Source organism: Callithrix jacchus, chromosome 4 (genome assembly GCF_049354715.1).
Source record: "Callithrix jacchus isolate 240 chromosome 4, calJac240_pri, whole genome shotgun sequence".
In the NCBI taxonomy this organism is placed as follows: domain Eukaryota; kingdom Metazoa; phylum Chordata; class Mammalia; order Primates; family Cebidae; genus Callithrix; species Callithrix jacchus.
The window spans coordinates 33,727,575-33,846,067 of record NC_133505.1 but is presented as its reverse complement, the minus strand read 5'-3'; the positions used below and the strand labels follow the sequence as shown (position 1 = coordinate 33,846,067).

The following is a 118,493-nucleotide window of genomic DNA, read 5'->3' as shown; positions in this document are numbered from 1 at the left end:
ACCCTGGCTTTCCCGCTAGTGAGTGGGGGGACAATATCATCCACTTCATCAGGGCTGTCATGAGAATTCCATGAATGAGTCCCTGTGAGCTGTGAATTCTACACAGTAACCCCTCAGTAAGTGCAGTCAATATCTCTTACATGCAGTGATTTTTTTTTTCTGGAACTCCCTCTAGTGGCATAAATATAAAGAGGCGTTTCACATTTTCTTTTCTACTTTTGTGGCACTATTTCTCCTAACATGTGTATTTAAATTGGTCTAGATGCCTGGTGCGGTGGTTCACGCCTGTAATCCCAGCACTTTGGGAGGCCCAGTCTGGTGGATCATTAGGTCAGGATTTCGAGACTAGCCTGACCAACAAGGTGAAACCCTGTCTCTACCAAAAATACAAAAAAATTAGCCGGGTGTCCGGTGGTGGCGTGCGCCTGTAATCCCCAGCTACTTGAGAAGCTGAGGCAGGAGAATTGCTTCAACCCAGGAGGCAGAGGTTGCAGTGAGCTGAGAAAGCACCACTGAAATCCAGCCTGGGCAATGAAGCAAGACTCCGTCTCAAAACAAAACAAAACTTTTTTTTGGTCTAGATATTCCACCGAAGCTCAATTGAGTGACAGACTATAAAATGTCTAATTTATATCCACTTAGCCAGATGCTTCAGTCTGAGAAATGAGAACACAGATCCGAATCAGTATGAGGCAGCTCCCAGCAAATGGGAGCTTGTGGCATGTGTGAGCATGGATGCTATGTTGAAGCCAAAGGCTGCTCTTTCATACTGGTTTATTTCTTTTTCATTTTTTTTTTTTTTTTGAAACGGAATCTCACTCTGTTGCCCAGGCTGGAGTGCAGTGGCACGATCTCGGCTCACTGCAATCTCCACCTCCCCACCTCCCCACCTCCCTGGTTCAAGCAGTTCTCTGCCTCAGCCTCCTGAGTAGCTAGGATTACAGGCATATGCCACCACGTACAGCTAATTTTTGTATTTTTAGTAGAGATGGGGATTCACCATGTTGGTCAGGCTGGTTTTGAACTCCTGACCTTGTCATCCGCCCACCTTGGCCTCCCAAAGTGCTAGGATTACAGGAGTGAGCCATCACACCCAGCCCATACTGTTTTATTTCTATAAGTAACACATACAATGTACAAAATTAGATATGAAAAAAATGTGTAGAACAAAAACCTAATGATGATTTGCCAAAGGTTTAAACTTTATGTCAATATTTTTTTCCATTTTTGAGTATTTCTTATTATTATTCTGAGATTCTCCAATATTTTTTATCTCTCTCTCTCTCTTTTTTTTTTGAAATGGAGTTTTACTTTGTTACCATGCTGAAATGCAGTGGTGTGATCTGGGCTCACTGCAACCTCCACCTCCTGGGTTCAAGCGATGCTCCTGCCTCAGCTTCCTGAATAGCTGGGACTACAGGCACGCACCACGACGCCCAGCTAATTTTTGTATTTTTAGTAGACACAGGGTTTCACCATCTCCGCTAGGATGGTCTCGATCTCTTGACCTTGTGATCCACCCGCCTCAGCCTCCCAAAGTGCTGGGATTATAGGCTGAGCCACTGTGGCCAGACTATTTTTTAATCTCTTAAAAGGAAAAATAGCTGGGTGGGTGGCTCAGGCCTATAATCTGAGCAGTTTGGGAGGCCAATGCAGGTGGATCACCTGAGGTCAGGAATTCAAGACCAGCCTGACCAACATGATGAAACCCCATCTCTACTAAAAATATAAAAATTAGCTGGGTGTGGTGGCATGTGCCTGTAATACCAGCTACTTGGGAGGCTGAGGCAGAATAACTAGAACCCAGGAGGCAGAGGTTGTAGTGAGTGAAGATCGCGCCATTGCACTCCAGCCTGGGTGATGGAACAAGACTGTCTTAAAAAAAAAAAAAAAAGAAGGAAAAACATTCAGCTTCTTATGAGTCAAGTGAGTCAGGCACTGAGGCTTGCTCCTTCCCCTCATCCTCTCACCAAATGGGAATGGGTTTGTGCGATTTTAATCAAAATGCTATGGGTTGTCCTGTGGAAGAGGCTTTGGGCTCTTCTGTAGGTCCCCATGGGGCAGAACAGTTGGGTGCAAGACCCTGAAGGCAGATTTCAGCTCCAAAGAAATACTTTTCCCTCCTCCAGAGCTGTCCAACCGTGGTGGGAATCAGTGGGAACTCCAGGAGTGAGTCTCCCATTCCCGGATGTTCCAGCCAAGGTAGAAATGGAGGTTAAGCCACATTATCTTTCTGTTATTTTTTTTTTCTTTTTGTTTGTTTGTTTTGAGACAGAGACTTGCTCTGTTGCCCAGACTGGAATACAATGGCACAGTCTCGGCTAACTGCAACCTCTGCCTCCGGGGTTCAAGCGAGTCTCCTGCCTCAGCATCCCAAGTTACGGGGATTACAGGTGCACGCCACCACCCCCGGCTTATTTTTGTATTTTTAGTAGATCTGGGGTTTCATCATGTTAGCCAGGCTGGCCTTGAACTCTTGACCTTGTGATCCACCCGCCTCAGCTTCCCAAAGTGCTGGGATTACATGCCTAAGACACCACGCCCGACCGACCGAAAAAAAATATATCGTACGAAAAAAAATATATCGTAACATTTTTGCCTAGCTGTTGGTTAATACAAGAATATAAATTTTCCTTCCCCATCTTCTCCCGCCTTTCCTGGACTCCTTTTCCATTTCTCCGGCGGCTTCACTTTTCGCCACCTAGCTGCAGGATCTTTCCGGGTAAGGACCAGGAAGCTCTCCCAATCTGCCCAGCAACAGATGACGTCACGGCGTCACCACCGAGAATTGGTTGCCAGGAGCCTTTGGGGGCGGAGAATAAGGCGCCGATTACAAATAGGTCAAAGAGCGGTGCTTGCGAGCGGCGCCATGACACCCCGTTCCTACAGGAACAGAGCCTACAGTGCCTTTCTTGCCTTTCGCTTCAGACCCGCTGCTCTTCCTCCGCTGTCCGCTTCGTTTATCTGCTTTAACCCAGCCTCGGCTAGGGAAGCCTGAAGCCTATAATGTTGCTTGGCTGTTGCTCAGGAGAAGAAAGACCCAGGTGGCCAGTTTCGCAACTGGCCCAGTCCCTGTGAACACCCACCTGGTGATGGTCCTTCTGTCATACGTAGTCGCTGCGACGCAAGGAAAGCGCGGTGGTGGCCATTTTGGAATTGGGCAACTTTCACTTCGCCAGTCATCTTGGGGCCTGGCCATCACAGTACTTTTTTTCCTTCTCCTGGCAGAGAACACTATATGTAGGGATAGTTATGTAGCCTAGAATTTCTAGAGCTGTTTCGGGACTCATAATATCCTCATTCCAGAATATGAGGATATAGAAGTTTGGAACACTCAGACGCAAATTCAGTGCCACTCGTTCCTAGCTGATTGAGGAACACGTCTGACTCTAGTCTGTGGTCCTGTGGAAAGACCTCTGACCCTAGGCAGAGAGCTTAAAGAAACCTCAATTTACTTAACTGTAAAGTGGTAATTCTGTCGCTCACCTCCTGGTGCTTATGTGGGGATTAAATGGGACAAGGTACACAAAGTGCTTAGGCCTGTGTCTGGCTCCCCACCCAAAACAAAACACCTCTTGTACAGCACCTGTGCATCGAATGCTACCTAATGAGGGCAGGACCTGGTCTTATTTTCCCTGTACCCTACTGGGCATTGAATAGTGAGGGATACATAATAGAATAAGTTTGCTGAAAGAGTGAATGACAAAGCATTTCTGCCTGTAGGCCTTTGCATTCTATTCTCTTTTAGGCTTTGGGCTTGCCCTCTGTCATCTTCTTGCTATTCTACTCCCTCTAGTCTGATAATTACACTTTTACTTGCTCTAGGTCACAGCAATCTGTTAACTAAGATATTAGTATTTTTTATTAGTACTTTTGACCTCTTTTTTTTTTTGATGCATGGTTTCACTCTTGGAGTGCAGTGGCGTGATTTTGGCTCACTGCAACCTCTGTCTCCCAGGTTCAAGCAATTCTCCTGCTTCAGTCTCCTGAGTAGCTGGGATTACAGATCCCTGCCATCATGCCTGGCTAATTTTTGTATTTTTAGTAGAGACGAGGGTTCATCACGTTGGCTAGGCTGGTCTCGAATTCCTGACCTCAAGTGATCTGCCCACCTTGGCCTCTCCAAGTGCTGGGACTACAGGCATGAGCCACCACGCCTGGGCTGGAAGATTTTTTAATGTGCTTCCTGAAACCGTTGGTTCAGTTATTGACTTACACCACAAAAGCTGAACCAGTTCAGTTAGTCTGTTAATACTATTCCCTCAGATAAGGAGGAGAACTTTATGAGGAGGTAGTAAACCATAAAGAGACTGGGTCCTTAAAAGTGAGAGTGGACTTGAATGTGGATATGTGTGTGTCTAGAGGTGAGGTGGAATAGACGTGGGTGTAGTGGTTTTGAGCTGGTTATGGTTAGCCTTCAGGGGTGGCCTTGAGACATGAAAGGGATTTCAACTAGCCTAGCACAGCTTTCGGCCTAACTGGAGTTAACCAGGACCACACACTATTGCATTCAAATCAGGGCAAAGAAACTGCCCCAAGGTTTACCCAAAATGGAGAAGTTACTTTTTATTTCGTACACCACCTGATGTTTTTCACAGTGAGCATATGGCCTTTATAATAATAATTTTTTTTTTGTTTAAGTTACACACCTGAAAAAACATTTGCTTCTTAGAAATGCTCAAATTCTGAAGGGACCTAAGTTTGCCTTGTAACTAGTACCATCTAATGGTCAAACTGAGCTATTGCGCTAAGGGAAGACAGGCATGTGGGAAATTCAACAGGGGTATGCTGTGGAATAGCGGGAGAGAACTCTGTGGATGACGTACCAACATCACTGGCTGAAGTTGTATAGAGTTTTTTCTTTTTTTCTTTTTTTTAAGACAGCGTCTCACTCTGTTGCCCAGGCTAGAGTGCAGTGGTGTGATCTCAGCTCACTGCAACCTCCACCCCTCACCCCCCAAACCCAGGTTCAAGCAATTCTTCTGCCTTATCCTCCCAAGTAGCTGGGACTACAGGTGCCCGCCACCACGCCTGGCTAATTTTTGTATTTTTCAGTACAGACAGAGTTTCACCAGAGATGGGTTTTCGCTGTGTTGGCCAGGCCAGTCTCCAACTCCTGACCTCGTGATCAGTCTGAGTCTGCCCCTCAAAGTACTGGGATTTCAGGCCTTAGTCACTGCATCAGGGTAGAGTTTATTCTTACTGAAACAATAATCCAGAGATTAACTCACATCTCATGTGGTATAGCATTCCAACACTTTAATGCCAGACACTGGAGAAAAAGTGTGTTTCTATAGCTTTTGCATTCTGAAACCATTTGTCTATGATTGTATGTGTTTCTCACAGTAATATGTGAGATAAGGCGATCAAATAGTTTTATTCCTGTTTTGCAGATGATGAAATTGAGGCCAGATGGGTTGTGACAGGCTCAAGGTCAGTCAGGTGATTGTCAGGGCAAGACCAGACTGGCATTCTTTTTCAGGTGTTTCTGTTGCAGTTGGGGGCAGAGATATGCAAGTGTAACTTTTATTAATATAAAATAGATGCTTTATTGGGAAACATGAAGTAGTGGTTCTCTGAATTCTTTGAACCATTTCTTAGCCTATTTTCGTTTGTTTGTTTTTTGTTTTTTTGAGACAGAGTTTTACTCTTGTCTCCCAGGCTGGAGCCCAGTGGCGCAATCTTGGCTCAGTGCAACCTCCCCCTCCTGGGTTCAAGCGATTCTGCTGCCCAGCCTCCCAAGTAGCGAAATTACAGGCACTTGCCACCACGCCCAGCTAATTTTTGTATATTTAGTAGATATGAGGTTTCACCATGTTGACCAGGCTGGTCTTGAATTCCTGACCTCAGATGATCCGCCTGCTTTGGCCTCCCAAAGTTTTGGGATTACAGGCGTGAGCCACTCACTGCGCCTGGTCCCCAGCCTTTTCGTTTTACACAATTTTTAATTTGCCTCAATCTGAACTGTATGTTTGGAGAGGTGATTTTCAGCACAAAGCTAAATTTATGTATAATTTTTTTTTTTTTTTTTTTTTGAGATGGAGTTTTGCTGTTGTTACCCAGGCTGGAGTGCAATGGCACGATCTCGGCTTACCGAAACCTACGCCTTCTGGATTCAAGCAATTCTCCTCCCTCAGCCTCCCGAGCACCTGGGACTACAGGCGCGCACCACCATGCCCAGCTAATTTTTGTATTTTTAGTAGAGACGGGGTTTCACCTTGTTGACCAGGATGGTCTCGATCTCTTGACCTCGTGAGCCACCCGCCTCAGCCTCCCAAAGTGCTGGGATTATAGGCGTCAGCCATTGCGCCCAGCCTATTTTTTTTTTTAATTAACCAAACATGTTTTAACTTGTAACTTTTCTTCTAAAGTCAGCATCCTGTGTATGTGAATAATTCCACTCCAAAGTAAGGAAACAGAATATTTTAATTATTGCTCACAACAAATAATGTGTATCTGTTCTGATTTTTAAATAATAAAGATGGATCATGACTTTTTTCTTCTCTTTCTGTATTCCAGTTTTTCACTGACTTGGCACAGTGGCTCACGCCTGTAATCCCAGCATTCTGGGAGGTTGAGGCAGGTGCATCACCACATGTAAGCCAGGAGTTTGAGACCAGTCTGGCCAATATGGCAAAACCCTGTTTCTATCAAAAATACACAAAAGTAGCTGAGCATGGTGGCGTGCACCTGTAGTCCCAGCTACTTGGGAGGCTGAGATGGGAGGATTGCTTGAGCAAGAGCCCATCTCAAAAAAAAAAAAAAAGAAAAGATAAAAAAGAAAAAACATCACCATACCACATTGGAGTTATGAAGGCTGACATCACGTTAACTCGTGTGTGATCCCAAAGTGCCCTATTCCACAAATATTTATTGAATAAATAAGAAAAAAACTTACAGCCAGACAAGTTTCTGTTGCACACCTGTAATACTTTTAATGGTAGTTATGGAAGGTGATATTAAATAATAATATTTTTTGGGCCAGGCATGGTGGCTCACACCTGTAATTCCAATACTTCGGAAGGCCGAGGTAGGAGGATCACTTGAGGTTCAGAGTTCAAAACCAGCCTGGCCAACATGGCAAAACCCCATTTCTACTACAGATATAAAAATTAGCCAGGCATCGTGGCACACGCTTGTAATCCTAGCTACTGGGAAGGCTGAGGCACAAGAATCACTTGAATCCAGGAGGCAGATATTGCAGTGAGCTGAGATTGTGCCACTGCACTCCAACCTGGGTGATATCTATACACACATATGTATACACTCACATATACACACATATATATACACACACGTATATATACATATATACATTCGTTTTTCTTATGAGCCCCTTAAGAATAATACCAATACACAGGGAGAAAAAAACATTAAAAGATCTTCGTTTTTCTTTTTTCTTTTTTTTTTTTGCGGGGGAGTGATGGGGTGGGGACAGGGTCTCACTCTTTTCACTCGGATTGGAATGCAGTGGTAAGATCTCGGCTCACTGCAACCTCTGCTTCCCAGGCTCAAGCGTCCTCCCACCTCAACTTCCTGAGTAGCTAGGACTACAGGCATGCATCACTATGCCCAGCTAATTTTTGTATTTTTTGAAGAGACAGGGTTTTGCCATGCTGCTCAGTATTGTTTTTCTCTTTCTGAGCAGACCTCATGTTTTTGTTTCAGTTTTAGAGACAGGATCTCACTGTGTTGCCCAAGCTGGTCTCAAACTCCTGGGATCAATCAGTCCTTCTGCCATGGCCTCCCAAAGTGCTGGGATTACAGGCATAAGCCAGCCCACTGGCCCATGTTTCTGTTTCTAAATCAACCAGAAGCATTCAATGAACATCTCCTACATTTCACACAAACATTGGTTTTCTTGGTCTTCCTGCTTATTTGAGGCCTGGGGTGTCCTCTCTCTTACCTACTTCTCTCTCATAATAAAACTTTAAGTACTAATATTTTGTCAGTGTTTTCAGCTCACACAACACTTTATCTTATTTGAGGCTCATAATGATTTAGTGAAGCCAATGAGCAGGTATTAGATTTTCCTCCTATTTTGTAGCTAAAAAAACTAAGAATCAGAGAAGTTAAGTTGCTCATGCATATGGCTACTTCTTGCTAGGACATTGCAGCAGATTTGATTCTGGGTATTTTTTTTTTTTAAGGCGCGGTTTCACCATGTTGGCCAGGCTGGTGTCAAACTCCTGACCTCAGGTGATCTGCCTGCCTTGGCCTCCCAAAGTGCTGGGATTACAGGGGTGAGCCACCTCGCCTGACCCCTGTGTTTTTTTTTTTTTTGAGATGGAGTTTTGCTGTTGTTACACAGGCTGGAGCACAATGGCATGATCTCAGCTCACCGCAACCTCTGCCTCCTGGGTTTAAGCAATTCTCCTGCCTCAGCCTCCCAAGTAGCTGGGACTACAGGTGCGCACCACCATGCCCAGCTAATTTTTGTATTTTTAGTAGAGACGGTGTTTCACCTTGTTGACCAGGATGGTCTCGATCTCTTGACCTTGTGATCCACCCGCCTTGGCCTCCCAAAGTGCTGGGATTATAGGCGTGAGCCACAGCGCCCGGCCTTTTTTTTTTTTTCTTTTTTTTAAATGTCAAATGCTATCATTGTTTACCTATGTTTTGCTGCTCTGCTTTATCTAAAAGAGTTCTCTAAATTACATTGTGTATGAAGCTGTCTCATAACTGAAAATAGTAGATATAACAGCATCCGATTCTTTCACTCTCTTTCTCTCCTCTTCTTAATCTCCCCTCCAAGCAAGGAAACATACCCTTCAACTCCCTCTTCGCTCTTCTCCACCCAAAATACATGGAAAAAAAGAGTATCAATAAGATACATTATAGATGTATCTCACAATGTGATATAAAATATTCTTGTAAACTATATTTTTAGAAACGGAATAATCTTTACTTCATTAGATAAATCTGAAGTCTAAATTGATTCTATTATAAATCCTTTTGAAATAAAGCAATTCTATCCCTAATTTATATTTATTGACCTCACCTGAAGAAAGATATATTTATTCCTGGCCGGGCGCTGTGGCTCACGCCTATAATCCCAGCACTTTGGGAGGCCAAGGTGAGTGGATCACAAGGTCAAGAGATCGAGACCATCCTGGTCAACAAGGTGAAACCCTGTCTCTACTATAAATACAAAAATTAGCTGGGCATGGTGGTGCGCGCCTGTAGTCCCAGCTACTCGGGAGGCTGAGGCAGGAGACTTGCTTGAACCCAGGAGGTGGAGGTTGCAGTGAGCCGAGATCACGCCATTGCACTCCATCCTGGGTAACAAGAGCAAAACTCCATCTCAAAAAAAAAAAAAAAAAAAAGAAAGAAAGATATATTCATTCCCATCCTCCTATAAATTGAAGCCAACCAATACCCTGAAAAAAAAAAGCCAAACGTTTTCCTTCTTTCCTTCCTTCCTTTTTTCCTTCCTTCTTTCCTTCCTTCCTTCCCTCCTTCCTTCCTCCCTCCCCTTTCTTTCCTTCCTTCCTTTCTTTCTCTCTCTCTTTCTTTCTTTCCTTCTCTCTCTCTCTCTCTTTCTTCACTCTCTCTCTCTCTCTTTCTCTCTTTCTTTTGCTTGCTTGTCTCACTCTGCATCCCAGCTGGAATGCAGTGCTGCGGTCTTGGTTCCTTGCAGCCTTTACCTCCTGGGCACAAGCAATTTTCCCACCTCAGTGGTCTGAGTAGCTGGGACTACAGGTGCTCACCACCACATCCAGTTTTTGTTTTTTTAAAAAATCTGAAGTCTAGACTTCAGACGTCATCTCACTCTGTTGCCCCGGTTGGAGTGCAGTGGTGCAGTCTTGACTCACTGCAACCTCCACCTCCCAGGTTCAAGCTATACTCTTGCCTCAGCTTCCTGACTTGCTGGGATTACAGGCACCTGTCACCATGCCTGGCTTGTTTTTTGTATTTTTAGTAGAGATGGGGGTTTCACCATGTTGACCAGGCTGGTCTCAAATTCCTGACCTCGTGATCTGCCCACTTTGGCCTCCCAAAGTGCTGGGATTACAGGTGTAAGCCACTGAGTCAGGCCTAAAACTTTTTATTTTCTAAAGCTGAAATATCTTCAGGATAGAATTTAGAGATACCATGACCTCTTGGGGTCCAGAGAAGAAAATCACTGAGGAGTTAAAATTAAGAGAAGGATCAGGCACAGTTATGAGTGTTATAGTCCCAACTACTCAGGAGGGAGAATTGGTTGAGGCCAGGAGTTCAAGACCAGCCTGGGCAATAGAGTGAGATCTGTCTCTTAAAAAAGTAAAAATAGGCCAGGTGTGGTGGCTCATGCCTGTAATTCGAACCCTCTGGGAGGCCAAGGCGGGTGGATCACCTAAGATCAGGAGCTTAAGACCAGCCTGGTCAACAGAGCAAAAACCCATCTCTACTAAAAATACAAAAAATTAGCTGTGGTGGCGCAGGCCTGCAGTCTCAGCTACTCAGGAGGCTGAGGCAATTCCGCTTGAACCCAGGAGGTGGAGGTTGCAGTGAGCCAAGTTCGTACCATTGCACTCCAGCCTGAGCAATAAGAGTGAAACTCCGTCAAAAAAAAAAAAAAAACCACGCAAAAATATAATCATGAGGAATGGTTGGAGGAGTGCAACCCATTCTAGCTGTGCCTCTATTTTGAGCCATTTCATCCTCTCCCCCAACCAGCTCATCCATCATTCCTCCTGTCCATTAATCGCCAGCTTACCTTGTACTCTTCAGTCTTAGAACCCACATTACCTTCAATACTCTTTGTAAAATGTGGGTAATAAGTTAACAAATTCACACCAGGGGCGGTGGTTTATGCCTGTAATCCCAGCACTTTGGGAGGCCAAGGTGGGAGGATCACTTGAGGTCAGGAGTTCAAGACCAGCCTGGCCAACATGGTGAAAACTTATCTCTACTAAAAATACAAAAATTAGCTGGACGTGGTGGTGTATGCCTGTAATTCCAACTGCTCAGGTGGCTGAGGCACAAGAATTGTTTGAACCTGGGAGGTGGAGGTTGCAGTGAGCCAAGCTTGTGCCACTGCACTCCAGCTTGGGTGACAGAGCAAGACTCTGTCTAAAAAAAAAATAGTTAACAAATTCAAATTCAGGAATTTTTTTCTTAATACATTTATCCTGCTGTTTTCCATTTTTCTCATGGTGGAAAATAAAAAATAGAATGGCATCACTTGAATTGGGCACAGGGAAATAAATTTCTTTTTTTTTTTTTCTTATTTTTTTATTGCATTTTAGGTTTTGGGGTACATGTGCAGAGCATGCAATACAGTTGCATAGGTACACACATGGCAGTGTGTTCTGTTTGCTTTCACCCCTTCACCCACATTTAGCGTTTCTCCCCAGGCTATCCCTCCCCACCTCCCCCTCCCACTGGCCCTCCCCTTTTCCCCCCTATAGACCCCAGTGTTTAGTACTCCCCTCTCTGTGTCCATGTGTTCTCATTTTTCATCACCCGCCTATGAGTGAGAATATGCGGTGTTTCGTTTTCTGTTCTTGTGTCAGTTTGCTGAGGATGATGTTCTCCAGATTCATCCATGTCCCTACAAATGACACAAACTCATCATTTCTGATTGCTGCATAATATTCCATGGTGTATATGTGCCACATTTTTCCAATCCAGTCTATCATCAATGGGCATTTGGGTTGATTCCAAGTCTTTGCTATTGTAAACAGTGCTGCAATGAACATTCGTGTACATGTGTCCTTATAGTAGAACGACTTATAGTCTTTTGGATATATACCCAGTAATGGGATTGCTGGGTCAAATGGAATTTCTATTTCTAAGGCCTTGAGGAATCGCCACACTGTCTTCCACAGTGGTTGAACTAATTTACACTCCCACCAACAGTGTAGAAGTGTTCCTTTTTCTCCACATCCTCTCCAGCATCTGTTGTCTCCAGATTTTTTAATGATCGCCATTCTAACTGGCGTGAGATGGTATCTCAATGTGGTTTTGATTTGCATCTCTCTGATGACCAGTGACAATGAGCATTTTTTCATATGATTGTTGGCCTCATATATGTCTTCTTTCGTAAAGTGTCTGTTCATATCCTTTGCCCACTTTTGAATGGGCTTGTTTGTTTTTTTCTTGTAAATCTGTTTGAGTTCTTTGTAAATTCTGGATATCAGCCCTTTGTCAGATGGGTAAACTGCAAAAATTTTTTCCCATTCTGTTGGTTGCCGATTCACTCTAGTGACTGTTTCTTTTGCCGTGCAGAAGCTGTGGAGTTTGATTAGGTCCCATTTGTCTATTTTGGCTTTTGTTGCCAATGCTTTCGGTGTTTTGTTCATGAAGTCCTTGCCTACTCCTATGTCCTGGATAGTTTTCTTTTTTTTTTTTTTTTTAAGACAAAGTCTCGCTCTGTTGCCAGGCTGGAGTGCAGTGGCAACTATCTTGGCTCACTGCAACCTTCACCTCCTGGGTTCAAGACATCCTCCTGTCTCAGTGTCCCGAGTAGCTGGGACTAGAGGTGCGCATCACCACGCCTAGTCGATTTTTGTATTTTTAATAGAGACGGGTTTTCACTATGTTCACCTAGCCTGCTAGCTGCTTGATAGCAACCAGAGATAATGGGTACAGTATCTTCAGATCGTGGTCTTCTATTTCTTCTTCCCTCCCCCATCCTACTTAAAATTATTCAGACGGAATGAAAGTTTAATGCAGGCAGGTGAAAATTTTCCACCTGTGTCCCTATTTCATAGCAGGATCTTGAAACATGACCAAGGAGAATGATCCTTGGAAACGTACTTTATTTTATTTATTTATTTTTGCGACAGAGTTTCGCTCTGTCTGGAGTGCAGTGGTGTGATCTCAGCTCACTGCAACCTCCACCTCCTGGGTTCAAGCCATTCGCTTGCCTCAGCCTCCCGAGTAGCTGGGACTACAGGGGTGCACCAATACGCCCAGCTGATTTTTTTTTTTTTTTTTTTTTTTTTTTTTTTTAGTAAAGACAGGATTTCACCATGTTGACCAGGATGGTCTATCTCTTAACCTTGTGATCCGCCCACCTTGGTCTCTCAAAGTGCTGGGATTACAGGTATTTTCTCAAGAGCAGCAAGAAGAACAGTAGTGGCCTCTTCCTGGTAACATCTTGCTCTACTACTATTCCCAACTTGGGCCACCATTAGCTCTGCCATGTGGAGCAGAATTTGTGCACATGCCAGAGATTATACTTGCAATGCTATCAAAATACTCATGAGTGGTGGGGGATGCACAGAGTTCCTGCCAGGTCTAATGCTGGTAAGGAAGCTTTAGTTTGCTAATGGTAAGGGCTACTGGACAGTACAGTAAGGATACCAAGAATCGTAGCATCATGGACAGCGAAATGGCAGCTCCTTAAAAATAAGGCAAGTAAGTAAAGCTATTACCAAAAGGGAATATTCAGATAAACACTGGTAAGTCATTTTGGAGAGGGATTCTGCCTATGGCTCAGTCAAAGCCCCCTGCTCTATGGCAGGATGAATATTCTGAATCTACTACTAACAGAAATCTTACCCACGTAATGATAACCCCAGCGGTTTAATCCACAGCAGCATTGCTGATATGCAGAGGACTCTTAGGGAGAGAGACCGGGGGTGCCTTGAGGATGCTTTCCACATCTTGTGGTTGGTCTGGGCAGGGTCTTTGGATCAGTAATCTCATGTTGGCTTGTTGTATGTGAGACACTGTGCAGATTATTAAACATGTTTGAGTTTCAGTTTTCCCATTTTGTAAATGGGAAGAATAGAATCTATATCAGAGAATGCTGTAAGGAACAAGTGAGGCAATCCAAGTAAAGCACACAGCCCAAAACGGGTTATAGTAAAATTCACGCTATTATTGTCCTGTAATTTACAGGGTGGAATGTCTTAAATGTGTTTAGAATGTATCACTATTATGGCCCATGGAACAAAGCATCCCATTTCACCAATATCTAGTAGGTCTTCAACACACAACAGAGACCGGTAGATTAATAGACTTGGAAACTGGTGTGATAATTCTGTACAACAGAGGGAAACTCATCCCTGAGTCAGAACCTGTGTAGCTCTTTTAGTGGGGACAAAATAAGTCACATACTCAAAATCCCTGCCATCGTGGAGTTTATGGTTTGGTCAGGAAGGCAAATGTAAATACACGATTCCATAGGTAACCTTAATTACCACTGAGATAAGTTTTTTGTTTTTATTTATTTTTTATTTTAATTAATTAATTAATTAGTTTGTTTTGAGATGGAGTTTCGCTGTTGTTACCCAGACTGGAGTGCAATGGCACGATCTCGGCTCACCGAAACCTCCTTCTCTGGGTTCAAGCGATTCTCTTGCCTCAGCCTCCCGAGTAGCTGGGACTACAGGCGCGCACCACCATGCCCAGCTAATTTTTGTATTTTTAGTAGAGACGAGGTTTCACCTTGTTAACCAGGATGGTCTCGATCTCTTGACCTCGTGATCCACACGCCTTGGCCTCCCAGAGTGCTGGGATTATAGGCATGAGCCACCGCGCCTGGCCTATTTTTTATTTTTTAAATATCTATTTATTTTTTTATTTTTGAGATCGAATTTTGCTCTTGTTGCCCAGCCTGGAGTGCAATGGCATGAACTTGGCTCACCACAACCTCTGCCTCCCAGGTTCAAGTGATTCTTCTGCCTTGGTCTCCTGAGTAGTTGGGATTACAGGCATGCACCACCACAACCAGCTAATTTTTGTATTTTTAGTAGAGACAGGGTTTCCCCATGTTGGTTAGGCTGATCTTGAACTCCCAACCTCAGGTGATCTGCCTGCCTCAGCCTCCCAAAGTGCTGGGAATACAGGCATGAGCCACTGCTCTGGCCTTTAAAAAACTTTTTTATTTATTATTATTTTTTTATTTTTTGAGACAAGGTTTCACTCTGTTGCCCAGGCTGGAGTGCCATGGTGCGATCTCGGCTCACAACAACCTCCGCTTCCTGGTTCAGGCGATTCTCCTGCCTCAGCCTCCCTAGTAGCTGGGATTACAGGTGCCCACCATCGTGCCCAGCTAATTGTTTTTGTTTTTATTTTGAGACAGGGTCTCTCTCTGTCACCCAGGCTGGAGTACATTGGCACGATCACAGCTTACTGCAACTTTGACTTCCTAGGCTCAAGCGATCCTCCTGCCTCAGCCTCCCAGGCAACTGGGACTATAGGCTCATGCCAGCACACTGGGCTAAGTCTTTAAATTTTGGTAGAGACAGGGTCTCCCCATGTTACCTAGACTGAGATAAGTTTCTTTCACTCCTTCCTTCCTTCCTTCCTTCCTTCCTTCCTTCCTTCCTTCCTTCCTTCCTTCCTTCCTTCCCTCCCTCTCTCCTTCCTTCCTTCCTTTCTTCCTCTCTCTTTCTCTCTTTTCCTCTTTCTCTCTCTCTCTCTTTCTTTTTCTCAGGGTAGCCCTCTGTTGCCCAGGCTGGAGTACAGTGATGGGATCTTGGCTCACTGCAAACTCCACCTCCAGGGTTCAAGCGATTCTCCCACCTCAGCCTCCTGAGTAGCTGGGATTACAGGCATGCGCTACCACACCCAGCTACATCTTGTAGTTTTAGTAGAGACAGAGTTTCACCATATTGGTCAGGCTAGTCTGGAACTTTCAACCTCAGGTGATCTACCAGCCACAGCCTCCCAAAGTGCTGGGAGTGACTGCACCTGGTCTCTTTCTTGTCTTTTCTTTTTATTTATTTATTTTTTGTTTTGTTTTGAGATGGAGTCTTGCTCTGTAGCCCAGGCTGGAATGCAGTGGTACAATCTCAGCTCACTGCAACTTCTGCCTCCTGGGTCCCAGTTCAAGCAATTCTCCTACCTCATCCTCCCAAGTAGCTGGGATTACAGGCATGAGCCACTATGCCCAGCTAATATTTATTTATCTATTTTTAATTAATTAATTAATTTTTTCTCACTCATCCTCCTTCCTCCTCTTTCTTTTCTTTCCTTCCTTTTCCTTTCTTTTTTCTTTCCTTATTTCCCTTCCCTCCATCCCTCCCTTCCTCCCTCCCTCCCTCCCTTCCTTCCTTCTTTCCTTCCTTCTCTCTCTCTTTCTTCGTAAAAAACAAATCAACAACAACAACAAAAACAATGACTCTGGTACTCCATATATGAGAGTGGATAGTGGGATCAGGGGAACAGGGTTCTAAGTCTGGGGAATTCAGGGGAGGCTTTACTGAGGAGGTACCATTTAAGCTGTTAGTAACGTGAAAATGGTGTGGGGTGAGGAGGCTGAAGAGGGCACATCCAGGCAGAGAGAGCTGGTGTGTTTAGTTTCTGAGTTGAAAGTCAAGGAAGTTTAAAGAACAGCAATCAGACTACCATGGCTGGAGCACCGTGAGTGAGGGGGCGAAGAACCTGAGACTTGACTTTGAGACCAAGCTCTGATATTTATTGGCTGTGTAATCTTATGAAGGTCATTTAGACTTTCCCAGCTTCAGTTTTCTCATCTGACAAATGGAGATATTACCATATGGAAACAACCAAACGAATTAGGAGAGCTAATGTGAGAATTCTTTGGAAATTATGCACCAATAAAATATTCAGTTTCTGTGCAGATCTAGGTGTAACAAATACTGAAAGCATCTGAAGGTGTGATGAGTCATGTCTGCTTTTTAGATCTTTAGAGTGATGGCTTCAAACGACAGGAAAAAAGGAGTAAACTCAGCAGGTGTTTGTTTACTCTCAATTGCTAAAAACCAACATTGCTTCACATCTGTTCCAGGGTTTCCTTCCACCAGCATTCAGTGGTTCCTATGGTTCTCTGGACTAGGGCAAGACTCATCTGACCCGCTGTAATAGGGTCATGATGTGACGTGGTCAGGTTTTCATATATGGGCTTTATGGGGATCCTTACTGGCATTTTAAAATTTATTTCATTTCATTTATTTATTTATTTATTTTGAGATGAAGTCTTGCTCTGTGGCCCATGCTGGAATGCAGTGGTTTGATCTCAACTCACTGCAACCTCCGCCTCCCAGGTTCAAGCAATTTTCCTGTCTCAGCCTCCTCTGTAGCTGGGATTACAGGTGGCTGCCACCAGGCCTGGTTAATTTTTTATATTTTTGGTAGAAACTGGGTTTTGCCATGTTGCCCAGGCTGGTCTCAAACTTCTGAGCTCAAGCAATCCACCCACCTCAACCTCCCAAAGTACTAAGATTATAGGCATGAGCCATTGCGCCCAGCCCTCTTACTGGCCTTTTTACCTTATTTCCGTGAATTGAACTTCTAATCTGTTGCCTCAGATTTGTTCATTTGACTCCTAAAACATATATCTGTAAACATCTCCTCATGTTTATAAACTTAGTTTCACATATCTCTTTCTGCAATTCCAAAGTCCACAATACTCTGAAAACCAAAATTTTGTTTGTAATTCATTTTGTGGGAAAACCTGGCCTGACTTGCATTCATTTTGTGACAAATGAGATATGAAGCTATGTATAGCCTTTCTTTACTTCACCTAGTTTAAATAGCCAGAATTTAATGTGAAAATATGATTGTGCTTATTATGGGCTTTGGTCTTGCATACACACAATAAAGGATAGATTTTCGAGTATTGGGCAGTTTCCAATAGAAAAATCTGGGTGATATGCTTTTACTCTGAGTATTATTTGATTAGTGTACTTTGAATCAGTGAATAATTATTCCAGGTGCTTGAACAGAATATAATGAGAGAGAGAAATCTGTTACAGCAAAATGAACAAACAAAACCCGTATCAACCAATTACATACATACATTATGATGCATAGGTTTTTCATATTAGTATGAATAATTATTTGTAGATATTCATACCAGTATGTACTTAATTATACATGTTTAATTAAATATAATACTTATTTTTAAATCTTCAAAAATCCAACTATGTTATAGTGCCAGGAGTAGAAATGCTCACTAAATTTGTATTTATGAGAACTGAACCTTTTCTGAGTCTGTTAACCTGACCTCATTACCCTGTAGACGAATGGACAAAGAAGCTTTCTATTTTCCATTTTGTTGCTTAGGTTAATCTAGCATTTAATTCCATTGTGTTACTTCACTTATTATATAAAGGTGTTCTTACAGAGAAATTATTTCTAGAGGCAACTTCACAGTGTCAATATTATAATCTGGTTATGGCTCTGAGCACTTCAGAGACGAGGATAGCTCCCCACTACCTCAGGGCTTCTTGTGGGTGAGGGTGGTAAGTGCTAGTGCAGGTATTCATAGTGTGGCTTTTTAATTTCACTGAAGTTTTGTGACTCCCAAACTGGGCTCACCTGTACAGACATGATAGACAGAAGCTTCGTATTTCCTTTTTTTTGAGATGGAGTTTTGCTCTTGTTGCCCAGGCTGGAGTGCAATGGCGCCATCTGGGCTCATTGCAACCTCTGCCTCTGGGGTTCAAGCAATTCTCCTGTCTCAGCCTGCTGAGTAGCTGGGATTACAGGCATGCACCACCACCCCTGGCTAATTTTGTAACTTTAGTAGAGATGAGGTTTCTCTACATTGGTCAGGCTGGTCTTGAACTCCTGACCTCAGATGATCCACCTGCCTTGGTCTCCCAAAATGCTGGGATTACAGGTGTGAGCCACTGTGCCTGGCCCCTATTTCCTTTTACTGGCACAATGAACCAAGACTAGAAATGCCAAGAATGTACAACTGCTATGGTCTGTATTTTTGTGTTCCCCCAAAATTCATGTTCTAAAACCTAATCCCCAGTGCAATGGCATTAAGTGGTGAGGACTTTTGCAAGTGAGATTAGTGCCATTATAAAAGAGGCCCCAGGGAGCTTGTTTGCCCCTTCCACCATGTGAAGACACAGCTAGAAGGCAGTCTATGAGAAAGCCAGCCATCACCAGACACTGAATCTGCCAGTGCTTTAATCTTGGGGTTCCCAGCCTCCAGAACTGTCAGAAATATATTTCTGTTGTTCATAAGTTACCCAGTGTAAGGCATTTTGTTATAGCAGCCCAAACAGATGAAGACAGCAACCAAACTAGAATTGTGTGTGGGGAGCAATAGAGAGGGTTTATTAAAGAAAGAGTTTCCCTTACTCCCTTACTTCTTTCTGGCCCAGTGATTCTGAGTGCCTATGCCTATCAAGATGGGAAGAAAGAAAATACATACATGGAAACTGAGGGGAAGGATCAAACAGTTTCACAAAAATATTCTATTTTAGTGATATTAAATATGACAGAAAGAGTTTAAGCCCTCACTAGAAAACCATAGTGAATCCCAAGTGTAAATAACTTCACGTTTGAATAACAAACCTTTGCCCCATACATTTTTCTAAACAGCAAGAGCTGTCATAGGACAGAACACTCTCTGTGAAGACAGTTTTTTCATCCTAACCCAAGAGGGCATGAACATATTCCATTCATCCAGTGATCACCACCGCTTCAGATGAGAGAATACAACAGCACTTTGACCTTTGATAGAAAATGCCTTAGAGTGGGAGTTGGGTGAGAGAAGAGCTTCAAAACTAAGCCTCTGAATGCAGTAGAAAGAATTTGGAAATAGGGCAGTAAACTTAAGTTTAAATGTTGGCTCTGTCAGCTTTATAGTTGCATGACCTCTGATTTGCTTCTTACTTTCTTTAAATGGTAGTTTACTAGGTTCAGTATAGAACATGAATATCCATTTTAGGTGAGAATTTAATGAGATACCCCCAAAATGCACTTATTAGCTAGGTGATTATCAATATATTGAACTACTTTGGTTAATATGTTTTCAGGGCTCCCAGAGTGTTAAATTCTGGGCTGTATGTCCTCAGGCATGAATGGAAGATGAGGCAGAAGAAAAAAAAAGGAAGTGGAAAGGAAGTATGAAAAACTAAAATGAGTAAGATTTGTCATTCTCCAGTAATCTGAGTAGGAACTCCACTATCTCCATGAAAAACAGTCAAAAACTGCAAAAGGAGATGGCATTGCCAAGGCACAAATTATACAGAAGTGAGAGAAGGATGGGATCAAGCCCAGGCAGCTTTCCAGAGGAAAGAAGTTTTGTGCTTGATGGAAAAGAAGAAAGTAGACTGTGAGGAGGATAGAATTAGGATACTCAAGTAGTGGTTCCGGAAGGACCTTTATAAATACTCTGAAGCCGGGTGTGGTGGCTCACGCCTGTAATCCCAGCACTTTCGGAGGCCGAGGCGGGTGGATCACGAGGTCAAGAGATCGAGACCATCCTGGTCAACATGGTGAAACCCCGTCTCTACTGAAAATACAAAAAAATTAGCTGGGCATGGTGGCGCGTGCCTGTAATCCCAGCTATTCAGGAGGCTGAGGCAGGAGAATCGCCTGAACCCAGGAAGTGGAGGTTGCGGTGAGCCGAGATCGTGCCATTGCACTCTGGCCTGGGTAACAAGAGCGAAACTCCGTCTCAAAAAAAAAAAAAAAAAAAAAAAAAAAAAAAAAAAGAATGATATATAGAGGAGACACTTGTAAAAAATTTGAACAAAAGTTGAACAACGAATATGACAAAAGAAAAGTATGCAGATGGAGCGCATGTAATCTCAGCACTTTGGGAGGGCGAGGCAGGTGGATCACCTGAGGTCAGGAGTTCCAAACCAACCTGGCCCACGTGGTGAAACCACGTTTCTACTAAAAATACAAAAATTAATCGGGCTTGGTGGCAGGCACCTGAAATCCCAGCTACTGGGGAGGCTGAGGCAGGAGACAGGAGATTCCCTTGAACCAATGAGACGGAGGTTGGAGTGAGCCGAGATCCACTCCAACGTGGGCGACAAGAGCAAAACTTTGTCTTAAAAAAAAAAAAAAGCTGGGCGCCATGGCTCATGCCTGCTATCCCAGCACCAGCACTTTGGGAGGCTGAGGCAGGTGGATCACGAGGTCAGGAGTTCGAGACCAGTGTGGCTAACATGGTGAAAACCGGTCTCTACTAAAAATACAAAAATTAGCTGGGCGTGGTGGCTGGCACCTGTAGTACCAGCTACTCAGGTAGCCAAGGAAGGAGAATCACTTGAACTCGGGAGGTGGAGGTTGCAGTGAGCAGAGATCAGGCTACATTGCACTCTAGCCTGGCAACAGAGACTTTGTCTCATAAAAAAAAAAAAGAGACAGAGGTATGCAATAATTAATGGCCCAGAAGCAATCCTTTTTAACATTTTGATGCATCTTGCCCGCCCCCCTTTTTGAGACAGAGTCTTGCTCTGTTGCCCAGGCTGGAGTGCAGTGGCACCATCTTGGCTCACTGCAAACTCCACCTCCCAGGTTCAAGTGATTCTCCTGCCTTAGCCTCCCCAGTAGCTGGGATTACAGGTGCCCACCACCACAGCTAGCTAATTTTTGTATTTTTAGTAGAAACTGGTTTTTGCCATTGTTGTCCAAGTTGGTCTTGAACTCCTGATCTCAAGTAATCCACCTGCCTCAGCCTTCTAAAGTACTGGAATTACAGGTGTGAGCCACCTCGCCCAGCCTTAAGTATGTTTTTATAGTTATTCCTTTAAATGGGTACATTCCACTTTACTAAAGTAATACTTGGTGATTTGGATATTGAAGTTATTTTCTTTTTTAATTTAACCTTAGCAGTGGGGCAATGAATATCACTGAGATAACTTTCAATTTCATAGACTCTTCTTTTCCAGGGGGATTCTTCCTTCCATATCTCTCAGTTTGGGTGAGACTTTCAATAATAAGTTGCCAGATTAAAAGACTAAATAAAGGTAAAGATCAGGCCAGGCACAGTGGCTCACACCTGTAATCTCAGTACTTTGGGAGGCCAAGGCAGGCGGATCACCTGAGGTCAGGAGTTTGAGACCAAATTGGCCCAAGTGATAAAACACTGTCTCTACCAAAATTGTAAAAATTAGCAGGGTGTGATGGCTGGCACCTATAATCCCAGCTACTCGGGAGGCTGAAGCAAGAGAAATGCTTGAACCTGAGAGGTGAGATCATGCCGCTAACACTCCAACCAAATGATGTTTATCTTTTTTTTTGAGATGGAGTTTCACTCTTGTTGCTCAGGCTGGAGTACAATGGCATGATCTTGGCTCACTGCAACCTCCACCTCAGCCTCTGAGTAGCTGGGATTACAAGTGTGCACCACCATGCCCAGCTAATTTTTCTATTTTTAGTAGAGATAAGGTTTCACCATGTTGGCCAGGCTGGTCTCAAACTCCTGACTTCAGGTGATCCACCCACCTTGGCCTCCCAAAGTTCCGGGATTATAGGCACTCGGCCTTTTTCTTTCTATTTAAGAGATAGGGTCTTGCTTTGTTACCCAGGCTGGAGTACAGTGGCAAAATCATAGATCACTACAGTCTCAAACCCCTGGACTCAAATGATCTTCCCTCCCCAGCCTTCTGAGTATCTACGACTTGAGGCATTAACCACTGCACCTAGATAAGGATGCTGAGACCTTGTTTGTATGCTCCCATGAGTGTACCTGCTCAGACACTCCCCTATAGAATGGCCCTTCTGAGACTGCAAAGGATCTAGAAAGGGCAACAATCCTGAGCACAATCCTTGCCAGGACCATACAGGCTACAGAGAGAAGGCGTCCACAAAGACAGACAGCTGAACCAGATTGTAGGCACCGCACAGAGTCAGGAAATTCTTCTTCCCCACCAGTCTGGGAAACTTCTCATCCTCATGATGTTAATAACTTTATTTTAATTGGTACCTTTATTTACTTCTGCCCTAGTGAGTGGACAGACCACTCAGAGGAGAGGTGGCTGTCATTCTGAGTGGTTAGAAATTCAGCCCCACAGTCTTCTCCATTTTTTTCTGCTCATCTTTAGCTCTGGGATTCTCAGCCATTCCCTAGGGAGCATTTTGAAAATACGTGGATTTTATTTTTGTAATTATACTGAGGGAAGGGGCACTATTGGCATTTATTGGTGGGGCAGAGGTGTAAGATATTCTTCAAAGCACTACCTACATGTTGAAGAATTGTTCCTCACCCAGATTCTCGAAAGTCCCCTAGGACATTCATGTAGTGAAAACCTGTGTTTAATTATCTGAGGTTAGAACTTAATGCAGTATAATTTTTTTTTTTAATATACAGTGAACTTTCTAGGAATGCCATTACAGTTCTGTGTAAATTTAGGGAAAATTAACTTTGCTACCAAGAGTTGTTCAACATTTTGTTAAATCACTTCATTGACGACAACATGTTGGAGGTAGTTGAGTCACCAACTCAGCACCTGGATCGGCCTGTGTTGGTAGCAGTTCCAGCCCGTGGTTCTGTGAATAGGTGGAAGCATCTGCCTACTCCATCAAGACTTCTAGGGTAGTCCGGCCTCGGCACTCACACATTAAAATACTGTTTATGCTATTTTATTGCATTTTTCTTTAATTTCCCCTTTACACTACAGAAGGGGAAGCATTTTGCTTTTTTTTTTTTAAGTTGTATATATAGGTAGGTTATATCATCTATGACTTCCTTCCTCCCTCCCTCCCTCTCTCCTCTCTGTCTCTCTGTTTCTCTCTCTTTCTTTCTTTCCTTTTTTTGGGACAGAGTCTCGCTCTGTCACCCAGGCTGGAGTGCAGTGGCCTGATCTTGGTTCACTGCAACCTCTGCCTCCTGGGTTCAAGTGATTCTGGTGTCTCAACTGGGATTACAGGTACACACCACCATACCAAGCTAATTTTTATTTTTAGTAGAGATGGGTTTTGCCATGCTGGCCAGGCCAGGCTGGTCTCTAACCCCTGAGCTCAAGTGATCGGCCTGTCTCCTTCTCCCAAAGTGCTGGGATTATAAGGGTGAGCCCCATCTATGAACTTCAATTTAAGACAGTAAAAGTGTCATTACAACATATTTATAGTAAAAAAGGGTTGAAGGTTGAGGGTCTAAATTCTAGTCAGTCTCTCAGTGTTTGGTTTCTTCCTACCGTTTCTCCCCCCAGGGCCAGCCAGAAAGAAGCTTTTTTTTTTTGTCCTCCCAAGAAGGAGCCCACTGTTTCCTCTCCCAGTCCAAACTCAGGCCCATGAACAACAACACACAGCACACACACAACACCACACACACACACACACACACACACACACTCTCACACAACCTCCTCCACTTCAAGGTATAGCCAAGAGCTTCTGGAGCCCTCAAAAAGGCCGCCTGTACCTGCTGTCTTTAGCGCTTCCAGTTTGCCCTTGGTCAAGAAATACTGTTTGCTAGGCCCTGCTGCAGTACAGAAGGCAGTACTCACTCCTAACTACCTCAAGCTTCTTTTTTCTCCAGTCCTTTTACTCCCTTCGTACTTCAATTTCTCTCCTTGATGTTCCCCTCCCTTTTTTTTTTTTTTTTCTTTCTTTCTTTCTTTGCCTCCAATCCGTTCTGCGCGTTCCCTGCACAGCAGGCGAGCAGCAATGCTGCTGGACCATGGAGCTGCTCTAGTCTTCCAGAAATCTCTTCTACACCCAACCCTTCTCGCGCTTAGGTGGCCCTCAGTACCCGCTTCCCCACCTCGCCCACTCCCCTCCTGACCCAGGCTGCTTCTTTCCAGTCCTCGGGTCTCAGTTCTTTTGGGCCTCTGCCTCTCTCTTCTCACCCGGATCCAGGGCTGCCTTCTCTTTGTGCAGCCGTCCTTCTCCACCTCCATCCCAGACTCCCTGTCTCAGCGCCAGCTCCTCTGCCTTTAGCTCAGGTTCCTTCACCCCCACCCCAGCTTCCAGTTGTCTAGCCCAGAAGTCCCTCGGCGGCGACCGGTGCCCGCCGGTGAGTGCGTGTGTACCGGCGCGCCTCCCTCTCCCCCACCTCTCCGCCCCGCTCCTCTTCGCCGCCCGCCCCACAGCGCTGTGGGCGGTCCAAGGCGGGGCTGGGATCCGGGGCGGCTCCCAGGGCTCGAGTTGTGGGAGGTGCCCTCTCCCCGGTCTTCCCCTCTCTTCCCCCCGCCCTGCCTTCCCCTGCACCCTCCTTCCTCCCTCCGCCCGGGAGCTCTCACCGGTCCCCGGCGCCGCCTCCTTCCCTCCTGGCTCCCCGCTCCCGTGGCTGCCGCCTCCCCGGGGAAGGAGAGACAGGGGTGGGGTTTGGGGGAAGCGAGAGAGGAGGGGAGAGACCCTGGCCGGGCTGGAGCCTGGATTCGAAGGGAGGAGGGACGGGAGGAGGAGGAAGGTGGAGGAGAAAGGAGGGGGGAGCGGGGAGGAGAGGCCGGGCCTGGTGCCTTGAGGCCCGGGGAGAGCTGGGGAGCCGGGCCGGCGCGCCGAGGTAAGAGCCAGGGCCCCGGGTTAGCAGGGCTTGGAGAAGGGGCGCGCGGCGTTGTGGGAGAGGGGGCAGCGGGCCAGGGCCCAGCTGGGGTAAGCGGGGCTGGGGGAGAGGAGGAACCGTGGGAATGGAATCGGGGAGCGCTGAGGCGACCGATCCCGGGAGCGTGGGTAAGCCAGGCTCCTGCGAGCTGCGGGGGCCGGGGGAGAGGAGGTGGTGAGAGGTGGAGTCCCGGGAGGGTTGGGGGCCGAGGGAGGCAGGAGGAGGGTGGGGACAGGCTTTCTCTCCTCCTCTCCCCCCACCCCGCGCGGGGCTCCGCCCCCGCCTCCTCCGCGGGGCGCTCATCTGGTCCCCAGGCTGAGCCCTGTCGGAGTCTGCGAGGCAACGGGCTTGAGGCCGGTTAGCCTCCGGGTACGGGCTGCGCCGGCGGGGCTCTGTCCGGTCCTCATGGCGGCCTCTCACTTAGATGCTGCTGCTGCTGCTGCTGCTACTGGCGCCACTCTTCCTTCGCCCCCCTGGCGCGGGCGGAGCGCAGACCCCCAACGCCACCTCAGAAGGTGCATCCTTCTTTGACGACCTCGGGCCCTCCTTCGCCCCACTTCCCTTTCCCTCCATCTCCTCGTTTCTGCTCCTCATCATGATCCCTTCAGTCCCACATAGCTTCCGGGTCTGGCAACCCCTTCTGCTCGGCCCCACTTTACTACTGCTGACCTCCTTCTGTCACCCCACTTTACTACCCAGCACCCCTTTTCTCTGCCCACATTACTACACTCTACAACCTTTCTGTGTATTATTTTCTCAGCCTCAATCCTCTTTCCCGGCCCCACATTACTACCTCAATTCCTCCCTTTTCTTGGTCTCATTTTATTGTCGAGATGGTCTTGCAAGGCCCCCTTATCTTCTCATCCTAATTCAACTCAAATATCCTCATTTAGCTTTTTTGTTTTTTTAAGAAAGCTCCACCCACATAAATCCTTCATAATTTCTTAATTACTTTTCTTTCTTACCTCCGCCTAGCATCCTTCCCTCCCCACCGTGGGTTCTCTAATCAGCTTTAACCCGGGACCTTTACTCTCTGTCATTTAGCCCCGGGCTCTGTACTTGTCCCACTCCCACCCTCTAGTGCCCCATTCCTCTTCCTCTGTCCCCAGCCTGCCAACAGACCACGCCCTACTCTCCCCTGCCTCCCACTGGGGAGTCTGCCTCTTCTTCTTTCCCACCATTGCTCTCTGTATGCCTCCGCCACTCACCCCTTAGGTTGCCAGATCATACACCCGCCCTGGGAAGGGGGCATCAGGTACCGGGGCCTGACTCGGGACCAGGTGAAGGCTATCAACTTCCTGCCGGTGGACTATGAGATTGAGTATGTGTGCCGGGGGGAGCGCGAGGTGGTGGGGCCCAAGGTCCGCAAGTGCCTGGCCAACGGCTCCTGGACAGATATGGACACACCCAGCCGCTGTGGTGAGTAGCCTCAGAAGCCCCTTCCCTCTTCAAGAGCCTTCCTTTTCCTGCCTCAAAGTTAGCATTACTGTTTGGGAGTCAGCACTTTAAATCCAGTATATCAAAATTCACAAATACATTTATTGAATGACTACTACATCAGAGCAATTTTGCTGTGTGCTGTTGGAGGGAGTATAGCTGGCAGCCTGCACAGTTCATTTCATCCTCCCTTCATTAGGCCACTGATCATTGGCCTATATAACATTGATAATTCATCTTGTGAGTTATTCTCGGTGAGGGTCAATAGTGGCAGATGATGACAAAAATTTCTAAAATGATTTCATCACATTTTTGAATACCTCTGTCACCAACTCAGCGATCATATATGCCCAAGAAACAAAAACCAGTTTAATATTAATAGAAGCCAACTATAATAAGAAAAGCAAATCTGATTGTGCATCCAAAGTTATATACATCTACATATTTCAAAGCCAGAGAACGCCCACTGTAGCTGACTTTGAAGAGATCCCATTTTGTGTGCTTATAGCCCCATCTTGGGTTTCTACAATGGTAATTTTTTTTTTCTTTCGGGAATGTGTGGATGCTTGCAGAGGTAAGGGAGGATTGGAAGGCAGGTAGGCAAATCCTTTCCACGTGTGATTTTCTTTAGCGCAGGATGCTTGTGGACCCAAACCCACACCTCAGTCCCCTGCTCTTTAAAGGGAAAGAGCCTTCTCCAACTTGCCTCTCCTCTTATTTTCCTGTCTCTCCACAGTCCGAATCTGCTCCAAGTCTTATTTGACCCTGGAAAATGGGAAGGTTTTCCTGACGGGTGGGGATCTCCCAGCTCTGGACGGAGCCCGGGTGGATTTCCGGTGTGACCCCGACTTCCATCTGGTGGGCAGCTCCCGGAGCATCTGTAGTCAGGGCCAGTGGAGCACCCCCAAGCCCCACTGCCAGGGTGAGGGGAACGGCTGCCTGCATGCAGCTGATGAGGACGCTTGTGTGAGGATGGGAGTGGGGTGGGAATGGATGATGGGAAAGAATGGGGAGCTATAAAAATATGGGGGAGGGCATTGGAAAGGGGGAGATGAAAGTCCCTTTTTCCTCTGTCACCTGCCTCAAACTTCCTCTTAAAGTCCCTAGTATCCTCTGTATGTTGGGGGCTTCCTTCCTTTACCTTAAAAAAAGTAATCTTCCAGCTCCCAATTCTTAGGCCTCACATTTTCTCTTTCCTTTATGAATCTCACCTCTCTCACCTTCTTAAGGTTTACAATATTCAAAAATTTCCCTTCTCTAAACTTAGAACTTTCCATGCATCACCTTATTCTAGAGGGTGATCTCTCCTTCTAGAATTGATCCCTCACTATTCATTAAATAACTGATTTATTGTAAAGACTCAGAAATAAATCAAACATTGTACTTAGAAAAATTGAGAAGGGGAGCTCTGGGAGTGGAAACATATTAGGGTAAAAGACTTAAAATTGGAGGCAGCATTATCAGAAGATAAAGAACAACTCAGGTATTGGATGGGAAGAAGACAGTCCTTTTCTATACTTCCCAGACAACCTCCATTATTCCCTAAGGGAATCAGTGTTGTTTGTCTACCTCTTTTTTTTTTTTGGCCATATATTTCTACAAACTCTCCCTTTTTTAGGCACCCGAACTCTACTGTCTTCTCTTCTGGGATGCAGTCATCCCATTCCTATGCCTCATACTTCCTCTACCCTGGTAGATTCTTTCAAGATCTTTGGACCTTAGTTTCCTCACATAAGTCAGTGATTCTGCTTCTAGTTTACCATTTCATTCTGGAAATTAAGAGTCCCACCCAGGGGTGGACTTATGACACTACTGAAACTTAGGCTTCAAAGATCCTCACTTATAGGGCCCTCTTCCTGTGCTCTTATAGAGGGCTCGATGGATATGTGTTCATATGGTAATAGGCTTTTGTAAAAATTGCAGAAATAAGACTTTAATAGCAATTGCTTAAAGCCAATTGTATGTGTATTCTTCTCTTAAAGACTCCCAATTTTGTAATATTCAGGCGCCACAGAACCAAGATCTGCCCTAAACTTAGCTGCTGGTATTCCTGTCTCAAATTCTGTTGTCCTATGAAAAATCAAAGAAGAAAATCATTAAGTCCTGACCCCCAGTCCCACCTTGCTCTTATCCCCAGGCACCCTCCCCTCAGAAACGCAGGCTTCTGCTCTCCCGGTCTTCAGCATGGACAGGTGTGGGAGGGGGCTGGGGATCAGGCCAGGGAAGCTGGGCGCCAGTGGTAACTCTTCTCTGATCCCCGTCTTTCCTGCTGCCAGTGAATCGAACGCCACACTCAGGTGAGATGAGAAACCCTTACCCCGTGCACTGCAATGCCCTTCCCTTCACTCTGCACCCTCCACCCCCTGAAATTCTGCCCTTAGGCTACGGGGGGGTCGTCCTTTTCTCACCTTCCCCAACCCACCCCAGTTTGCGGCCACCCCCTTCTCTCCTTACCTGTTTCCTGCCTCCAGTCCCGGTTTTCCGCGGGGCTGCGGTCCCTCCCGTCCCTGCTTGGCTGCACTTCCCTGGGCGCCACCTCTTCCCAGACTCTGCCTCGTCGGTGTCAGGCAGAGCCCAGCAGAGGGCGGCAGGGTGTCGGGAGACCCTGAGCTTCACCGGGTTTTTCCCTGTGGGGTTCCTTGCGACCTTCTCTGGAACCTTTTGCAGCCTGCCGCCTCCTAGAATTTCGCCTAACGGACCTCCTCAGCCCGTCCCACCCATCGCAACCCTCGCCAGACCTCTCGCGCTCTTCCCCACGTCCTCTCCGTCCGTGTACCCCTTCCCTTGTCTTTTCTCAATTCCGTGCCCCGTCTCCCTTTCTCAGGCTTCGGTCTCCCCAGCCCCATGCTCCCTTCCACTACCCCACCGCTCCCTCTACACCAGTCTCCCTTCCATACCCAACTTGTTCCCTCCAAAACCGTTTCCTCAACCCCCACACCCTCAGTGCCTCACGGCATCGACTCCTACCCTCACTTCAGAGCTCAGGCGCCAGCCCGGGTTCTCTCCCGTCCCACTCGCAGCCTTCCCTTCCTACCCCTGGCTCCTCCGGGCTTCAGCCTCCCGCGGCTCCCTCCGCCCACCCCACCCTCCCGGCACGCCCCGTCCCCTTTTCTCCTCCCCTCGGGTCCCCTTAAGTGAGACCCCTCCCTTCCTCGTTCCTTCCTTTCGTCTCGGAGGTTGCCTCCTCTCTCCCCTCCCCGCCCCTCCTTCCGACTGTAGCTCCCACCTCGGCGCTCGCTTCCCTCCCCGCCCCCTTCCTGCCTCCCCAGCTCCAGCCCGTCCCCCCCCCCCCGCTGCCGCGCGCCGCCCGTGACGTCAGAGCCCCCTCCCAGCCCCACATCTCCCTCCTCCTCCTCCTCCCCTCCGTCGGTCAGTCAGTCCGCGAGGAGAGTCCGCGGTGGCGGCGGCGGTGGCGGGAGCGAGAGCCGCGGGGGCCGTAGGAAGCCAACCTTCCCTGCTTCTCCGGGGCCCTCGCCCCCTCCTCCTCACAAAACCAGGGATGGAGGCGCCTCCCCAGCACCCCCTCAGCAGCCCTCCCCTGGAAAAGTGTCCCCCCTGAGCTCCTTCCGCTCTCCAACAGCTACTCCTGCCCCCCACGCCATGGGGCCGGGGGCCCCTTTTGCCCGGGTGGGGTGGCCGCTGCCTCTTCTGGTTGTGATGGCGGCAGGGGTGGCTCCGGTGTGGGCCTCCCATTCCCCCCATCTCCCGCGGCCTCACCCGCGGGTCCCCCCTCACCCCTCCTCAGAACGGCGCGCAGTGTACATCGGGGCGCTGTTTCCAATGAGCGGGGGCTGGCCAGGGGGCCAGGCCTGCCAGCCCGCGGTGGAGATGGCGCTGGAGGACGTGAATAGCCGCAGGGACATCCTGCCGGACTATGAGCTCAAGCTCATCCACCACGACAGCAAGGTAGCCCTGGACATGGGGTGGGTGGGAGGTGGGGGCCTGCGGGGCAGGGGGCCAGCCAGCTGCGCGCGCCTCCATCTGTCTGAGTCGCCTCTGGGATTTCGAGGCAGACCCCTCCCTTGTGTGACTGGCAGGAGATGGGCTGGGAGCGCTGGAGCTTGGGGAGAGTCGCAGGGGCTGGAGGTCCAAGATGAGGGTCTAGGGGTTCAAGATCGTTAAGCATGCTGCAAGCAGACCCTTCCACCCCGCTGCGGGAGTTTCGCAGAAGTGTCGGGGTTTGGGGAAACTGGTGGTGGATTTAAGATATTAGGAGACCCTGATCCTCTGAGGGAGTAAACTAACCCTGGAATGGGTTGGGGGTGGAGGGAATGTCAGAGGTGGAGAGTTGGATTGGGGGTTTACATTTGCCATGGTAACAAGGTAAAATCTTGGCGTAGGTTGGAGCTGGAAGGAATAGGGACAGAATGAGGAAAATTTTGAGAGACTTGAGAGCTCTAGTTTATTTATCATAACAAACAGCAAGGTAGTCATGAGCCCTACCTGACTCCTCATCCCTCTCTTCCCAACCCTGTTGAGCATTCCCAGACTGTGGGATAGATGGCATATGGTGATTGGGGAAGGCTAATGATCAAGAGGTGGGCAGAGGTACTGGGAAAATGAATTGGATTGGGGGTCCACATGGGATCCCCCACAATAGCATGGGGATGGAGAAGAGTCAGGATCAGGCAGAAGAAAGAGAACAGAAGAGAATGGCAGTGGGGGAGAGGGACCAGGAGGAAGAGTTGGGGATACTGGGAGATCCTGGAGCATCCTATGGAACTTTGGTCCTGAACTTATCTTCCCTTATAGCATTGCGGCCTCTAGGATGTGAGAAGGGAAATGGGATGCAGAGATTAGGGAGGTGAGTTGAGGGAGAGAGAGAAGGTAAGAAAATATGGGTCCAGGGGTACTAGGGGATAGCTTATAATGAGGTGCCTTTCCCACCCCTCTCTCCTATGTGAATAATTGGGGTATGGGGAAGGATGTGGTACAGGGAAGGAGATTTAAGACCTCAAATTTATCTTCACTGACATGTGGCCCCAGAGCCTTAAGGAATTGGGTTAGGGTGAAATAAAGTACAGAAGGTGAGAATTTGGTGATCTTACCAAAGATCAACGTTGGGGTGGCCCAAGGATTTATATTCATTCTTTAAAACATCACTATACACCTAGAAATGTGTGTGTGTGTGTGTGTGTGTGTGTGTGTGTGTGTGGGAGAGATAGGTGTGTGAGGGGGTGGAAGCGAGATTGAAGTTAGGGTGCTTGAGGAGAAGAGAGCACAAGGATTGTCAGGAGCTTGGAGGGAGAACTTCATATCTTCTTTGACTGTTACTTTCTCGGTGTTTGTTAAAAATACAGAGTCCTTGGTCAGGGATGAATCCCAAGTATTTATCTGTATTATCAATAGACGTCCTGTCTTGGATGCCTAAGCTGTAAGCTAACCCCAGAATGCCTATGGGAAGAGCAGCAGGGTACAGGAAAATAATCAGGTATTAGGGTACGGGAGGCAGGAAGAGAAATAGAGGATCAGATCTGGTGGAGGGGTTAGACTCAGGCCAGTAAGAGAGATCACTGGCTATGGGGAGTAGAGTTTGAAGAAAATGACAGGGCGAGATGGGTGTAGGCTTTATGATACGGATCACAGGAGATAGGGGAGGCCTGGCTGTGATCTTACAGACTTATCCACCATAATAGGTGATTCCCTGGAGGTGGTGGGGAGCAAACTCGGGACCTGGGAGAAGGGAGCTGGAGGAGAACATAGCCGAGGCTGCAAGCAGGGTGGGATGGGAAGGCAGAGGAACCGGAATGTGTCAACTGGAATGAGTCGGTTTCCTGCCTGCAAGTCCAGATCCTTACAAGAGCAAACAGAGGGAGGAGAACTAAGGAAGTCTACTGGGGAGGGGGAGAGAATCACGTGGTGGAGAGAATCTGCAGTGATGAATAGAGTGTGGAAGAGGGAAAGGGTTGCAAGAAAAGATAGGTAAGAAAGGAGGAAACAAAATGGGGGCATGCATTGCCCTGTTGATATGTATCTTACATGTTCTTGTATGTCTTCATTGTTCCCATTAACCCTGCCTTTAGAGGAGAAGTGGAGGGCCACTGAGGGGCTGTGGGAGAAGCTGGGAGCAGGATCTGGAGTCATAGATGTGGGGAGAGTGCAGGAAGATGGGTCCTGAGAATAGTAAATATTTACAAAGATGCCTTAATGGGAGGCATACAGAGAAAACATTCCAACGTCGTTGAGCACTGCCCTTGGCCAGGCAGAGGGTAGGGCGGGCAGCAGAGAGTTACCAGTGAGTGCGGTTCTTCAGATTCCAACAGCTTCCCCTGGCTCCCCCTTCTCCAACTTCCCACCGTGTCCCAAATGTCAGGCCTCAGTGGGAGGTAAGCAGGCTCCGGAGTGCTTTCTTTTTATTTCCTTTCTACTTGTCCTCCCCTCCCTGCAACATTTCACCCTCCTCAGTCCCCTGAGCCCCCTGTCTGTGTCCCCTCTGCCCTGGCTTCCCACTGACTGCCATTTAGTCTTCATCTGTATTGGGGTTCCAGCAGCTTTTGAAATGTCATTTATCAGTGGGAGGGGAACAGGCCGTGGGAGACCCGAAGCTGGCTCTTCCTCCCCCATTTCCCCCTCCTCCCAGGCTTCCTTTCTTCTCTAGCTTTCTGCTTGTTTACTTTCCCCAGCTCCAAGCCTCTCTTTAAGGCACCTCTCAAATTGTCTGGTTTCTTGAGAGTTCCATTCTATTCGATCTCTCTGTTCTTTCCTCGTCCTACATTCTTTCCCACTTCCAACCCCCACCCCCAGTGTCTTTTTTTCCTAATGGACCTGTCAAATGTCAGCACCCAGCAGGAGGGATGGATCACTGAGCAGGACCCCCTACTGGTCTTGTTCCTGTTCTCTCTTTACTTATCAGTAGCTCTGAAAAGAGAAGAGGGAGGAAACTAATGGAAGGTGGGGAGAAGGGGTTTGCTGAGGTGAGGAAGAAATTTTCATAATAGGGCTTTGAGCAAGTTGTCTGGGGACATGGAGAGAGTTTGCCATATTCCTGCTGACTCTTTTCTACCCACTGATGTTTGGAGCATAGAAACATGGGGTAAAGGGCCTGGTGACAGAGGGAAAGGGGATGTCTGAGGGTGAGCTGAAAGGAGGTATGCTCATTAAGGTGGTATGCTCATTAATACCAAAGGAGGGGGGTGCGGGAGAGGTGATGGATAAGGCTCCAGATGGAAGACAGAGAAGGAAGTTTAATGAAAGAGGAGAAAAAAGCTGGGCGCGGTGGCTCACGCCTGTAATCCTAACACTTTTGGGAGGCCGAGGTGGGTGGATCACCTGAGGTCAGGAGTTCAAGACCAGCCTGGCCATCATGGTGAAACCCCGTCTTTATAAAAAAAAAATAAAAAAGAAGAAGAGGAGAAAAAAGACACTTGGCAGGAAGAGATGACAGGAAGGAGAAGAAATGGTAATTAATGATGAAAGTGAGTAATTGAGAAAGGAACTAATTTGTTCAAGAAAGATAAGAGTGGGAGTTGCAGACAGGGGAGGGGCCCCAGAAGAGCTTGCCCTCACCTCCTCTCTTCTCTTCCAGTGTGATCCAGGCCAAGCCACCAAGTACCTATATGAGCTGCTCTACAACGACCCCATCAAGATCATCCTCATGCCTGGCTGCAGCTCTGTCTCTACGCTGGTGGCTGAGGCTGCTCGGATGTGGAACCTCATTGTGGTAAGCAGGGCTGCGGGGGTCAGAAGATGGGGTCATTCTCTTTTGAGCTCTACTAAAGGGACGGTGGCGATTGCGGGTTTGCATTGAAAAGGATTGTGGAGGACCTGCTTCTAAGATTCAGAGTCCCCTGCAGTCCTGAGCTAGGCAGCCTCCTAGCAACAGTGGCCTGACAGTGCTGCAGCTGACCTCCTTCCTCAGAAAGAATTGAAATTAGATCAGTGAAAGAGCATCCTGATTGTGAGGGGTGCGTGGGCCTTTGAGAATCACTTTTCCTTAGGCAGACCAGAGGTGGGGAGGATTGGAGAGAGTAAGGTAGAGAAACCCAAAGGCAGGAAGAGGGTTAAAGGAATTCTTAGCCAGTCTTGGTGTCCTCAGTGAACAGACCCTGTTGTACTCTCCCTGCCCCACAGCTTTCCTATGGCTCCAGCTCACCAGCCTTGTCAAACCGGCAGCGTTTTCCCACTTTCTTCCGAACGCATCCATCAGCCACACTCCACAACCCCACCCGCGTGAAACTCTTTGAAAAGTGGGGCTGGAAGAAGATTGCTACCATCCAGCAAACTACTGAGGTCTTCACTTCGGTGAGGAGGGGTTGGGCAAGGGGTAAAGGGACATAGGCTCAAATTCCAGCTTAGGGAGATGTGACGAGAGATGCACTTTTAGAGGCAAGAGCTTGATTCTTCATGAAAAGAATGCATTCCACGTGGGTTAAGTACATGTTCTTTGTGTAGCCAGGGGAAGGAATGAGTTGAGTTTTTGGGATCCTCTGTCTTTTCCATTTTATGATATTTTCTCCCCTGTTTGATGCTCTGTTCCCCAGACAGGCAGACCCAGAATGACTCAGTTCTGTTAAAGTAGGTTCAGTCCAAAGTAGAGGCAAGAGAAGGGAGGGAACATGAGATAGGAATCCAGGAAGGCAGCAGATTCCAGAGGCTCTCAAGGGGGGTAGTGGGTGGGTGTGAATGGGAACAGAGGGGATGGAGCCAGGGGATTACAGGGGAGTGAGGGAAAGGAGGGAGAGAAAGAGAAAGAGAGAGGGGAATGGGGGAGAGGAGAGAGAGGGGCAGACAGAAAGCTGCATGGGTTTGGTACTTGGCACTAAGAGAAGCCGACAGACAAGGAGATATTGAGCGGGGAGAGGGAGATTTGGGGAGGTAGAAAGGAAATACAGGCTCTACATCTGAAGAAGGCAGTCTGCTCCCTCCCTTTTATTCTATTCTTTAGGTCCTCTATCCACTGTGTTCAGTGGCCCTTTAATCCTCCCCCACTTTTGCTCTGATTCAGACCATTCTTCTCTGATCCTTTGCCTGTCTGCCCACTTGCCTCTTGAGGTTGACATCATGCTGTCTGTCCCAGTCCTTGCCTTGTCTTTTCCTGGTTCCTCTATGTTTCTTCCTCCTATCTTTGCTGTCAGTGGTAGCAGTGGCTGAATGGTGTGGCTTCCTGGGCACATAGCCTCAGCAGGGGCTTGCCGTGCACCTTTCCACTTGGAAGCCACATCCTAAGACCACACGCCTCCTTCCCCAACTCCTCACCTCAGGGACAGAAGCTGTTGAAGGAAAGTTCAGAATGGCTGCTCCTTTGCTGCGTCTGCTTATGGCTCTGAAATCCCCAGTTAACCTCTCTGGTCTTTATCCCCTCATGTACCCTGTATTTTTCCAACTCGTTTTTCATTCCCGCCCAAGACTCTGGACGACCTGGAGGAACGCGTGAAGGAGGCTGGAATTGAGATTACTTTCCGCCAGAGTTTTTTCTCAGATCCAGCTGTGCCTGTCAAAAACCTGAAGGTCAGATGGCCGGGAGTGATGGGGTCTGTTTGCACACGGACAAGCTGGGGGACAGTGGCTGGTTGGAGAGGAAAGCCAGGCGGGGGCAGGTTTTGATTCCCTGAGGCAATAACATCTCCTGGGGAAGTTTAGTTAGAAACATCCATCTTCCAGTTGATGTTTATCCACTACGTGTTGAGCATTACCCTGCACTGAGCACTTAGGGATGGGAAATCAAAGCTGTGAAGGCGCCTGGCTTAGCCCTTCAGGCATTCCCCGGCATCCCTGAGGAGCTGTTTCTCTCTGTTCTGTAGCGCCAGGATGCCCGAATCATCGTGGGACTCTTCTATGAGACTGAAGCTCGGAAAGTTTTTTGTGAGGTAGAGTTGGATCTGAAGAGGGAGGGGCACTGGGTGGCAGCTCCCCTCGGTTTTCTCCTGGGGCCTCCTCTGGGCATCTGTGCCTGAGTTGATAGCATGTGGTCTGAGGTGACGATTCATAGGATGTCTCTGTCTGTTGGCTCTGACTGCATTCGTTGTCTGCACACACGATAGTTTCTTCAGATCTCATTTTTCTGCTGCTTTGTGTTTCCTGAGAAGCCCATGAATTCCATCTGTCCTGACTGGCTGGAAAAGGCCACTCAAATATACAGGGTCTGGGGAGAAACTTAGAAGGAAGAATTGTCAGCCTTTCCTACCATCCCCCAGAATTACAGATTTCTCTTTTTAGTTGTACTGCTCTTTCCTGATTCCGAAGAGTCTAAATAGTTTCAAGTGAGAAAAGACAAAACAAACAAATGAAAAAACAAAAGCTCAGCCATCCTCCTCTGTATTCAGGTGTACAAGGAGCGTCTCTTTGGGAAGAAGTATGTCTGGTTCCTCATTGGGTGGTATGCTGACAATTGGTTCAAGATCTATGACCCTTCTATCAACTGCACAGTGGATGAGATGACTGAGGCGGTGGAAGGCCATATCACCACTGAGATTGTTATGCTGAATCCTGCCAACACTCGCAGCATTTCTAACATGGTGAGAGTGTGGGGGCTTGCAGGCTGGCACCTGGGAGGGTGGAGGGGACTGAGGGAGCCTTGTAGGAAGAGAGGGGGCCAAGGAGAGATGTGGAATTTGGATATAAAGGGGAAGCGGGGGCTGTGCCCACCCTGAACTTGTCTGCATTATGTTTCCTATGGATCCTACCTTTGCTCTGACTTCCTTGGGCAGGAGAGAGAGAAAAAAAAGATAGAGTTGTATATTCAGTAGGTTCCTGATTAGCAGAAGGGCTGTTACCATGGAGACGAGGAGCAGTTGGTGAGAAGTCAGAGGAGGAACAGGCGTTAATGATAATATGGACGCTTGTATACACAAGCACACCTTTACAGGAGCACTGTGTCTGGGCAGAATTGCATTTTATTTTCTTGGCGACTTACGTTAGTACTTTAGAGTTGCTTAATATTCACTCATGATTGATATGCAATTAGCTTGGATCCTGATGCTTTTTTAAATGATTCTTTTTTTAGAATTTTATGTGGAGAAGGGGCTTTTGAAATCATTTAGCCCCAGACAGCTGGTTAATGACAGACTTGGAGTGAGGAGGCGCATTCTCTGATTTGGGAGGGCTGGGGCAACCCTGCAGCTGAGGGGCACAAGTGAGTGTGGGTGTGGGCGTAGGGGAGGAGGCTTCTTTGTTGCTCAGCATGACATCATAATGAGTAAAGGAATTTGGGGTAAGCTTGATATGGCCACTGATGTGTCTGCTTATAATACTAAATGTGTACCTGCTTTGGAGAGTGTGCTAGGGTTGAGTTAATGGTTGTAAAGCCTTCAAACAGCTTATTTAAATAAGTTTTAGGAACAGTGGCTTTTATGTGGATCTTAGATTCATGATTTCAGGGATCCTAACAGCAATACTCTGATGTGGACTTATCATTTACATTTTGTAGACCAGGAAATTGAGACTCAGAGTGGTTTAATGACTTGTCCCAGGTCACGCAGCTACTCAGCAGTCCAGCTGGAATTGAATCCTAGTTAAATCTGACTCCAAACTGCTCTGCATGGAAAAGCATAAAGCCTGACTCAAAAGTTTGTACTGCTATCCGCTGACACTGTTTAGCCACTGGCAGTGCTGAGCAAAGGAGAAATAAGATTTAGGTAGTTGACTCTGGTGATGTGTTGTGATGAGAGATCCATTGCTGCATGGACTCTGATCATACATATGGCTCTGGGACATTCTAAGCGGACTTTATGTTTAAGGTATGTTTGCTGAGAAATACAATGGAAAAAATTTTGGAAGGTCGCTTCCCTGTAGAGTACCTGAGAGGTGAGTCATCCATAAAACCTGGGAAAGTAGTGGAGCTGGCTACCAAAGCCAGAAAAGAAAGGCTTGTTGGTGCTCTGAGCCCAGGACCTGCCAGTCGTTGCTTCTGTCCTATAGCCGGGAACTAGAGGAGGCTGACAGAAAACAGGGATTTTGCTGGGCCTAGTAAAATCCCTCACACCTGTAATCTCAGCACCTGAGGAGGCCAAAGCAGAAGGATCACTGGAGCTCACGAGTTTAAGACCAGCCTGGGCAATATAGTGAGATCCCTAGCTCTAAATAAAGAGAGAACAGAGTTGGTTAGGGACACAGTGGAACACCTGAGCATTGGGGCAGGAAGACTTGGAAGGTCCTTTTCTGACTCTTAGTCTCTAGAGAAAGATAGTGTCTGCTTTTGAGGCCTTAGGGTTTCTAGTAGCATCAGCCTAAAATGTCGGTGGGGAAGCCAATATTTCCCAAAGAGGATAGAAGCAATCTTAACAACAGAATAGGGGAGGGAGAGATTACAGATGAATCAGCAGCACCAACAGAAGTGGATTAAAGCAAGGCTTGTACCTAGGGGGCCAGAGCCATGGAGACTTAGAAAAGAAGCAGAGTTGCCTTTATTCCCTAAGCATGGCCTTACGTTTAGATCAGTAGTTCTTAAAGATTAATGTCCGTCAGAACCACCTGGAAATTTTGATTCAGTAGATCTGGGCTAGGGCCTGAGAACTGACATTTCTAGCAAGTTCCTGAGGATGTGGATGCTGTTGGTCTGGGGAATCACACCTCGAGGACTGTTAGTTAGGGTAGTGGTTTTTTGAGATGGAGTCTTGCTTTGTCACCAGGCTGGAGTGCAGTGGCATGATCTCTGCTCACTACAAACTCTGCCTCCCAGGTTCAAGTGATTCTCCTGCCTCAGCCTCCTGAGTAGCTGGGACTACAGGCGAGTGCCATCATGCCCAGCTAATTTTTGTATTTTTAGTAGAGATGGGTTTTCACCATGTTGGCCAGGATGCTCTTGATCTCTTGACCTCATGATCCACCGGCCTCGGCCTCCCGAAGTGCTGGGATTACAGGTGTGAGCCATGGCAACTGGCCGGAATAGTGGTTTTCAACCAGAGGCTACATTATCTGGAGGCACTTTTGGTTGTTACAGTTGGGGGTAGGGGATGGGGAGGGATACATGCTCCTGATATCTAATGTGTAGAAGCCAAAGATGATTCTAAATATCCTACAGCCTCTGACAACAAAGAATTATCTTGCTTGAAACATCAATAGTGCAGAGACTGAGAACCCCTGGTTTAGAGAAAACGTCTTTAGGGACCCTATGTAGAAATGGAGAGTGGGCTAGAGTGATTTTAGAGAAATGTAACTGTGGGCTAGAGTGGAATGTGGGAGGTGGCATCCTGGAGATAAGATTGTGAGTAAATCCTGATTGGGGTAGAGATCCCGTCAGATGTAGGACCAATACAAACTAAAAGCTACCTCAGCATATACATTTGAGCTCACTATACAGCATCCACTCTTGAGCCAGATGAGGCTGTTCAAATAATTAGGTTTAAATTGCACTTGGTTGATTAACTAATTGTTATGGGTTGAGGGGTCTTTATTGTTCAGATTTCCTTGAGCTACATAGTAAAGTTTCTCTTTGACAATCTGTAACTGTATCTTTACTGACTCAAGAGGGAAGCATTGTTTTTTCCTAATTCTACTCATGGGGTGGTGGAAGCAGTGGTGCCCCCAGTGGTTAGGTGTGTTAGTGGTAGTGACCTGGCTTGAGCAGAGAGTATGATGATCTGGTCAGGGGACAACATCATGCTGAGCAGATTAATCCCTTTTTATCTGGGTGATTTTTTGATGCCATATTTACCTTGAACTGAAGATTGGATAGACCAATCTTTCAATTTGAAGCCAAAGGACTACTCAGAAAATAGCCTAGTTGCTGTTTGTGCAGGTGCTCTTGGAGAGAGGCAGTTTCATATACAGAGACTGTAGGGTGGCTGGTAAGAGTATGGGTTAGCTTTGCTACTCACTAGCAGTATAACTTTTTTAGGTAAGTTATATAACTTTTCTGTGCCTCAGTTTTCTTATCTCTAAAATGGGGCTAATAGCACCTCATTGGATTGAGGATTAAATAAGGTGATACAAGTTTCTGAGGAAAATGCTTGATACATACTAAGGACTGCATAAATGTTAGCCATCACCATCATCATCACCATCATCATCATCATCATCATCATCATCATTCTGTGTAAGGAAGGATCGATATCAATGAAACGTTTCAACGAAAGAGTTAAGAGGATTCAGTGATTTGAGAGTTCAATGTGATTCCAAGGCCTCAATCTCATTTACTGGGAACTGTTTGGGAGTAAGGAAAAATTGGGCTTCATCTTGGATATTTTGATTTTGAGATTATTCATCATGAATTTATAAATGCCTGAGAGTCAGTTAGAAATATGGACTTGAAATATTGGGCTGAAATTATAGATCTCAGTATCAATAACAAAGATGAGATTGAGAGTCAAGGAAATTCACATAGAGAAAATGTAACTTTATACCCAGCATTTTTATACAGGTTCTTATTTTATTCTTTTTTTTTTTTGAGACAGAGCCTCACTGTGTCGCCAGGCATCAGGCTGGAGTGCAGTGGCACAATCTCGGCTCACTGCAACCTCCGCCTCCCGGGTTCAGGCAATTCTCCTGCCTCAGCCTCCTGAGTAACTAAAACTACAGGCGCACGCCACCACACCCAGCTAATTTTTGTATTGTTAGTAGAGACGGGGTTTCACCGTATTGGCTAGGCTGGTCTCAAACTCCTGACCTCGTGATCTGCCCGCCTTGACCTCCCAAAGTGCTGGGATTATAGGCTTAAGCCACCGTGCCTGGCCCTATTTCATTCTTATGCTAACTCTTTTAGATAGTATTATTCTCATTTTAAAGCTGAATAACCAGCTAGTGAGGTTATTTTTTTTTTTAGTAGAGATGGGGTTTAATAACTTGTTTGAGATTTTATAGCAAGTAGAATAATTAAAATATAAATTCATCCATTTATCTACCCAGTGGACTCCTCGCCCCCCCACCAAAAAACAAAGTATCCCTCTGTTGCCCAGGCAGGAGTGCAGTGATGCAATCACTACAGCCTCGACCTTGGGCCATCCACCCATCTCAGCCACTCCTGAGTAGGCTGGAATCACAGGCATATGCCACCAAGTCTGGCTAATTTTTTTTCTTTCTCTTTAGATGGAGTCTTGCTCTGTTGCCCAGGCTGGAGTGCAATGACACTATCTCCACTCACTGCAACCTCTGCCTCCTGGGTTCAAGTGATTCTCCTGCCTCAGTCTCCCCAGTAGCTGGGATTACAGGTGTGCATCACCACACCTGGCTAATTTTTTGTATTTTTAGTAGAGACAGGGTTTCACTATTTGGCCAGGCTGATCCCGAACTCTTGGCCTTGTGATCTGCACGCCTCAGCTTCCCAAAGTACTGGGATTATAGGCGTGAGCCACCATGCCTGGCCAAGTCTGGCTAATTTTTTAAAAAAGTTTTGTAGAGTTGGGTCTTCTCTGTATTGCCGAGTCTAGTCTCAAACTCCGGGGCTCAAGCAATCCTTCTGCCTTGGCCTCTGAAAGTGTTTGGATTACAGGCATGACCCACCTGCACTTGCTGATTTTTTTTTTTTAATTTGAGAGGGAGCCTTGCTCTTGTTGCCAGGCTATAGTGCAGTGGCATGATCTTGGCTCACTGCAACCTCTGCCTCCCGGGTTCAAATGATTCTCCTGCCTCAACCTCCTGAGTAGCTGGGACTATAGGCAAGTGCCACCACGCCTGGCTAATTTTTATATTTTTAGTAGAGACAGAGTTTCACCATGTTGGCCAGGATGGTCTTGATCTCTTCACCTCGTGATCTGCCTGCCTCAGCCTTCCAAAGTGCTGGGATTACAGGTGTGAGTCACTGCACACAGCCTTTTTTTTTTTTTTTTTTTTTTTTTTAAGACAGAGTCTTACTCTATTGCCCAGGCTGGAGTGCAGTGGTGTGATCTCGGCTCACTGCAACATGCATCTCCTGATTGGATTTTCCTGCCTCAGCTTTCCAAGTAACTGGGATTATGGGAGCCCACCACCACACGCAGCTAATTTTTGTATTTTTAGTAGAGATGGGGTTTTACCAGGTTGGCCAGGCTGGTCTGGAACCCCTGGCCTCAGGTGATTCACCCACTGCTGCCCCCCAAAGTGTTGGGATTACAAACATGAACCACTGTGCCATGTCTGGCCTGACTTGCTTTTTATAAAGCCTTTTTTTTTTTTTTTTAATTTGAGACAGATCTCACTCTGTTGTCCATGCTGGAGTGCAGTGGCACCATCTCAGTTCACTGTAACCTTCGCCTCCTGGGTTGAAGCGATTCTCTTGCCTCAGCCCTCAGCCTCTCGAGTAGTTGGGACTGCAAGCGCGCCCCACTATGCCTGGCTAATATTTTGTATTTTAGAGATGGTGTTTCACCATCTTGCCCAGCTGGTCTCGAACTCCTGAGCTCAGGCAGTCTCCTCACCTCAGCCTCCTAAAGTGCTAGGATTACAGACATGAGTCACTATGCATGGCCTTTTTTTTTTTTTTTTTGAGTAGTTTTAATTTCACAACAGAATTGAGATGAAGGTACAGATACTTCCCATATACTTCCCACATGCATAGCCTTTCACATTATCAACATCCTCCACCAGAGTGGTGCATTTGTTAACTGATGAACTTACATTGACACATCGTAATCACCCAAAGTCCATAGTTTACACTAGAGTTTACCCTTGGTGTTATATAGTCTATGGGTTTGGACAAATGTATAATGACACATATCTATTGTTAAATACAGAGTATTTTCACTGGCCTAATCCAATGGACATTTTATTGTTCCTTCATTATGGTTGGGTACAGTGCTAGATGCTGATGATTAAGAGAGGGCATGGGGTTTGGTCTTGTCCTCAAGGGTAGAGCCCGTGCCCATTGCATCTTCAAAGCCCAGGCTGCTTGAAAGCCCAGCGTAGTAGCCATTGCACTACACTGCCTGTGCTTTTTGCATATCTCGCTTCTCCATCTCTCTAGAAGGTTGGAGAGAAAAGTAGGTAAGGCTTGAGGAACAAAGTTACTTATTTATTTTTCATTCTTCTATTTATTCTTTTATTAGAATGTGTGTTAATATATTCCAAACCCAAACAATTATTTGTATGTCTCCTGTGTATTACTTGTGCTTTCCCAAGAAGTAGTTGCTAAGCCTTTTCATGTATGGTTTCTGGGAGGTGAGGAAGGAATGGTTTGATTTTCTCCAGTATGTAGAATGCGATTCCAAGAGGTTAAATAATTTACCTACAGTTATTTAGCCAAACAAGATTACTGCAAGGTATACGAAGTCAGGTCTCCTGACCCAGTTCACGAGAGAGTTAAAGGAACTATCATTCTTTTTAGCTTCCTTGGAAAAAGAAGGTTGAGTGCTGGGAGGGGTGTGGGTAGGATTGAGTAATGGACTTAAAAATGTGAAGGATATTTCTGTAGTTTTCAGTCTTCTGAAAACCCTCTAAGAGGCAGTGAACTGAAAGCACACAAGAATGGCAGGAAGTTAGCACACTGAAGAGAAATCCTCCTGGTTGGCAGGCAGAGTGAGAAGACTGTGCTGTCATCTTTTCTAGGATCTTTCAGAATTGTAGGAGCTGTGAGATCCTGGGTTAACTCTGTTAAGAAAGTCAGAAGGATCAGTGAACATCACTGTCACAGTTCTTCATTGGAATATCCATATCTCCTCCTTTACTCTAACTCTACCTTCCATCCTTTGCCACTCATTATCCGAAGTGTTTATTTGTCAAACTTGTCTGTTGATAGTTCTGAGCTAGCAGTTACACACACTAAGACCATCGGACACAGCTAATCCCTGCTCTAGTCAGTAGCTTCTGATCTAAGACAGACACATGGATATAGTTAAAGATTTTGAATGTACATATGCTCAATCTGACAACGGGAACACAAACCATCCATTCAAGTAGAAGTGTTTGAGCCAGAATTGGATTGCACCCCTTCCCTGCACCCACGCACATTTCAGTTCTTTCCTCATGATTTTTTCCTCCCAAGACATCCCAAGAATTTGTAGAAAAACTAACCAAGCGACTGAAAAGACACCCTGAGGAGACAGGAGGCTTCCAGGAGGCACCGCTGGCCTACGATGCCATCTGGGCCTTGGCATTGGCCCTGAACAAGACATCTGGAGGAGGCGGCCATTCCGGTGTGCGCCTGGAGGACTTCAACTACAACAATCAGACCATTACCGACCAAATCTACCGGGCAATGAACTCCTCGTCCTTTGAGGGTGTCTCTGTGAGTTACAACAACTTCCTTGATCCTCCCCTGTCTTCCCAATCTTGAGAGAAACTCCCAAGAGGCACCTTCTACAAAGATACATTCTTGGTTTTTCTCAGTTACTTCTTTTCAATGATCAGTCTCCAGCCAGAGAAGTAGGGATCTTCAAATTAGAAAAACCCATCAAAGACTAGAGGGGAAAAAAATGATGTATTCCAGTTTTTTAAACTCCTTCCCTTGTTTCTTTTCAAACTAGTCCAAGTATCCATGAGTCAGATAATTGTAGGATTTTGAAAGACAAAACAATCTGAAAGATCATCTCCTTATTCATTTTAAAATGAAAAGATTAGTTTCCAGAGAGATGTGCTGACTTGCTTAGGCCACACAACCAGAAGCCTGCTGGTGTTCTGTCTGGGGACTTTTTCACATTCAAATCTCTTGAGTGAAGCTCCTTGTCCAAAGAATAATGTTTCTAAAATCTAGGGTATGGGCATCTGGGGTATGTCCTATATGCAGGCAAATGCCATAAATAGCATTCATTCAGAGGCTCAATTACATCAAAAACAGAAGGATTTAAAGAGTCCCTGATGTTCTCTTTCACTCCTGCTTTTGTCCCTTTTGCCTTCCTCCACATGTTCCTTCTGTCAGGGCCATGTGGTGTTTGATGCCAGCGGCTCTCGGATGGCATGGACGCTTATTGAGCAGCTGCAGGGTGAGTACAGGGGCAGGAGGGGACCGGACATGGGGGCCAGGCAGGGGCTGGGCTGGAATGCCACCTGGGGAAGAATGCCAGAGACATCACAGGATTGCCCTGGCACCTCTCCACTTCTGCCCTTGTCTTTTAACTCTCTTCATCAAGCTTGTAAATAATCATAGAAAGCTTAGCTACAAGAAAATTGATGCCTTTGAGTTGCACTGGTTTTGTTCTTGAAAAGAGGTGTGCAGGCCGGGTGCAGTGGCTCACACCTGTAATCCCAGCACTTTGGGAGGCCGAGGCAGGCGGATCACACGGTCAGGAGTTTGAGACCAACCTGGCCAACATAGTGAAACCCTGTTTCTACTAAAAGTAGCAAAAAATTTAGCTGGGCATGGTGGCAGGTGCATGTAGTCCCACCTACTTGGGAGGATGGGGCAGAAGAATCGCTTGAATCTGGGAGGTGGAGGTTGCAGTGAGCCAAGATCATGCCACTGCACTGCAGCCTGGGTGTCAGAGTGAGACTCTGTCTCAAAAAAAATAAAAGGGGGAAAAAGAAAAGAGGCATGCAAATTAAAAACAGCTACTCTCTCACACAATGGCTTTCATTTTAATTTCAGGAATTTTCCCTGGTGTGGCTTGGGTTGAGAGGTTGATTACCTGTCAGTTAGACTCAAGAAAGCTGACTCCAGGAGAACTACTATTTTTTTTAAAGGGAATCCATCAAGTTTCCTTGCTATATAAACTATCATTTCTAATTTATCTTCAGTGTGTATAGCGTGGCTTTTGTATATTGTATTTTCTTGTAACTTAGCACACTTATATATTTGCAGAACTTCTAGGAGTTAATTTTTCTACTCCACTCCACTCTCAGTCTTTCACAGCATGGCCAAGAGAGCTATTTCTTGGCCTCCTGTGAAAAGTTTCTTTCTTCCTTTCTCCCCACCTCCACATCCTCTCAGCTCCTCTTTGTATCCAGGACAAGAGGAAATGGACTTCAGCCACAACGAAAAGAGTGTGAGTTGGCTTTTGAAGGAAAAGTTATGGTAACAGAAACAGTTCTAGAGCAGAATTCTTAGAAGTGACCAAATTTTACTTAATGGCTCTTTAAGAGGCAGATATAACTTATCCAAGGAATTAAAACCCAAGCCAATGGAAGAGAATGTTCTAAAATTAAAATGAAAGCCACCGGGAAAATAGAGCCTGCCCATCATGAGAGGGAGAATAAGCAGAAATATGTGTAAAGCTTTGGAAGCCAAAATCAAAGTGAGAGACATCTCACCGAGAGAGGTGTGAGGAATGGAATAGGTGGCAGACATGTTGGGGAGCCTCCTCACTGAAGATTTTTAAACATAGATATTCTTATTTACTTGAGTTGCCTTGGAAACCACCTTATTATATTGCTTTTAAGTCATGTTGCTGATTCAAGCGACCTGTAGGTCCTTCCAAGCATCCTTTAGGGACTCAGGTGAAAATAAAATCAGATGCAGCCATGGAAAGCTCTAGGGAAGTTGGAAGCTGAAAATGCCTGGGTCAGCTCTTTGGCTCCCTGTGGTCACTTGTTTGATTGTCATCTGCCCAGGTGGCAGCTACAAGAAGATTGGCTACTATGACAGCACCAAGGATGATCTTTCCTGGTCCAAAACAGATAAGTGGATTGGTGAGTGGATCCTGTTTGTATTTTTCTTCAGCCCCTCTGGACAATCAAGGAAAATAGTCATGTATTTGAGGATTGGATGGTGGAGATCATTAGGCTGGAATGCGGCTGGCAGCTGGGCCAGGAGAAAGGGTTAAGTAAGAGTGAATACAACCCCAAAGGCGTGGGTAGGGGAGACTGGTGTATTTGGAAAGGGAATAGGCGGTGGTTAGTACTATTTTTAGTAGCACATTGCTGGGGTAACTGGGGATTAGAGGCAGGGGGTGGACAGAGGGTGGGAAATGGAAACTCCATTTGGGTTTCCCAGATGTCCTGGTGTCTTGATATATTTGAACCAGCTACTTCAAGCCCAGGGCTGCCTCTTTGTCTGTCTCTGTCAAGAAGACGGTTGCTTAAACCTTGGAGGAGGAGGGAAAACCTCATGCATTTGTCATCTGCTAAAATGTGCTTTTTATTTTTATATGTCTTTTTATGTAATTTCAAGGTACACGTGCTGTTGTGTTACATGAATATATTGCACAGTGGTGAAGCCATGCTTCTTTCAGTACACCTGTCACCAGAATAGTGTACAATGCACCCAATAGTATTTCATCCCTCAAAATAATACTTTTTAAAGAGGGAAAGTAAGCAGTTATTCTTTGTGTACCTGGTGGCGTACATGATAGGACATAAGAGAGAAACTGAAGGTGGACAAAAGGAAGGACCTACTGATAAAAGAAAAGCTCCTTGACAATGAAGGGGAGGCCCAGCCATTGAAGACAGCAGCCATCTGCCCTGCCCAGCGGAAATCTAGTTATTCCCAGCACTGCTGGAGTTTTGCACTTTTTTTTTTTTTATAATTTGAATTTAGGACAGTGTTCTGGATTGCTATAAATGCTGCATGGCCTAAATTATTCTTTAAAAAAAAAAACTAAGCAAATTGAAATTAATTTTTTTGGTGAACTCTGACAAATTTGAACTTCCCCTTAATAATAACTGGAAAACACCTTTGGGTGTATCACCCTGTCAGGATTAAAATCTCAGATTAGTTTTTTTTTTCCTTAAGATTAGGTGTCCACACTAGATACTTCAAGGCCTCTTTAGCTTTATGATTCCATAATTGTCATTTGAAACTTTGATTTGGGTTATAAGAGACCTTATAACATTTTTCAGTTATCCCCTTCTTTTTCTTCCCATTTTCCTTTGCTATAAGGAAGACAGAATAACTTAACAAACAAAAACAAAGACTACGACTTTGGTGACATGCCTCAGCATTTCCCAAGCTATGGAGAGACCATGGACTCACATCTTCTCATCTCATTTCTGTTTACTTCCTGAAGGCCCCAGTGGCACTGAGCATTCTGCCTGCAGTCACCTCTGTTCAGTGCAGTTAGGGTCTCATAGCCCCAGCCAAAGACTGAATGTCTGTCAGCAATCTAGTTCTTTGCCCTTTTCTCCTGTCCCGGTCTTCATTCCTTTGTCCTCCTTCCTTTCTTTTTTCCCTTCCCCTCTTTCTCCCCTGTGCCATGCAGGAGGGTCTCCCCCAGCTGACCAGACCCTGGTCATCAAGACATTCCGCTTCCTGTCACAGAAACTCTTTATCTCCGTCTCGGTTCTCTCCAGCCTGGGCATTGTCCTAGCTGTTGTCTGTCTGTCCTTTAACATCTACAACTCACATGTCCGGTAAGTTTCTCTTCTGACATTTTCCTTGTCTGCCTCTCCGAGATACTGATCATGTTCCTGGACAGGATGAGAATGAAATCTGTATAACTCCCATGGCCACGTATCATGAGTTTTTCATTCTGACTTGTTGAGAATGAAAATGGGGAAACCAGATATAACCTCCACACCTACTCCAAAGTAGCTAAATGGAAGAAAAAAAGAAAAGGAGAAAAAAACAACTTTGGGGCCAGGTCTCACGGTCTTGGACTCTACATAAATAGACTATTTTAGTGGGGGCCCTGTGCTCCAGAAGGCATCTGTAACCCCATCTTCAGCCCCATGACTGCATTGCTTTGCCTCTCAAGGCTCCACTGTGTTCTCCAATCCTGTCTTCCTTTAGCCCCTGGCCCTGAAATTGGGGTCATGCCGTTGCATGGCATTTGGAGAGCTAAGCCTCCCTGGAGAAGAAGAGTAATTCTCTCTCTCTCACCCTCTCCACCTCTGCCCTAGTTATATCCAGAACTCACAGCCCAACCTGAACAACCTGACTGCTGTGGGCTGCTCACTGGCATTAGCTGCTGTCTTCCCTCTTGGGCTGGATGGTTATCACATTGGGAGGAACCAGTTCCCTTTCGTCTGCCAGGTGAGGAGGTGCTGGGCAAATTCCTCACAGAATATGGCTCTACCACCCATCTCAGGAGCGCCTCCAGTGATTTATAGTTCTCTGCCTTTCCTCCTCAGCTTTCCGTGACTCTTGTCCCTGTTCTTTGCTTGTAGCATCACTACTCTGGTCTCTGTTTGGCTTCTTTCTGTGCCTCCAGGCCATTTTCATTCTGTAGTTTACTTGTCAGTTCCAAGGTTGCCATGGTAGGCCTTGCAGAGAAGAGGAGGGAGACATTGAAGACAAAGGAAGGAGGTCTGCTCAAAAGTCTCCTGAACAATGATGGCTTGTCTAAGGTGTGCTGGCTGAGAATCAGAATTGCGGACTTCCCAAGGAGCCTCTGTTGGGTTTGCAAGGGTAGAGGCGTACATTGAAACAGACAACAGAGAGAGTTGGGGGGAAGGGGACCACTGCAACACAGGGAGGAGAGTCTCTGGGACTCTACATGGAAGGTTGTAGCGCTATGGGGAGAGGCCAGCTTCAACAGTGATAATTGGGTGGTTTTCTGTTCCACTGGTGGAACCATCCACTCTTCCTCCTGATCTGCCTGTCCTTGCTCTCTCTCTTTCCTCTGCTCTGTGCTGTCCTGATCATACATCTGTGCACATGGCATTTGCACATGCAGTTCATCAGGAATCGTCTGTTCCCAGTGAGGCCAGAGTGCAGCTGGAGAGGCAGCCAATTAGCTGCAGTGCAGTAGGAGAGGTTCCAGAGTAGGGATCTGCACAAAGTATTTTGGGGTCAAAGAAGGGAGCACAGCTAACGGTTGACGTGATTGGTTGGACCTCACCGTAGAGGTGGCCTTTGAATACTGAAGGACAAATAGGATTTTATCAGCTAGAGAAATAGAGGAAGGCTACTCCGGGGCCATAGGAAGCATCATGTGGCTAGAAAATACAGGAAAAAAGAGTAGATCAAGAGAAAGTGAGTAGTTAAGCATGGCTGGAGAGTGGGGTGGGTGTGGGGCTGGGAGATGAGCCTGGCCAGGTGGGTGGGAGCATGTTGTGAAGTGTCTGTATCACATCCAGAGGTGTTCAGGCTGTAACTTATAAACACTAGGGAGTGGTATGTGGTTTTTATCCAGTAAAGCCAGGATGTTAGCAAGATCACCCTGGTAGTGTGGAAGTAGAAGGTGGATGAGAGGAATTGTTCAAGGTGGGGAGGCTGCCCTCCCCCTGCTGCTCCCCATCCTATTCACATTTCCCCATCCGCCCTGTGTCATGATGTGCTCCCTGCCCACACTTCCTTAAGGTTCTGCCCATCTTTACTTCAGTCCTGGCTACTACCCTACCCTATTCTGCCTGTGCCCATTCTTGTTTTCTAGGCCCGCCTCTGGCTCCTGGGCCTGGGCTTTAGTCTGGGCTATGGCTCCATGTTCACCAAGATTTGGTGGGTCCACACAGTCTTCACAAAGAAGGAAGAAAAGAAGGAGTGGAGGAAGGTGAGCTGCTGCCCAATCCTCAGTTCCCAAATCCTTGGCTCCTGGGGCACAAAGCATTTTCCCCTGATGTGCCTGTGCTCCCCACGTATTTATCCAGACTCTGGAGCCCTGGAAGCTGTATGCCACTGTGGGCCTGCTGGTGGGCATGGATGTCCTCACTCTCGCCATCTGGCAGATCGTGGACCCTTTGCACCGGACCATTGAGGTACTGCTGGAGAGAAGGTGCTGCGGTCAGGAGAATGAGCAGGGCTCACTGGCCATTAGGGCCCCAGGGCTGTGTGTGGTCTTGAGGGATGAAGCTACTTGGTGAGAGTGCCTTCTTTCATATTGGAACCTCTTCCTTTCCTTCCTGGAAGGAACCTCTTGTAGGCCTCCAGATTCAACTGAAGAAAGAAAGGGGTGGGGATCTGGGAAGGGTGTGTAGAGTTTTCAGGCATCAGGGTAAGTGGGGAACAAGTACCTCCAAGGGTTCAGGAAACATTCCCAGGCCTAGAGTGAGATTTGGCATCAGTATTGAGGATCTCAAAGGAAAACAGTTGGAAGCCAGAGACTGAGAAGCATTGAGGAGAGGAAGGGAGGCTGGCAACCATCTTTTTTGTGACCCTGTTTCTATCCTAGACATTTGCCAAGGAGGAACCAAAGGAAGATATTGACGTCTCTATTCTGCCCCAGCTGGAGCACTGCAGCTCCAGGAAGATGAATACATGGCTTGGTGTGTGGGCTGTGGACAAAGGAGGGCAGGGATGCACAAAGGCAGGAGGGAGGGCAGGGGCAGAGGGCTTGGAGGGTGAGCGTCTTTGGAAGAGGAGGTAGAGAGCTTGTCAACCCAGTTTGAATACCTCACTCTTTGTTATTGCACTAATCTTTTCTAAGAATAGGAGAGAGTTGCTCTTTTGCTATGAGGAGCTTAGGGCCCAAAGCAGAGATGAAGAGCTTATGTTCAGCAGAGGGACAAGTTGGGGTAACCTCACCTCCAGACTTGACGTTATCTTTTAGATCCCCCTTGGCCTTATGAACATTGCTCTGATTCATGGTCACAAATGGCAAATCTACCCTTTGCCTGGAAAGCCACCTTCCCACCTGGAAGGCAAGGGTGAGGCATGTGTGGCCCAGACTGGCCTATTTTTAGATATTCAACAAGCTCTTGCCTGACTGACAGCAGCTCACCACCATTGCCTTCCTGTGCGAATCCCAGGAGGAAGTGATGTGGTCTGGGCAAGTTAGGAGAGCATAGGGGGTATGGGACACAGGGTGAGGTTTGCTAGGTCAAAGGGGCTGGATTGGAGAGGGGGGCTCCTTTTCCATCATGGAGTAGGTAAAGGGCAGAGAGAAGATGGGGATGGAGTGAGGAATGTTGTGGTCCTTGTTGCTCAAGTGACTCTTCTGCTGTCCTAGGCATTTTCTATGGTTACAAAGGGCTGCTGCTGCTGCTGGGAATCTTTCTTGCTTACGAGACTAAGAGTGTGTCCACTGAGAAGATCAACGATCACCGGGCCGTGGGCATGGCTATCTACAATGTGGCAGTGAGCATTGACCCCATGGCATTGACCCTGTGGGCTGACTTCTGCCGCCCAGATGTGGTAGACTAGGAAGAATCAGTGCTAGATCTGGGATCAGTTGCTTAGGAGTCTTAAAAAGTTTGTTTAATCTGCAAGTTCATAAGGCACTTTACAGTTTACAAAGCCCACTACAGATACTGTCTCATTAATCTTCTTGCAACTACCCAGTGAAGTAGGTATTAGTATCCCTGCTTTATAGGTGAGGAAACAGAAACACAGAGAAGTTTCGCTTGTCTGTGGTTCATAGGGTGGACTCTGTTGATAGTTCCTGCCAGGGATCCTCAGGGACTGACTCTGGAGGACCTAGAATGTGTGCATAGAGATCCTGGGAGTTCCTGCGTTGAAGTGGTGGAGGTGGGGGTGTTGTTAACCAAGAGTGGAGGCTGGTTTGGGAGACCTTGGGATTTTTCTCAATCTGTATTTGAGGAGGATCCTGAATTTGGATCCTTTTCAAAGGGAAAGTTCACCAGCAAACTGTCTGCATAGGTTTCCTCCCATGAGAAGTAAACTCTGGATCTTGTTTGAGCTTGCAGACCTGAGACTCATGTGTCTTTCCCTCTAGGTCCTGTGCCTCATCACTGCCCCTGTCACCATGATTCTGTCCAGCCAGCAGGATGCAGCCTTTGCCTTTGCCTCTCTTGCCATAGTTTTCTCCTCCTATATTACTCTTGTTGTGCTCTTTGTGCCCAAGGTGAGGTTCTGGCTTTTCTCCCATCCTCTCTAGTCTCATGTTCCCTCCATCCCTCCTTCCCATAGTACTTAGTTCCTCTGCCCTTCCGTTCACTCCCTTCCTCTCACTCCTCCCCTTGTGTTGGGCCCAACTTTCTTATCAGCATTCCTTCCACTTCCAACTTTCCCTGCTGGGAACAGGGAAAATCTGTTCCCACCCCATGCCCAAACATTTGCCCCCAGATGCGCAGGCTGATCACCCGAGGGGAATGGCAGTCAGAGGCACAGGACACCATGAAGACAGGGTCATCGACCAACAACAACGAGGAGGAGAAGTCCCGGCTGTTGGAGAAGGAGAACCGTGAACTGGAAAAGATCATTGCTGAGGTGCGGGGGAAGAGGGATGGCAGGATGGAGTGGCGGGGTCCAGGAGGCTTGTGTCTTACGTAGGGTTGTCTGAAGCCAAGCCTGAGATATAGAGTCAGATGTTCTTGCTTCATGGAGGGAGGGTCCTAGGAGACAACCTGTAAGGAGTGAGTGGGGCAGGATAGGGAAGGGGAAAGGGCTGAGCAAGATTCTGTCTTAGGTAAAATCCAGTGTTGGCCTGGCAGGTGGAGGGGCTCTGGAGTGGGAGCTATGTGGTTGCCTTGGCCCCCTTAAGGCAGGAGGATGGTTGTTCGCTGTGGGTGGCAACTGGGGAGAGGCAGCTGTGAGCCTCTAGCAGTCAACACTCACAGCAGCTGGGTGTCGCATGCAGTCCCAGCATAAAGGACCTGGGCAGGCGTTCACTATGCCCCAGGCTGTCATTAGGGGCTGGTGCAATGCCAAAGAGAGGGATGTTCCAACTGGGTTGACACAGATCTCTGTGATTTATTGGAAGCTGTGTGCACTGACTTTTCTCTCCTTCCCCATTTTTTCCTTTTGTTTTTAAATTCTATTTCCCTAATCTCTTTTTTCTATTGGTATCCTCATTATGTTCTCTGGCCTTTCTTTTTCTGTTTTGATTCCCCTTTTAATTTCTTCTATCCGCTTACCCGATGCCCTCCCCTGACATTTTTCTGTGCCCTTCCTTTCTTTCCCTCCTCCCCACCCCTTCATGACCTCCTCTTCCACTCTCCCAATTGTGCTTCTTCCTCCAGAAAGAGGAGCGTGTCTCTGAACTGCGCCATCAACTCCAGTCTCGGCAGCAGCTCCGCTCCCGGCGCCACCCACCGACACCCCCGGACCCCTCTGGGGGTTTGCCCAGGGGACCCCCTGAGCCTCCCGACCGGCTTAGCTGTGATGGTAGTCGCGTGCATTTGCTTTATAAGTGAGGGCAGGGTGAGGGAAGACAGGCCAGTAGGAGGAGGGAAAGGGAGAGGGGAAGGCAGGGGACTCAGGAAGCAGGGGGTCCCCATCCCCAGCTAGGAAGAACATGCTATCCAATCTCATCTCTTGTAAATACATGTCCCTCTGTGAGTCCTGGGCTGATTTGGGTCTCTCATACCTCTGGGAAACAGACCTTTTTCTCTCTTACTGCTTCATGTAATTTTTATCACCTCTTCACCATTAAGTTTGTACCTGGCTTGAAGCTGCTCACTTGCTGCCTCCTCAGCAGCCTCACTGCATCTTTCTCTTCACATGCAACACCCTCTTCTAGTTACCACAGCAACCCCTGCAGCTCCTCTGCCTTTGTGCTCTGTTCTTGTCCAGCAGGGGTCTCCCCACAAGTGCTCTTTCCACCCCAAAGGGGCCTCTCATTTTCTCCACTGTCATAATCTCTTTTCATCTTACTTGCCATTCCACACTTGCCCGTGTTTGGCTCCCCCTGAATTTTGCTTCCTTTGGGGGCTCATTCTTTTTGCCAAGGCTCCCATGCTCCTTGCCTCTGCTCTTTGTGCACTCAATGCTCAGCACACATGCATCCTCCCTTCTCCTGCGTGTGCCCATTGAACATGTTCATGTGCACGTGTGCTTTTCCCATGTGCTTTCTTCATGTTCAGTCACATATGCTCTCTTGGGAACCTGCATTCACAGCTACGTGTGCCGCTGTCATGGTCATGGGTCTGCCTTTGAGTGTGTTTGGGTAGGCATGTGCAATTTGTCTAGCATGCTGAATCATGTCTTTCCTATTTGCATACATTTCCCTGTGTACCCTCCATGTACCTTGTGTACCTTCTTTCCTTAAATCATGGTATTCTTCCAACAGAGCTATACGCACCCTACCCTGCACATTGTTATGCACTTTCTCCCAATTCGTGTTTGGTGGGGATGTCCATACCCTTTCCTCATTGCAGCCTCTCTGTTTCTGCTCCGATTTCCCCCATCTCCATTGTATTCATGTACCACCCTCAGTCCACACTCACAATCAACTTCTCCCAAGACTGCTCCCTTTTGTTTTGTGTTTTTTTTTTTTTTTGAGGGGAATTAAGGAAAAAGAAATGGGGGCAGGTTTGGAGAGCTGCTTCCAGTGGATAGTTGAGAATCCTGACCGAAGGAAGGCACCCTTGACTGTTGGGATAGACAGATGGACCTATGGGGCGGGAGGTGGCGTCCCTTTCACACTGTGGTGTCTCTTGGGGAAGGATCTCCCCGAATCTCAATAAACCAGTGAACAGTGTGACTTGGCACCTCGCACTCTTCCTGTGAACAGAATGGGCTTCAATCCAAGGAGGGAGGCTCAGAGGACTTCAAGTTTGTGAAAGGCATTGAAGCGGACAGTGAAAAGAGGTGTTTTATTGATCCATTGAAGGCTTAGCAGAATGAAGCAGGACGTGATTAAGTCTGAGATTAGTGAGTGAGGACACTGATGGTTAAAAGTGTGGGTTCTGGGGTCAGGCTGCCAGGGCATCATATCCAACCACATGCAAAAAGTTTCTTAGTCTCTACTCTCCAAGTCCTCATTTATGAAAATGAGAATGGATTACCCATGTAATCCCAGCACTTTGGGAGGCCGAGGCAGATGGATCACAGGGTCAGGAGTTCAAGACCAGCGTGACCAATATGGTGAAACCCCATCTCCACAAAAAATAACAAAAATCAGCTGAGCGTGGTGGTGCGTGCCTGTAGTCCCAGCTACTCAGGAGGCTGAGGCAGGAGAACTGCTTGAACCCAGGAGGCAGAGGTTACAGTGAGCCAAGATCGAGACACTGCACTCCAACCCGGGCGACAGAGCAACACTCTGTCTCCAAAAAAAACGGAAAATGAGAATAATAATACATTCCTCCATAGGGTGGGTACATAGACTATATACACTGTGCATTCAGGTGCCTAGGCTGGCTCTTGGGCCATGGTGTATGTTGCGTGAATGTTAGCCTCTGTCCCTGCTGTTTAATGAGTTCCTTGAAGGTAGTGGGCATGTATTGGGAGTCTGGAGCAAGTGCCTGAGCAGATGTGAGGACGCTCCTCCCCAGGAACTAAGAACAATAAAAGAATGGTGACTGCTAGACAGTAATGGATGAGATGGCTACTGAGTGCTTCCACTCTTTTTTTTTTTGTGATGGAGTTTCACTGTTGTTACCAGACTGGAGTGCAATGGCACGATCTCGGCTTACCGCAACCTGTGCCTTCTGGGTTCAAGCAATTCTCCTGCCTCAGTCTCCCAAGTAGCTGGGACTATAGGCACGCGCCACCATGCCCAGCTAATTTTTGTATTATTAATAGAGACAGGGTTTCACCTTGTTGACGAGGATGGTCTCCATCTCTTGACCTTGTGATCCACCCGCCTAGGCCTCCCAAAGTGCTGGGATTATAGGCGTGAGCCACCGCGCCCGGCCGAGTGCTTCCACCCTTAAACAGCTTTGTTTAGGAACTCTCAGCATGTTGGAAAGAATTTGCTATCAAAATGAAAAAAAAAATATTTGAATGGACAAGGGCAAAAACACTTGCCTGAGACTTTAAAATTTTTTTGTGTCCTCTAGGAGAAGTGCTTTTCTGTAGCTCAACGTTTCTCTTTTACTCTGGCACTGATTTTTAAAGTGATTCTCAGATTTTTGTAAAAGAGCTGAGGGTTGGATGGGCCCTGTCATTCATTGACTATTAAGAACCAATTTCTGAACTTCCTCTGAATCTTAGACCAGTACTTGAAAAACATTCCACTGTGATTATCCACCTTGGACCAGTTGGACTTAATTTGAGTCTCTCTTCTTCCCACAGTGGAGTATTCTCTAAGAAAAGAGAAGACGCCTATGGAGTAGATAAGCCTGCAGTGTGGAAAATGAATAGTTGGCAACAGAAACAGCAGCAGGAGGCCGGGCATGGTGGCTCACGCCTGTAATCCCAGCACTTTGGGAGGCCGAGGTGGGTGGATTACTTGAGGTCAGGAGTTTGAGACCAGCCTGGCTAACAGCAAAACCCTGTTTTTACTAAAAATACAAAAATGAGCCGGGCATAGTGGTGGGTGCCTGTAATCCCAGCTACTCAGGAGGCTGAGGCAGTGAGAATCTCTTGAACCTGGAGGTGGAGGTTGCAGTGAGCCGACGTTGCATCATTAAACTCCAGTCTGGGTGACAGAGCAACACTGGCACTCTGGGTGTGGTGGTGGGCACCTGTAGTCTCGGTTACTCAGAAGGCTGGGGCAGAGAATTGCTTGAATTGAGGTGGAGGTTGTAGTGAACCGAGATTGCGCCACTGCACTCCAGCCTGGGTGAAAGTGAGCCTCCGTCTCAAAAAAAAACAAAAACAAAAAAACAAAAAACAGTAGCAGACGCTATAGAGCAGACCTGGGTAGAACCTAAAAGACCCAAATTATTATCTCAAATTTGTATTGCAGTTAGGTGGGCTGTAAATCATGAACAAAGGGTGAAAAGTTCTACAATGGCCAAGGATGAGCCAGTTACTGTTAGCAGGAGTCAAGCCAAACGGTGGGACTAGCAGAGTGCCCAGGGCAAAGGGGTGGGAAGGAGTGAGATTGCGGATATTAGAAAGGAACTTAGAAGAGAACTTGTAAGATTTTTACTGACCAAATTTAAAACATGAATGAGCATTGTTTTTCATACAGGCCTACTAATAAGAAAAACAATTTTGAGATAACTACTTGTTTGAATTCACAGTTAATGTTCCTGCTGATTAAGATCAGTTGCACCTGGGCACATTGCTCACACCTGTAATCTCAGGACTCTGGGAGACCAAGGAGGGTGGATCACCTGACGTTGGGAGTTGAGGCCAGCTTGACCAACATGGAGAAACCCTGTCTCTACTTAAAATAAAAATTAGCTGGGTGTGGTTGGTGCATGCCTGTAATCCCAGCTACTGGGGAGGCTGAGGTAGGAGAATAGCTTGAACCTGGGAGGCAGAGGTTGTGGTGAGCCAAGATTGTACCATTGCACTCCAGCCTGGGCAACAAGAGTGAAACTCTGTCTCAAAAAAAAAAAAAAAAAAAAAATCAGTTGCAAATGTTTATCTGTCAATGCTTATCTACAATAAGACTTCATGTATTTCATTTCTGAAAGTGTCTTTTCAGGCAGAAAGGTGCTAATACTAATTATTAGTGTATTAATTATATATTATATATAATATATATTATATGTAATTAATATAATATATTATATAATAATATATACTTATAATTATATAATTAATATATAATTGTACCCAAGGGGTGCAAAGGGGATATGTTGCCAGGTGGAGAGGCCACCACTTGGCAGTTCTGCGAGGACTTGCTTCCTGGGAACTAGGAGGCAGCCCTTAGAGTAGGGTTCAGATCACTTTCTAACTTTGGAATGTCCTGGAATGTAGACTGCCCGCAGGCTTCAGTATCCCCTGCTTTTCCCTGACTTAGCCTGTTGCCTCCCTGCCCTCATGTTGGTTGTCTACCAATAGAGAGCATTTTATGCGCACTTGGCTGCTCCATTAGTTTTTTTATCTTCAACCCAACAAGTGTTGATGGTGAGTTGCTGTGGCAGGTGCTTTGCTTGGCACTGGGGCAAAGTGGTGAGTAAGATAGCTTTTAAGTGTTGTACATTCTCGACATGGGAAGATGACCAGTGAGCAGAAAAACAAATGAGATCACTTAAGAGAGCAGCCAGGAGTGTTGGGCATCTCACAGCCATTAGCTCTGGTGCACAGGACAACTCTAAAGGTGAGGGGGTTGAGTGCTCATCTTCTGGGGTCACATAGCTACTAAGGAGCAAAGCCAGCATTCAAACTGCATATGTTATCTATTGCCACAAAACCTGTTACCCTAAAAGGCTTCAGACAACAATAATTATTACATATCATGCTTTGTAAGTTAGAAAGAGCACAGTGGGAGAGTTCACCCTGCTCCACAGCATCTGGAAGATCTGAAGTCTGGGGGACTGGTGTTGTCCAAAGGGTCCTTCACTAAAGGGGGTGTTGGATATCAGCAGAGACCTCAGCAGGGGTATCAGTTGAAACCCCTACACATGGCCTGGGATTCCTTATGACATAGTGATAGTTTCAAAGGCAAGTGGAGGCAGTTGTAGAGAGCCAGCCAGGTTTAAACTATATATGTATATATATATAATTTTTTTTTTTCTGACAAAGCCCTGAAAGCCACGTAGCGTCACTTCCGAGATACTCCACTGATCCAAGCAGTCACAAGGCCATGCCTAGATTCAGGAGAGCAAACACTCTGCCTCTTGGTGGAATGAGCATAAGTCACACTAAAAGAGCACATGTGGAATGGAACAAATGCCTGTTGCAGGCTGCTTTGATAGAAACAATCTGCTGCATCTGGTCTGCCTGCTGCAAAGCCAGTGTTCACTTTACCTTACCATGTTCTTGTTCCGTCCTCTGAGCTGAGCACCCTAGTCTTGAATATTTGCTGTCATGCAGACTCTTAACCAGGCCCTGGATTCCTCTGGATGCTTTGGGACCTGCTGTGATTTCACCCCAGCAGCAAATGGGAAGTGTTGAAAATGGTCCTGCCAATTGCTCCTCCCGTAGTCCTTGATAATTTTAGGATGCCCTGGATAGGCAACATTTTGTTTATCCACTCAGGGTTTTGAAGCAGAGAAATCTGATCTTGCCCTTGAGGAGTTCTGTGATCTTGCCCTATCACTTGGTATGAAGCTACCATAAGGTAGGCTTCATGTTAAGGGAGGCTGTCACTTGAAGGCACATGGAAAGGTGCTATTAGCCACCTTATGGTGGTTTCATGTCAAGTGACAGCTTCTTTCAAATGGGATGCTACTCAAAATACTTAACAACCAATATGGCATCGACTTACACAGCTCCCTGGAATGTGGAAGGACATGCTGCAGACTCTCCTGGAAGGTGAGTTCAGCACAGCGACAGCTGTGGTAGGGACATGTACTGAGGCCTGTGTGACCTGGACACTGGGACTGTGATACAGTAAAGCTGGGGAGACGCAGAAGCAACATTATGTGGCCTGTGGAGTGCTTTCCTCAGGTGTGTGTAGGGAGTGTAGGAAAGAAAATCTTTTTCCTCTGCCTGTCTTAGGCAGCTGTGGCTGTATCAATTAGTGTGGCATAAGACAGATTAATGAGAGATAAACAAATAGAAGCTTGTTAACAATTGCTTTATGCATGTACACATGGGAATACACAGTGGTGAACAATGCATTAGAATTTGGGCTCATGGCCGGGCATAGCGGCTCACGCCTATAATCCCAGCACTTTGGGAGGCCGAAGTGGGTGGGTCACCTGAGGTCAGGAGTTTGACACCAGCCTGGGCGACATGGTGAAACCCTGTCTCTACTAAAAATACATGGTGGCAAGTGCCTGTAATCCCAGATACTTGGGAGGCTGAGGCAGGAGAATCGCTTAACCCAGGAGGCAGAGGTTGTAGTGAGCCAAGATCTCGCTTCTGCACTCCAGTCTGAGTGGCAGAGGAGACTCCATCTCAAAAATAATCATCATAAAAAAAAGCAATTTGGAGCTTATACAGTTGCCTCTAGAACAACTTGGGGCTTAGGTTGCTGACCTCACACACAAATGAAAATCTGTATATAACTTTTGATTCTCCCCAAACTTAGCTATTAATAGCTTACTGTTGACTGAAAGCCTTACCAGTAACACAAACAGTTGATCAACACGTATTTTATATGCTATACATGTTATATGTGCATTCTTACAATAAAGTAAGCTAGAGAAAAGTAAATGTTATCAAGAAAATCATAAGGAAAATACATATAGGCTACTATATTTTATTTATTAATACCTTAAGTTTACATCATTTACAAGATGAATTGTCCATCTGAAATGGCAGCAACCCCAGCAACAGACCTCCATCTATGGTGTATATCAAGCGATTCAACTTTTTATAGTCATGACTTTTATCTGCTTTTTGCGAGAATTCCCAGTGTCACTAGTGGTACTTCATATGGGTTCCATGGTGTTATTTAAGGTTTGCAGTATTGCTCTAGACATGATGAAATATATGTAAGAATCTTGAGAGATCACTTAAACAGTGATACACAATTTACGGAGAGATGAACTCATGCAGAAATGATTAGTGTCATATGGCATTTTAGGCAGATACTTGCAACAATTAAGCTATTGCAATAGTAAGAGGAGGTGCCTATGAAATTATTACAGTAGTATGGTATGTGCTACAGTTAATTTTATGCCATTATGATTTATTTCTGCATCTTTTGTTAAGCTTTTTCTTGACTTTGTTTTTTTTTTTTTTTTTTTTGAGACAGAGTTCCGCTCTTGTTACCCAGGCCTGAGTGCAATGGCGCAATCTCGGCTCACCACAACCTCCACCTCCTGGGTTCAGGCAATTCTCCTGCCTCAGCCTCCTGAGTAGCTGGGATTACAGGCACGCACCACCATGCCCAGCTAATTTTTTGTATTTTTAGTAGAGACGGGGTTTCACCATGTTGACCAGGGTGGTCAACCTGCCTCGGCCTCCCAAAGTGCTGGGATTACAGGCTTGAGCCACCGTGTCCGGCATCTTTCTCTTGACTTTGAATGGCACCAAGTGTGATCTGTAAGTGTGTGCATAAGTTTTGATAAATTTTATTTTATTTATTTATTTTATTTTTTTAAGAGATGGGGTTTCACCGTGTTGGCCAGGCTGGTCTTGAACTCCTGAACTCAGGTGATCCACCCGCCTGGACCTCTCAAAGTACTGGGATTACAAGCGTGAGCCTCTGTGCCCTGTGATAAAATTTATTTTTTGAGAGAAGGTCTCACTCTGTTGTCCAGGCTCAAGTGCAGTGGCGTGATTTTGGCTCACTTCAGCCTCAACCTCCCAGGCGTAGGTGATCCTCCTACCTCAGCCTCCTGGGTAGCTAGGACTGCAGGTGTGTGCCACCATGCCTGGCTAATGTTTTGTATTTCTAGTAGAGATGGGGTTTTGCCATGTTGCTCGGGTTAGTCTTGAACTCCTGGATTCAAGCAATCTACCCACCTCAGCCTCCCAAAATGGCTGGGATTACAGACATGAGCCTCTGTGCCTGACCAATTTTTTGTTTTGTTTTTATAAATTTGTGTAGATTTCTTGGTAGTTATCTACATATATTTTATTCATTTATGTTTTGATGAAAAAAGCCAAATATGTAAAATGTTTGAAGAGGTTTATTCTGAGCCATTTATGAGTGACTGTGGTCTGTGACAGCTCGGGGGATCCGGAGAACATGTGCCCACGGTGGTTGGGGTACAGCTTGGTATCGCATACTTTAGGGAGACAGACGTTACCGACAAAGACATAAATCAATACATGTAAGGTATACATTGGTTCAACTCAGGAAGGCGGAACATCTCTAAACAAGGGAACTCATAGGTCATAGGGGGATTCAGACATTCTGATTAGCAATTGGTTGAAAAGTTAAGCTGTGCCTAAAGAGTTGAAGTCAGCAGAAAGAAATGCTTGAGTTAAGGGGGTGCAGGGATGGGATTGGGGGGTATATTTGTTGAAGCAAAGATTCTTGTCATGTAGATGAAGCTTACAGTCTCCTGAAAGAATAGATGGTAAACGCTTCTCATCTCACTTAAAAGATGTCATGTCAGACTCATTAGTAAAATCTCTCCTGGATCAGAAAAAGACCCGGAAGGAGAAAAGGTTCTTTACAAAATGCAAATCCCCCTCCACAAGCGATAACTCCATTAGTAAAAGATGACTTTGGAGGGCCATTTCAGAATGTGTCAAAGAAGTATATTTTGGGGTAAAACACTTTGATTTCCTTCAGTGCCTGCTATCTGTGATGTGATGCTATACCGGAGTCAGTTTGGATTTGACTATCTTATTGCCACAGAGAATCTTTTGTCAGTCGTATGATCTCTATTTTAGTGTTAATGCTGGTCAGTTGTCTCTAAATTCCAAAGGGAGGAGGGTGTGACTGATATGTCTTACCTCTCTTATCAGTTGGGGGGCTTAGAGTTTTATATTTGGTTTACACATGACATATTTTTAATTTTTTTAAAATTGAGGCTCGAGTGCAGTGGTGCAATCACAGCTCATTGCACCCTCAGCCTCCTGGGCTTAAGAGATCCTCCCAGATCAGCCTCCCTAGTAGCTGGGACTACAGGCACATGTCACCATACCCAGCTAATTGCGTGTGTTTATGTGTGTGTGTGCATGCATGTGTGTGTGTTTTCTTTTTTAGAGGTGGGGTTTCACCATGTTACCAGGCTGGTCTCCAACTCCTGAGCTCAAGCAATTCATCCATCTCGGCCTCTGAAAGTTCTGGGATTACAAGTGTATGCCACAGCACCTGGCTCTTTAATTTTTCCAATTAGCTATGTGGTTTGTCTGAGTTTTTTCAAATTATCACAAATCTCCAAAAAAAATTTAAATATACTTACTAAAAAAAAAAAATCATGTGTGAGGAAACCCATGCAGTTCAAACTAGTGTTGTTCTTAGCCACTGAATACCATCTTGGGGCTTCTGGGTGAATGATAGATGGGGAGTCAAGGTATGGGAAAGTGACCAGGAAAATATGGAACCAAGTGGTTTAGTAAGATTTGTTATGCAGATTTAAACTGATGTCTTCTCCATTAGTAAGAGTTTTACCTTTACAGATGTAAATTTATTTACAAAAGGATAACTTGTATTGTTTTAGAGCATTCCCTAGTCTGATGGTTTTCAATTGTTAGCTCAAAATAATTCACATGCTAAAGATAGTTTAAGGTGGTACCCTTCATGGATGAGCGATTAATTCTACATAGGAAGAGCCAGAAGGTTTCCCCTTCCCTGGGAGATAGAGGGATAAGACAGAAAATCAAACACCGCATGTTCTCACTCATAGGCGGGTGTTGAACAATGAGAACACATGGACACAGAGAGGGGAGCATCACACACTGGGGTCTGTGGGGGGAAAATATGGGAGGGACAGCAGGGGGTGGGGAGTTGGGGAGAGATAACATGGGGAGAAATGCCAGACATAGGTGATGGGGAGGAAGGCAGCAAACCACACTGCCATGTGTGTACCTATGCAACAATATTATGTGTTCTTCACATGTACCCCAAAACCTAAAATGCAAAAAAAAAAAAAAAACGTTAAAAAAAAAAAAAGAAAGAAAGGGCTGGGCCCTACACATAAGTATCTATTCATGATTCAGTGAGCCCTTGATAAGTGAACTTTGAGGTTCTTCTTTTTTTTTTTTTGGTTGAGATGGAGTCTCATTCTGGTACCTAGGCTGGAGTGCAGTGGCCTGATCTTGGTTCACTACAACCTCCACCTCCTGGGTTCAAGCGATTCTCCTGCCTCAGCATCTGAAGAAGGAGATTACAGGCACCTGCCACCATGCCTGGTTATTATTTGTATTTTTTATTTTTAAAGATGGGGTTTTATCATGTTGGTCAGACTAGTGTCTAACTCCTGACCTCATGATCCACCCACCTTGGCCTCCAAAAGTGCTGGGATTACAGATGTGAGCCATCGCTCCTAGCCGTATTATTTGTATTTTTAACAGAGGCTTTCTTTATTTTTAGTAGAGGCTTTGCATTTTTAGTAGAGACAAGGTTCTTTTAAGGCTTCCAACTCACATGTCATGTTAGGATGAATAGGTAAAGTGCCTGCCCTCAGGAGACATAAATCATGTACGTTTGAAACATCTGTAAGGGATTCCCCCCCCCCTTTTTTTTCTGACTGTATTCAATTCAGTAGCTTCTGTATCTTTCTGAAATAATCTATACCTTCCTCCTTAATCATTTTGCTCCCTGGTGTAACTTTTTTTCTCACATCTCCCTATCTTAATGCACAACATGCTTATTTCTGTCTTTAGCCTTTTCTGTTATAGAACCAAACTGGAGTCTGCTTGCCTGGTGCAATAAAACCAAATATCTACACCAAGGATTGCAGCAATAGAAAGGCGTTGGCCGGGTGTGGTGGCTTACACCTGTAATCCCAGCACTTTGAGAGGCTGATCCAGGCAGATCACCTGAGGTTGGAAGTTCGAGACTAGCCTGACCAACATGGAGAAACCCCATCTCTACTAAACATACAAAAGTAGCCAGGCGTGGTGGCAAATGTCTGTAATCCCAGCTACTTGGGAGGCTGAGGCAGGAGAATCACTTGAATCCCGGAGGTGGAGGTTGTGGGTTCACACGATTACTCTCCATCCTGGGCAACAAGAGTGAAACTCCATCTCAAAGAAAAAAAAAAAAAAGAAGAAAGAAAGGCATTGATTGCAGGGCATCACGCAAGGAGGACCAGATAGCTAAATGCTCAAATCCTGGTCTCCCTGATATCTTGCAGGCAAGGGTGTTAGCAGAATGTATCAGTTACACGGCACAGAAATGTTAGCAGCTGTGACACTGTATGGGTTTGCAGTAACCTCAGTTTTTGCCTCAGAAGAAAGAATCTGAGGGCATAAAGCAGAGTAAGAGATTGAGGAAAATTTTAGAGCAGGAGTAAAAGTTTATTAAATAGCTTTAAAGCAGGAATAAAAGAAAGTCAAGTCCACTTGAAAGGGAGCCAGGAGGGCAACTTGAGACATCAAGTGCACAGTTTGACCTTTGACTTAGGGTTATATATGTTGGCATCCTTCCAGGAGCTTATGTCCCTTCACCCCTGATTCTTCCCTTGGGGTGGGCTGTCTGCATGCACAGGGGCCTGCTAGTTCTGGGGAGGGGCTGCATGCAGTGTGTTTACTGCTGTTGTACACATGCTCCCTTAAACTATTCTTCCGTTACCAGTGAGTGTTCTTACAAGGTTATAAACCAGTTAAACTCTGCCATTTTCCCTCTTAGTGCCTATGCATGAGCCCACTTGCCCAATTCCTGAGATCTGATTAGTTTCAACTTTTTCTATTTCTTGGGAGACTGTTTTCCCTGGCATGGGCTGCGACCAATTATTGTTTTAGAGAGACAGCTTAACAACTGCCTATCAGCTGATGGTTGCCTGACATTCCTGGTGGAGAGGGGGGCCCTTTCCTGCCCTGCTCATGTCTATCTACTATAACATAGCATTTTAAAGGCAGTGGTAAGGCAGTGTGCAGTAGCTCACACCTGTAATCCCAGCACTTTGGGAGGCCGAGGCAGGAGAATCATTTGAGCCCAGGAGTTCAAGAACAGCCTGGGCAACAAAGTTGGACCCCAACTCTACAAGAAATCAGAAAATTAGCCACATATGGTGGCACACAACTGTACTTCCAGCCACCTAGAAAGCTGAGATGGTAGGATCCCTTGAGACCAGAAGACTGAGGCTGCGGTGAGCCATGATTGTGCCACTACACTCCAGTCTGGACAACACAGCAAGACCCTGTCTCAAAAACCAAACCAAAACCAAACAAAAATGTCAAGGGTAAATTTTACAAAAGCAGAAGCTACAAGGAACATTGTAAATCAATGCATACAGGTTCCACATTGGTTTTGATCTAAAAGGATGGGAATCCTGAATCAGGGGCTTACAGGTTATAGATAGATTCAAAGATTTTCCTGGCCAAATGTGGTGGGTCATGCCTGAAATCCCAGCACTTTGGGAGGCCAAGATGAGAGGAACCCTTAAGGTCAAGCGTTTGAGAAACATAACAAAGAGCCTGGGAAACATAACAAGAGCCTGTATATACATACAATTTTTTTTTTAAACTGGAGGTTAAGGCAGCCTCTAATTAGAGGATTGCTTGAGCCCAGGAGGTTAAGCTGTAGTGAGCTATGATTGCAACTGCCTTCTGGCCTGGGTAACTGAGCAAAAGCCTGTCTCAATTAAAAAAAAAAAAAAAAGAAGAATCTAATTTGCAATTGGTTAAAGAAGAGAGGCTTTCTTTAAAAATTTGGGGTCCAATAGAAAAATATTAACTGGCTAGGGGTGTGACTTTCTCCAGGCCCCTAAGGAAGAAATTTAGACCAAAGAATGATGGTTAAACTTTAGTCATCACTTTCCTGTCCTCTGAGGTCTATGCCAGCAGATCCATTTGGTGGGCGTCCGAGTTTCTGAGAGACAACTCAGAGACATATAAGTTAAGATGTTATCCCTAGTTTCTATGAAAAAAAAACAGACCTATCTGGAGCTCTAGCTTCCTTGGTTGGCTGTTGTCTTAGGCTGCGATTAACTTCTTGCCTATCAAGTTGCTTATTTATTTGTCAGAGCTAGCCGGGTACCTAGAATTTTCCTTGAAGAAACTCAAGATTTTGCTTTATTTCCATCCTTGGGAATCCACAGGCCCCTAAAAAGGGAGTCTTTGCATCATCTCATTTCCACACAGTAAAGCAGCAAATATTTCTTTTCTTTTTTTCTTTTTATTTTTTGAGATGGAGTTTCACTCTTGTCTCCCAGGCTGGAGTGCAATAGCGTGATCTCGGCTCACTGCAACCACTGCCTCTTGAGTTCAAGCCAGTCTCCTGCCTCAGCCTCCTGAGGAACTGAGATTACAGGTGCCTGCCACCATGCCCAGCTAATTTTTGCATTTTTAATAGAGATGGGGTTTCACCATGTTGGCCAGGCTGGTCTCCAACTTCTGACCTCAGGTGATCAACCCACCTCAGCCTCCTGAAGTGCTGGTATTACAGGGGTGAGCCACCATGCCCAGCCAGCAGCAAATATTTCTTATTAATTTTGTTTACTCTTCTGTGGTTCAAATCTCTAAGAAGATTTCTGCGATCACCCCTGCTCCAAGCACTCAAACACTTTATTCTTTTATTCTGTATTCCTGTGCACTCTTATTTGCTCTAATTCAGTATGTAACTGTCATGTATGCTGGAACTATGTCTCTGACCATCCCTATCTTCCTTGGACCTTGTAAGGATTGTGATTGGGCACCTTATATTGGATTTTCTACCAGAGTATCCAAGAGATGATTGTCACATAAAAATGGAATGAAATTGGGGTAAGTGATGTTAGTCCTAAGACCTATGTTAAACCATTTAATCAACAAAGCAGATTCTTTTAGACTGCTTTATTTAATTTTCTGTTGCATTTCCCCTAGAGTCTGTCTAGAAACTATTTTATTGTACACAAATATTACAGCCTCTGGCTGTAGGGAGCTGATAAATAGGAGAAAAGCATAGACATTTCTGGGTGCCAGTAAGAGAAAGAGGATAGAGGGGGTCATGAGAAAAAGGTCCTACTACAGTAATTCAAAAGGTGGAATTAAGATTAGCATTACCTATAAGGATGAGATTAGGATTGTTATCGTTATTATTATTTTCAGATAGAGTCTCACTCTGTCACCCAGGCTGGAGTGTAGTGGTTTTCAGCTCACTGCAACCTCTGTCTCCTGGGTTCAAGTGATTCTCCTGCCCAAGCCTCCTGACTAGCTGGAATTACAGGCATGCACCACCATGCCTGGCTAATTATTTTTTTGTTTTTAGTAGAGACTGGATTTTACCCTGTTAGTCAGGCTGGTCTTGAACTCCTGACCTCAGGATCTGCCCGCCTTGGCCTCCCACAGAGCTGGGATTACAGGCATAAGCCACTATGCCTGGATGATTCGGATTATTAAATGTAAAATAGGGGCTCTACATTAAGATTAGGATATGCTTTAATAATGAGGTCAAGGAGACAATAAGATCAGCACAAGGATGGCTAGGATAAAGATTAGGGTTATAATAGAATTCATGTTGCTGTTCTGTGCTGATGCCAGGGTAAATGTTGAATCAAAATCATTTTACATTGGAACTAGAACTAAAACGAAGATTTTTCTTCTTACTATTTTATCAGCATGTACTCAAAGGGAATTTGGTATTGCTGCCCTTACCAAGGGAAAGCTGGGAGACAGTGTCTGTGGGATTGGAACCCCAGAACCTTTTATATATTCTTTTTGGAGAGTAAGATTCATTCATTTATTCATTTATACATTTATAAAACTAGCTGCCAATTTATGCAAAATTCTGGTCCTTGCCTTCTGGGAGCTTGAAATCTAGTAGGTGAACTAATCCAGAAACACACATACAATGAACTGTAACAAAACTTTTTCTAAAAGTTTTATTGTTCTATTGTTTCTTATTTTCATGAAATGCTTGGAAATATTTTAAAAACTCATATTTTAAGGAAGCAAAACCCCTTTGACTGGGGGATCAAGTTAGATGTAGTTCTAGATTGAAAAGGATTTCCTCAAAGTTTGTTGAGAAGTTGAAGCTTCTCACCTGGGCTCAGGGGGCCTTATTTGTACCAAAAGGCAGGACTTAGAACATGGAATCTAGAGCCAGTTTTCCTGGGTTAAAATCCTGGATTGTACAATTTCAAGCTGCAACATCAGTTCTGTGTTTTAGTTTTTGCCTCAGAAAGGATGATATTATCTGCTTCATAGTGTTGTTACAAGGATTAAATGAGTCAATTTGTGTAAATTGCAAATGGTTTCTGACTTGGACCATTTTTTGACTTCATGATGATGCAAAAGAGATGCATTCAGTAGAAATTGTACTTTGAGTACCAATACAACCATTCGGTTTTTCACTTTCAGTACAGTATTTAATAAATTACATGCGATATTTAAAACTTTATTATAAAATAGACTTTGTGTTGAGGATTTTGCTGGACTGTAGGCTTATGTAAGTGTTCTGAGCATGTTTAAGGTAAGCTAGGCCAAGCTCTGATGTTCGGTAGGTTAGGTGTATGAAATGCATATTCAACTTACAATATTTTCAATATATGATAGGTTTATCAGGAGGTAACCTCACCATAAGTCAAGGAGAAGCTGCATTTTAAATGTTACTTGGGTTATCGCAACAATTACATCAATGCTTTATAGTTTTGTAGCAGTATCTATCTCTTTGAGCAAAGTACAGTTTGGATGACCCTGAAGTGTGGGATGTCACATGCAATATCATATTTGGCCAGTAGAGGACACCAAAGTCCACAATGTCGAATTGTGCCAGCCTAAACAAGATATTTTTGTGTCTTTCTGGCCACTCCTTTATCTGTGATTTGTGGGCATTGTAAGAGAAGAAATGAGACTGAAGAGGCTAAGCTTTCTTTGTAAGCCTTAAGCTTAAAATACTGGGATATTTGATTATGGTGTGAAAGCAACGGTGTGTTTTTGAGAGTTGCCTTAGTGAAAATTATGGGGCCTAGATTTTAGTTCTGATGCTGTGGCTGTGTGTTCCTGGGTGAGTTTCTGAACTTATCTGGGCTTTAGCTTTTCGTTTGCTGTTATTTGGGGAATGAACTAGAATGAGAATGCAAAACAGACATATAACCAAGTTGGAAAAACATGAGGGAGAAGCAAAGAAGACATGGTAGGAATGAGAATTGGAGGTGAAAGAATAGTGCGGATATAGCAAGGGAGGGGAATTAGAAATGGAAATGATAAAGGTAGGAACATGAATATGGAGGCGAAGACTTAAAATAGAAAAAAGATAAAATATTATTGATTTCTACAAATTTTCACATAAGGATACCTCCTTTTACTACGTTTCAGACTCTGTCTCTTGCACATGCACACACACACACGCACAACCGCATACATGCACAGACAAGTGACTTTCATCCATTGTCACAGCGTGATGGGTGTGAGGAAGGCAGAGGAGAGGGAACTCAAACTTTCCAGTGAAAGCACATAGAATCTCTTCTCTTTTAAAGCATATTAAGCAACTCTCCCTCAGCTTTGTGTGAGCTCCATTTCCTTTCCCAGCAATCTCCTCAATGCCCTGGTTACCTCCTTGTTCCTCAGGATGTATATGAGAGGGTTAAGTGAAGGAGTGCCCACTGCATAGAAGAGGCCAAAGAACTTGCCCTTCTCTTGGGCATAGGGATTTTTGGGCTGGAGGTAGACAGCAATGACTGAGCTGTAGAAGAGGGTGACCACAGTGAGATGGGAAGAGCAGGTCCCAAAAGCTTTCCTCTGCCCTTTTGCAGAGTTAATCCTCAGCACTGCCCGAGCAATGGCTCCATAAGAGACAAGGATGAGGCTGAGAGGCACAACCAAGATGAAGACACTGGCAACAGACATCTGGATCTCGTTGTAGGAGGTGTCTCCACAGGAGAGTCGAATTAGAGGTGGGACTTCACAGACAAAATCATCTACCTGCTGATGGGGGCAGAAGGGCAGGCACAGGGTGGATGGTGTCTGGACTAGTGACTCCACCAGCCCAATGACCCACACCACAGATGCCAGCTGCCAGCACAGGTGGGGGTGGATGATGGTGGCATAGTGGAGGGGCTGGCAGATAGCCACATAGCTATTAGAGGCCATCACTGTAAGAAGGATGCACTCAGTGGTCCCCAGGGACAGGAAGATGAAGAGCTGGACAGAGCAGCCCAGGAAGCTGATGGTTCTCTTTGGGCCCCAGAGGTCGACCAGCATCTGGGGAACACAGCTAGTGGTGAAGCAGAGATCCAAGAAGGAGAGGTGGGAGAGGAAGAAGTACATTGAAGAGTGGAGCCTGGGGTTCAGCACAGACAGCAGGATGATGAGTGTGTTGCCCACCAGGATCAAAACGTAGAAAGTCAAGACAACCACAAAGAGAATCCTTTCCTGTGCTGGGTGTTCATAGAAGCCCAGAAGGATGAAGCCCATGGGAGAACGTTGGTTAATCATGTTCTCTTTCTGTTTGTATCTGGAGAGATGAGGCTGTCACCCCAGTGTGATTCAACCTGTCTTATTAGTCGGCCTGGGTGTTTGTGAGGTTACAGCGGATGTGAGTTTCTCTTCTGTCTCTACTCTCCCAGCCTCACTTTTCCAGGGTGATCACCATCCAGCAGCTCCTTCTCATTTTCTGTTCTTCCTGGTTAAACATTGTCCCGTGAGAGTGAGAAAACCATGAATGTGCTGGACAGCAGATAGAGCCTTACACTGGTGCCTCTGACTTCCTGGGGGAGGGCAGATTTAAAATATGGATTAATTAATTAATTAATTCAGCAGAAAATTACCGAGTGCCATTATGTTCTGAGTGCTGTTCTAGAGTTGTCTCTTGCTTATTTATTGGATGATCTGGTAATGTATATTGAATAAATTTTCTGATGATAAATTGTCTCTGTAGGCTCAATGACTGCTCTGCTGGTTGAATGAATTTTATAGAACTCTGTACATTTGATTTATTTTGTATTTTTTCATTTCCAAGTGAGCTTGTCAGAGACTGTTTTATCTATGAGAGAGATTTTGTTTTGTTCTAAGATATCCTGAGATCAGGGGGGTTGGCCTGGTTTTCTTTAGCAACCCAAGTTGCCAAACCAACTGACCTGCAGGGAGGGGTGGAGACTGGCCCACATGCTTTGTCTTTGCAATGAGTAGCTTACAGGTAGGAGGTGAGTGTGGCCCCAAGCATGTTAAAATCACCAGGAGTTCACAGGAACATTATTGAAAGACTCCAAGATAATGACTCCAAGAGTCACTGTCCCTAAGTCCTATAGTCTTTCAGACACCACCAAAAACAAGAATTCAAAATTTAAAGGCTGGTAACACCAACATTCTGGGTGAATGAGAATAAAGGGTCTGTAGGATGACTGACCAATTTGATTGGATATATCAGGGAAAGCTTCCTAGAGCAAGTGACTGGATGTTTTCCTTAAAATAGAGATGTATTGGGGCATAGAAGTTCATCTGAGAGCTGAGGGTGGGAGATTGGAGCCCCTCTGGCAGGTCAGAGACAAGGACTCAGGGCCTTGCAGGACCTCAGGAAGGCCATGATGGGAGCAGATGAGACAGTGGGCTGCCTGGCAAACGTGCCATGGAGCTCATAGGATGGCAGGAGTGTCTTCCTCTTACAGGGTCCCCATCTTCTATTAAGTTCTATCACATCTCCCTTTCTGCCAGGACTCTCTGCCATTGTCTCTGTCTTCCTCCTTTTTCTCCCATTATTCTTTTCCACTTTAAAATATATTTTTAAAATGTTTTTAAATATTTAAACATAAGTATGAGTAGGGCAAATTGCAGTTAAAGAATAAAAATGTCAACCTCTGGTATGCCTATCAACCAGTTAAGAAACTGAGCAAACGTTTCAAGTATCTTAGAAGCTCCTGTGTGCCCCTCCCTGATCTCTCACTTTCTCACCCCTCAAGATACCACCAGGTTCTAAATTTTTAATTAATTATTTCATTTTTTCAGATGTATTTCACATACCATAAAATTCACCCTTTTGAAGTGTGTAATTTAGCGGTTTAAAGTATATTCACAAGTTGTGCAAAAAACACCATTTACTTACGGAACATTTCATCACCCCAGAAGAAACCTCAGGCTCATTAGTTGCCACCTCCTGCTTTGTTTTCTTTGTAATATAAAATTATTTGCATGTACACTTAAACAATAGCTAACTGTTTCTATTCATCCATCACATAGCATCCCAACTGATTTTCTGCATTTCTAACTTTGTCATTCTCTTGGCATTTCACTCCCTTTCTTTCTCTGCTGTACTGCTGAATCTCTTTAGATTACACCTTTCTTACTGACTCTGTTTCCCTTTCCCACTTTGATCTCTGTCTTTTCCACCCTCATTATTTTTCTCCTAGTTCTTTTCCTTCTGACATATTCATTCGTTGGTTTATGCATTTATTCATTTCTTGAGCCCCAAAGTGCCAGGATTGTGCTAGGAGCTGGGGCAGGGGTTGGGAGGTCCCTGAAAGGGGTTTATGATAATCTAGTGACCATGACCTACCCTTGCTGTTAGTAGCTAACAGCTGTTGAGTGCTTCCTATGTGGCAAGCATGGTATTAAGCAGCTCCTTGAACATCTGGTTCTCACAGTAACCCTACAAAGAGATATAATTAACCCAATTTTACCAAAAAGTGAACAGTCACAGATGGGATAAGTAACTTGTATAAGGTTACCTAGTCAATAAGTGCTAGGACTAGGATTTCGGACGTTTAACTCCAAATCTGGTGCTCCAGTGTTGAAACAGGTGGAAATGGTTATCTCACAGCCAAAGAGTAAAGGTTCTACTTACCTTCAATCAAATAAAAATCTCTTCTTCTACCAGCAACCCCCATGACAGAGCTCTTAATTGCTGCCCACCCTCCATTTGTACACCAGGAAGAAACAAATAATAAAAGGAATAGGCATCCTTGAATGGGCAATTGGATCTCTGGCACAATAGGGATTGCTAGTGCTGACCATCCGGCACAGATTACACGGTAAGAACAACCCAAGATTGCAGCTCTCAGTGAATGCGCAGAGGGCAGGTCAAAGCCGCATTTCCAGATGGATCTTTGTTGCCGAGAGAATGGGGAAATTCCCAGGTGTAGGAGAGACACGGGATGCCACTGCAGCTCTTTTGGCTGGTGTGGCAACACCGGCTGGCACTGCAGTGCAGCGGCACTCCGCAAAACTCCGCATGAAATGCACTGCTCTGGTGCCCTGTTAAACCGGCAATCTGAGACTTGTGAGGGCAGATTAGCATATCCATCTGATTAAATGGGACTTGGACAGTGAGTCAGACCAGGAGATCCCTGGGAAGCAGCGTTTGAGCCAGCGCAGTGAGTCGCTGCATGGGAAATCACACAGATCCCAGTGCCCTAACAGCAGGTGACAGAAACGCTTAGGAGAGAGTCAATCATTAAACTTAAAAAAAAAAGGGGGCCAGACAGGAGAATCTTGGGCAAAAAAGCACCATCAGTTTTAACGCCGCTGCTCTGGCCCTGGGAACTAACAACCTGGACATCCACTCAAGAGACCTAATCTGAAAGTTGGTAATTTCAAAGACGACAGGAGGATAAATTTACAATGATGGGAAGAAACCAGCGTAAAAAAGCTGAGAATACTCAAAGTCAGAACGCCTCTCCCTCTAAAGATGATCACAGTTGCACATCAACAATGGAACAAGACTTGATGGAGAACGAGCGCCTCCTGATGACAGAATCACTCTTCAAAGAATAGATAATAACAAACTTCAGTGAGTTAAAAGAACATGTTGTAGCCTATCGTAAAGAAACTAGGAACTTTGAAAAAAGGTTTGATGAACTCCTATTGAGAAGTGACAACTTAGAAAGGAGTATGAGTGAATTAATGGAACTGAAGAATACAATACAGGAACTCCGAGAAGTATGCACAGGTTTAAACACTCGAATTGTTCAAGCAGAAGAAGGGATATCAGAGGTCAAAGTCCAACATAATGAAATAAAACGTGCAGAAAAGATTAGAGAAAAAAGGATAAAAAGGAATGAGCAAAGTCTCCAAGAAATGTGGGACTATGTGAAAAGACCAAATTTACGTTTGATAGGTGTACCTGAATGCGACGGAGAGAATGAATCCAAGCTGGAAAATACCCTTCAGGATATTATTCAGGAAAATTTTCCTAAACTAGCAAAGCAGGTCAACATTCAACCCCAGGTAATACAGAGAACACCACAAAGATATTCCTCAAGAAGAGCAACCCCAAGGCACATAATCGTTAGATTCACCAGGGTTGAAACGAAGGAGAAAATACTAAGGGCAGCCAGAGAGAAAGGTCGTGTTACCCACAAAGGCAAGCCTATCAGACTTACAGCAGATCTCTCAGCAGAAACTCTACAAGCCAGAAGAGAGTGGGGGCCAATATTCAACATCCTCAAAGAACAGAACCTTCAGCCCAGAATTTCATATCCAGCCAAACTAAGCTTCACAACTGAAGGAAAAATAAAATCTTTTATGAACAAGCAAGAACTCAGAGATTTTATTACCACCAGGTCTGCTTTACAAGAGCTTCTGAAAGAAGCATTACGCACAGAAAGAAACAACCAGTATTAGCCTTTCTAAAAATACACCAAAAAGTAAAGAGCACCAACATAAAGAAGAATTTACACCAACAAATGGATAAAACAGCCAGTCAACATCAAATGGCAGTAACCCTAAATTTAAATTGACTAAATTCCCAATCAAAAGACACAGCCAAAACCCAACGGCATGTTACATCCAGACCTGTTTCACATGCAAGGATACACAAAGACTCAAAACAAAGGGATGGAGAAAGATTTACCAACCAAATGGAGAGCAAAAATAAATAATAAATAAATAAAAAGCAGGAGTTGCAATTCTTGTATCGGATAAAATAGATTTTAAAGCAACAAAGATATAGTGGTAAAAGGATCAATGCAACAACAAGAGCTAACAATCCTAACACCCAGATAGGAGACTTAGATTCGATGAGACAGAAAATTAATAAGGATATCAAGGACTCGAACTCAGATCCAGAACAAGTAAACTTAATAAATATTTATAGAGCTCTCCACTTCAAATACACAAAATATACATTCTTGTCAATACCACATCACACCTACCCATAAGTTTAAATGAAACATTGATTGGCCATTATTAATACCCAATTTTTTTCAAAATAAAGCAATATTTCCATTTACTCTCCCTCTTTCTCTTCCTCTTTCTTCCTCTCCTTTACATGTTTTTTTTTCCTTCTCTCAAAAATAAAAAGAAATCAACATGTAAACCTCTAGATCCAGGTCGGCAATGTCTCTTTCATTGCTTGATTTCCTTTCTTCCCTTCCCTCCCTCCCTCCCTGCCTCCCTCCTTCCCTCCCTCCCCGGTTCCTCCCTTCCTTCCTTCATCCCTTCCTTCCTCTATACCATCCTTATTCCCTTCCTTCCTGCCTTCCCCCCCAAAATAAAGGCAGGACTCAAGATGCCACTGTGAGAACAACCCAGGATTGAATCTCTCAGTGGATGCGCGAAGAGGGTGAGTCAGGGACGCATTTCCAGACAAATCTTTGTTGCCCACAGAACGGGAAAATTCCCAGGTATAAAAGAGATTTGGGACACCAGGCAGAGGTTTTGGCTGGTGTAGCCAGAAGCCAGTGTGGTGGGGGCCCACTGTAGTGCAGCAGCGCTCCACAGTGCTTCGCACAAAGTGCACTGGTCTGGGTGCCCTGTTGAACCAGCAACCTGAGACTTGAGAGGGCTGAACTTGAGACTGAATGGGACTTGGACAGTGAGCCAGCCCAGGAGATTCCAGGGACACAGCGTTTGGGTTAGCACAGTGGGACAAACAAAACGGCAATTTCAAACACTCCCGGTGGGGAGGTTCGCTGAAAGCGCACCTCCATGGAAGAGGGGGGTCCGCCATTACCGAGGCAATCAGCCCCTACTGAGGTACACACCCATTGCTGATGCAGCCTGCCATTGCCGAGGCAACCCGCTACAACAGAGAGACTCTGCCGCAGGACATAGACAGTAGCAGCAGGGTGGAGACCGCAGAAGAAGGGCAGAGCCTGCAGCAACAGGGCAAACCTCACACCAGCAGGGCAGAACCTCGGCAGGCAAATAGTGACTAGACTGCCTCCTAGCTGGGCAGGACAGCGCAATGGACAATCAAAAATAAAGCCCAACCTCCCCCAGAGAGAGCATCTGAAAAAAAGGGTTTTTTTTATGAGTTCTGTTGCAGCAGAATTAAACATAGCAGCCTAACAGCCCCGAATGAACAACAGAGCTCACAGCTCAGCACTTGAGCTCCTACAAAGTACAGACTGTCTCCTCAAGCAGCTCCCTGACCCCTCTATATCCAAAAGATTGACATTTCACAGGCATCATTCTGGGACAAAGATAACAGAAAAAGAAAGTGGTAGCATCCCTCACTGTTCCGCAGCTGCAATAGGTGCACCCCAGACAAGCAGGGCTTGGAGCGGACCATAGCAGTCATACAGCGAAGGGGCTAAACTGGCAGAAGAAAAACCAAGTAACAGAAATGCTTCATCATCAACAATCTGGGTGTCCATTCAGATACCCAATCAAAAAGTCAGCAACTACACAGACGACAGGTAGATAAAACCACAAAGATGGGAAGAAACCAGCGCAAAAAGGAGGAAAACACCCAAAACCAGAACACCTCACCTCCTAGAAAGGACCAAAACTCCTCACCAGCAAGTGAACAAAACTGAAAGGAGAATGACTGTGATGAAATGACAAAATTAGACTTCAGAAGGTGGATAATGAGAAACTTTTGTGAGCTAAAAGAACATGTTTTAAATCAATGCAAAGAAACTAAGAACCTAAAAAAAATATGAAAAAAGATTCGAGGAAATGATAACAAGAATGGATAACTTAGAGAGGAATATGAATGAATTAAAGGACCTGAAAAACACAATATGAGAACTTCACGAAGCATGCACAAGTTTCAATAGCTGAATTGACCAAGCAGAAGAAAGAATATCAGTAGTTGAAGATCAACTCAATGAAATAAAACGAGAAACCAAGATTAGAGAAAAAAGCACAAAAACGAATGAAAAAAGTCTCCAAGAAATGTGGAACTATGTGAAGAGACCTAACCTACGTTTGATAGGTGTACGAGAAGGGGACGAAGAGAATGAATCCAAGCTGGAAAATATTCTTCAGGACATTATCCAGAAAAATTTCCCCCACCTAGCAAGACAGGCCAACACTCAAATGCAGGAAATACAGAGAACACCACAAAGATATTCCACAAGAAGAGCAACCCCAAGGCAATTAATCATCAGATTGAACAAGGTTGAAATAAAGGAGAGAATACTAAGGGCAGCCAGAGAGAAAGGTCGGGTCACCCACAAAGGGAAGCCCATCAGACTCACAGCAGATCTCTCGGCAGAAACACTACAAGCCAGAACAGAGTGGGGGCCAATATTCAACATCCTTAAAGACAACTTTCAACCCAGAATTTCATATCCAGCCAAAATGAGCTTCATAAGTGAAGGAAAAATAAAATCCTTTGCGAACAAGCAAGTACTCAGAGATTTTGTTACCAACAGGCCTGCTTTACAAGAGCTCCTGAGAGAGGCACTACACATAGAAAGGAACAACCAGTACCAGCCATTCCAAAATCACACTAAATGCTAAAGAGCATCAACATAATGAAGAATCTACAACAACTAATGGGCAAAACAGCCAGCTAGCGTCTAAATGGCAGTATCAAATTCACACATAACAATATTAACCCTAAATATAAATGGGCTGAATGCACCGATCAAAAGACACAGACTGGAAAATTGGATAAAAATCCAAAACCCATCAGTGTGCTGTATCCAGGAAACCCATCTCACATGCAAGGATACACAAAGGCTCAAAATAAAGGGATGGAGGAAGATTTACCAAGCAAATGGAGAGCAAAAGAAAGCAGGAGTTGCAATTCTCATCTCTGATAAAATAGACTTTAAAGCAACAAAGATCAAAAGAGACAAAGAAGGCCATAATGGTAAAAGGATCGATACAATAAGAAGAGCTAACCGAAACATATATGGACCCAACACAGGAGCACCCAGATGCATAAGGCAAGTTCTTTTTTTTTTTTTTTTTTTGGATTTTAGGTTTTGGGGTACATGAGCAGAGCATGCAAGACAGTTGCGTAGGTACACACATGGCAGTGTGCTTTGCTTTTCTTCTCCCCTTCACCCACATTTGGCATTTCTCCCCAGGCTATCCCTCCCCACCTCCCCCTCCCACTGGCCCTCCCCTTTTCCCCCCAATAGACCCCAGTGTTTAGTACTTCCCTTTCTGTGTCCATGTGTTCTCATTTTTCATCACCCACCTATGAGTGAGAATATGCGGTGTTTCATTTTCTGTTCTTGTGTCAGTTTGCTGAAAATGATGTTCTCCAGATTGATCCATGTCCCTACAAACGACACAAACTCATCATTTCTGATTGCTGCATAATATTCCATGGTGTATATGTGCCACATTTTTCCAATCCAGTCTATTATCAATGGGCATTTGGGTTGATTCCAGGTCTTTGCTATTGTAAACAGTGCTGCAATGAACATTCGTGTACATGTGTCCTTATAGTAGAACGATTTATAGTCTTTTGGATATATACCCAGTAATGGGATTGCTGGGTCAAATGGAATTTCTATTTCTAAGGCCTTGAGGAATCGCCACACCGTCTTCCACAATGGTTGAACTAATTTACACTCCCACCAACAGTGTAAAAGTGTTCCTTTTTCTCCACATCCTCTCCAGCATCTGTTGTCTCCAGATTTTTTAATGATCGCCATTCTAACTGGCGTGAGATGGTATCTCAATGTGGTTTTGATTTGCATCTCTCTGATGACCAGTGACGATGAGCATTTTTTCATATGATTGTTGGCCTCATATATGTCTTCTTTCGTAAAGTATCTGTTCATATCCTTTGCCCACTTTTGAATGGGCTTGTTTGTTTTTTTCTTATAAATCTGTTTGAGTTCCCTGTAAATTCTGGATATCAGCCCTTTGTCAGATGGGTAGACTGTAAAATTTTTTCCCATTCTGTTGGTTGCCAATCCACTCTAGTGACTGTTTCTTTTGCCGTGCAGACGCTGTGGAGTTTCATTAGGTCCCATTTGTCTATTTTGGCTTTTGTTGCCAATGCTTTTGGTGTTTTGTTTATGAAGTCCTTGACTACTCCTATGTCCTGGATGGTTTTGCCTAGATTTCCTTCTAGGGTTTTTATGGTGCCAGGTATTATGTTTAAGTCTTTAATCCATCTGGAGTTAATTTTAGTGTAAGGTGTCAGGAAGGGGTCCAGTTTCTGCTTTCTGCACATGGCTAGCCAGTTTTCCCAACACCATTTGTTAAACATGGAATCCTTGCCCCATTGCTTGTTTTTGTCAGGTTTATCATAGATTGTATAGTTGTATGTATGTTGTGTTGCCTCCAGTGCCTCTGTTTTGTTCCATTGGTCTATATCTCTGTTTTGGTACCAGTACCATGCTGTTTTGATTACTGTAGCCTTGTAGTATAGTTTGAAATCCGGTAGTGTGATGCCCCCCGCTGTGTTCTTTTTGCTTAGAATTGACTTGGCTATGCGGGCTCTCTTTTGGTTCCATTTGAAGTTCATGGTGGATTTTTCCAGTTCTGTGAAGAAAGTCAATGGTAGCTTCATGGGGATAACGTTGATTCCGTAAATTACTTTGGGCAGTATAGCCATTTTCACGATATTAATTTTTTCTAACCATGAACATGGAATGTTTCTCCATCTGTTTGTGTCCTCTCTGATTTCATTGAGCAGTGGTTTGTAGTTCTCCTTGAAGAGGTCTCTTACGTTCCTTGTGAGTTGTATTCCAAGGTATTTTATTCTTTTTGTAGCAATTGCGAATGGCAGTTCGCTCTTGATTTGGCTTTCTTTAAGTCTGTTATTGGTGTAGACGAATGCTTGTGATTTTTGCACATTGATTTTATATCCTGAGACTTTGCTGAAGTTGCTTATCAGTTTCAGGAGTTTTTGGGCTGAGGCAATGGGGTCTTCTAGGTATACTATCATGTCGTCTGCAAATAGAGACAATTTGGCTTCCACCTTTCCTATTGGAATACCCTTTATTTCTTTTTCTTGCCTGATTGCTCTGGCTAGAACTTCCAGTACTATATTGAATAGGAGTGGTGAGAGAGGGCATCCTTGTCTAGTACCAGATTTCAAAGGGAATGCTTCCAGTTTTTGCCCATTCAGTATGATATTGGCTGTTGGTTTGTCATAAATAGCCTTTATTACTTTGAGATACGTTCCGTCAATACCGAGTTTATTGAGGGTTTTTAGCATAAAGGGCTGTTGAATTTTGTCAAATGCCTTCTCTGCGTCAATTGAGATAATCATGTGGTTTTTGTTTTTGGTTCTGTTTATATGGTGAATTACGTTGATAGACTTGCGTATGTTGAACCAGCCTTGCATCCCTGGGATGAATCCTACTTGATCATGATGATTAAGTTTTTTGATTTGCTGTTGCAATCGGCTTGCCAATATTTTATTGAAGATTTTTGCATCTATGTTGATCATGGATATTGGCCTGAAGTTTTCTTTTCTCGTTGGGTCTCTGCCGGGTTTTGGTATCAGGATGATGTTGGTCTCATAAAATGATTTGGGAAGGATTCCCTCTTTTTGGATTGTTTGAAATAGTTTTAGAAGGAATGGTACCAGCTCCTCCTTGTGTGTCTGGTAGAATTCGGCTGTGAACCCGTCTGGACCTGGGCTTTTTTTGTGAGGTAGGCTCTTAATTGCTGCCTCAACTTCAGACCTTGTTATTGGTGTATTCATAGTTTCAGCTTCCTCCTGGTTTAGGCTTGGGAGGACACAGGAGTCCAGGAATTCATCCATTTCTTCCAGGTTTACTAATTTATGTGCATAGAGTTGTTTGTAATATTCTCTGATGATGGTTTGAATTTCTGTGGAATCTGTGGTGATTTCCCCTTTATCATTTTTTATTGCATCTATTTGGTTGTTCTCTCTTTTCTTTTTAATCAATCTGGCTAGTGGTCTGTCTATTTTGTTGATCTTTTCAAAAAACCAGCTCTTGGATTTATTGATTTTTTGAAGGGTTTTTTGTGTCTCAATCTCCTTCAGCTCAGCTCTGATCTTAGTTATTTCTTGTCTTCTGCTGGGTTTTGAGTATTGTTGATCTTGCTCCTCTAGCTCTTTCAATTTTGACGATAGGGTGTCAATTTTGGATCTCTCCATTCTCCTCATATGGGCACTTATTGCTATATACTTTCCTCTAGAGACTGCTTTAAATGTGTCCCAGAGGTTCTGGCACGTTGTGTCTTTGTTCTCATTGGTTTCGAAGAACTTCTTTATTTCTGCCTTCATTTCGTTGTTTACCCAGTCAACATTCAAGAGCCAGTTGTTCAGTTTCCATGAAGCTGTGCGGTTCTGGGTCAGTTTTTGAATTCTGAGTTCTAACTTGATTGCACTATGGTCTGAGAAGCTGTTTGTTATGATTTCAGTTGTTTTGCATTTGTTGAGCAGTGCTTTACTTCCAATTATGTGGTCAATTTTAGAGTAGGTGTGATGTGGTGCTGAGAAGAATGTGTATTCTGTGAATTTGGGGTGGAGAGTTCTGTAAATGTCTATCAGGTTTTCTTGCTCCAGGTCTGAGTTCAAGCCCTGGATATCCTTGTTGATTTTCTGTCTGGTTGATCTGTCTAGTATTGACAGTGGAGTGCTAAAGTCTCCCGCTATTATTGTGTGGGACTCTAAGTCTCTTTGTAAGTCATTAAGAACTTGCCTTATGTATCTGGGTGCTCCTGCATTGGGTCCATATATGTTTAGGATCGTTAGCTCTTCTTGTTGTATTGATCCTTTTACCATTATGTAATGGCCTTCTTTGTGTCTTTTGATCTTTGTTGCTTTAAAGTCTATTTTATCGGAGATGAGAATTGCAACTCCTGCTTTTTTTTGCTTTCCATTAGCTTGGTAAATCTTCCTCCATCCCTTTATTTTGAGCCTTTGTGTATCCTTGCATGTGAGATGGGTTTTCTGGATACAGCACACTGATGGGTTTTGGATTTTTATCCAATTTGCCAGTCTTTGTCTTTTGATTGGTGCATTTAGTCCATTTACATTTAGGGTTAATATTGTTATGTGTGAATTTGATACTGCCATTTTGATGCTAAGTGGCTGTTTTGCCTGTTAGTTGTTGTAGATTCTTCATTATGTTGAAGCTCTTTAGCATTCAGTGTGATTTTGGAATGGCTGGTACTGGTTGATCCTTTCTATGTGTAGTGCCTCTTTTTGGAGCTCTTGTAAAGCAGGCCTGGTGGTGACAAATCTCTGAGTACTTGCTTGTTCGCAAAGGATTTTATTTTTCCTTCACTTCTGAAGCTCAATTTGGCTGGATATGAAATTCTGGGTTGAAAGTTCTTTTCTTTAAGAATGTTGAATATTGGCCCCCACTCTGTTCTGGCTTGTAGTGTTTCTGCCGAGAGATCTGCTGTGAGTCTGATGGGCTTCCCTTTGTGGGTGACCCGACCTTTCTCTCTGGCTGCCCTTAGTATTCTCTCCTTTATTTCAACCCTGTTGAATCTGACGATTATGTGCCTTGGGGTTGCTCTTCTTGCAGAATATCTTTGTGGTGTTCTCTGTATTTCCTGCAATTGAGTGTTGGCCTGTCTTGCTAGGTGGGGGAAATTTTCCTGGATAATATTCTGAAGAGTATTTTCCAGCTTGGATTCATTCTCTTCGTCTTCTTCTGGTACACCTATCAAACGTAGGTTAGGTCTTTTCACATAGTCCCACATTTCTTGGAGACTTTGTTCATTCATTTTTGCACTTTTTTCTCTGATCTTGGTTTCTTTTTTTATTTTATTGAGTTGGTCTTCGACTTCAGATAGTCGTTCCTCTGCTTGGTCAATTCGGCTATTGAAACTTGTATTTGTTTCGCGAAGTTCTCGTATTGTGTTTTTCAGCTCCTTTAATTCATTCATTTTCCTCTCTAAGTTATCCATTCTTGTTATCATTTCCTCGAATCTTTTTTCAAATCTTTTTTCAAGGTTCTTAGTTTCTTTGCATTGATTTAATACATGATCTTTTAGCTCACAAAAGTTTCTCATTATCCATCTTCTGAAGTCTAATTCCGTCATTTCGTCACAGTCATTCTCCGTCCAGCTTTGTTCCCTTGCTGGTGAGGAGTTTTGGTCCTTTCTAGGAGGCGAGGTGTTCTGGTTTCGGGTGTTTTCCTCCTTTTTGCGCTGGTTTCTTCCCATCTTTGTGGATTTTTCCGCTGGTCGTCTGCGTAGTTGCTGACTTTTTGATTGGGTCTCTGAGTGGACACCCAGAATGTTGATGATGAAGTATTTCTGTTGCTTGATTTTCCTTCTAGCAGTCTAGCCCCTTCGCTGTACGACTGCTGAGGTCCGCTCCAGACCCTGCTTGTCTGGGGTGCACCTCTAGCAGCTGTGGCACAGCGAGGGATGCTACCAGTTTCTTTTTCTGCTATCTTTGTCCCAGGATGATGCCTGCCTAATGTCAGTCTTTTGGATATAGAGGGGTCAGGGAGCTGCTTGAGGAGACAGTTTGTACTTTATAGGGGTTTAATTGCTGAGCTGTGTGCTCTGTTGTTCATTCAGGGCTGTTAGGCTGCTATGTTTGATTCTGCTGCAACAGAGCTCATTAAAAAACCCTTTTTTTTCCTCAAATGCTCTGTTTTGAGGGGTTTGGGCTTTATTTTTGGATGTTCGATGAGGTGTCCTGCCCAGCTAGAAGGCAGACTAGCCACTGTTTGGCTGCCGAGGCTCCGCCCTGCTGTTGTGTGATTCGCCGTGTTCCTGCAGGCTCTGCTGTGGTCTCCGCCACGCCTTGCGGCAAAGTCTCTTCGTTGTAGCATGTTGCCTCAGCAACGGCAGGCTGCGTCAGCAGTGGGAATGTATCTCAGTAGGGATGGGTTGCCTCGGCAACGGCTGGCTGCGTCAGCAGTGGGCGTGTATCTCAGTTGGAGCGGGTTGCCTCGGCAATGGCTGGCTGCGTCAGCAGTGGGCGTGTATCTCAGTTGGGGCGGGTTGCCTCGGTAGTGGTGGACGCCCCTCCCCCACAGAGCGTCTTGGGCCGTCTGCTCGGGATAGTTTGAAATCGCAGTTTTGTTCATCCCACTGGGTATCCCAAATGATCTGTTCCTACAATCCCCTGGGCTGGGCTACTGTCCAAGTCTCGTTCAGTCTCAAGTCCAGCCCTCTGAAGTCTCAGGTTGCCGGTTCAACAAGGCACCCAGACAAGCATGCCCTGTGGGGATTGCTGGGTAGGGCCGGCCGCCGCCGCCCCAGCTGCCGGCTTCACCAGGTAGACCTACTGCCTGGCGTCTTGTCTTTTTTATACTTGGGAGTTTCCCCGTTCTGTGGGCAACAAAGATCAGTCTGGAAATGCAGCTCAGACTCACCGTTTGTGGATTCAACACGAGCTCCAATCCTGGGTTGTTCTCACAGCGCCATCTTGAGTCCTCCTCAATCTCAAGGCAAGTTCTTAATGACCTACAACGAGACTTAGACTCCCACACCATAATAGTGGGAGACTTCAACACTCCACTGTCAATATTAGACAGATCAACCAGACAGAAAATCAACAAGGATATCCAGGGCTTGAACTCAGACCTGGAGCAAGTAAACCTGATAGACATTTACAGAACTCTCCACCCCAAATCCACAGAATATACATTCTTCTCAGCACCACATCACACCTACTCTAAAATTGACCACATAATTGGAAGTAAAGCACTGCTCAGCAAATGCAAAACAACTGAAATCATAACAAACAGCCTCTGAGACCATAGTGCAATCAAGTTAGAACTCACAATTTAGAAACCGACTCAGAACCGCACAGCTTCATGGAAACTGAACAACTGGCTCTTGAATGTTTACTGGATAAACAATGAAATGAAGTCAGAAATAAAGAAGTTCTTCGAAACAAATGACAACGAAGACACAACATGCCAGAATCTCTGGGACACATTTAAAGCAGTCTCTAGAGGAAAGCATACAGCAATAAGTGCCCATATGAGGAGAATGGAGATATCCAAAATTGACACCCTATCGTCAAAATTGAAAGAGCTAGAGGAGCAAGATCAAAAAAGCTCAAAACACAGCAGAAGCCAAGAAATAACTAAGATCAGAGCTGAACTGAAGGAGATTGAGACACAAAAAACCCTTCAAAAAATTAATAAATCCCAGAGCTGGTTTTTTGAAAAGATCAACAAAATAGACAGACCACTAGCCAGATTGATTAAAAAGAAAAGAGAGAACAACCAAATAGATGCAATAAAAAATGATAAAGGGGAAATCACCACAGATCCCACAGAAATTCAAACCATCATCAGAGAATATTACAAGCAACTCTATGCACATAAACTAGTAAACCTGGAAGAAATGGATAAATTCCTGGACTCCTGTGTCCTCCCAAGCCTAAACCAGGAGGAAGCCGAAACTATGAATAGACCAATAACAAGGTCAGAAGTCGAGGCAGCAATTAAGAGCCTACCACACAAAAAAAGCCCAGGTACAGATGGGTTCATAGCCGAATTATACCAGACACACCAAGAGGAGCTGGTACCATTGCTTCTGAAACTTCCAAATAATCCAAAAAGAGGGAATCCTTCCAAAATTATTTAATGAGACCTGATACCAAAACCCGGCAGAGACCCAACAAGAAAAGAAAACTTCAGGACAATATCCATGATGAACATAGATGCAAAAATCTTCCACAAAATATTGGCAAGCCGATTGCAACACCAAATCAAAAAACTCATTCATCATGATCAAATAGGATTCATCCCGGGGATGCAAGGCTGGTTCAACATACGCAAGTCTATAAACGTAATTCACAACATAAACAGAACCAAAAACAAAAACCACATAATTATCTCAATTAATGCAGAGAAGGCATTTGACAAAATTCAACAGCCCTTTGTGCCAAAAACCCTCAATAAACTCGATATCGATGGAACGTATCTCAAAGTAATAAAAGCTATTTATGACAAACCAACAGTCAATATCATACTGAATGGACAAAAACTGGAAGCATTCTTTTTGAAATCTGTCACTAGACAAGGACGCCCTCTTTCACCACTCCTATTAAATATAGTACTGGAAGTTCTAGCCAGAGCAATCAGGCAAGAAAAAGAAATAAAGTGTATTCCAATAGGAAAGGTGGAAGCCAAATTGTCTCTATTTGCAGACGACATGATAGTATACCTAGAAGACCCCATCACCTCAGTTCAAAAACTCCTGAAATTGAGAAGCAACTTTAGCAAAGTCTCAGGATATAAAATCAATGTGCAAAAATCACAAGCATTCGTCTACACCAATAACAGACTTAAAGAGCACCAAATCAAGAACGAACTGCCATTTACAATTGCTACAAAAAGAATAAAATACCTTGGAATACAACTCACAAGGAACGTAAGGGACCTCTTCAAGCAAAACTACAAACCACTGCTCAATGAATTCAGAGAGTACACAAACAGATGGAGAAACATTCCATGTTCATGGTTAGGAAGAATTAATATCGTGAAAATGGCTATACTGCCCAAAGTAATTTACAGAATCAATGCTATCCCCATCAAGCTACCATTGACTTTCTTCACAGAACTGGAAAAAACCACCCTTAACTTCATATGAAACCAAAAGAGAGCCCTCATAGCCAAGTCAATTCTAAGCAAAAAGAACACAGCGGGGGGCATCACACTACCGAATTTCAAACTATACTACAAGGCTACAGTAATCAAAACAGCATTGTACTGGTACCAAAACGGAGATATAGTCCAACGGAAGAAAACAGAGGCATCGGAGGCAACACAACATATCTACAACCATACAATCTTTGATAAACCTGACAAAAACAAGCAATGGGGAAAGAATTTCCTGTTTAACAAATGGTGTTGGGAAAACTGGCTAGCCATGTGCATAAAGCAGAAACTGGACCCCTTCCTGACACCTTACACTAAAATTAACTCCAGATGGCTTAAAGACTTAGACATAAGACCTGGCACTATAAAAACCCTGGAAGGAAATCTAAGCAAAACCATCCAGGTCATAGGAGTTGGCAAGGACTTCATGAACAAAACACCAAAAGCATTGGCAACAAAAGCCAAAATAGACAAATCGGACTTAATGAAACTCCACAGCTTCTGCACATCAAAAGAAACAGTCACTAGAGTGAATCAGCAACCATCATAATGGGAAAAATTTTTTGCAGTTTACCAATCTGACAAAGGGCTGATATCCAGAATTTACAAAGAACTTAAACAGATCTACAGGAACAAAACAAACAAGCCCATTCAAAATTGGGCAGAGGATATGAACAGACACTTTATGAAAAAGACATATATGAGGCCAACAATCATATGAAAGAATGCTCATCATCACTGGTCATCAGAAAGATGCAAATCAAAACCACATTGAGATACCATCTCACACCAGTTAGAATGGTGATCATTAAGAAATTTGGAGACAACAGATGCTGGAGAGGATGTGGAGAAAAAGGAACACTTTTACACTGTTGGTGGGAGTGTAAATTGGTTCAATCATTGTGGAATACAGTGTGGCGATTCCTCAAGGCCTTAGAAATAGAAATTCCATTTGACCCAGCAATCCCATTACTGGGTATATATCCAAAGGACTATAAATCCTTCTACTATGAAGACACATACACACGAATGTTCATTGCAGCACTGTTTAGAATAGCAGAGACTTGGAATCAACCCAAATGCCCATCGATGATAGACTGGATTGGGAAAATGTGGCACATATACACCATGGAATATTATGCAGCAATCAGAAATGATGAGTTTGTTTCGTTTGTAGGGACATGGATGAATCTGGAGAACATCATTCTCAGCAAACTGACGCAAGAACAGAAAATGAAATACTGCATATTCTCACTCATAGGCGGGTGATGACAAATGAGAACACATGGACACAGGGAGGGGAGTACTAAACAGTGGGGTCTATTGGGGGAAAAGGGGGGGGCCTGCCGGAGGGGGAGCTGGGGAGGGATAGCCTAGGAAGAAATGACAAATGTGGGTGAAGGGGACAAAGGAAGCAAAACACACTGCCATGTGTGTACCTATGCAACTGTCTTGCATGTTCTGCACATGTATCCCAAAACCTAAAATGCAATAAAAATTTATTAAAAAAATACAAAAATATTAGCTGGGCATGGTGGTGTGTGCCTGTAGTCTCAGCTACTCTGGAGGCTGAGGCCAGATAATTGATTGAACCCAGGAAGCGGAGGTTGCAGTGAGCCAAAATCTTGTCACTGGAATCCAGCCTGGCACCTGGTGACAGAGTGAGACTGCCTCAAAAACAAAACAAGACAAAACTAAATGGAACAAAAGAAAACAACACAAAACAATTTTTTAATGATTAATATAAAAAAAGTACCTATGACCCTCTGACATTGCTTGAAAATAGAGAGCACTAGTCCAGACATCAAGATATAAAATTGTGAGTCTTAATGGGGCTACTTCAGTTTAAACAGAAGAAAAGTGAAATATTTCCACTACAGCAGTCAAATCTGTAGCATTCATTTTGTAGTTTGAAAACTTAGCTTTTGGCCAGCCTGGGGGAAGCAGAAGAGGTCCCAGAACTCGGCACTGGGTAGAAAGGAGGAAAGAAACTGGATGGACCCAGCAGGGAACCAAGGTGAGGTGGGAAGGCAAGGCAGATCCAGGCCTTTTCCTTGGGGCCTGTGCCTGGGAAATCTAACTAGGGGAAGGAGGAAGGATCCCTTGCTGTGGATACCTCTAGCGGAAAATTGGTCAGCAACAGCCAGAGAAGCTCTTGAGTACAAGCGGTGTCTCTCACCTCCCTACCTTTGGCTGTCTTCTGGTCGCCAATGCGCTGCAGGTCAGGACCCTTGCTGCTTCCCAGATCTGACTCTGCAGTCTCCAAAGCACTGATGTCTGGTGCTACTGCCACCTCCAGATTGTAGATCTCAGAGTGTCAGGACTTCTTTTCCTACTGCATCCTGAACTGGCCTTACTTGAGGCTGGCATTAGGGTACAGAGTGTTGGGGGTGCCTCTGCTCCTCTCTGCTGGGACCTGTGCCTTCGTTGGCCACCCACTCATAGATGTAGATCCCAGAATGGCTCAGCATAATCTCTGCACTGGTCACACCTCAGGCTGGCTTTGATGCATGTGGAACGGGTCAGCATGACCCACAGGGGGCACCTCAGCACATCTCAGGCAGCTTGGGCCTTTGCTTGAGCCCATGTCTGCAGAGCTCAGCACCTGCTGCCTCTTCCCAGAAAAGGCACAGCTGGAACAGGTAGCACCATGCCACAGAGCTGCACATGACTAGCAGCCCCCACCCTGCCTCACTCGCTCACCCTGAGCTGACTTATTTGCAAGAGCCATCACTCTGCCTGGTTTATTCAGAATGAACCTGGATGCAACAAGCCTGAGAGCTGTGACTGAGAAGGAGCTCCTTCTGCTGCTGCCCAACAACTCAAGGCCAACAACTGAAGACCACCAGCTGAGGGCACCCACCCAAGGCAACCAATGAGGGCACCCAGTGAAGGCCACCAGGTGAACACCAGTTGCCCTGCCATTCAGACTGCATTCTGGCTAAGAGGAAACAATCAGGCCCAGAGTACCCTGCATGCCTCCCCATAAACATGGAACTTGAGAGCACATGACTCCCAAGGCCCCCCTCTGCCAGCAGCCCGCCTCTGCCAGCAGCCCCACCCTGCCAGCAGCCCCACCCACCTTTCACTCATTGCTGGCTGCTGGGAGCTTTCAGGTTTCTCACTGTGATGAAAGTCCTAGGGATCATCACTTTACAATGAATGATGCTAAAATTACTGAAACCAAATCTGCCTCATGCACTATCTTGGATTCCCCCATAACCTCTGTGATTTCTAGAAACAAAAAAAAAAATACAGATTTCTGCAGGTGCTTTCAGAAAAAATTGCCATGAGTTATGCCTACTCTATAATGTCAGGATATATTTTATATATAATATATATACATTCAATCCACATACATTCATTTTACACTTTTGAAAATAATATACATATGAAATCAAATTCACAAGAGTAAAAGAATTTTCTAAAATGTACACACTACATCACATTTTCTAACAATCAATTTAATAGAGCAACTTAGAAATTAGTTTCAACAAACCAAGAGTCTTAGGCGAGTGTTGAAAAATGAGAACTCATGGACACAGGGAGGGGAGCATCACACACTGGGCTCTGAGGAGGGGGGCTAGGGGAGGGACAGCAGTGGGTGGGGAGGTTGGGAAGAGATAACAAGGGGAGAAATGCCAGATGTAGGTAATGGGGGGGAATGAGGCAGCAAACCACCTTGTCATTGTAAGTACCTATGTAACAACCCTGCATGATCTGCACATGTATCCCAAAACTTAAAGTACAATACAAAAATAAATACACAAATAAAATTTAAAAAGTAAAAAAAAAAGACAGAAAACCACTACATAATACACGATTTTAAATTTGATTATCATTGATACTTTTAACTATAAATTACCCAGTATTGTAAACTACTTTGTGACTAATGTGACTTCTTTATTTTTTATTTTTCTTATTGCATTTTAAGTTTTGGGGTACATGTGCAGAGCATGCAATACAGTTGCATAGGTACACAAATGGCAGTGTGTTCTGTTTGCTTTCACCCCTTCACCCACATTTGGCGTTTCTCCCCAGGCTATCCCTCCCCACCTCCCCCTCCCGCTGGCCCTCCCCTTTTCCCCCAATAGACCCCAGGGTTTAGTACTCCCCTCTCTGTGTCCATGTGTTCTCATTTTTTATCACCCACCTATGAGTGAGAATATGCGGTGTTTCATTTTCTGTTCTTGTCAGTTTGCTGAGAATGATGTTCTCCAGATTGATCCATGTCCCTACAAATGACACGAACTCATCATTTCTGATTGCTGCATAATATTCCATGGTGTATATGTGCCACATTTTCCCAATCCAGTCTATTATCAATGGGCATTTGGGTTGATTCCAGGTCTTTGCTATTGTAAACAGTGCTGCAATGAACATTCGTGTACATGTGTCCTTATAGCAGAAAGATTTATAGTCCTTTGGATATATACCCAGTAATGGGATTGCTGGGTCAAATGGAATTTCTATTTCTAAGGCCTTGAGGAATCGCCACACCATCTTCCACAATGGTTGGACTAATTTACACTCCCACGAACAGTGTAAAAGTGTTCCTTTTTCTCCTCATCCTCTCCAGCATCTGTTGTCTCCAGATTTTTTAATGATCGCCATTCTAACTGGCGTGAGATGGTATCTCAATGTGGTTTTGATTTGCATCTCTCTGGTGACCAGTGACGATGAGCATTTTTTCATATGCTTGTTGGCCTCATATATGTCTTCTTTCGTAAAGTGTCTGTTCATATCCTTTACCCATTTTTGAATGGGCTTGTTTTTTTCTTGTAAATCCGTTTGAGTTCTTTGTAAATTCTGGATATCAGCCCTTTGTCAGATGGGTAAACTGCAAACATTTTTTCCCATTCTGTTGGTTGCCGATCCACTCTAGTGACTGTTTCTTTTGACGTGCAGAAGCTGTGGAGTTTCATTAAGTCCGATTTGTCTACTTTGGCTTTTGTTGCCAATGCTTTTGGTGTTTTGTTCATGAAGTCCTTGCCAACTCCTATGACCTGGATGGTTTTGCTTAGATTTCATTACAGGGTATTTATGGTGCCAAGTCTTGTGTTTAAGTCTTTAATCTATCTGGCATTAATTTTAGTGTAAGGTGTCAGGAAGGGGACCAGTTTCTGCTTTCTGCACATGGCTAGCCACTTTTCCCAACACCATTTGTTGAACAGGAAATCCTTTCCCCATTGCTTGTTTTTGTCAGGTTTATCAAAGATTGTATGGTTGTAGATACGTTGTGTTGCCTCCGATGCCTCTGTTTTGTTCCATTGGTCTATATCTCTGTTTTGGTACCAGTACAATGCTGTTTTGATTACTGTAGCCTTGTAGTATAGTTTGAAATTCGGTAGTGTGATGCCCCCCGCTGTGTTCTTTTTGCTTAGAATTGACTTGGCTATGTGGGCTCTCTTTTGGTTCCATATGAAGTTAATGGTGGTTTTTTTCAGGTCTGTGAAGAAAGTCAATGGTAGCTTGATGAGGAAAGCATTGATTCTGTAAATTACTTTGGGCAGTATAGCCATTTTCACGATATTAATTCTTCCTAACCATGAACATGGAATGTTTCTCCATCTGTTTGTGTCCTCTCTGATTTTGTTGAGCAGTGGTTTGTAGTTTTCCCTGAAGAGGTCCCTTACGTTCCTTGTGAGTTGTATTCCAAGGTATTTTATTCTTTTTGTAGCAATTGCGAATGGCAGTTCGTTCTTGATTTGGCTTTCTTTAAGTCTGCTATTGGTGTAGACGAATGCTTGTGATTTTTCACATTGATTTTATATCCTGAGACTTTGCTGAAGTTGCTTATCAGTTTCCGGAGTTTTTGGGCTGAGGTTATGGGGTCTCCTAGGTATACTATCATGTCGTCTGCAAATAGAGACAATTTGGCTTCCACCTTTCCTATTTGAATACCCTTTATTTCTTTTTCTTGCCTGATTGATCTGGCTAGAACTTTCAGTACTATATTGAATAGGAGTGGTGAAAGAGGGCATCCTTGTCTAATGCCAGATTTCAAAGGGAATGCTTCCAGTTTTTGCCCATTCAGTATGATATTGGCTGTTGGTTTTTCATAAATAGCTTTTATTACTCTGAGATACGATCCATCGATACCGAGTTTTTTGAGGGTTTTTAGCATAAAGGGCTGTTGAATTTTGTCAAACGCCTTCTCTGCATCAATTGAGATAATCATGTGGTCTTTGTTTTTGGTTCTGTTTATGTGGTGAATTACGTTGATAGACTTGCGTATGTTGAACCAGCCTTGCATCCCCGGGATGAAGCTTACTTGATCATGGTGAATAAGTTTTTGGATTTGCTGTTGCATTCGGCTTGCCAATATATATTTTTTTTTTTTAATTTTTTATTGGATTATAGGTTTTGGGGTACATGAGCAGAGCATGCAAGACAGTTGCGTAGGTACACACAGGGCAGTGTGCTTTGCTTTTCTTCTCCCCTTCACCCACATTTGGCATTTCTCCCCAGGCTATCCCTCCCCACCTCCCCCTCCCACTGGCCCTCCCCTTTTCCCCCCAATAGACCCCAGTGTTTAGTACTCCCCTTTCTGTGTCCATGTGTTCTCATTTTTCATCACCCACCTATGAGTGAGAATATGCGGTGTTTCATTTTCTGTTCTTGTGTCAGTTTGCTGAGGATGATGTTCTCCAGATTCATCCATGTCCCTACAAACGACACGAACTCATCATTTCTGATTGCTGCATAATATTCCATGGTGTATATGTGCCACATTTTTCCAATCCAGTCTATTATCAATGGGCATTTGGGTTGATTCCAGGTCTTTGCTATTGTAAACAGTGCTGCAATGAACATTCGTGTACATGTGTCCTTATAGTAGAACGATTTATAGTCTTTTGGATATATACCCAGTAATGGGATTGCTGGGTCAAATGGAATTTCTATTTCTAAGGCTTTGAGGAATCGCCACACTGTCTTCCACAATGGTTGAACTAATTTACACTCCTACCAACAGTGTAAAAGTGTTCCTTTTTCTCCACATCCTCTCCAGCATCTGTTGTCTCCAGATATTTTAATGATCGCCATTCTAACTGGCATGAGATGGTATCTCAATGTGGTTTTGATTTGCATCTCTCTGATGACCAGTGATGATGAGCATTTTTTCATATGACTGTTGGCCTCATATATGTCTTCTTTCATAAGGTATCTGTTCATATCCTTTGCCCACTTTTGAATGGGCTTGTTTTTTTCCTGTAAATCTGTTTGAGTTCTTTGTAAATTCTGGATATCAGCCCTTTGTCAGATGGGTAGACTGCGAAAATTTTTTCCCATTCTGTTGGTTGCCGATCCACTCTAGTGACTGTTTCTTTTGCCGTGCAGAAGCTGTGGAGTTTCATTAGGTCCCATTTGTCTATTTTGGCTTTTGTTGCCAATGCTTTTGGTGTTTTGTTCATGAAGTCCTTGCCTACTCCTATGTCCTGGATAGTTTTGTCTAGATTTCCTTCTAGGGTTTTTATGGTGCCAGGTCTTATGTTTAAGTCTTTAATCCATCTGGAGTTAATTTTAGTGTAAGGTGTCAGGAAGGGGTCCAGTTTCTGCTTTCTGCACATGGCTAGCCAGTTTTCCCAACACCATTTGTTAAACATGGAATCCTTGCCCCATTGCTTGTTTTTGTCAGGTTTATCAAAGATTGTATGGTTGTAGATATATTGTGTTGCCTCCGGTGCCTCTGTTTTGTTCCATTGGTCTATATCTCTGTTTTGGTACCAGTACCATGCTGTTTTGATTACTGTAGCCTTGTAGTATAGTTTGAAATCCGGTAGTGTGATGCCCCCCGCTGTGTTCTTTTTGCTTAGAATTGACTTGGCTATGCGGGCTCTCTTTTGGTTCCATATGAAGTTCATGGTGGTTTTTTCCAGTTCTGTGAAGAAAGTCAATGGTAGCTTGATGGGGATAGCGTTGATTCTGTAAATTACTTTGGGCAGTATAGCCATTTTCACGATATTAATTCTTCCTAACCATGAACATGGAATGTTTCTCCATCTGTTTGTGTCCTCTCTGATTTCGTTGAGCAGTGGTTTGTAGTTCTCCTTGAAGAGGTCCCTAACGTTCCTTGTGAGTTGTATTCCAAGGTATTTTATTCTTTTTGTAGCAATTGCGAATGGCAGTTCGCTCTTGATTTGGCTTTCTTTAAGTCTGTTATTGGTGTAGACGAATGCTTGTGATTTTTGCACATTGATTTTATATCCTGAGACTTTGCTGAAGTTGTTTATCAGTTTCAGGAGTTTTTGGGCTGAGGCAATGGGGTCTTCTAGGTATACTATCATGTCGTCTGCAAATAGAGACAATTTGGCTTCTACCTTTCCTATTTGAATACCCTTTATTTCTTTTTCTTGCCTGATTGCTCTGGCTAGAAATTCCAGTACTATATTGAATAGGAGTGGTGAGAGAGGGCATCCTTGTCTAGTGCCAGATTTCAACGGGAATGCTTCCAGTTTTTGCCCATTCAGTATGATATTGGCTGTTGGTTTGTCATAAATAGCTTTTATTACTTTGAGATACGTTCCATCGATACCGAGTTTATTGAGGATTTTTAGCATAAAGGGCTGTTGAATTTTGTCAAATGCCTTCTCTGCGTCAATTGAGATAATCATGTGGTTTTTGTTTTTGGTTCTGTTTATGTGGTGAATTACGTTGATAGACTTGCGTATGTTGAACCAGCCTTGCATCCCCGGGATGAATCCTACTTGATCATGATGAATAAGTTTTTTGATTTGCTGTTGCAATCGGCTTGCCAATATTTTATTGAAGATTTTTGCATCTATGTTCATCATGGATATTGGCCTGAAGTTTTCTTTTCTCGTTGGGTCTCTGCCGGGTTTTGGTATCAGGATGATGTTGGTCTCATAAAATGATTTGGGAAGGATTCCCTCTTTTTGGATTGTTTGAAATAGTTTTAGAAGGAATGGTACCAGCTCCTCCTTGTGTGTCTGGTAGTATTCGGCTGTGAACCCATCTGTACCTGGGCTTTTTTTGTGTGGTAGGCTCTTAATTGCTGCCTCGACTTCTGCCCTTGTTATTGGTCTATTCATAGTTTCAGCTTCCTCCTGGTTTAGGCTTGGGAGGACACAGGAGTCCAGGAATTTATCCATTTCTTCCAGGTTTACTAGTTTATGTGCATAGAGTTGTTTGTAGTATTCTCTGATGATGGTTTGAATTTCTGTGGAATCTGTGGTGATTTCCCCTTTATCATTTTTTATTGCATCTATTTGGTTGTTCTCTCCTTTCTTTTTAATCAGTCTGGCTAGCGGTCTGTCTATTTTGTTGATCTTTTCAAAAAACTAGCTCTTGGATTTATTGATTTTTTAAAGGGTTTTTCGTGTCTCAATCTCCTTCAGTTCAGCTCTGATCTTAGTTATTTCTTGTCTTCTGCTGGGTTTTGAGTTTTTTTGATCTCGCTCCTCTAGCTCTTTCAATTTTGACGATAGGGTGTCAATTTTGGATCTCTCCATTCTTCTCATATGGGCACTTATTGCTATATACTTTCCTCTAGAGACTGCTTTAAATGTGTCCCAGAGATTCTGGCATGTTGTGTCTTTGTTCTCATTGGTTTCGAAGAACTTCTTTATTTCTGCCTTCATTTCGTTGTTTATCCAGTCAACATTCAAGAGCCAGTTGTTCAGTTTCCATGAAGCTGTGCGGTTCTGGGTTGGTTTCTGAATTGTGAGTTCTAACTTGATTGCACTATGGTCTGAGAGGCTGTTTGTTATGATTTCAGTTGTTTTGCATTTGCTGAGCAGTGCTTTACTTCCAATTATGTGGTCAATTTTAGAGTAGGTGTGATGTGGTGCTGAGAAGAATGTATATTCTGTGGATTTGGGGTGGAGAGTTCTGCAAATGTCTATCAGGTTTGCTTGCTCCACGTCTGAGTTCAAGCCCTGGATATCCTTGTTGATTTTCTGTCTGGTTGATCTGTCTAATATTGACAGTGGAGTGTTAAAGTCTCCCACTATTATTGTGTGGGAGTCTAAGTCTCTTTGTAAGTCATTAAGAACTTGCCTTATGTATCTGGGTGCTCCTGCATTGGGTCCATATATGTTTAGGATCGTTAGCTCTTCTTGTTTTATCGATCCTTTTACCATTATGTAATGGCCTTCTTTGTCTCTTTTGATCTTTGTTGCTTTAAAGTCTATTTTATCAAAGATGAGAATTGCAACTCCTGCTTCTTTTTGCTCTCCATTTGTTTGGTAAATCTTCCTCCATCCCTTTATTTTGAGCCTTTGTGTATTCTTGCATGTGAGATGGGTTTCCTGGATACAGCACACTGCTGGGTTTTGCCTTTTTATCCAAGTTGCCAGTCTGTGTCTTTTGATTGGTGCATTTAGTCCATTTACATTTAGGGTTAATATTGTTATGTGTGAATTTGATACTGCCATTTTGATGCTAAGTGGCTGTTTTGCCTGTTAGTTGTTGTAGATTCTTCATTATGTTGATGCTCTTTAGTATTTAGTGTGATTTTGGAATGGCTGATACTGGTTGATCCTTTCTATGTGTAGTGCCTCTTTTAGGAGCTCTTGTAAAGCAGGCCTGGTGGTGACAAAATCTCTGAGTACTTGCTTGTTCGCAAAGGATTACATTTTTCCTTCACTTCTGAAGCTCAGTTTGGCTGGATATGAAATTCTGGGTTTAAAGTTCTTTTCTTTAAGAATGTTGAATATTGGCCCCCACTCTCTTCTGGCTTGTAGTGTTTCTGCCGAGAGATCTGCTGTGAGTCTGATGGGCTTCCCTTTGTGGGTGACCTGACCTTTTTCTCTGGCTGCCCTTAGTATTTTCTCCTTCATTTCAACCTTGTTGAATCTGAAGATCATGTGCCTTGTGGTTGCACTTCTTGTGGAATATCTTTGCGGTGTTCTCTGTATTTCCTGCATTTTAGTGTTGACCTGTCTTGCTAGGTGGGGCAAATTTTTCTGGATGATTTCCTGAAGAGTGTTTTCTAGCTTGGATTCATTCTCTTCATCCCCTTCTGGTACACCTAGCAAACATAGGGTAGGTCTTTTCACATAGTTCCACATTCCTTGGAGACTTTGTTCATTCTATTTTGCGCTTTTTTCTCTGATCTTGGTTTCTCGTTTCATTTCATTGAGTTGATCTGCGACTTCAGATATTTTTTCTTCTGCTTGGTCAATTCAGCTATTGAAACTTGTGCATGCTTCGTGAAGTTCTCTTATTGTGTTTTTCAGCTCCTTTAGTTCATTCATACTCCTCTCTAAGTTATCCATTCTTGTCATCATTTTTTTAAATCTTTTTTAATATCTTTTTTCAAGGTTTTTAGTTTCTTTGCATTGATTTAATACATGTTCTTTTAGCTCACAAAAGTTTCTCATTATCCATCTTCTGAAGTCTAATTACGTCATTTTGTCACAGTCATTCTCTGTCCAGCTTTGTTGCCTTGCTGGTGAGGAGTTTTGGTCCTGTCTAGGAGGCGAGGTGTTCTGGGTTCGGGTGTTTTCCTCCTTTTTGCGCTTGTTTCTTCCCATCTTTGTGGATTTATCCACTTGTCGTCTGTGTAGTTGCTGACTTTTTGATTGGGTCTCTTAGTGGACACCCAGATTGTTGGTGATGAAGTATTTCTGTTACTTGGTGTTCCTTCTACCAGTCTAGCCCCTTCGCTGTACGACTGCTGAGGTCCACTCCAGGCCCTGCTTGTCTGGGGTACACCTATAGCAGCTGCGGGATGCTACCAGTTTCTTTTTCTGCTATCTTTGTCCCAGGATGATGCCTGCCAAATGTCAATCTTTTGGATATAGAGGGGTCAGGGAGCTGCTTGAGGAGACAGTCTGTACTTTATAGGAGCTCAATTGCTGAGCTGTGAGCTCTGTTGTTCCTTCAGGGCTGTTAGGCTGCTATGTTTGATTCTGCTGCAACAGAGCTCATTAAAAAACCCCTTTTATTCTCAAATGCTCTGTCTTGGGGGGTTTGGGCATTGTTTTTTGATATCTGTTGAGGTGTCCTGCCCAGCTAGGAGGCAGTCTAATCACTATTTGACTGCCGAGGCTCTGCCCTGCTGTTGTGTGGCTCATCCTGTAGCTGCAGGCTCTTGCTATTCTGTTGCATTCTCCACCATGGGCTACGCCCTGCAGTGGAGTCTCTCTGTTGTAGCAGGTTGCCTCGGCAATGGCAGGCTGCATCAGCAGTGGGCGTGTGTCTCAGTAGGGGCGGGTTGCCTCAGTAATGTTAGATGGCCCTCACCCATGGAGTGCCTCAGGCACGTTCTCCACAGCGAGAGTTTGGAATTGCCGTTTTGTCTGTCCCACTGCGCTATCTTACACACTGTGTCCCTGCAATCCCCTGGGCTGGCCCACTGCCCAAGTCCCTTTCAGTCTCGAGTTCAGCCCCCTCAAGTCTCAGGTTGCCATTTCAACAGGGCACCTGGACAAGCGTGCCCTGTGGGGATCACTGGGTAGGGCCAGCCACTGCCACCCCGGCTGCCAGCTTCTCCAGGCAGAGCCTCTGCCTGATGTCCCATGTCTCTTTTATACTTGGGAATTTCCCCGTTCTGTGGGCAACAAAGATCAGTCTGGAAATGCAGCTCCAACTCACCTCTCCGTGGATTCAATGAGAGCTCCAATCCTGGGTTGCTCTTACAGCGCCATCTTGTGTCCTCCCTATTGTGATTTCTTTAGTCTTTCTGATCCTTGGTTTGATTATTTCAAAAATATGAGTATAACCAATCTTATAAACTTGCTCTACAAATTAAATGAAAGAAAAGTAATCCTTTTCCATATATATAACACTTAGAATATAATAGGCATTGTGTCCACATTTTTACACACTTACCTTATAAAAGCCTTATAATAACCCTCTCTTTTGAATTAAAACCATTTTGCCATCTGGTTTTTCTTTAGAAGATGGCACGGTGGGAGCAACTCAGGATTACAGCTCTCATTGAAGGCGCAGAGGTTGTGTCCAAGCTGAATGTCCAGATGGATCTTTGTTGCCCACAGAACAGGGAAATTCCCAGGTGTAGGAGAGATACAGGACACCAGCGCAGCTGTTTCAGCTGGCACGGCCGTTTCGGCCGGTGGCGCAGCCACTTTGGCCAGCACCGCAGCACAGCAGCACACTGCACAAAATGCACTTGTCTGGGTGTCCTGTGAAACCAGTAATCTGAGATTTGGGAGGGCAGATTAGCATATCCATCTGATTAAACGGGACTTGCACAGTGAGCCAGACCAGGAGATTTCTAGGAAGTGACATTTCAGCTGGCGCAGTGGGTCACTGCACGGGAAATCACACAGATCCCAGGGCCCTATAAGCAGGTGACTGAAACATCTGGGAGAGAGTCAACCGTTCAACTTAAAAAAAAAGGGCTCTGAGGCATTGAGCCAGGTGATTAGGGTCAGCGGGTCCCACCCCCACAGGGACAAACAAAACGGCAATTCAATACCCTCGGGATTGAGAGTTTCACTGTGGGCAGAGATGAACCCAGGATGGTGCAGCTCGGTGGAAGAGGGGCGTCCGCCATTACTGAGGCATTCCTCCCCTACTGAGGTACACTCCCATTGCTGATGCAGCCTGCCATTGCCGATGCAACCCACCATAAGAGAGAGACTCCACCAATACAGAGGCAACAGAGTGGAGCTTATGACAGCAGGGCGCAGCCCACAGCATCAGGGAGGAGCCCACGGCATCAGGGAGGAGCCAATGGCATCAGGGAGGAGCCCATGGCAACAGGGCAGAGCCCATGGCAGCAGGGCAGACCTCATGGCAGCAGGGCAGAGCCCATGGCAACAGGGTGGACCCCATAGCAGCAGGGTGAAGCCTCGGCAGGCAAATAGTGACTAGACTGCTTCCTAGCTGGACAGGATAGTGCAACAGAAAATCATTAAGAAATCCCTAACTCCCGGAGACAGAGCATCTGAAAAAAAGGGGTTTTATGAGTTCCAACAAAGCACAGACCATCTCCTCAAGCAGCTCCCTGACCCCTGTATATCCAAAGAGTCACCTCAAAAAGGACTGATCAGACTGACATTTGGCGGGCATCATTCTGGGAAAAAGATAGCAGAAGAAGAAAGTGGTAGCATCCCTCACTGTTCCGCAGCTACTACAGGTGTACCCCAGACAAGCAGGGCCTGGAGTGGACCTCAACAGTCTTACAGCAGAAGGGCTAGACTGTCAGAAGGAAAACTAAGAAACAGAAATACTTCATCATTAACCATCTGGGCGTCCACTCAGAGACCCAACCGAAAAGTCAGCAACTACTCAGACGACAGGTGGATAAATCCACAAAAATGGGAAGAAACCAGAGAAAAAAGGAGGAAAACACACAAAACCAAAACACCTCACCCCCTACAAAGGAACAAAACTCCTCACCAGCAAGGGAACAAAGCTGGATGGAGAATGAGTGTGATGAAATGACGGAATCAGACTTCAGAAGGTGGGTAATGAGAAACTTCCATGAGCTAAAAGAACATGCTCTAAATCAATTCAAAGTAACTAAGAACGTTGAAAAAAGATTTGAAAAAAGATTCTAGGAAATGATAACAAGAATGGACAACGTAGAGAGGAATATGAACGAATTGAAGGAGCTGAAAAACACAACACGAGAACTTTGCAAAGCATGCACAAGTTTCAACAGCCGAATTGACCAAGCAAAAGAAAGAATATCAGAAATCGAAAATCAACTCAATGAAATAAAACAAGAAACCAAGAATAGAGAAAAAAGCACAAAAAGCAATGAACAAAGTCTCCAAGAAATGTGAGACTATGTGAAGAGACCTGACCTACATTTGATAGGTGTACCAGAATGTGACGAAGAGAATGCATCCAAGCTGGAAAATACTCCTCAGGATATTATCCAGGAAAATTTCCCCAACCTAGCAAGGGAGGCCAATATTCGAGTCCACGAAATAAAGAGACCACCACAAAGATATTCTGCAAGAAGAGCAACCCCAAGGCACATAATCGTCAGATTCACCAGGGTTGAAATGAAGAAGAAAATACTAAGGTCAGCCAGAGAGAAAGGTCGGGTCACCCACAAAGGGAAGCCCATGAGACTCACAGCAGACCTCTCAGCAGAAACTCTACAAGCAAGAAGAGAGTGGGGGCCAATATTCAACATCCTTAAAGAAAAGAATTTTCAACCCAGAATTTCATATCCAGCCAAACTGAGCTTCATAACTGAAGGAAAAATAAAATCCTTTGCAAACAGGGAAGTACTCAGAGATTTTGTCACCACCAGGCCTGCTTTACAAGAGCTCCTAAAAGAGGCACTACACACAGAAAGGAACAACCAGTACCAACCATTCCAAAAAGATACCAAATGTTAAACAGCATCAACAAAATGAAGAATCTGCATCAACTAATGGACAAAACAGTCAGCTAGCATCTACATGGCAGTATCAAATTCACACATAACTATATTAACCCTAAATGTAAATGGACTAAATGCACCAATCAAAAGACACAGACTGGCAAATTGGATAAAAAACCAAAACCCATCGGTATGCTGTATTCAGGAAACCCATCTCACATGCAAGGATACACAAAGGATCAAAATAAAAGAATGGGGGAATATTTACCAAGCAAATGGAGAGCAAAAAAAAACTAGGAGTTGCAATTCTCTTCTCTGATAAAATAGACTTTAAAGCAACAAAGATCAAAAGAGACAGAGAAGGACATTACATAATGGTAAAAGGATGGATACAACAAGAAGAGCTAAAGATCCTAAATATATATGGACCCAGTACAGGAGCACCAAGATATATAAGGCAAATTCTTAATGACTTACAAAGAGACTTAGACTCCCACACAATAATAGTGGGAGACTTTAACACTCCACTGTCAATACTAGACAGATCAACTAGACAGAAAATTAGCAAGGATATACAGGGCTTGAACTCAGACCTGGAGCAAGCAAACCTAATAGATATTTACAGAACTCCCCACCCCCAAACCACAGAATATACATTCCTCTCAGCACCACATCACATCTACTCTAAAGTAGACCACATAATTTGAAATAAAGCACTCCTCAGAAAATGCAAAGCAACTGACATAATAACAAACAGTCTCTCAGACCATAGTGCAATCAAGTTAGAACTCAGAATTCAGAAACGAACTCAGAACTGCACAGCTTCATGAAAACTGAACTCTTGAATGTTGATGGGATAAAGAATGAAATGAAGTTAGAAATAAAGAAGTTCTTCGAAACCAACAAGAACAAAGACACAACATGCCAGAATCTCTGGGACACATTTAAAGTAGTCTACAGAGGAAAATATATAGCAATCAGTGCCCATATAAGAAGAGCGGAGAGATCCAAAATTGATCCCCTATCACCAAAATTGAAAGAGCTAGAGGAGCAAGATCAAAAATACTCAAAACCTAGCAGAAGACAAGAAATAACTAAGATCAGAGCAGAACTGGAGGCAATAGAGACACGAAAAACCCTTTAAAAAATCAATAAATCCAAGAGCTGGTTTTTTAAATAGATCAACAAAATAGACAGACCACTAGCCAGACTGATAAAAAGGAAAAGAGAGAACAACCAAATGGATGCAATAAAAAACGATAAAGGGGAAATCACCACAGATTCCACAGAAATTCAAACCATCATCAGAGAATATTACAAACAACTCTATGCACATAAGCTAGTAAACCTGGAAGAAATGGATAAATTACTGGACACCTGTGTCCTCCCAAGCCTAAACAAGGAGGAAGCCGATACTATGAATTGACCAATAACAAGGTCTGAAGTTGAGGCAGCAATTAAGAGCCTACCACACAAAAAAAGTGCAGGTTCAGATGGGTTCACAGTTGAATTCTACCAGACACACAAAGCGTAGCTTGGACCATTCCTACTGAAACTCTTCCAAATAATCCAAAAAGAGGGACTCCTTCCAACATCATTCTAAGAGGCCAACATCATCCTGATACTAATACCCGGCAGAGACTCAACAAGAAAAGAAAACATCAGACCAATACCCAAGATGAACATAGATGTAAAAATCTTCAACAAAATACTGGCAAGCCCATTGCAACAGCACATCAAAAAACTTATTCATCATGATCAAATAAAATTCATCCTGGGGATGCAAGGCTGGTTCAATATACGCAAGTCTATAAACGTAATTCACCACATAAACAGAACCAATAACGAAAACCACATGATTTGACGCAGAGAAGGCATTTGACAAAATTCAACTGCCCTTTATGCTAAAAACCTTCAATAAACTCAGTATCGATGAAACATATCTCAAAGTAATAAAAGCTATTTATGACAAACCAACAGCCAATATCATACTGAATGGGCAAAAACTGGAAGCATTCCCTTTGAAATCCAGCACTAGACAAAGATGCCCTCTTTCACCACTCCTATTCAATATGGTACTGAAAGGTCTAGCCAGTGCAATCAGGAAAGAAAAAGAAATAAAGGGTATTCAATTATGAAAGGAGAAAGCCAATTTGTCTCTATTTGCAGACGACATGATAGTGTACCTAGAAGACCCCATTGCCTCAGCCCAAAAAATTCCGAAACTGATAAGCAACTTCAGCAAAGTCTCAGGATATACAATCAATGTGCAAAAATCACAAGCATTCCTATAACCAATAACAGACTGAAAGAGAGCCAAATCAAGAACGAACTGCCATTCGCAATTGCTACAAAAAGAATAAAATACCTAGGAATACAACTTACAAGGAAAGTAAGGGACCTCTTCAAGGAAAACTACAAAACACTGCTCAACGAAATAAGAGAGGACACAAACAGATGGAGAAACGTTCCATGTTCATGGTTAGGAAGAATTAATATCGTGAAAATGGCTATACTGCCCAAAGTAATTTACAGAATCAATGCTATCCCCATCAAGCTACCATTGACTTTCTTCACAGAACTGGAAAAAACCACCATGAACTTCATATGGAACCAAAAGAGAGCCCGCATAGCCAAGTCAATTCTAAGCAAAAAGAACACAGCTGGAGGCATCACACTATTCGACTTCAAACTATACTACAAGGCTACAGTAATCAAAACAGCATTGTACTGGTACCAAAACAGAGATATAGACCAATGGAACAGAACAGAGGCATCGGAGGCAACACAGCATACCTGCAATCATACAATCTTTGATAAACCTGACAAAAACAAGCAATGAGAAAAGGATTCCCTGTTTAATAAATGGTGTTGGGAAAACTGGCTAGCCATGTGCAGAAAGCAGAAACTGGACCCGTTCTTGACACCTTACACTAAAATTAACTCCAGATGGAGTAAAGACTTAAACATAAGACCTGGCACCATAAAAACCCTAGAAGAAAATCTAGGCAAAACCATTCAGAATATAGGAGTAGGCAAGGGTTTCATGACCAAAACATCAAAAGCATTGGCAACAAAAGCCAAAATAGACAAATGAAACCTAATCAAACTCCACAGCTTCTGCATAGCAAAAGAAACAGTCATTAGAGTGAATCGGCAACCAACAGAATGGGAAAAATTTTTTGCAGTTTACCCATCTGACAAAGGGCTGATATCCAGAATTTACAAAGAACTCAAACAGATTTACAGGAAAAAAACAGACAAGCCCATTCAAAATTGGACAAAGGATATGAACAGACGCTTTACAAAAGAAGACATACATGAGGCCAACATATTAAAAACTGCTCATCGGAACAACCCAGGATTGAAGCTCTCGCTGGACGCACGGAGAGGGTGAGTCGGGGAAGCATTTCCAGACGGATCTTAGTTGCCCACAGAACGGGGAAATCCCCAGGTATAAAAGAGATGCGGGACGCCAGGCAGAGGTCTCCGCTGGTGTAGCCGGCAGCCGGTGCGGCTCCGGCCTGCGCCGGAGCGCAGAGGTGCTCCACAGCGCTCCATACAAAAGCGCACTGTTACGGGTGCCCTGTTGAACCGGCAAACTCAGACCCGAGAGGGCTGAACTTGAGACTGAACGGGTCTTGAACTGTGACCCAGCCCAGGAAATCCCAGGGACTCAGCGTTTGGGGGAGCACAGTGCGACAAACAAAACGGTGATTCCAAACGCTCCCGGTGAATAGGTTTTTTTTTAAAGCGCAGCTCCGCGGGGGAGGGGCGTCAGCCATTACCGAGGCAATCAGCCCCTACTGAGGTACACGCCCATTGCTGACGCAGCCTGCCGCTGCCGAGGCAACCCGGTACAACAGAGAGACTCCGCCACAGGGCGTAGCCCGAGGCAACAGGGCGGAGACCACAGCAGAAGGGTGGAGCCTGCAGGAAAAGGGCGAACCTCACACCAGCAGGGCGGAGCCTCGGTAGGCAAAAAGTGACTAGACTGCCTCCTAGCTGGGCAGGACAGTGAGGCAGACACTCACAAGGAAAGCCCCAAAGCCCCCCAGACAGAGCATCTGAGGAAAAAAAAGGGTTTTCTTACGAGTTAGGTTGCAGCAGAACTAAACATAGCAGCCTAGCAGCCCTGAATGAAAAACAAAGCTCACAGCTCAGCACTTGAGCTCCTACAGACTGTCTCCTCAAGCAACTCCCTGACCCCTCTATATCCATAAGACTGACATTCGGCAGACATCATCCTGGGACAAAGATAGCAAGAAAAGAAACTGGTAGCATCCCTCGCTGTTCCGCAGCCGCTACAGGTGCACCCCAGACAAGCAGGGCCTGGAGTGGACCTCAGCAGTCGTACAGCGAAGGGGCTAGACTGGTAGAAGAAAAACCAAGTAACAGAAATACTCCATCATCAACAATCTGGGTGTCCACTCAGAGATCCAATCAAAAAGTCAGCAACTACACAGACGAGAGGTGGATAAATCCACAAAGATGGGAAGAAACCAGCGCAAAAAAGAAGAAAACACCCGAAACCAGAACACCTCACCACCTAGAAAGGACCAAAACTCCTAACCAGCAAGGGAACAAAGCTGGAGGGAGAATGACTGTGACGAAATGACGGAATTAGACTTCAGAAGGTGGATAATGAGAAACTTTTGTGACCTAAAAGAACATGTTTTAAATCAACGTAAAGAAACTAAGAACCTTGAAAAAAGATTTGAAAAAAGATGTGAGGAAATGATAACAAGAATGGATACCTTAGAGAGGAATATGAATGAATTAAAGGAGCTGAAAAACACAATATGAGAACTTCGCGAAACATGCACAAGTTTCAATAGCCGAATTGACCAAGCAGAAGAAAGAATATCAGAAGTCGAGGATCAACTCAATGAAATAAAACGAGAAACCAAGATCAGAGAAAAAAGCACAAAAAGGAATGAACAAAGTCTCCAAGAAATGTGGGACTATGTGAAGAGACCTAACCTACGTTTGATAGGTGTACCAAAATGTGATGAAGAGAATGAATCCAAGCTGGAAAATACTCTGCAGGACATTATCCAGGAAAATTTCCCCCACCTAACAAGACAGGCCAACACTCAAATGCAGGAAATACAGAGAACACCACAGAGATATTCCGCAAGGAGAGCAACCCCAAGGCACATAATCGTCAGATTCAACAGGGTTGAAATAAAGGAGAAAATACTAAGGGCAGCCAGAGAGAAAGGTCGGGTCACCCACAAAGGGAAGCCCATCAGACTCACAGCAGATCTCTCGGCAGAAACACTACAAGCCAGAAGAGAGTGGGGGCCAATATTCAACATCCTTAAAGAAAAGAACTTTCAACCCAGAATTTCATATCCAGCCAAACTGAGCTTCAGAAGTGAAGGAAAAATAAAATCCTTTGCGAACAAGCAAGCACTCAGAGATTTTGTCACCACCAGGCCTGCTTTACAAGAGCTCCTGAAAGAGGCACTACACATAGAAAGGAACAACCAGTACCAGCCATTACAAAATCACACTAAATGCTAAAGAGCATCAACATAATGAAGAATCTACAACAGGCAAAACAGCCACTTAGCATCAAAATGGCAGTATCAAATTCACACATAACAATATTAACCCTAAATGTAAATGGACTAAATGCACCAATCAAAAGACACAGACTGGCAAATTGGATAAAAAGCCAAAACCCAGCAGTGTGCTGTATCCAGGAAACCCATCTCACATGCAAGGATATACAAAGGCTCAAAATAAAGGGATGGAGGAAAATTTACCAAGCAAATGGAGAGCAAAAGAAAGCAGGAGTTGCAATCCTCATCTCTGATAAAATAGACTTTAAAGCAACAAAGATCAAAAGAGACAAAGAAGGCCATTACATAATAGTAAAAGGATTAATACAACAAGAAGAGCTAACGATTCTAAACATATATGGACCCAATACAGGAGCACCCAGATACATAAGGCAAGGTCTTAACGACTTACAAAGAGACTTAGACTCCCACACAATAATAGTGGGAGACTTTAACACTCCACTGTCAATATTAGACAGATCAACCAGACAGAAAATCAACAAGGATATCCAGGGCTTGAACTCAGACGTGGAGCAAGCAAACCTGATAGACATTTGCAGAACTCTCCACCCCAAATCCACAGAATATACATTCTTCTCAGCACCACATCACACCTACTCTAAAATTGACCACATAATTGGAAGTAAAGCACTGCTCAGCAAATGCAAAACAACTGAAATCATAACAAACAGCCTCTCAGACCATAGTGCAATCAAGTTAGAACTCACAATTCAGAAACCAACCCAGAACCGCACAGCTTCATGGAAACTGAACAACTGGCTCTTGAATGTTGACTGGATAAACAACGAAATGAAGGCAGAAATAAAGAAGTTCTTCGAAACCAATGAGAACAAAGACACAACATGCCAGAATCTCTGGGACACATTTAAAGCAGTCTCTAGAGGAAAGTATATAGCAATAAGTGCCCATATGAGAAGAATGGAGAGATCCAAAATTGACACCCTATCGTCAAAATTGAAAGAGCTAGAGGAGCGAGATCAAAAAAACTCAAAACCCAGCAGAAGACAAGAAATAACTAAGATCAGAGCTGAACTGAAGGAGATTGAGACACGAAAAACCCTTTAAAAAATCAATAAATCCAAGAGCTAGTTTTTTGAAAAGATCAACAAAATAGACAGACCGCTAGCCAGACTGATTAAAAAGAAAGGAGAGAACAACCAAATAGATGCAATAAAAAATGATAAAGGGGAAATCACCACAGATTCCACAGAAATTCAAACCATCATCAGAGAATACTACAAACAACTCTATGCACATAAACTAGTAAACCTGGAAGAAATGGATAAATTCCTGGACTCCTGTGTCCTCCCAAGCCTAAACCAGGAGGAAGCTGAAACTATGAATAGACCAATAACAAGGGCAGAAGTCGAGGCAGCAATTAAGAGCCTACCACACAAAAAAAGCCCAGGTCCAGAAGGGTTCACAGCCGAATTCTACCAGACACACAAACAGGAGCTGGTCCCATTTCTTCTGAAACTATTCCAAATAATCCAAAAAGAAGGAATCCTACCCAAATCATTCTACGAGACCAATATCATCCTGATACCAAAACCCGGCAGAGACCCAACAAGAAAAGAAAACTTCAGGCCAATATCCATGATGAACATAGATGCAAAAATCTTCAATAAAATATTGGCAAGCCGATTGCAACAGCAAATCAAAAAACTTATTCATCATGATCAAGTAGGATTCATCCCGGGGATGCAAGGCTGGTTCAACATACGCAAGTCTATCAACGTAATTCACCACATAAATAGAACCAAAAACAAAAACCACATGATTATCTCAATTGATGCAGAGAAGGCATTTGACAAAATTCAACAGCCCTTTATGCTAAAAACCCTCAATAAACTCGGTATCGATGGAACGTATCTCAAAGTAATAAAAGCTATTTATGACAAACCAACAGCCAGTATCATTCTGAATGGGCAAAAACTGGAAGCATTCCCTTTTAAATCTGGCGCTAGACAAGGATGCCCTCTGTCACCACTCCTATTCAATATAGTACTGGAAGTTCTAGCCAGAGCAATCAGGCAAGAAAAAGAAATAAAGGGTATTCAAATAGGAAAGGTGGAAGCCAAATTGTCTCTATTTGCAGACGACATAATAGTAAACCTAGAAGACCCCATCACCTCAGCCCAAAAACTCCTGAAACTGATAAGCAACTTCAGCAAAGTCTCAGGATATAAAATTAATGTGCAAAAATCACAAGCCTTCCTCTACACCAATAACAGACTAAAAGAGAGCCAAATCAAGAACGAACTGCCATTCACAATTGCTACAAAAAGAATGAAATACCTTGGAATACAACTCACAAGGAACGTAAGGGACCTCTTCAGGGAAAACTACAAACCACTGCTCAACGAAATCAGAGAGGACACAAACAGATGGAGAAACATTCCATGTTCATGGTTAGGAAGAATTAATATCGTGAAAATGGCTATACTGCCCAAAGTAATTTACAGAATCAACGCTATCCCCATCAAGCTACCATTGACTTTCTTGACCGAACTGGAAAAAACCACCTTGAACTTCATATGGAACCAAAAGAGAGCCCGCATAGCCAAGTCAATTCTAAGCAAAAAGAACACAGTGGGGGGCATCACACTACTGGATTTCAAACTATACTATAAGGCTACAGTAATCAAAACAGCATGGTACTGGTACCAAAACAGAGATATAGATCAATGGAACAGAACAGAGGCATCAGAGGCAACACAACATAGCTACAACCATACAATCTTTGATAAACCTGACAAAAACCATCAATGGGGAAAGGATTCCCTGTTCAACAAATGGTGTTGGGAAAACTGGCTAGCCATGTGTAGAAAGCAGAAACTGAACCCCTTCCTGACACCTTACACTAAAATTAACTCCAGATGGATTAAAGACTTAAACATAAGACCCGGCACCATAAAAACCCTAGAAGGAAATCTAGGCAATACCATCCAGGACATAGGAGTAAGCAAGGACTTCATGAACAAAACACCAAAAGCATTGGCAACAAAAGCCAAGATAGACAAATGGGACCTAATGAAACTCCACAGCTTCTGCACAGCAAAAGAAACAGTCTCTAGTGTGAATCGGAAACCAACAGAATGGGAAAAAATTTTTGCCGTTTACCCATCTGACAAAGGGCTGATATCCAGAATTTACAAAGAACTCAAACGGATTTACAGGAAAAAAACAAACAAGCCCATTCAAAAGTGGGCAAAGGATATGAACAGACACTTTACGAAAGAAGACATATATGAGGCCAACAATCATATGAAAAAATGCTCATCGTCACTGGTCATCAGAGAGATGCAAATCAAAACCACATTGAGATACCATCTCACGCCAGTTAGAATGGTGATCATTAAAAAATCTGGAGACAACAGATGCTGGAGAGGATGTGGAGAAAAAGGAACACTTTTACACTGTTGGTGGGAGTGTAAATTAGTCCAACCATTGTGAAAGATGGTGTGGCAATTCCTCAAGGCCTTAGAAATAGAAATCCCATTTGACCCAGCAATCCCATTACTGGGTGTATATCCAAAGGACTATAAATCGTTCTACTACAAGGACACATGTACACGAATGTTCATTGCAGCACTGTTTACAATAGCAAAGACCTGGAATCAACCCAAATGCCCATCGATGATAGACTGGATTGGGACAATGTGGCACATATACACCATGGAATATTATGCAGCAATCAGAAATGATGAGTTTGTGTCATTTATATGGACATGGATGAATCTGGAGAACATCATTCTCAGCAAACTGACACAAGAACAGAAAATGAAACACCGTATATTCTCACTCATAGGCGGGTGATGAAAAATGAGAACACATGGACACAGAGAGGGGAGTACTAAACTCTGGGGTCTATAGGGGGGAAAGAGGAGGGCCAGTGGGAGGGGGAGGTGGGGAGGGATTGCCAGGGGAGAAATACCAAATGTGGGTGAAGGGGAGAAACCAAACAAAACACACTGCCATGTGTGTACCTATGCAACTGTATTGCATGCTCTGCACATGTACCCCAAATCCTAAAATGCAATAAAAAAAAAACTGCTCATCATCACTGGTCATTAGAGAGATGCAAATCAAAACCACATTGAGATACCATCTCACGCCAGTTAGAATGGTGATCATTAAAAATTCTGGAGACAACAGATGCTGGAGAAGATGTGGAGAAATAGGAACACTTTTACACTGTTGGGTGGAGTATAAATTAGTTCAACCATTGTGGAAGATGGTGTGGTGATTCCTCAAGGCCTTAGAAATAGGAATTCCATTTGACCCAGCAATCCCATTACTGGGTATATATCCAAAGGACTATATATTGTTCTAGTATAAGGGCACATGTAGACAAATGTTCATGGCAGCACTGTTTACAATAGCAAAGACCTGGAACCAACCCAAATGCCCATCCATGATAAACTGGACAGGGAAAATGTGGCACAAATACACCATGTAATATTATGCAGCAATCAAAAATGATGAGTTCATTTTTTTTGTAGGGACGTGGATGAATCTGGAGAACATCATTCTCAGTAAACTGACACAAGAACAGAAAATGAAATACCGCATATTTTTTTTTATAGGTGGGTGATGAAAAATGAGAACACATGGACACAGGGAAGGGAGTACTATTCATTGGGGTCTAATGGGGAAATAGGGGAGGTACAGTGGGGGGAGCTGGGGAAAAATAGCCTGGGAAGAAATGCCAAGTGTGGGTGAAGGGGAGGAAGGCAGCAAAACACACTGCCATGTGTGTATCTATGCAACTATCTTCCATGTTCTGCACATGTACCCCAAAACCTAAAATGCAAATAAATAAATAAAATTAAAAAAATTTGCTTTCCTCAGTTTGGATATTCTCGTGTGTGTGTGTGTGTGTGTGTGTGTGTGTGTTTGTGTGTGTATTCTATATTATTATTTATGGGGAATGAATTGAGGCAGCATTGCAAATCTTAATGACATTACTTCAAGCTGAAACTGTATTGATTGGCTCCCAAAGAATTAAAAAGAAAATTCAGCACTAAACAAAAAGTATATAAGCATTTTGCCATGATTTTTACACACTTAGCTTAAGAAGGCCTCATAAAAATCACATCTTTTATGGATGAGCAGACTGAGACTCAGGTGTGTTAAAAACACATTCATTACCACGTCATAATGAGTAATGGAATGGGGATTCATATCTAGTTTTCTCTGACACCAAAAATGGTGCAATTCAAGGAGGATCAAGTTATACCCAGAACACAGAGGTATCAAAACATATGGATTCCCTTTATTTCCCCCTCATGAGAGCATTTCAATGGCTTTCATTGCCTCAGAACAATCCTAAACTCCCTTCCAGGCTACCTTGCAGTGATTTCCTTTTTCATGGAGATGATAAGGAATTTGCATACTACAAGCATCACCGTTTAAAAGGTGTGTTGATCGAGAAATAAAATTTTCTAGGCCATAGGTTACTTACTTTGAATTGTCTAGCTTTTCTGCAATAAATAAAGGGCTATTCCATGTAAAAAAAAAATCACAGCTTTCATTGAGTTTGTGCAGAAAGGATTGGAACTATGCTGTAGGATCATCTTACTGACAGCTGCTCAGGAAGACCTGCCAAAGCACACAAAGGAAGAGCACCTCCAAAATCCAGGTGCAGTAGTTCTTGCCTGTCATCCCAGCAATGTGGGAGACCAAGGCGGGTGAATCACTTGAGGCCAGGGGTTTGAGACCAGCCTGGGCAACACATTGAAACCTTGTCTCTACAAAAAAATATTATTTTTTATTATTAGAGGAGTGCCACTAACCCTCTGCCATTGCTTTAGAATAGAGAGCTTTGGTATCTAAAACTCAAGATATAAAATTGTGAGTCCCAATGTAGCTATTTAAGTTTAAATAGAAGAGCATGCAGACGTTTCTTCTACAGCAATGAAATCTGTAGCATGCGTTTTGTATTTTGAAAACTTAGCTTCGGGCCAGCCTAGGGGAAGAAGAAGACCCAGAAGTGGGCATTTGGGTGGGAGGAGAAAAGAAACCAGCTGGATGCAAAGGGAAAGAATAAGGGGTGGGAACTCGAGGCAGAGGCAGTCCTCCTGCTTGGGGCTTGGACCTAGGAAAGTGACCTAGAGGCAGGAGGCTCCTGGGTCAGGAGCCCTAGGCTGTGGATGCCTCTGGGGGGAACCTTGGATCAGCAATGGCCAGCAGATATCCTGAGGCCAAGTGGTATCTGTCGCCTCCCTACCTTTGGGTGTCTTCTGGTAGTCAACGTGCTCAAGGTCATGGCTTCTGAATCAGATTGGGTGGGCTCCAAGCAGTGGTGTCTGGTGCTCGGCCCACCTCCAGCTGATGGATCTCAGCGCTGCAGGACGACTCGGCCCACCTAACATGAGTGGGCCCAGCTTGGGCCTGGCATTGGGAAACAGTGTGTTCTGGGCACCTCTGCTCCTCTTTGCTGGGGCCTGCACTTTTGCTGGTTGCACACTCATTGATGTCAGAGCTACAGGATGGCTCTGGAGAACCGCTGTGCAGACTCTGCCTGGGGCTGTCTTGGGTGTACATGCCACAGGTCAGGGTGGTTTCCATGGGGCATCTCTGCTCTTCTCGGGTAGCTTGGGCCTCTGCTTGCCCCCTTGTCTGCAGAGCTGTGGACCTGCAGCCTCTACCCAGGAAAGGCAATGAAAGTTCTCCAACCTGAGGCACCCACTGAAGGCACTAAATGAAGGCCACCAACTTAAGGCCGGTTGCCCTGCCAACCACATCACATCCTGCTTAGGAGGAACCAATCAGATCTTGAGTTTTTTTCAGGCACCGCCCTTTCATTTGTGACGTGGGAGTTCAGGCACTGGCTCACAAGACCCCGCCCCCTAGTGGTTCCGCCCCACCTTTCATTTACTGGTACCTGGTAGCAACTTTCAGGTTTCCTTACTGTGAATTATGAATATGAATCCTGCTGAAATTACTGTATCCTAATGTACCTCCTGCACTATATGACATTCAAAGAACCCCTCTTTCTCCCATGGCCTCTGAATTTTTGGAAACTAGAAAGAAGGCAAATTTCTTCAGGTGCTTTCAGAAAAAAACATTGCCATAAACTAAGATTACCCTGTGATATTTTGATATACATATTATAGATTATATATATATAATTGATATGACATATGAAATACATCAATACCTATTCATATTTATATTCATAATTTAAAACACCTATATTCAAGCAAATTTAAAAGATGCACAGAGGAAATTTTGTAATATTTATACACTAATTACATCAGTTTTTTCTAATGATCACTTTGATAGGGCAACTTAGAATCTATGGTTTCAACAAACCAGGAGGCTTAGGTAAGAGAAAACTACCACACAATACAAGATTTTTCAGTGTGTTGATTATTTCTACTTTTAACTAGCACTTACCCAGTAAATATATTGTGAACTGCTTTGTGACTATGGTGGTCTATTTAAACTTACTGATCCTTTGTTTGATTATCTCAAAAATACGAATAATACCAATTTTATAAACTTCTTGTAAAAATTAAAATACAGAAAAATAATCTTCCTTCTCTAAATATTGAACAGTTACAAAATTAAAGGCATTGTGTCCAAATTTTTACACACTTACCTTATTGAAGGCTCATAACAACCCTGTTTTTTTAAATTACAAGCATTATTCCCAGATTTTTATACACTTACCTTATGCAAGCCTCTTTTACAGATGGGCAAACAGGCGCAGAGGAGTTAAAAACACATTCACCAACATGTCATAATGAGGGATCAAACTGGGGTTCAAATCTAGTTCTGACACCAAAGGTGATGCAACTTAATGAAGACCAAGTTACACGCAGCACATGGAGGGATCAAAACAGGTGGGTTCCCTTTCTCCACCCCCTTAACTGTGAATTTCAATGGCTTTCGTGGCCTCAGAACAATCCTAAACTCCTTCCCAGGTTACATTTCAGTGGATCCCTTCTCCTTTGGGATGATTAGGAATCTGCATTTTTGGACCACAAGCATCTACAAACAGTTGGGTTGATCAAGAAATGACATTTTATAGGCCATAGGGGACTGACTGAATTGTCTACTTTCTGTGCCATAAAAGATCACAGGATCCACTGAATTTGTGCAGAAATATTTGGAACTATACTGCATGAGCATCTTATTGGCAGTGGTGCAGGAAGACCAGCTGAAACACACAAAGCAAGGGCGCCACCAAAGGTCAGGTGTCGTGGTTCTTGTCTGTCATCCCAGCAGTGTGGGAGGCCAGGGTGGGTGGATCACTTGAGGCCAGGAATCTGAGAACAGCCTGGGAAACACAGTGAGTCTGTACCAAAAAATCATTATTTTTATGATTAGAATCAAGAAGAGTACCTCTGACATTAACGTAGTATAGCAAGCTCTGGTCTAGAATTTAAGATATGATCGTGAGTCCCAATGTGGCTACTTAAGTTGAAATGGAAGAGCTGTCAGACTCTGTGCCTTCAAGCACTGAATCTTTTGGCTGCCACAGATACCAGGGAGCGAGCAAAAGTGATTAGGTCTTGCTGGATGCAAAGGAGGTTGTTAAAGGGGCATCTGCTGGGTGGCAGTTTGGGGACATCTCACCTTTGGGCCCATGGGATCTATCTGTGCCCCAGTGAGGTCCTTTTCCCTTCTCTCCATTGTAATCCCATTACTGTTTAAACGTGTGGGATCCAACATAGGATCCTAGGTAAAGTCCAGAGAGCCCATCGGGAGATCTGAATCTTCTCTTCAGCCAGGAGCCAAAGCAGAAGACCACTCGCTCATGGAGGCCCTGAGGATAAGAATCTATTGGATTTGAACCTTTCTTGGTCTCCCACATGCCCCTTTCCTAGGCCTCCCCAAACCTGCTGTGTTTGCTGCCGCAGCCATTTCTTAGAGGAGCCACAGCCTGATTGCCTGGACCCAGGCGTGAGTAGATTCACCTCAGTGGTTAGAGCGTGCATTCACAAGCCACAAGCCCCTCCTCAGCTCATAGTGATGTTCACCATTGCCCCAGTGATGGCTTCCTGAGATGTCACAAAGGAAGATCCCCCAGTGGCAGTGTGTCAAGAATGAGGCTCAGCACCTCCTTGCCAGGAAGTCCACAGGATAGTTGCCTGAGGACAGGATTTACCAAAGGTGGGCCAGAAGGAAGGAACCTCAGGTGAAGGGAGCTTGGGGGAGCAGCTCGAATTCCCAGTCTCAGGTCTGCGCTGATGGGGTCCTAGTGAGTCTCATCAAATGTCGTGCCCTGGTCATCTCCAGGACACCTCTGCCTGTGTGCCCATGGGCTGATCTCTCACCCAAGAGTCCTAGTGGGGGACAACAGAGCCCTGCAGCTTCCGGGGCTGCCTGGTAGTGATACTCTGCCCCTGCTGTGTGTCTGTGTGTGGAAAGGGTGTTGTTTGTGTGTGTGCATCTGATTTCTCCCTCTCTTCTTTTCAGCTCTGTCTCTTTCTCACTCTCGGCATCTGTGTGTGTGTGTTGGGACACATGTGCCCTCTGTGACAGAAGACGTTTTCTTGCAAGATGGCCTCAATTTTGCTGAGCTTCTCTCTGTGTCTCTGCTTGGGTTGTGTGCCAATCATCAATCATTTCCTCAGTGGTTAGAACTGGCATTTATGAAGGCCTGTGCAATGTGGGGAGGGAGCCGTGT

The 118,493-nt window shown here is 44.5% G+C and overlaps 2 protein-coding genes and 1 long non-coding RNA gene across 10 annotated transcripts; 1 reads left to right on the top strand and 2 right to left on the bottom strand.

Annotated features, from left to right (window-relative positions):
• The first annotated feature begins 24,806 nt into the window (after window positions 1–24,806).
• Window positions 24,807–55,557, top strand: GABBR1 (gamma-aminobutyric acid type B receptor subunit 1). 8 transcript variants are annotated; one of them, XM_035295157.3, is made up of 23 exons: window positions 24,807–25,105; window positions 25,569–25,659; window positions 26,360–26,563; window positions 27,318–27,503; window positions 28,858–28,878; window positions 30,327–30,487; window positions 34,107–34,241; window positions 34,652–34,822; window positions 35,927–36,028; window positions 36,322–36,387; window positions 36,844–37,035; window positions 44,412–44,654; window positions 45,285–45,348; window positions 46,913–46,990; window positions 48,499–48,649; window positions 49,139–49,271; window positions 50,614–50,730; window positions 50,828–50,935; window positions 51,349–51,442; window positions 52,126–52,253; window positions 52,852–52,980; window positions 53,202–53,345; window positions 54,098–55,557. In XM_035295157.3, exons 2-23 carry the CDS (start codon window positions 25,569–25,571, stop codon window positions 54,269–54,271), a joined length of 2,892 nt encoding a protein of 963 aa, XP_035151048.3. In that variant the 5' UTR covers window positions 24,807–25,105; the 3' UTR covers window positions 54,272–55,557. The 8 variants fall into 8 exon arrangements, with proteins under 8 accessions (XP_035151048.3, XP_054109758.1, XP_035151052.3 ...); XM_078368467.1 differs by lacking the exon at window positions 24,807–25,105 and adding an exon at window positions 25,141–25,272; XM_054253783.2 differs by lacking the exon at window positions 25,569–25,659.
• Window positions 55,558–69,225: 13,668 nt separating this feature from the next.
• LOC103792334 (olfactory receptor 2H2) lies at window positions 69,226–72,215 on the bottom strand. The gene has a single exon (XM_054253786.2). The coding sequence runs from the start codon at window positions 71,784–71,786 to the stop codon at window positions 70,848–70,850; it is 939 nt and encodes a 312-aa protein (XP_054109761.2). The 5' UTR covers window positions 71,787–72,215; the 3' UTR covers window positions 69,226–70,847.
• A 1,629-nt stretch (window positions 72,216–73,844) lies between these two features.
• On the bottom strand, window positions 73,845–85,882 carry LOC144582058 (uncharacterized). Its single transcript, XR_013533873.1, has 3 exons — window positions 85,745–85,882; window positions 79,663–79,746; window positions 73,845–73,932 (listed from the first exon to the last, which is right to left on the bottom strand). It is a non-coding gene; the product is annotated as an uncharacterized LOC144582058 (long non-coding RNA).
• Window positions 85,883–118,493: the final 32,611 nt, after the last annotated feature.

Coding starts and splice junctions, on each gene's coding strand:
- GABBR1 (XM_035295157.3), top strand. CDS start 25,569: ATGCTGCTGCTGCTGCTGCTGCTACTGGCGCCACTCTTCCTTCGCCCC. Junction 25,660..26,359: donor CCCCAACGCCACCTCAGAAG/GTGCATCCTTCT, acceptor CTCACCCCTTAG/GTTGCCAGATCATACACCCG. Junction 48,650..49,138: donor ATCTACAACTCACATGTCCG/GTAAGTTTCTCT, acceptor CCTCTGCCCTAG/TTATATCCAGAACTCACAGC.
- LOC103792334 (XM_054253786.2), bottom strand. CDS start 71,786: ATGATTAACCAACGTTCTCCCATGGGCTTCATCCTTCTGGGCTTCTAT.